Raw genomic sequence first — 144179 nt, 5'->3', positions numbered from 1 at the left:
GTTATGCTGAGTTTGAAGGGTCAGTGTTTCTCCACAATCAGAGATAAGGGAAATGAGAGCAAATTACACTAGAAAGTATGGAACATCAAAATGTAAAGATAGTCAGACGTGATGACAATTGAATATGCGGATGGAGTTGAAGAAAGGCTATATGCAGAAATCAGAAACATTAATGGTGAAACGGGAAAGCGGATGGGTACAGTAATAATATTTGCAGAGGGCAGCATGGTGAGTAACTGTTGATGACGAAATGAAAGAAAGTGAAAAATAAAGAGCATGATGCACAGAGGTTAAAGATCACGGTAAAGCACAATTGAAGCAAATTTGAAGGACCTATGTTGTTAGCATCATTTAATTAACCACTGTCAACATCCTGGAGGTTTTACTGACCAAATACTCATCTGGACCCATCAAATATAAACAGTAGCGACAAGAGCAGGTCAGAGACTTAAACATTGCCGCCAGTAACATACTTCCTAACTCCCCAAAGCCTGCCACCATCTGCATGGCAGAAGTCAGGGGTGTGAGAGAACACTCCGTAATGCCCAGATGAGAGCAGTCTGAACAACACCCAAGGAGACTGACATCATCCAGGACAAAGCAGCCCGTTTGATTGGCACTACATCCATTAACATCCACTCCCTCTACCACCACGGCTCAGTCTGTACTACCTACAAGATGCAATGCAGAAGTATACCAAAGATAATCATACACAACCTTCCAATCCCACGACCACTTCCATCTCTTAGGACAATAGCCGGGAGATACTTGGGAATGCCACCACCTTCGAATTCCCTTTCAAGCCAGTCACCACCCTGATTTGGAAATATACTGACGTTCCTTCACTGTCACTTGGTCAAACTCCGATAATTCCCTCCCTAATGGCAATATAGGTCAACCGAGAACAGGTGAATTGCAGCAGTTCAAAAAGTCAGCTCAACTCCACCTTCACAAGGGCAACTAGGGACAGGTAATACGTACTGGCTAGCCAGTGGTGCCGACATCCTACAAATAAATTCATTTTTAAAATGTCAATAATTACACAAACTGAAAATAGAAATTCTGCAGTGTGGGTGCATGCCATTTGGCCCATCGAATTCACACCGAGCCTCTGAAGAGCATTATACCCTAACCCAACTTACCCCTGCATCTCCTATGTCTAATTTACCTAACCTCCCCGTCTTTTGACTGAGGTACGAAAACAGAACAACCTCATGAAACCCATGCAGACGTAGGGAGATTGTGCAAATTCCATTCTGAGTGTGAAATCAAAACTTGGTCTTTGGTGCTATGAAGCAGCAGTGGTTAAGACTAAGCCACCGTGCCATCATCTCGAGAACGGTTGATGAAAATTCATGACTTGCTTTTTCCCCATTCATTAATTGGATTTTTTTCTCTTTGCTACAAATTTCCTGGAGATCTCGCCAGAGTATGTCACAGTCACACTCATTAAACAGTCTGTAACTTGGTTTTCTTATAGACTCTTTGAATCATCATCACCAATTGCTACGCCATTTATTTTTGTGCCATTTGTAACCCTGGTCATCATACATCGACTTCAGTCAGGATACAGAATTTGGGTTGGTATGTACCTCTGCTGTTTCACCATTCCCATTCAAATGAGGGAAGCTTTAACGGAATGCCTTTTGTTTTCTTTGACAAATCCGTCAGCCTTGTATTGTCTGAGACAATGTGGTAGTGAGCCGTGTATTTGATCTGATATCCACACAAGAGTCATGTTCACGATGACACAAAGTAAAGTTAATGCAAGTCAGTTACACGGATCATACCATTAAATGCATCAGAAGCAACATTCGATTCTACTGTTACATTCTTTGGAAAGGTATTTATTTATCTATTTATTTCCTCATTATTGTATAAGAATCTGTCAGACTCACTGGTCCAATGCATCAGCTGAAGGGGCTGTCGAAGACCGAGAGCAGCTTTGTTAACTGTGGTACCACAGTTCTGATACTCGAACAGCATGAACTAATTCCCTTCTCTGCAGAAGTAATAATCGTTCTGGAAAACGTTTGGTTTTATCTTTGTCCAAACCGTTGTTTGCAGATGAGCAAACTTTGAAGAAGTATGCACCTGAAGCCCTCGGTCATTCCATTCTACAACACTGCTCAAGGCCCCACCATGAATGAAAAAAGTCAGATGTATTTTTCTTGCGAGACCATTCACCTGCTCTCAGTGTGGGAAGGAATTCACTCGATTGTCCAGCCTGCAGAGACACCAGCGAGTTCACAAGTGATCGCAGCAGTGCATTATGCTGTTCTTGCTGTGGCTCATCACATCCAGGAATGAACCACATTCATTCTGACAGTTGGTGAAGTGGGAGGTTCAGAGCTTCCCTTTCTGCGGTACTGGCTGCTCACACCACTTCGTCTCCAGTGAAGTGATGTGTCGAATTTCAACTGGATCACTGAATGGAGTGAAGGTTTGGAAAGTGAAAGGTATTCAGTTTGCGTTTCATTTTCTCCAGTAGTTGGCACGGAGACGGTCAGATTGTTTTGTTATATTCATGTGAGCGCTTCTCACAGCAAGTGCGCAACGAATTGTGAAGTCTGCAGCTCGTTTGGTGACGCTGAGGAGCGAAGAAGCTGGAAAGTTTGCTGTGCCCGGAGCTGAACGAGGAAATCTCCAGTGACCCTCTCAGTGAAGGGCAAAGAGACTTGCGATGGTAGAAAGCTGCCATTCCTCGGAAAAGTGAACGAGGAGGAGGAGGGCCGTTTGAACATTTCGGAGTACACGCCACCATGTGATAAATCGTGACAGATCTGATTGTAATTTCCACTCCACGGTCCTGTCTTAAAAGCGAGTGCAGAAGATGGAGCTGAGTCAGGAGAACTGATATGTTTTCACTGTTATAGGGTGGGACATTTAAAGTCAAATTGCTGGAGATCTAAAAGGAACAGGACTTTAAAAGAAAAATGAGGGGCAATCTTTTCACACAGTGGGTGGATTGCATTTGGAATGAACGTCCTGAGGGTGTGGTGGATGTAAGTGCAGTTGCAATGATGAAAAGAGACTTAGATAAGTACATGAATAGGACAGGTTTGGAGGGATGTGGACCAGGGGCTGGCACGGGGGGCTAGTTTGGGGTTATGTTTGCCATGGACTGGTTGGACCAAAGCAGCTGTTTCCGTGCTGTATGATTCGATAAAGTAAAAAAAAAACGAGAACTGAAATCGCTGGAAAAGCTCAGCAGGTCTGGCAGCAACTGTGGAGAGAAATCAATTAACATTTCGGGTCAAGTGACCGTTCCTCAGAAACTGCTGAGGTTTTCCAGCGATTTCTGCGTTTGTTTTCTGACTAATAGTATCCAAGTTTCTTTTGGTTTGTTTATCCTATAAGTAGATCAGTGTTGGTAAAAATGGCTAGTGTTTCTCCAGGGAATGTTGGACCAAAGAGGGAAAATCGTGAGAATGCAATACCTCCGAATGCATTTACCATGAGTAAAAATCGATTCTGATGAATTTACATTTCCGGGGAAGTCACTCCAGTTTATTCAAGGAAGACAAGAAAGATTTTTTTAAAAAATTCTGAATTGCTTGCTCAGCTACAATCTTATTTGTAATACCGTTGGCCCTTTCTCCAAAAAAGTTGATTATATTAACACAGATTATTTTTAGAAAGTGTCAAAGTTACTCGTCAGACTAGCTGGAATGTAGTGAACAGTTTTGGGCCCCTTTTCTAAGGAAAGATATACTGGCATTGGAGACAGTTTCCGAAGCACAGTACAGCAGGGGGACAGGCCCTTCGGCCCACCAAGCCTGTGGTACCACATTTTGCACTTCCATATTAAAACTGTCTTCACTCACAGGATCTGTATATCCCTCTACTCCTGTCCTATTCATGTATTCATCCAGGGGCTTCTTGAATGCTGTTACTGCCTCTGCTTCCATCACCTTCTCTGTCAGCGTATTCCAAGCACTCATCACCCTGTGAGTGAAAAGATGCTTCGCACATCTCTCTTCAATCTCCCCTCGCACCTTGAACATGTGTGCCCCTATTAATTGAGCCCTTCACCCTGGGAGAAGGCCACATACTTTCAACTCTATCCACGCCATTTACAATATCAAAACACCTATCAGTTCGCCCCTCAACCTCCTGTGTTCCGTTGAAAGCAAACCCAGTCTATCCAACCTTTCTTTGCAGCTAAAATTACCCCTTGCCAGGCAACATCATTGTAAACCTTTTCTGTACCCTCTCTCCTGCGTCCGCATCCTTCTCGTAGTGTAGTGACCAAAACTGTATCAATTTTTCAAGTGTGGCTGAAGTGATATTCTGTAATGATGCAGCCCACCTTTCTATCCTTATATTCATTGTCCCTTCCAATGAAGGCAAGACTGCCACAGGCCTTTTCTTTTGCTACATTGTCTACCTGCACTGCCACCTTCAGTGCTCTGTGGACCTACACACCCAGATCCCTCAGCATATCAAGACTCCTACAGGTTCTGCCATTCACTTTATAATTTCCACCTGTACTTGACCTTTCAAAACTCATCGCCTCGCATCTGTCCAAATAAAACTCACTCTGCCTTTTTCCTTGCCATGCCTCCAGTTGATCTATATCCTGCAATATTCTCTGACAATAACAATCCCCAACAATATTTGTATGATCCTCAAACTTACTGATTAGAACAGCCACGTTTTCTTCCAAATCATTTATGAAGGTGCGATCAGCAGAGGTCAGAGCATTGATCCATGTGCAACCCCAGTAGCCACAAGTCTCCATTCCAAAAAGCATCCATCTGCAGCTACCCTCTGTAGCCTATGTCTGAGCCAGTTCTGTATCCATTTTGCCAGCTCACCTTAATGCAATGTGACTTGATCTTTTGTACCAGTCTGCCATGAAGACCTTGTGAAAGGTTTTATTTCAGTCCATGTAGACAACACAAACTGCATTTCTCTCATCAATCATCTTCATTACCTCCTCAAAAAAGTCAAACAAGTTAGTGAGGCACAACGTCCCCTGCACAACACCATGCTATCCAACACTAATAAATCCAATTGCTTCTGAATACGTAAAAATCATGTCCCTGAGGATGAGTTCCAATCATTTCCTTCCCACTGACGTGAGGCTTGCAGGCCTGTAATTTCCTGAATTATCCCTGCTACTACGTTTAAACAATGGAACAACATTGTCTATTCTGAAGTCCTCTGGGATCATACCTGTTTCGAAAGAGCAAACAAGGATGTCTGTCAATGCGCCAGCATGTTGTTCATTTGCCTCCCTGGATATTCTGGGGTAAATCCAATCAGGTCCTGAGGACCTATCTTCCTTAATGCTTTTTCAGGCACACAATACCTCTTGCTTTTAAATACCAATCTGGCTTAGAAACCCGACAGTGCCTTCCCTGAGATCAGCCGCATCAATTCCTTCTCTTTCGTGAATACAAACACAAAGTACTGGTTAAGGACCTCACCAACGTCTTCTGGCTCCACAAATAGATTTCCTCCTTTGTCCTTAAATATATGAACCCTTTCAATGGCTGTCTTCTTGTGTTTTAAATTCGAACAAAATGCTTTGGAATTCTCCTTAATCATGTTGACTGATGACTATTGATGTGCTGTTTTAAGCCCTTCTAATTCCTTGTTTAAGTTCTTTCTGACTTTCCTTATATAAATCAAGGCATTCTCAGTTCCCATCCTCCAACACCTTATGTATGCTTCCTTTTCCTTTTTGACCAAGGTCATAACATCCCTGATTATCCATGATTCATATAACTTTCCATACCTCTCCTTTGTTCTTGCAGGCGCACGACACTCCTGAACTCTTATCAACTAGCATTTGAAATACTCCCAGATGTTTGATGCATATTTACCATCAAAGAGCTGCCTCCAAGGAAAACCAGTAATGAAACTCCCCCATTCCTCTTACCTCCCCATCTATCACACTTGAAACACCTAAATCCTGGGACATTCAGATGTCGATACTGTCTCTCCTACAGCCAGGTCTTTGTAATTGCAGGAATGTCATAGTTTCAAGTACTAACCAAAGCTGTTCAGTTCATCTACATAGAACATAGAACAATACAGCGCAGAACAGGTTGTTAAGCCCTCTATAAGGGGCCCACCTGGTAAACTAATCTATTCCCATCACCCTACACTATCCCATCATCATCCATATACCTCTCCAAGGACTGTTTAAATGTCTCTCATGTAGCTGAGTTAACTATATTGGCAGGTGGGGCATTCCACACCCTTACCAGTCTCCGAGTGAACAACCTGCCTCTGACATCTGTCTTAAATCTATCACCCCTCAGTTTGCAGCTATACTGCCACGTACAAGTAGACGTCATCATCCTCAGAAAAAGACTTTTATTGTCAACCCTATCTAATCCTATGATCGTATTGTATGTCTCTCATAAATTCCCTCTTAGCCTTCTTCTCTCCAATGAGAACAGACCCAAGACCCTCAGCCTTTCCTCATAAGACCTTCACTCCAGACCAGACAATATCCTGGGTAAATCTCCTCTGCACATTTTCCAATGCTTCCACATCCTTCCTGAAATGGGGCGACCAGAACTGCACACAATACTCCAAGTGAGGCCGCACTAGCATTTTGTACAGTTGCCGCATGACATCGCGGCTCGGGAACTCAATCCCACTACCAATGAAACCAAACACAACGTATGCTTTCTTAACTGTACTATCAACTTGGGTTACAACTTTCCAAGATCTATGTAAATGGACTACAAGATTCCTCTGCATATCCACGCTCCCAAGAATCTTCCATTTGACCCAGTATTCTGCCTTCCTGCTATTCTTCCCATCACCTCACGTTTATCTGCATTGAACTCCATTTGCCACCTTTCAGCCAAATTCTGCTGTTAATCCAAGTCTCCCTGAAACCAGCGACATTCTTCCACACTGTTCACCACTCCACTGACTTTAGTATCATCTGCCAACTTACTGACTCATTCAACTGTAGCTGTGTCAAAGCCATTTATTAAAAAATGAAAAACAGCAACGATCCCAAACAGATCCTTGTAGCACACCACTAGTAACCGGACTCCAGCCTGATTGCTTTCCATTAATCACAACTCGTTGCCTTCGTTCTGGAAGCCAGTTTCTCATTCAAACTGCTAAATCACCTTCAATCCCATGCCTCCACATTTCAGCCAATAGTCTATATGCGGAAACGTACCAAAGGCTTTCCTTAAGTCCATGTACACCACGTCAACTGCCCTACCCTCATCCACATGCTTGGTCCACTTCTCAAAATACTCAATGGGGTTTGTGTGATACCATGATGAATTCATGTTGACTGTTTCCAATCAAATTGTTGCTTGCTAGATGATTATAAATCCTATCTCTTATAATCCTTTCCAAACGTTTTCCCAAAAACAGACATAAGGCTCACTGGTCTATAATTACCTGTGCCATGTCTACTGCCCTTGTTGAACAAGGATACAACATTTGCAACCCTCCAGTCCTCTGGCACTAAACCTGTAGACAATGACGACTCGAAGATCAAGACCAAAGGCACCACCATCTCCTCCAAGCTTCCCAGAGAATTATCGGAAAGATCCCATCAGGCCTTGGGGACTTATCTGCTTTCACACCTTCTGTAATTGATAACACCTCCTCCTTACTGACGTCCATCCTTCCAAGACTAATAACCCGTATCTCAGACTTCTCCACCACAATATTCTCCTGTTCCTGACTGAAAACAGATGTGAAATATTCATTTGGCACCTTTGTGATCTCCACATACAACATCCCACTTTCGTCTCTGACAGGCCTTATTCCTTCCCATTATATCTCTGACATTGAAGCATATAGATTTCAGACTACCTCCCCTGCTCTTTTCAGCAGGGTTACCTTGACTGCTCTTGTTGTTAGTCATTTTTGCCATGGTTTCCCCATCTCCCTTACTATGTCCATCTGCTGCTGTGCTCCTCTGGCGCTGATTCCCCTATCACATGAGTTTAAATCCTCCTCAACTCGTCTAACCAACTCCACCCCCAAGGAATCAGTCCCGGACCTGCCCAGATGCAACCAGTTCAGTTTGAACAGGTCCTACCTGCCACAGAATCGGTCCTAATGTCCTACGAATCTGATACACCCCCCTCACACCATCCTTTTAGCCAAGTGTTCATCGCATATATCCTGCTCTTCTATCGTGACTGGGTCATTTCACTGATAGCAATCCTGAGATAAGTACCTTCGAGGTACAGCATTTCCAGTTTTTTTCCTAGTTCTCTATACTCTGCTTTTGGGATCACATCCTTGCTTTTTCCTATGTCGTCCGTACCAAGGTGTACTGCGATTACTGGCTGTTTGCCCTCCTCCACCAGAATGCCCTGCAACTGCTCTGAGACATGGAGCATCCCAAAACCAGGCAGACAGCACACCATTCTGGACTCCTGTTTTCAGCCACAAAAGTGCCCATCTATTCCCTTACGATAGAATCCACTGCAACTATAGTATCTCTATACCTCTTTCTCCCTCCCCCTGCAGCAGAGTCAACAATATGCCATGTATTTGGCTGCCCTTGAATCGCTTTCTCTCATCTCTGTTTTAAATTATGCCTCCTTACTTTTCATCCATGAACCTTAGTTTTAGCTCCGCTCCCCCCAAAAGTAACCCACGTTAAATTCCCACCAGGAGCCCTCATAAAAATTCCTGATTAAACATGCGTCACTTGTGTAGTAGCGTCGATCCTCCAGCAGGTGGTGACATTATGTCATTTGTTTTAAGCCGACGAGAGCAACAGGGAGATAATGCATCCAACCTGCACCCACATTTCTCCAACTAAGCGCAGAAATGAATACACAGACAGAAACGCACGATGACAGATACACGTAGAAACACAAGCATACACAGACGAACGCACACAGGCAGAAACACAGACAGAAACATAAAACACACACATACAAGCACACAGATATAATATGCAGAGGTGCGCGCACCCACTGACTGGCACACATATGCAGCTGAGCACGTACCTACGGGAGACTCGATCAGATTGGGATGTCTGTACTGCACAGTTGGGTTGGACTGAAGGCCCTGTTTCAGTGCTGTATGATTGTACGAGTTCGCATTTAGAAAGGCAAATTAAATATTGGCATTCATTTTGAGATCACCAGAATGCAAGAGCAAGGGGATGCATGATTGAGGCTGTATAAGGCTCTAGTCGGACAGCATTTGGAATGTTGTGAGCATCTTTTAGCCCGATCTCTAAGGAAGGGTGTGCTGGCCCTGGACGGGGTTCAGAGGAAGTTTCCAAGTAGCATGTCATATGAGAGGTGGTTGAAGTCTCTGGATTGTACTCGATAGAGTTTAGAAGGATGGGGAATCTGATTGAAACTTCCAGAATACCGACAAGACTGAATAGCGTGACCCTTTTAGAACTGAAATGAGGAGGAATTTCTTCAGCCAGAGGGTGGAGAATCTGTGGAACTCATCGCTGCAGAAGTAGTGGAGACCAACTCATCGAGTGTATTTTAGACAGAAATAGATAGCTTCTTGGTTAATAAGGGAATCGAGGGTTACAGTGAGAAGGCAGAATAATGGGTTTGCGTAACGTGATCAAATGGCAGGACAGATTCGATGATGGGCCAAATGGCCTGATTCTGTTCCTCATATCCTACACCCTTCCAGTTTCCACACTAGCCATGACTCCATTTCTGCTCCAAACTTCAGATTCCACGTCCTTACAGACACCAGTATAAAGAATCCATTACATTCTTTAGCAGAAGGAGATGAATGAACTGTGTGTGTGTGTGTGTGTGTGAGTGTGTGTGTGTGTGTGTGAGTGTGTGTGTGTGTGTGTGAGTGAGTGTGTGTGTGTGTGTGATTGTGTGTGAGTGTGTGTGTGTGTGATTGTGTGTGTGTGTGTGTGTGTGATTGTGTGTGTGTGTGAGTGTGTGTGTGTGTGTGTGTGTGTGTGAGTGTGTGTGTGTGTGTGATTGTGTGTGTGTGTGAGTGTGTGTGTGTGTGTGTGATTGTGTGTGTGTGTGAGTGTGTGTGTGTGTGATTGTGTGTGTGTGTGAGTGTGTGTGTGAGTGTGTGTGAGTGTGTGTGTGTGTGTGAGTGTGTGTGTGTGTGTGAGTGTGTTTGTGTGTGTGTGTGTGAGTGTGTGTGAGTGTGTGTGTGTGTGTGTGTGTGTGTGTGTGTGTGTGTGTGTGTATGTGAGAGGCAGAGTGGAGTGATTTCTGACAGATCCTAACAGAGTGATTCACTGTAACGAGCTGTCAATGTCGCTCTTCCAGTTGTTCATAACAGAAAGAAATAAACATTTTTTATATTTCAAAATATTCTTCATTCATTCAAAATCTCTGTCTGTATGCATTATCACAAAAACAATTCAGTTCTATACAGTTGCACATCAAGTAACAAACATGAAAAAAAATCTTTGAATCTATCAATAAAACACTTGTCTTACTCGTACAATACTAACGTTTACTCATTCTTAGGTCATGAGTAGTCTCCAATAACAGAACAGACCCCCATTTACCTTCAGCAGAAAGAGCTCAGACAGTGGTCTTTCTCCAGTGCACCTCGGCGGCAGCTGCCTCAAGCTTCAGTGCATCCCTTACCATGTTAAGGATGTGTCAGTCTGCAATACTCAGTCGGGGGCAATTCCTTGTTCTGGAAGAACAACAAGTTTCCAGGCAGAACAAAGAGCGTTGTTCACAGACCTGATGGTCCTCCGTGTGTGTCCCTGTGTCATGGAGCAGCTCGGGGCGAATCTTGGCACAAACCATTGCAACTTCCTCCAGACTTGCTTTGCAAAGGCACATTCCAAAAGGAGATGTATAACAGTAAATACCCTCCACAAAGGCAGCGTGCGGTGGTGCAGACTGACCGAGTGTGCAATGTGGATCTGACAGTTAGTGTCCTTCTCACCACCAGACGACTTGTGGTGTTTTGGTGATTGTTAGAAAGTTCTGGTGATGAGGCATTTTGTCAAATTACTTGAAAGTCTGCTCAGGCAGCCACCCGACAGGATCCACCTTTCTGTCAGTGTCTCGAGGATGCTATGTGCTGACCACTTCCTGATAGACTGGTGGTCAAAGGTGTTTCGATTTGCAAGTTTATTGATGCAGGGTAGGTGACAACATGGGATGCTCCGACGACTTGGAGAATTCTACAGAAGCGAGGGCAGGCCCATCGATCACAACACTGTTGGCAGGTAAAACCTCGGTGCACAGTGACAATTGGTGTTTATGTAGCGAGCATTCACGCACAGCTTGATGCAGCCACACACAAAGGTGGCTCTCAGGGTGAGGGCAACGCTGGCTAAGTTATATCCCTTCCTTATCCAGCGTTTTGTACATGTGATCCCACCAGACCCGGACTGCTTTAGGCTTCCAGATGAAGTGGAAAATAGCTCTGGTGACTGAAACAGCACAGGTTCGGGGAATGGGCCAGACCTGCACCATGTCCAACAACAGAGAGAATGCCTCACCCCTGATGACCAGGTTTTTACCCACAACGGAGAGGGAGCGGTGCTGCCAAAAGCTCCATTTCTGCTTCCTTTTGGTGATGCGCTCCTCTCAACATTTTGCGCATGCTCTGAACAATATCCCGTGCACCTTCTGGTTATCTGTCCTGACGGTGAAGGGGATGAATGATCAGTCGGCCCAGTTCCCAAAGAACACGGCCTCCACTCTTGCCTTGATTTCCCTTGGCTCCCGAGGAGAATTGAAGCAAAACGTCATCCAAGGGAGGCTTTGACTTTGCTGGACTCCGCTGCATGGAATAGTCACCCCTCTCATGCTAACACTCTTCCTGACGGACACAGCAAAGACTCTACACTATACACAAACAAGTCAGGAGAGTGGGGATAGCCCTGCCTGACACCCGACTTGATCCGGAAACTTTCTAATTCGCACCCATTGATTGAGACTGTGCTAATGATGTTGGCGTAGAGCAGTCAGATCGAATTGCAGGTTCCCTCCTCAAAACTGTTTTTGGAGAGCATATCTCGAACGTAGGTGTGTGATATCCATCCCATCATAGGCCTTCTCCTGGTCCGGGCTGATGAGGCAGATATCCACCCCGATATCTTGCATTTAAGCGATTGCATCCCTGAGGAGCATGAGAGACTTCTAAGTTGTCATGCTCGGTACAGCACAGGGTTGGTCGGGGTGGATCACGTTGACCCAATTGGCGATGACGTCAACAGAATCAACAGATACCAATTTCTAATGCGCTCCCGCTCCCCCTCCTCTGGCAGATCAATGTGATTCTGCCTTTCATCATGGATTTGCACATGGTAGCTACCAGAAACAAAATGGCACGGACCGCCAGCATGTCCTGGCCAAGCTCGGTTGTACTGCGTCTGTCAGGTAGCCTTGTTTCCCTTCGAACACAAAGCCTGTGTGTGGGCGGAATATATACCCACTGGCGTCCACGTTGAGGGTCACTTTTACCTGCAGATGGCTGGGTCCAAATTCCTATGGGGTCCATTCCGTCGGTGCTGCCACCTTGAAGCTGCAGGTGCGTTTCCCAGGAAGATCAGGCCATCTGCTTCTGGGACGTGAGGGCTTGTGCAAATGGATTGTCACATTCTGGCCCTTCTGTGCAAGGAGAGTGAATAATAATGCTGCGGACAGGAAGCAGAGTGGAGCCTCACCTATCTTTGACCCCAGAATAACATCAGGAGTTCTCCACATTGCTTCACGCTCCTGAAGGTCATGTTGATGCAGCCACCACTGGGGGAGTTCTGCAGACAGAACATACCTGTTGTTTGGAAGCCACAGCAATGCAGGAGGACTCTCTTCATGAAGAAGACTCCGTGTAATCAGCGATCCATCCTCCACCCTCTTCGCAGTCACACTGACTGAACTGTGGACCCCTGAGCAGAGGTCATATCTGTGGTTTGGTTTGATTCAGAAGGCAGCAGAAAGAACCCTCAATTAATGCCTCATCGCCAGGACTTTCCAACGAGCACCAAGCCATGGCTTGGCTGGTGGTGAGAAGGGCTCTGCCGGTGAGATCCTTTATGCACGCCCGGACTCTCAGCAGCACCGCACGCTGCCCTCGAAGCGGCTGCAGGGGTGGGGGGGCGGGACGAGACTGTCACACACCTCCTTCTGGAATGTGCCTATGCAGAGGAATTCTGGAGGGGAATGCAGTAGTGTTTGTCGAGGTTCGGCCCACGCAGTCATTTGGGCTCTGCTGATGCCTCAGCTAAATATATGGACATATGCTTGATACACGTACAGACCTGTATATACAAATGATAAATTCTGATCTCCTCATATAACTGTTTACGTATCTATGGCATGACCAACTGTACAGACCACCAAAATTATTTTATGAATAAAGTATATTTTTGAAATAAAAAAATATAATGATTAGCTCCATCTTACTGGTTCTGCTGACAATCCAACGACGAGAAGGCGTCTCACATCGGATCAGTTTGAACAACCACACGGTTTCAAAGTACACATCGACAATTTCAATGCATTTCTGTCATTGCACTGAGAGTAATCGCTGTGTGGAAGAAAGCATTGGTTGCAATGCAGGAGGAAGGCATTCTGACATCGTTGGACGGTGCGAATAAATGAGAAATGCACAGTCTCACCTGTTCACAGTGTTTTCCCGGGAGGGACGACAGACCTGTTCTCATTGAGCACAATCCTGTGAAGCGTAATGAGTGAACGTCGCAATTACATGTACAGGCCACTAGAGGGCAGTGCGAATCTGTGATCAATATTAAAAATGAGGGCTGGAGGAGGAGTGATCTTCCAGACATTGTGAGCAACGGGCAATGTGAGAGGCTTATGACAGAAACATAAACCAAGGCTCAGCTTCTTCTGCAACTTTAACAGGAAGGCAGTTCAGAGTTAGACATAAAGCATGCATTATTCCAGTTGTGTACGCTTATAAAAATAACATTTGTATCTGATTCCTCACCAGAGCTCTGTGGAAAATTGCGTTCACCACTGTCCTTGCAATTTGATAATGTTCTAAATTTGCAAAATCCTCCTGATGTTTTCCACTCTGATGGCCACGGAGGTGACTGGAAAAGGCGAAGTGAAGTAACTCTCCCCGTTGGATAGTTGTTAGAGAAATGGGAATTGTGTCCATGAATTGCTCTTTCGCCAGTACAGCAACCAACGTGCGTTGGTATAGACAGCTCCCGAATCAGCCACCCCAGCTTGTGGTGATGGCTAAAAGAGACGATGATCAGCCTAAGAGGATCGCCGCTTCAATCAGTGGAGATTACAAAATCAGTACCCTGGCTGTCAAAGACACCAGACTTAATGACACCGCCACCTACCTCTGTGCAATGAAGGCACAGTGTCGCAAACAGGTGGACGGCGTGTACGAAAACCTGCATGGAGTGGGAGTTCCAATACGTTGATTTTGCAGTATCTGTGTTACTAATTCTGTGCCCCAAAAGCTGAGATATGAGAAATGAGAACAAAATTCACCAGAAAGCATGGAACAGCTTAAGTTAAAGATGGTCAGCGGTGAAGACAATTACACATGCAGATGGTGATGAAGGAAGTGTATACTTGCACATCAGAAAAATGATAGAGAAAAAAGGAAAGTATAGAGATAGTTCAACAATGCTTGCAGTGGGCAGTATGTTGGGAACCTGTTGAAGAAGAACTGGAAGTAAGCGAAAAATAACAAGCATGATGTGCAGAGTTTAAAGGTCAGCTTATACACAATAAAAGGAAACATGAAGAAAATATGATAGATTTTCTTTGAAAATAATGTTACCATCACTGACTGCTCCACTGTCAACGTCCTGGGGGAATTTAATGACAAATAACTTAACAGGACTCACCACATAAACACAATGGGTACAAGAGCAGGTCAGAGGTTCGGATTACTGTGGAGAGTAACGTACTTCCTGATTCCCTAAAGAATGCCCACCATTTACAAGGCGCAAGTTAGGAGTGTGATGGAATTCTCTCTAACTGCCTGAATGAGTGCACCCCCAACAATACTCAAGAATCTTGACACTATCCAAGACAAAGCAGCCTGTTAGATTATCACAGCATCCATAGGCATCCACCCCTTCCACTCCCGACTCTGAGTGTGCACTACCTGTAAGTGTCAGTGCAGAGGTTTACCAACGATCATTAGACAGTACCTTCCAAACCCACGAACACGTAGAGGGCCAGGAGATATGTAGGAACACCACCACATTCAAAGTCCCGTCGAAGCCACTCACCATTTAACTTGGAAATATATCAGCGTTCCTTCACTGTCGTTTGGTGAAAATCCTGGAAATCCCTCCCAAATGGCATTATGTGTCCACACACAGCACATGGACTGCAGCGGTTCAAGAAGGCAGCTCGCTACAAAATCCTCAACACGGACAAGGAATGGGCAATAAATACTGGCAAGCCAGCGACAACCTCATCTCACGAATAAAAAAAAATGTTTTAGCACTCTAATCATAGAATGCCTACAGTATGGCAGCAGATTATTGGAACCGTCGAGTCTCTGAAGAAAAACACACCCAAACTATCCCTGCATCGCCTCTGGCTAATTCAGCTACACGTTTGGACTGTCGGAGGATTCCAGAACACCCGCAGGAAACTGACATAGACAGAGGGAAAATGTGCAGAGTGTCACCTGACGCTGAACTCGAACCTGGGTCTTTGGTGCCGTTTGGCAGCAGTCCGAACAACTGAGACACAATGACAAAATCTGTGGGATTCTTCCTGGAGATTCAGGACTTGGTATTGCGCCAACTCACAAATTGCTCATTTCCTGGTGTTGCAAAATTACAAGAGATCTCATCAGAGTATGCATTAGTCACACTGACTGGAGCAGGTGATAACCTGGTCTTCTTGTGGACTCTTTGAATCATCATCAGCACTTACCTTCCCATTTATGTTTGTGTCATCTGTAAACGTAGCAGGATTTGCATCTCACGTTGGCGTATATCTCTGCTCTTACACCATTCCCATTCAGATGATGGAGACTTTACCAATTTGCTTTTTTCCTTTTAAAACATTTGGCAATCCTGTATGTGAGTGGCTAGTAACGCTGCCATCTACCTCTAATTAGGTAAAAACTTCTTCTGCTGCCCCCACCTCCGAGGTTACTTTCACAATCAGGACTCCGGCCTACCTCCAACTCACTGCATCCACCTGGACACCCCACGCTGGCCTATTACCCACCCTCGACCTCTTCATTTCCAACTGCCGCCGGGACATTAACAGCCTCAATCTGTCTACCCCACTCCCCCACTCCAACCTCTCACCCTCACAACACGCAGCCCTCCAATCCCTCTGCTCCAATCCCAACCTCACCATCAAGCCAGCGGATAAAGGGGGCGCAGTGGTAGTCTGGCGCACTGACCTCTACACCACTGAAGCCAAACGCCAACTCGAGGACACCTCTTCCTACCGCCCCCTTGACCATGACCCCACCCCCATCACCACACCATCATCTCCCAGACCAAACAGAACCTCATCACCTCAGGAGATCTCCCACCTACAGCTTCCAACCTCATAGCCCGGGAACCCTGCACTGCCCGGTTCTACCTCCTTCCCAAGATCCACAAGCCTGACAACCCTGGCTGACCCATTGTCTCAGCATGCTCCTGCCCCATTGAAGTCATCTCTACCTACCTCAACACTGTCCTATCCCCCCTAGAATAGGAACACCCCACATACATTCGAGACACCACCCACACCCTCCACCTCCTCCAAGACTTCCGTTTCCCCGGCCCCAATGCCTCATCTTCACCATGGATATCCAATCCCTCTACACCTCCATCCGCCATAACCAGAGCCTCCAAGCCTTCCGTTTTTTTCCTCTCCCGACGTCCCCAACAGTACCCTTCCACCGACACTCTCATTTGTTTGGCCGAACTGGTCGTCACCCTTAACAATTTCTCCTTCGAATCCTCCCACTTCCTCCAGACCAAAGGGGTAGCCATGGGCACACGTATGGGCCCCAGCTATGCCTGTCTCTTTGTTGGCTACATAGAACAGTCCATCTTCCGTAATTACACCGGCACCACTCCCCACCTTTCCCTCCGCTACATTGATGACTGCATTGGCACCACCTCATGCTCCCACGAGGATGTTGAGAAATTCATCAACTTCACCAACACATTCCACCCTCACCTTAAATTTACCTGGACCATCTCTGACACCTCCCTCCCCTTCCTGGACCTCCCAATCTCCATTAATGACGACCGACTTGACACTGACATTTTTTACAAACCCACCGACTCCCACAGCTACCTGGATTACACCTCTTCCCACCTTACCTCTTGCAAAAATGCCATTCCGTATTCCCAATTCCTCCGCCTCCGCCGTATCTGCTCCCAGGAGGACCAGTTCCACCACAGAACACACCAGATGGCCTCCTTCTTTAGAGACCGCAATTTCCCTTCCCACGTGGTTAAAGATGTCCTCCAACGCATCTCGTCCACATCCCGCACCTCCCGCACCTCCCATCTACCAACCTTCGCATAAACCAAATCATCAGACGACATTTCCATTACCTCCAAAAACTCCCCACCACCCGGGATATATTTCCCTCCCCACCCCTTTCTGCCTTCCACAAAGACTGTTCCCTTCATGACTACCTGGTCAAGTCCACACCCCCCGCAACCCACCCTCCCATCCTGGCACCTTCCTCTGCCACCGCAGGAACTGCAAAACCTGCGCCCACACCTCCTCCCTCACCTCCATCCAAGGCCCTAAAGGAGCCTTCCACATTCATAAAGTTTTACCTGCACATCCACTAATATCATTTATTGCATTCGTTGCTCACGATGTGGTCTCCTCTACATTGGGGAGACTGGACGCCTCATAGCAGAGCACTTTAGGGAACATCTCCGGGACACCCGAATCAATCAACCACACCGCCCTGTGGCCCAACATTTCAACTCCCCCTCCCACTCTGCCAAGGACATGGAGGTCCTGGGCCTCCTTCACCGCCGCTCCCTCACCACCAGACGCCTGGAGGAAGAATGCGTCATCTTCCGCCTCGGAACACTTCAACCCCAGGGCATCAATGTGGACTTCAACAGTTTCCTCATTTCCCCTTCTCCCACCTCACCCTAGTTCCAAACTTCCAGCTCAGCACTGTCCCCATGACTTGTCCTACCTACCTATCTTCTTTTCCACCTATCCACTCCACCCTCCTCCCTGACCTATCACCTTCATCCCCTCCCCCACTGACCTATTGTACTCCATGCTACTCTCTCCCCACTCCCACCCTCCTCTAGCTTATCTCTCCACGCTTCAGGCTCTCTGCCTTTATTCCTGATGAAGGGCTTTTGCCCGAAACGTCGATTTTGCTGCTCCTCGGATGCTGCCTGAACTGCTGTGCTCTTCCTGCACCACTAATCCAAAATCTACCTCTAATTGTCCAGAACAATGTGGCCATGAGCCATTTACTTGACAAACTGCAGTGCATCTGATATAGATATAGGAGTTACATTTACAATAAGGTAAAGTGAAGTTAAATAATTGCGATTATAATATATCTGCCCAGTAAATGCAGCAAAAGCAGCATTCGATTCTACTGCTTCATTCATCAAAAATTGCCTTGAGGAATAAAGCTTTGATTACAATGCCGGAGGAACATCGTCTGAAATCGTTGGATGCTGCAAATGAAATTGAAATGCAGATTCTCAGCTGCTCACAGTGTTCTACTGGGAAGGAGGACATATCTGCTTTCATTGAGCAGTATCGCGTGAAGTGTAATTGGATGTCGCAATTATTTGTACTTACAACTAGATGGCAGTGTGAATCTGGGATAAATATTGACGACGTCGGCTGAAGGAGGAGTGACCTTCCAGACATTGAGCAACTTTCAATGTGAGAGGCTTGTTACAGAAACAAACACCAAGACTAAGCGTCTTCTGCAACTCCAATAGGAAGGCTTGTCTGCGATAGACGTCAAAATTTACTTGTGCAAATGTAACAATTGCGTCCAGTTCCTCAACAGAGCCTTGCGGACAATTGTGTCTGCCACTGCTCTTGCAATCTGATAATGTTCCGAATTTGCAGAGTCCTTCTGATGTTTTCCACTCTGACTTCCACGGATGTGACTGGAGCAGGCGATGTCACGCAACTTCCTCCGTGGATGGTTGTTAGTGAAGTGGGAATTGTGTCCATGAATTGCTCCATTATCACTATGTCGGACGCAATACACTGGTACAGACAGGTCCCGAATCAGCCACCCCAGCATCTGGTGATGGCCAAAAGGGAAAATGATCAGCCCGAGAGGATCACTGCTTCAATCAGTGGAGACTACAAACTCAGTACACTGACTGTGAAAGACGCCAGACTTAATGACACAGCAATCTATCTCTGTGCAATGAAGACACAGTGTGACACACTGATGGAGAGCGTGTACTAAAACCAGCACAGAGTGGGAGTTCCAGTATGGTGAGTTTGAAGTATCAGTGTTACTAATTCTGAGCGCCAAAATCTGAGACAATGGAAATAACAGCAAAATACACCAGAAAGTATGGAACAGGTTAATTTAAAGATGGTCAAAAGTGAAGACAATTGGAGATGCGGATGGAGGTGAAGGAAGTATATGTTGGCAAACATGGAAGAGTGATGGAGAAATGGAAAAGTGGAGAGATACTTTAATAATACTTGCAGAGGGCAGAACGATGAGAAACGATTGAAGAAGAAATGGAAGAAAGAGAAAAATAACAAGGATGATGTGAAAGATCAGGTCAAATCACAGTAGAAGGAGACATGAAGGAAAAATAGTGGAATTTCCTTTAATGCAATGTAACTTCACCGAATCTCCCACTGTCTACCTCGTGCGGGTTTCAAAGAATAAGAACTCAACTGGACACAACGCAGAAACTAGGATGAGTGCAGCGAGTAACATATACTTCCTGCCTCCTGAAAGCCTGTCCACCGTCGACAAGGCACAAGTCAGTAGTGTGATGGAATACTCCCCACTTGTCTGGATGAGTGCAGCTGCAAATAATCTGGAGATTCTTGACACCATCCAGGACAAAGCAGCCCGTTTGATTGGCACAACATTCACAAGCATCTACCGCCATTTAGCTAAGATCCTCAGATAGCACCTTCCAAACTTGCAACCACTTCCACCTGCAAGGACAAGGATCAGCAGACATATGGGAACACCGCCACCTTAAAGATTCCGTCTCAGCCACTCACCATTGTTCTGGACTAGGCCAGTCCGCTCAAAACATTCTTAAGCAGACAGCCCAGACCCAAAACTTTATAATGTGCTTCGATAAGCGATCAGTGAAATTTACACGCAGTAAGTTAGCGAGGTTGACTACCAGGTTTTAAAACAGGCAAAACTGTCTTCACAAAATTACGGAATGAATCACAAAGAAGAGAATATGGATGACCCATCGTAGTCGGTCTATCCAAACTAAATAAATTATGCTTTTCAGAATATACACAACAGTCCCAACATACAACCCCCTTCAACATAGAGTAAGATGAAACAGAGGTTTTCAGATCGAAGTTAAAAGGGCGAAGGAAAGAGAGATTAGCAGCCTGTTTCCAAACAGTCCACTACTGCGAACCTGACTAACACCAAGAATTCAGCTTCCTGGACTGACCATTACCCTTTCATAATACAGGCCACTTCTGAAACATTAAAGCTTTGGCCTAAAGTCTTATTTGTTTACGTATAAACAAAAAGGCCACCACCCGCCCTCCACACCACAAAATCCTTTTCATCTCTGTACCAATTAAGTCGATTCGGAGCCCAGACTGTTTTACAGAAACTCTGGAAAAAAAAAGCCAAGGACACAGGTTGAGAACAGGAACAGCTTGTAGAAAAATGACCACCTTCGTGACACCATCCTGACTTGAAAATATATTGCCATTCCTTCAACGGGTCTGTGTAAAAATCTTGGATTTCCATCTGTGGCATTGTGGGTCAACCCACAGCAGGTTGACTGCAGTGGTTCAAGAAGGCAACTCATTGCCACTTTCTCAAGGGCAACTAGGAATGGGCAATAAATGCTGGCTAGCCAGGGATGGCCACGTCTCACAAATGGATAAATAATTAAAAATATCATTTATTATACAACCTAAGCATAGTCCACACAGTATGGCAGCGGGGCATTTGGCCCACTCAATCTCAGTTGGTCATCACACCAGATCGACCCTCACCCGACATCTCGTGTTGCTAATATTCCTGTCTGATCCATTATTGGACTGTGGGTGAATTCCGGTGCAAATATAGGAAACTCATGCAGACAGAGGGAAAACTTGTAAATTTCACGCAGACTGTCACCTGAGGCTGAAATCGAACCTGGCTCTTTGGTGTTTGGAGACAGGAGTGCTAACCGCTGAGCCAGCACAGCGACAGCACGCGAATACTTCCTTTAATTCATGATTTGGTATTGCCGCACTCAGAAAGTGTTCATTTCTTGGCGCTGTAAATTTCCTTGAGATCTCGCCAGAGTACGATATAGTCACACTCACTGGGACAGTCTCTAACGTGGTCTTCTTGTGAGCTGTTTGAATCATCAAGGCCACTTGCCTTCTCGTTTACTTTTGTGTCATCTATGGTACATTCACTTCAATCAGGATTTGGTTGGTCTGTTGACATGTATCTCTGCTCTTCCACCATTCCCAGTAAAATGAAGGAGGCTTTTCAACAATTCGTTTCCTTTTTCTTTAGAATATTTAGTTGCCTTGTATGGGCGCTGCTGGCAATGCTCGACATCTGACACACTGCAGGGCATCTGATATAAACACAGCAGTTACGTGTGCAATGAGACACGGCAAAGTTAACTAATTCCGGTCACAATGGATCGTTTCAGTCAGTGCAGGAGCAAAAACATTTGATTTCACTGTTTCACTCATTGGAAATTTCGTTGCGGAATAAAGACTTGGTTACGAAGCAGTCTGAAATCGGTGGACGTTGCACATGAATTTGAAATGCAGGGTCTCACCTGTTCACAGTATTATACGGAGAAGGAGGCCACGTCTGTTGTTTTGAGCAGTATCCAGTGAACTGCAACTGGTGTGAGAGTTTGAAGATTGCAATTACTTATCAACACCAATAGATGTCAGTGCGAATCCATGATAAATATCGAAGATGAGGGCTGGAGCAAGAGTGAACTTCCAGACAATGTGAACCACTGTCAGTGTGAGAGGCTTGATACAGAAGCACACACCAAAATTCAGATTCTTCAGCAACTCCACCAGGTTAAACGTGAGTTCGTCGTCAACCGTGCACTTTTCTAGTTATTTACTTGTATAAGTATAATAATTAATTGCAGTTCCTCAACAAAACTACATGGACAATTGCTTTCACCAATGTTCTTGCAATCAGATGATGTTCCGAATTTGCAGTGTCCTCCTGCTGATTTCCACTCTGATCTCCGAGGAGGTGACTGGAGAAGGCGAATTGAAGCAACTTCCTCCCTGGATGGTTGTGACTGAAGTGGGAATTGTGTCAATGAATTGCTCTTTTGGCACTACATTTAACACAGTGCGTTGGTACAGACAGCTCCCGAATCAGCCACCCCAGCATCTGATGATGGCGAAAAGGGAAGCTAACCCATCCGAGAGGATCACCGCTTCGATCAGTGCAGACGACAAAGTCAGTGTCCTGACTGTGAAAGACGCCAGACTTAATGACACCGCCACTTACCTCTGTGCAGAGAGGGCACAGTGTCACAACAAGTGGTTGAGACTGTACTAAAACTTGCATAGCTTCGGGAATTGCGTTATGCTGAGTTTGAAGGGTCAGTGTTTCTCCACAATCAGAGATAAGGGAAATGAGAGCAAATTACACTAGAAAGTATGGAACATCAAAATGTAAAGATAGTCAGACGTGATGACAATTGAATATGCGGATGGAGTTGAAGAAAGGCTATATGCAGAAATCAGAAACATTAATGGTGAAACGGGAAAGCGGATGGGTACAGTAATAATATTTGCAGAGGGCAGCATGGTGAGTAACTGTTGATGACGAAATGAAAGAAAGTGAAAAATAAAGAGCATGATGCACAGAGGTTAAAGATCACGGTAAAGCACAATTGAAGCAAATTTGAAGGACCTATGTTGTTAGCATCATTTAATTAACCACTGTCAACATCCTGGAGGTTTTACTGACCAAATACTCATCTGGACCCATCAAATATAAACAGTAGCGACAAGAGCAGGTCAGAGACTTAAACATTGCCGCCAGTAACATACTTCCTAACTCCCCAAAGCCTGCCACCATCTGCATGGCAGAAGTCAGGGGTGTGAGAGAACACTCCGTAATGCCCAGATGAGAGCAGTCTGAACAACACCCAAGGAGACTGACATCATCCAGGACAAAGCAGCCCGTTTGATTGGCACGACATCCATTAACATCCACTCCCTCTACCACCACGGCTCAGTCTGTACTACCTACAAGATGCAATGCAGAAGTATACCAAAGATAATCATACACAACCTTCCAATCCCACGACCACTTCCATCTCTTAGGACAATAGCCGGGAGATACTTGGGAATGCCACCACCTTCGAATTCCCTTTCAAGCCAGTCACCACCCTGATTTGGAAATATACTGACGTTCCTTCACTGTCACTTGGTCAAACTCCGATAATTCCCTCCCTAATGGCAATATAGGTCAACCGAGAACAGGTGAATTGCAGCAGTTCAAAAAGTCAGCTCAACTCCACCTTCACAAGGGCAACTAGGGACAGGTAATACGTACTGGCTAGCCAGTGGTGCCTACATCCTACAAATAAATTCATTTTTAAAATGTCAATAATTACACAAACTGAAAATAGAAATTCTGCTGTGTGGGTGCATGCCATTTGGCCCATCGAATTCACACCGAGCCTCTGAAGAGCATTATACCAAGACCCAACCTACCCCTGCATCTCCTATGTCTAATTTACCTAACCTCCCCGTCTTTTGACTGAGGTACGAAAACAGAACAACCTCATGAAACCCATGCAGACGTAGGGAGATTGTGCAAATTCCATTCTGAGTGTGAAATCAAAACTTGGTCTTTGGTGCTATGAAGCAGCAGTGGTTAAGACTAAGCCACCGTGCCATCATCTCGAGAACGGTTATGAAAATTCATGACTTGCTTTTTCCCCATTCATTAATTGGATTTTTTTTCTCTTTGCTACAAATTTCCTGGAGATCTCGCCAGAGTATTTCACAGTCACACTCATTAAACAGTCTGTAACTTGGTTTTCTTATAGACTCTTTGAATCATCATCACCAATTGCTACGCCATTTATTTTTGTGCCATTTGTAACCCTGGTCATCATACATTGACTTCAGTCAGGATACAGAATTTGCGTTGGTATGTACCTCTGCTGTTTCACCATTCCCATTCAAATGAGGGAAGCTTTAACGGAATGCCTTTTGTTTTCTTTGACAAATCCGTCAGCCTTGTATTGTCAGAGACAATGTGGTAGTGAGCCGTGTATTTGATCTGATATCCACACAAGAGTCATGTTTACGATGACACAAAGTAAAGTTAATGCAAGTCAGTTACACGGATCATACCATTAAATGCATCAGAAGCAACATTCGATTCTACTGTTACATTCTTTGGAAAGGTATTTATTTATCTATTTATTTCCTCATTATTGTATAAGAATCTTTCAGACTCACTGGTCCAATGCATCAGCTGAAGGGGCTGTCGAAGACCGAGAGCAGCTTTGTTAACTGTGGGTACCACAGTTCTGATACTCGAACAGCATGAACTAATTCCCTTCTCTGCATTTGCTTACAGAAGTAATAATCGTTCTGGAAAACGTTCGCTTTTATCTTTATCCAAACGTTGTTTGCAGCTGAGCAAACTTTGAAGAATTATGCACCTGAAGCCCTCGGTCATTCCATTCTACAACACTGCTCAAGGCCCCACCATGAATGAAAAAAGTCAGATGTATTTTTCTTGTATCAAAATGCAATGCCTTGTGTTAATCAAAATTGAAGGCCATCTGCCATTTTCAGCCCAAAAACGCTATGAGCAAGATCCCATTGTAATTTTAGAAAACCTTTTTCATGATGTAAAGAGTTAATCGATGCCTCAACATCTTGCTGACGTCCCACCAGCTCTTTAATCAAGTGGGACAATTCAGCAAATTGTGTATTTTTAGTCCAGTAATCTGCATGTAAATCTTGGAGAACAAGCTATAGTGTTGGGCTTAAGAATTATTGAATTTTACCTCACTGGGGTGTATCAATAATATTAATTCATATATGTATTGAGTATTTAACTCAATAAATTAGCTACATATTGAAATGCAGGGGGCTTCTTCTAATCGCTGTTAGGTACTTGTAGCCTGATAGGAAACAAACATAAAATCACACAGAATAGAGGAGGGCCTTTAGCTCATCGAGAGTGCAGTACTCGTGAGCTGAAATCTGTCAGTCAGCGTGAAATAGACTTTTTTTTGTCTTGCACTGATAGTGATTATTGTATAAAACTGCTTTTCCAGAAAATTAAAGGGGATGATTTTTCAGAAGAAATCAGAAACTAACATCATGGCAAGTTCTGATGGAATCATGATTCACTGCTCTGTCTGCACCAAAAGGTTTTAAAAATCAATGTGACCGGAGGCGGAATTCTGAGGCACACTTGAGGGAGAGTGTTTGAGTGCACCAACAGTGACAAACACTTTAACAAGTTAAACAGCCTGAAAAAATCTCACACAATGCACAGCACAGAAGAAACCAGACATATGTTCTGTGTGTGCACAAACCTCCGCCTGATTGTTAAGCCTGGTGAGGCATTCTCAACATGAATAAATCCTGGAAATGTACGGACTGCGGGAAGGCATTCTGTTCCCCATCTGCAGTCGAGATTCATCAGCGCAGTCACACTGGGGAGAGGCCATTCACCTGTTCGGTGTGTGAGAAAGGATTCAGTGCTCTGTCCAACCTGCTGGGACACCGGCAAGTCCACGCCGTGGAGAGGCCGTTCACCTGTTCCGAGTGTGGGAAGGGATTCACTGATATATCCACCCTGCTGACTCACCAGCGACTTCACACCCAAGAGAGGCCATTCCCCAGCTCTGAATGTGGGAAGGGGTTCACCGATTAGACCAGTCTGCTGAGACACAAGCGGGTTCACACCGGGGAGCGTCCGTTCACTTGCTGAGTGTGGGAAAGGATTTACTCAGTCGTCCACCCTGCTCACTCACCATCGTATTCACACTGGGGAACGGCCGTTCATTTGTTCTAAGTGTGGGAAGCGATTCACCCGGCTATTCAACCTGCAAACGCACCAGCGAGTTCACACCGGGGAGAGGCCATTCACCTGCACCGACTGTGGGAAGGAATTCACTCAATCGTCCAACCTGCTGCTCCACCAAATAATTCACAGTGGGGCGAGACCATTCACCTGCTCTCAATGTGGGAAGGAATTCACTCGATTGTCCAGCCTGCAGAGACACCAGCGAGTTCACAAGTGATCGCAGCAGTGCATTATGCTGTTCTTGCTGTGGCTCATCACATCCAGGAATGAACCACATTCATTCTGACAGTTGGTGAAGTGGGAGGTTCAGAGCTTCCCTTTCTGCGGTACTGGCCGCTCACACCACTTCGTTTCCAGTGAAGTGATGTGTCGAATTTCATCTGGATCACTGAATGGAGTGAAGGTTTGGAAAGTGAAAGGTATTCAGTTTGCGTTTCATTTTCTCCAGTAGTTGGCACGGAGACGGTCAGATTGTTTTGTTATATTCATGTGAGCGCTTCTCACAGCAAGTGCGCAACGAATTGTGAAGTCTGCAGCTCGTTTGGTGACGCTGAGGAGCGAAGAAGCTGGAAAATTTGCTGTGCCCGGAGCTGAACGAGGAAATCTCCAGTGACCCTCTCAGTGAAGGGCAAAGAGACTTGCGATGGTAGAAAGCTGCCATTCCTCGGAAAAGTGAACGAGGAGGAGGAGGGCCGTTTGAACATTTCGGAGTACACGCCACCATGTGATACATCGTGACAGATCTGATTGTAATTTCCACTCCACGGTCCTGTCTTAAAAGCGAGTGCAGAAGATGGAGCTGAGTCAGTAGAACTGATATGTTTTCACTGTTATAGGGTGGGACGTTTAAAGTCAAATTGCTGGAGATCTAAAAGGAACAGGACTTTAAAAGAAAAATGAGGGGCAATCTTTTCACACAGTGGGTGGATTGCATTTGGAATGAACGTCCTGAGGGTGTGGTGGATGTAAGTGCAGTTGCAATGATGAAAAGAGACTTAGATAAGTACATGAATAGGACAGGTTTGGAGGGATGTGGACCAGGGGCTGGCATGGGGGGCTAGTTTGGGGTTATGTTTGTCATGGACTGGTTGGACCAAAGCAGCTGTTTCCGTGCTGTATGATTCGATAAAGTAAAAAAAAACGAGAACTGAAATCGCTGGAAAAGCTCAGCAGGTCTGGCAGCAACTGTGGAGAGAAATCAATTAACATTTCGGGTCAAGTGACCGTTCCTCAGAAACTGCTGAGGTTTTCCAGCGATTTCTGCGTTTGTTTTCTGACTAATAGTATCCAAGTTTCTTTTGGTTTGTTTATCCTATAAGTAGATCAGTGTTGGTAAAATTGGCTAGTGTTTCTCCAGGGAATGTTGGACCAAAGAGGGAAAATCGTGAGAATGCAATACCTCCGAATGCATTTACCATGAGTAAAAATCGATTCTGATGAATTTACATTTCCGGGGAAGTCACTCCAGTTTATTCAAGGAAGACAAGAAAGATTTTTAAAAAAATTCTGAATTGCTTGCTCAGCTACAATCTTATTTGTAATACCGTTGGCCCTTTCTCCAAAAAAGTTGATTATATTAACACAGATTATTTTTAGAAAGTGTCAAAGTTACTCGTCAGACTAGCTGGAATGTAGTGAACAGTTTTGGGCCCCTTTTCTAAGGAAAGATATACTGGCATTGGAGACAGTTTCCGAAGCACAGTACAGCAGGGGGACAGGCCCTTCGGCCCACCAAGCCTGTGGTACCACAGTTTGCACTTCCATATTAAAACTGTCTTCACTCACAGGATCTGTATATCCCTCTACTCCTGTCCTATTCATGTATTCATCCAGGGGCTTCTTGAATGCTGCTACTGCCTCTGCTTCCATCACCTTCTCTGTCAGCGTATTCCAAGCACTCAGCACCCTGTGAGTGAAAAGATGCTTCGCACATCTCTCTTCAATCTCCCCTCGCACCTTGAACATGTGTGCCCCTATTAATTGAGCCCTTCACCCTGGGAGAAGGCCACATACTTTCAACTCTATCCACGCCATTTACAATATCAAAACACCTATCAGTTCGCCCCTCAACCTCCTGTGTTCCGTTGAAAGCAAACCCAGTCTATCCAACCTTTCTTTGCAGCTAAAATTACCCCTTGCCAGGCAACATTATTGTAAACCTTTTCTGTACCCTCTCTACTGTGTCCACATCCTTCTCGTAGTGTAGTGACCAAAACTGTATCAATTTTTCAAGTGTGGCTGAAGTGACGTTCTATAATGATGCAGCCCACCATTCTATCCTTATATTCATTGTCCCTTCCAATGAAGGCAAGACTGCCACAGGCCTTTTCTTTTGCTACCTTGTCTACCTGCACTGCCACCTTCAGTGATCTGTGGACCTACACACCCAGATCCCACAGCATATTAAGACTCCTACAGGTTCTGCCATTCACTTTCTAATTTCCACCTGTACTTGACCTTTCAAAACTCATCGCCTCGCATCTGTCCAAATAAAACTCACTCTGCCTTTTTCCTTGCCATGCCTCCAGTTGATCTATATCCTGCGAATATTCTCTGACAATCCCCAACAATATTTGTATGATCCTCAAACTTACTGATTAGACCAGCCACGTTTTCTTCCAAATCATTTATGTAGTTGCGGTCAGCAGAGGTCAGAGCATTGATCCACGTGCAATCCCACTATCCACAAGTCTCCATTCCAAAAAGCATCCGTCTGCAGCTACCCTCTGTATCCTATGTCTAAGCCAGTTCTGTATCCATTTTGCCAGCTCACCTTAATGCAATGTGACTTGATCTTTTGTACCAGTCTGTCATGAAGACCTTGTGAAAGGCTTTATTTCAGTCCATGTAGGCAACACAAACTGCATTTCTCTCATCAATCATCTTCATTACCTCCTCAAAAAAGTCAAACAAGTTAGTGAGGCACAACGTCCCCTGCACAACACCATGCTATCCAACACTAATAAATCTAATTGCTTCTGAATACGTAAAAATCATGTCCCTGAGGATGAGCTCCAATCATTTCCTTCCCACTGACGTGAGGCTTGCAGGCCTTTAATTTCCTGAATTATCCCTGCTACTACGTTTAAACAATGGAACAACGTTGTCTATTCCGAAGTCCTCTGGGATCATACCTGTTTCGAAAGAGCATACAAGGTTGTCTGTCAATGTGCCAGCATGTTGTTCATTTGCCTCCTTGGATATTCTGGGGTAAATCCAATCAGGTCCTGAGGACCTATCTTCCTTAATGCTTTTTCAGGCACACAATACCTCTTGCTTTTAAATACCAATCTGGCTTAGAAACCCGACAGTGCCTTCCCTGAGATCAACCGCAATCAATTCCTTCTCTTTCGTGAATACAAACACAAAGTACTGGTTAAGGACCTCACCAACGTCTTCTGGCTCCACAAATAGATTTCCTCCTTTGTCCTTAAATATATGAATCCTTTCAATGGCTGTCTTCTTGTGTTTGAAATTCGAACAAAATGCTTTGGAATTCTCCTTAATCATGTTGACTGATGACTTTTGATGTGCTGTTTTAAGCCCTTCTAATTCCTTGTTTAAGTTCTTTCTTACTTTCCTTATATAAATCAAGGCATTCTCAGTTCCCATCCTCCAAGACCTTATGTATACTTCCTTTTCCTTTTTGACCAAGGTCATAACATCCCTGATTATCCATGATTCATATAACTTGCCATACCTCTCCTTCGTTCTTGCAGGCGCACGACGCTCCTGAACTCTTATCAACTACCATTTGAAATACTCCCAGATGTTTGATGCGTATTTACCACCAAAGAGCTGCCTCCAAGCAAAACCAGTAATGAAACTCCCCCCATTCCTCTTACCTCCCCATCTGTCACACTTGAAACATCTAAATCCTGGGACATTCAGATGTCGATACTGTCTCTCCTACAGCCAGGTCTTTGTAATTGCAGGAATGTCATAGTTTCAAGTACTAACCAAAGCTCTTAAGCTAATCTACATAGAACATAGAACAATACAGCACCGATCAGGTCGTTCAGCCCTCTATGAGGGGCCCACGTGGTAAACTAATCTATTCCCATCACCCTACACTATCCCATCATCATCCATATACCTCTCCAAGGACTGTTTAAATGTCTGTTATGTCGCTGAGTTCACTATATTGGTAGGTGGGGCATTCCACACCCTCACCAGTCTCCGAGTGAACAACCTGCCTCTGACATCTGTCTTAAATCTATCATCCCTCAGTTTGCCGCTATACTGCCACGTACAAGCAGACGTCATCATCCTCAGAAAAAGACTTTTATTGTCAACCCTATCTAATCCTATGATCGTATTGTATGTCTCTCATAAATTCCCTCTTAGCCTTCTTCTCTCCAATGAGAACAGACCCAAGACCCTCAGCCTTTCCTCATAAGACCTTCACTCCAGACCAGACAATATCCTGGGTAAATCTCCTCTGCACCTTTTCCAATGCTTCCACATCCTTCCTGAAATGGGGCGACCAGAACTGCACACAATACCCCAAGTGAGGCTGCACTAGCATTTTGTGCAGTTGCAGCATGACATCACGGCTCCGGAACTCAATCCCACTACAAATGAAACCAAACACAACGTATGCTTTCTTAACAGTACTATCAACCTGGGTTACAACTTTCCGGGATCTATGTAAATGGACACCAAGATTCCTCTGCATATCCACGCTACCAAAAATCTTCCATTTGACCCAGTATTCTGCCTTCCTGCTATTCTTCCCATTACCTCACGTTTATCTGCACTGAACTCCATTTGCCACCTTTCAGGCAAATTCTGTTGTTAATCCAAATCTCCCTACAATCAGCGACATTCTTCCACACTGTTCACCACTCCACTGACTTTAGTATCATCTGCCAACTTACTGACTCATTCAACTGTAGCTGTGTCGAAGTCGTTTATTAAAAAATGAAAAACAGCAATGATCCCAAACAGAACCTTGTAGCGCACCACTAGTAATCGGACTCCAGCCTGATTACTTTCCATTAATCACATCTCGTTGGCTTCGTACGGGAAGCCAGTTTCTCATTCAAACTGCTAAATCACCTTCAATTCCATGCCTCCACGTTTTATCCAATAGCCTATATGCGGAAACGTATCAAAGGCTTTCCTTAAGTCCATGTACACCATGTCAACTGCCCTCATCCACATGCTTGGTCCACTTCTCAAAAAACTCAATGGGGTTTGTGTGATACCATGATGAATTCATGTTGGCTGTTTCCAATCAAATTGTTGCTTGCTAGATGACTATAATTCCTATCTCTTACAATCCTTTCCAAAAGTTTTCCTACAACTGACGTAAGGCTCACTGGTCTATAGTTACCTGTGCCATGTCTACTGCCCTTCTTGAACAAGGGCACAACATTTGCAACCCTCCAGTCCTCTGGCACTAAACCTGTAGACAATGACGACTCGAAGATCAAGACCAAAGGCACCACCATCTCCTCCAAGCTTCCCAGAGAATTATCGGAAAGATCCCATCAGGCCTTGGGGACTTATCTGCTTTCACACCTTCTGTAATTGATAACACCTCCTCCTTACTGACGTCCATCCTTCCAAGACTAATAACCCGTATCTCAGACTTCTCCACCACAATATTCTCCTGTTCCTGACTGAAAACAGATGTGAAATATTCGTTTGGCACCTTTGTGATCTCCACATACAACATCCCACTTTCGTCTCTGACAGGCCTTATTCCTTCCCATTATATCTCTGACATTGAAGCATATAGATTTCAGACTACCTCCGCTGCTCTTTTCAGCAGGGTTACCTTGACTGCTCTTGTTGTTAGTCATTTTTGCCATGGTTTCCCCATCTCCCTTACTTTGTCCATCTGCTGCTGTACTCCTCTGGCGCTCATTCCCCTATCACACGAGTTTAAATCCTCCTCAAGGCGTCTAACTAAGTCCACCCCCAAGGAATCAGTCCCGGACCTGCCCAGATGCAACCAGTTCAGTTTGAACAGGTCCTACCTGCCACAGAATCGGTCCTAATGTCCTACGAATCTGATACACCCCCCTCACACCATCCTATTAGCCAAGTGTTCATCGCATATATCCTGCTTTTCTATCGTGACTGGGTTATTTCACTGGTAGCAATCCTGAGATAAGTACCTTTGAGGTACAGCATTTCCAGTTTTTTTCCTAGTTCTCTGTACTCTGCTTTTGGGATCTCATCCTTGCTTTTTCCTATGTCGTGCGTGCCAAGGTGTACTGCGATTACTGGCTATTTGCCCTTCTCCTTCAGAATGCCCTGCAACTGCTCTGAGACATGGAGCATCCCAAAACCAGGCAGACAGCACACCATTCTGGACTCCTGTTTTCAGCCACAAAAGTGCCCATCTATTCCCTTACGATAGAATCCACTGCAACTATAGTATCTCTATACCTCTTTCTCCCTCCCCCTGCAGCAGAGTCAACAATATGCCATGTATTTGGCTGCCCTTGAATCGCTTTCTCTCATCTATGTTTTAAATTATGCCTCCTTACTTTTCATCCATGAACCTTAGTTTTAGCTCCGCTCCCCCCAAAAGTAACCCACGTTAAATTCCCACCAGGAGCCCTCATAAAATTTCCTGATTGAACATGCGTCACTTGTGCAGTAGCGTCGATCCTCCAGCAGGTGGTGACATTATGTCATTTGTTTTGAGCCGACGAGAGCAACAGGGAGATAATTTATCCAACCTGCACCAACATTTCTCCAACTAAGCGCAGAAATGAATACACAGACAGAAACGCACGATGACAGATACACGTAGAAACACAAGCATACACAGATGAACGCACACAGGCAGAAACACAGATAGAAACATAAAGACACACACATACAAACGCACAAATATAATATGCTCAGAGGTGCGCGCACCCACAGACTGGCACACATATTCAGCTGAGCACGTACCTACGGGAGACTCGATCAGATTGGGATGTCTGTACTGCACAGTTGGGTTGGACTGAAGGCCCTGTTTCAGTGCTGTATGATTGTACGAGTTCGCATTTAGAAAGGCAAATTAAATATTGGCATTCATTTTGAGATCACCAGAATGCAAGAGCAAGGGGATGCATGATTGAGGCTGTATAAGGCTCTAGTCGGACAGCATTTGGAATGTTGTGAGCATCTTTTAGCCCGATCTCTAAGGAAGGGTGTGCTGGCCCTGGAGGGGGTTCAGAGGAAGTTTCCAAGTATCACCCGAGGATGAATAGCATGTCATATGAGAGGTGGTTGAAGTCTCTGGATTGTACTCGATAGAGTTTAGAAGGATGGGGAATCTGATTGAAACTTCCAGAATACCGACAAGACTGAATAGCGTGACCCTTTTAGAACTGAAATGAGGAGGAATTTCTTCAGCCAGAGGGTGGAGAATCTGTGGAACTCATCGCTGCAGAAGTAGTGGAGACCAACTCATCGAGTGTATTTTAGACAGAAATAGATAGCTTCTTGGTTAATAAGGGAATCGAGGGTTACAGTGAGAAGGCAGAAGAATGGGTTTGAGTAACATGATCAAATGGCAGGACAGATTCGATGATGGGCCAAATGGCCTGATTCTGTTCCTCATATCCTACACCCTTCCAGTTTCCACACTAGCCATGACTCCATTTCTGCTCCAAACTTCAGATTCCACGTCCTTACAGACACTAGTATAAAGAATCTATTACATTCTTTAGCAGAAGGAGATGAATGAACTGTGTGTGTGTGTGTGTGTGTGTGTGTGATTGTGTGTGAGTGTGTGTGTGTGTGATTGTGTGTGTGTGAGTGTGATTGTGTGTGTGTGTGAGTGTGATTGTGTGTGTGTGTGTGTGATTGTGTGTGAGTGTGTGAGTGTGTGTGTGAGTGTGTGTGTGTGTGTGTGTGTGTGTGTGAGTGTGTGTGTGTGTGAGTGTGTGTGTGAGTGTGTGTGTGAGTGAGTGTGTGTGTGTGTGTGTGAGAGGCAGAGTGGAGTGATTTCTGACAGATCCTAACAGAGTGATTCACTGTAACGAGCTGTCAATGTCGCTCTTCCTGTTGTTCATAACAGAAAGAAATAAACATTTTATATATTTCAAAATATTCTTCATTCATTCAAAATCTGTCTGTATGCATTATCAGAAAAGCAATTCAGTTCTATACAGTTGCACATTAAGTAACAAAAACGAAAAAAAATCTTTGAATCTATCAAAAAAAATCCAACACTTGTCTTACTCGTACAATACTAATGTTTACTCATTCTTAAGTCATGAGTAGTCTCCAATAACAGAACAGACCCCCATTTACCTTCAGCAGAAAGAGCTCAGACAGTGGTCTTTCTCCTGTGCACCTCGGCGGCAGCTGCCTCAAGCTTCAGTGCATCCCTTACCATGTTAAGGATGTGTCAGTCTGCAATACTCAGTCGGGGGCAATTCCTTGTTCTGGAAGACCAACAAGTTTCAGGGCAGAACAAAGAGCGTCGTTCGCTGACCTGACGGACCTGTGTCATGGATCAGCTCAGGGCGAATCTTGGCATAAACCATTGCAACTTCCTCCAGACTTGCTTTGCAAAGGCACATTCCAAAAGGACATGTATAACAGTAAATACCCTCTACAAAGGCAGCGTGCGGCGGTGCAGGCTGACCGGGTGTGCAATGTGGATCTGACAGTTAGTGTCCTTCTCACCACCAGACGGCTTGTGATGTTTTGGTGATTGTTAGAAAGTTCTGGTGATGAGGCATTTTGTCAAATTACTTGAAAGTCTGCTCAGGCAGCCACCCGACAGGATCCACCTTTCTGTCAGTGTCTCGAGGATGCTATGTGCTGACCACTTCCTGATAGACTGGTGGTCAAAGGTGTTTCGATTTGCAAGTTTATTGATGGCAGGGTAGGTGACAACATGGGATCCTCCGACGACTTGGAGAATTCTATAGAAGCGAGGGCAGGCCCATCGATCACAACACTGTTGGCAGGTAAAACCTCGGTGCACAGTGACACTTGGTGTTTATGGAGCGAGCATCCACGCACAGCTTGATCCAGCCACACACAAAGGTGGCTCTCAGGGTGAGGGCAACGCTGGCTAAGTTATATCCCTTCCTTATCCAGCGTTTTGTACATGTGATCCCTCCAGACCCGGACTGCTTTAGGCTTCCAGATGAAGTGGAAAATAGCTCTGGTGACTGAAACAGCACAGGTTCGGGGAATGGGCCAGACCTGCACCATGTCCAACAACAGAGAGAATGCCTCACCCCTGATGACCAGGTTTTTACCCACAACGGAGAGGGAGCGGTGCTGCCAAAAGCTCCATTTCTGCTTCCTTTTGGTGATGCGCTCCTCTCAACATTTTGCGCATGCTCTGAACAATATCCCGTGCACCTTCTGGTTATCTGTCCTGACGGTGAAGGGGATGAATGATCAGTCGGCCCAGTTCCCAAAGACCATGGCCTCCACTCTTGCCTTGATTTACCTTGGCTCCCGAGGAGAATTGAAGCAAAACGTCATCCAAGGGAGGCTTTGAGCTGCTGGACTCCGCTGCATGGAATAGTCACCCCTCTCATGCTAACATTCTTCCTGACGGACACAGCAAAGACTCTACACGACACACAAACAAGTCAGGAGAGCGGGGATAGCCCAGCCTGACACCCGACTTGGATCAGGAAACTTTCTAATTCGCACCCATCGATTGAGACTGTGCTAATGATGTTGGCGTAGAGCAGTCAGATCGAGCTGTAGGTTCCTTCCCCAAAACTGTTTTTGGAGAGCATATCTCGCACGTAGGTGTGTGATATCCATCCCATCGTAGGCCTTCTCCTGGTCCGGGCTGATGAGGCAGATATCCACCCCCATATCTTGCATTTAAGCGATTGCATCCCTGAGGAGCATGAGGGACTTCTAAGTTGTCATGCTCGGTACAGCACAGGGTTGGTCGGGGTGGATCACGTTGACCCAATTGGCGATGACGTCAACAGAATCAACAGATACCAATTTCCAATGCGCTCCCGCTCCCCCTCCTCTGGTAGATCAATGTGATACTGCCTTTCATCATGGATTTGCACATGGTAGCTACCAGAAACAAAATGGCACAGACCGCCAGCATGTCCTGGCCAAGCTCGGTTGTACTGTGACTGTCAGGTAGCCTTGTTTCCCTTCAATCACAAAGCCTGAGTGTGGGCGGAATATATACCCACTGGCGTCCACGTTGAGGGTCACTTTTACCTGCAGATGGCTGGGTCCAAATCCCAAAGGGGTCCATTCCATCGGTGCTGCCACCTTGAAGCTGCAGGTGCGTTTCCCAGGAAGATCAGGCCATCTGCTTCTGGGACGTGAGGGCTTGTGCAAATGGATTGTCACATTCTGGCCCTTCTGTGCAAGGAGAGTGAACAATAATGCTGCGGACAGGAAGCAGAGTGGAGCCTCACCTATCTTTGGCCCCAGAATAACATCAGGAGTTCTCCACATTGCTTCACCCTCCTGAAGGTCATGTTGATGCAGCCACCACTGGGGGAGTTCTGCTAGACAGAACATACCTGTTGTTTGGAATCCACAGCAATGCAGGAGGATTCTCTTCATGAAGAAGACTCCGTGTAATCAGCGATCCATCCTCCACCCTCTTCGCAGTCACACTGACTGAACTGTGGACCCCTGAGCAGAGGTCATATCTGTGGTTTGGTTTGATTCAGAAGGCAGCAGAAAGAACCCTCAATTAATGCCTCATCGCCAGAACTTTCCAACGAGCACCAAGACATGGCTTGGCTGGTGGTGAGACGGGCTCTGCCGGTGAGATCCTTTATGCATGCCCGGACTCTCAGCCGCACCGCACGCTGCCCTCGAAGCGGCTGCAGGGGGGACGAGACTGTCACACACCTCCTTCAGGAATGTGCCTATGCAGAGGAATTCTGGAGGGGAATGCAGTGGTGTTTGTCGAGGTTCGGCCCACGCAGTCATTTGGGCTCTGCTGATGCCTCAGCTAAATATATGGACATATGCTTGATACACGTACAGACCTGTATATACAAATGATAAATTCTGATCTCCTCATATAACTGTTTACGTATCTATGGCATGACCAACTGTACAGACCACCAAAATTATTTTATGCATAAAGTATATTTTTGAAATAAAAAAATATAATGATTAGCTCCATCTTCCTGGTTCTGCTGACAATCCAACGATGAGAAGGCGTCTCACATCGGATCAGTTTGAACAACCACACAGTTTCAAAGTACACATCGACAATTTCAATGCATTTCTGTCATTGCACTGAGAGTAATCGCTGTGTGGAAGAAAGCATTGGTTGCAATGCAGGAGGAAGGCATTCTGACATCGTTGGACGGTGCGAATAAATGAGAAATGCACAGTCTCACCTGTTCACAGTGTTTTCACGGGAGGGACGACAGACCTGTTCTCATTGAGCACAATCCTGTGAAGTGTAATGAGTGAACGTCGCAATTACATGTACTGGCCACTAGAGGGCAGTGCGAATCTGTGATCAATATTAAAAATGAGGGCTGGAGGAGGAGTGACCTTCCAGACATTGTGAGCGACTGTCAATGTGAGAAGCTTATGACAGAAACATAAACCAAGGCTCAGCTTCTTCTGCAACTTTAACCGGAAGGCAGTTCAGAGTTAGACGTAAAGCATGCATTATTCCAGTTGTGTACTCTTATAAAAATAACATTTGTATCTGATTCCTCACCAGAGCTCCGTGGAAAATTGCGTTCACCACTGTCCTTGCAACTTGATAATGTTCCAAATTTGCAAAATCTTCCTGATGTTTTCCACTCTGATGGCCACGGAGGTGACTGGAAAAGATGAAGTGAAGCAACTTCCCCCGTTGGATAGTTGTTAGTGAAATGGGAATTGTGTCCATGAATTGCTCTTTTGCCAGTACAGCAACCAACGTGCGTTGGTATAGACAGCTCCCGAATCAGCCACCCCAGCTTCTGGTGATGGCTAAAAGAGACGATGATCAGCCCTAAGAGGATCGCCGCTTCAATCAGTGGAGATTACAAAATCAGTACCCTGACTGTCAAAGACACCAGACTTAATGACACCGCCACCTACCTCTGTGCAATGAAGGCACAGTGTCGCAAACAGGTGGACGGCGTGTACGAAAACCTGCATGGAGTGGGAGTTCCAATACGTTGATTTTGCAGTATCTGTGTTACTAATTCTGTGCCCCAAAAGCCGAGATATGAGAAATGAGAACAAAATTCACCAGAAAGCATGGAACAGCTTAAGTTAAAGCTGGTCAGCGGTGAAGACAATTACACATGCAGATGGTGATGAAGGAAGTGTATACTTGCACATCAGAAAAATGATAGAGAAAAAAGGAAAGTATAGAGATAGTTCAACAATGCTTGCAGTGGGCAGTATGTTGGGAACCTGTTGAAGAAGAACTGGAAGTAAGCGAAAAATAACAAGCATGATGTGCAGAGTTTAAAGGTCAGCTTATACACAATAAAAGGAAACATGAAGAAAATATGATAGATTTTCTTTGAAAATAATGTTACCATCACTGACTGCTCCACTGTCAACGTCCTGGGGGAATTTAATGACAAATAACTTAACAGGACTCACCACATAAACACAATGGGTACAAGAGCAGGTCAGAGGTTCGGATTACTGTGGAGAGTAACGTACTTCCTGATTCCCTAAAGAATGCCCACCATTTACAAGGCGCAAGTTAGGAGTGTGATGGAATTCTCTCTAACTGCCTGAATGAGTGCACCCCCAACAATACTCAAGAATCTTGACACTATCCAAGACAAAGCAGCCTGTTAGATTATCACAGCATCCATAGGCATCCACCCCTTCCACTCCCGACTCTGAGTGTGCACTACCTGTAAGTGTCAGTGCAGAGGTTTACCAACGATCATTAGACAGTACCTTCCAAACCCACGAACACGTAGAGGGCCAGGAGATATGTAGGAACACCACCACATTCAAAGTCCCGTCGAAGCCACTCACCATTTAACTTGGAAATATATCAGCGTTCCTTCACTGTCGTTTGGTGAAAATCCTGGAAATCCCTCCCAAATGGCATTATGTGTCCACACACAGCACATGGACTGCAGCGGTTCAAGAAGGCAGCTCGCTACAAAATCCTCAACACGGACAAGGAATGGGCAATAAATACTGGCAAGCCAGCGACAACCTCATCTCACGAATAAAAAAAATGTTTTAGCACTCTAATCATAGAATGCCTACAGTATGGCAGCAGATTATTGGAACCGTCGAGTCTCTGAAGAAAAACACACCCAAACTATCCCTGCATCTCCTCTGGCTAATTCAGCTACACGTTTGGACTGTAGGAGGATTCCAGAACACCCGCAGGAAACTGACATAGACAGAGGGAAAATGTGCAGAGTGTCACCTGACGCTGAACTCGAACCTGGGTCTTTGGTGCTGTTTGGCAGCAGTCCGAACAACTGAGACACAATGACATAATCTGTGGGATTCTTCCTGGAGATTCAGGACTTGGTATTGCGCCAACTCACAAATTGCTCATTTCCTGGTGTTGCAAAATTACAAGAGATCTCATCAGAGTATGCATTAGTCACACTGACTGGAGCGGGTGATAACCTGGTCTTCTTGTGAACTCTTTGAATTATCATCAGCACTTACCTTCCCATTTATGTTTGTGTCATCTGTAAACGTAGCAGGATTTGCATCTCATGTTGGCGTATATCTCTGCTCTTACACCATTCCCATTCAGATGATGGAGACTTTACCAATTTGCTTTTTTCCTTTTAAAACATTTGGCAATCCTGTATGTGAGTGGCTAGTAATGCTGCCATCTACCTCTAATTAGGTAAAAACTTCTTCTGCTGCCCCCACCTCCGAGGTTACTTTCACAATCAGGACTCCGGCCCACCTCCAACTCACTGCATCCACCTGGACACCCCACGCTGGCCTATTACCCGCCCTCGACCTCTTCATTTCCAACTGCCGCTGGGGCATTAACAGCCTCAATCTGTCTACCCCACTCCCCCACTCCAACCTCTCACCCTCACAACACGCAGCCCTCCAATCCCTCTGCTCCAATCCCAACCTCACCATCAAGCCAGCAGATTAAGGGGGTGCAGTGGTAGTCTGGCGCACTGACCTCTACACCACTGAAGCCAAACGCCAACTCGAGGACACCTCTTCCTACCGCCCCTTTGACCATGACCCCACCCCCATCACCACACCATCATCTCCCAGACCATACAGAACCTCATCACCTCAGGAGATCTCTCACCTACAGCTTCCAACCTCATAGTCCGGGAACCCCGCACTGCCCGGTTCTACCTCCTTCCCAAGATCCACAAGCCTGACCCCCCTGGCTGACCCATTGTCTCAGCATGCTCCTGCCCCATTGAAGTCATCTCTACCTACCTCAACACTGTCCTATCCCCCCTAGTCTAGGAACACCCCACATACATTCGAGACACCACCCACACCCTCCACCTCCTCCAAGACTTCCGTTTCCCCGGCCCCAATGCCTCATCTTCACCATGGATATCCAATCCCTCTACACCTCCATCCGCCATGACCAGAGCCTCCAAGCCTTCCGTTTTTTTCCTCTCCCGACGTCCCCAACAGTCCCTTCCACTGACACTCTCATTTGTTTGGCCGAACTGGTCGTCACCCTTAACAATTTCTCCTTCGAATCCTCCCACTTCCTCCAGACCAAAGGGGTAGCCATGGGCACACGTATGGGCCCCAGCTATGCCTGTCTCTTTGTTGGCTACATAGAACAGTCCATCTTCCGTAATTACACCGGCACCACTCCCCACCTTTCCCTCCGCTACATTGATGACTGCATTGGCACCACCTCATGCTCCCACGAGGATGTTGAGAAAGTCATCAACTTCACCAACACATTCCACCCTGACCTTAAATTTACCTGGACCATCTCTGACACCTCCCTCCCCTTTCTGGACTTCCCAATCTCCATTAATGGCGACCGACTTGACACTGACATTTTTTACAAACCCACCGACTCCCACAGCTACCTGGATTACACCTCTTCCCACCTTACCTCTTGCAAAAATGCCATCCCGTATTCCCAATTCCTCCGCCTCCGCCGTATCTGCACCCAGGAGGACCAGTTCCACCAGAGAACACACCAGATTGCCTCCTTCTTTAGAGACCGCAATTTCCCTTCCCACGTGGTTAAAGATGTCCTCCAACGCATCTCGTCCACATCCCGCACCTCCCGCACCTCCCATCTACCAACCTTCGAATAAACCAAATCATCAGACGACATTTCCATTACCTCCAAAAACTCCCCACCACCCGGGATATATTTCCCTCCCCACCCCTTTCTGCCTTCCACAAAGACTGTTCCCTTCATGACTACCTGGTCAAGTCCACATCCCCCACAACCCACCCTCCCATCCTGGCACCTTCCTCTGCCACCGCAGGAACTGCAAAACCTGCGCCCACACCTCCTCCCTCACCTCCATCCAAGGCCCTAAAGGAGCCTTCCACATTCATAAAGTTTTACCTGCACATCCACTAATATCATTTATTGCATTCGTTGCTCACGATGTGGTCTCCTCTACATTGGGGAGACTGGACGCCTCATAGCAGAGCACTTTAGGGAACATCTCCGGGACACCCGAATCAATCAACCACACCGCCCTGTGGCCCAACATTTCAACTCCCCCTCCCACTCTGCCAAGGACATGGAGGTCCTGGGCCTCCTTTACCGCCGCTCCCTCACCACCAGACGCCTGGAGGAAGAACGCCTCATCTTCCGCCTCGGAACACTTCAACCCCAGGGCATCAATGTGGACTTCAACAGTTTCCTCATTTCCCCTTCCCCCACCTCACCCTAGTTCCAAACTTCCAGCTCAGCACTGTCCCCATGACTTGTCCTACCTGCCTATCTTCTTTTCCACCTATCCACTCCACCCTCCTCCCTGAATTATCACCTTCATCCCCTCCCCCACTGACCGATTGTACTCCATGCTACTCTCTCCACACCCCCACCCTCCTCTAGCTTATCTCTCCACGCTTCAGGCTCTCTGCCTTTATTCCTGATGAAGGGCTTTTGCCCGAAACGTCGATTTTGCTGCTCCTCGGATGCTGCCTGAACTGCTGTGCTCTTCCTGCACCACTAATCCAAAATCTACCTCTAATTGTCCAGAACAATGTAGCCATGAGCCATTTACTTGACAAACTGCAGTGCATCTGATATAGATATAGGAGTTACATTTACAATAAGGTAAAGTGAAGTTAAATAATTGCGATTATAATATATCTGCCCAGTAAATGCAGCAAAAGCAGCATTCGATTCTACTGCTTCATTCATCAAAAATTGCCTTGAGGAATAAAGCTTTGATTACAATGCCGGAGGAACATCGTCTGAAATCGTTGGATGCTGCAAATGAAATTGAAATGCAGATTCTCAGCTGCTCACAGTGTTCTACTGGGAAGGAGGACATATCTGCTTTCATTGAGCAGTATCGCGTGAAGTGTAATTGGATGTCGCAATTATTTGTACTTGCAACTAGATGGCAGTGTGAATCTGGGATAAATATTGACGACATCGGCTGAAGGAGGAGTGACCTTCCAGACAGTGAGCACCTTTCAGTGTCAGAGGCTTGTTACAGAAACAAACACCAAGACTAAGCGTCTTCTGCAACAACAACAGCAAGGCTGGTCTGCGCTGAACGTCAAGTGTGCATTGTTCTCGATACTTACTTGTGCAAATGTAACAATTGCCTCCAGTTCCTCAACAGAACCCCGTGGACAATTGTGTCTGCCACTGCTCTTGCAATCTGATAATGTTCCGAATTTGCAGAGTCCTTCTGATGTTTTCCGCTCTGACTTCCACGGATGTGACTGGAGAAGGTGATGTAATGCAACTTCCTCCGTGGATAGTTATTAGTGAAGTGGGAATTGTGTCCATGAATTGCTCCATTGCCGCCTCGTCGAGCGCAATACACTGGTACAGACAGGTCCCGTTTCAGCCACCCCAGCACCTGGTGACGGCCAAAAGGGAAAATGATCAGCCCGAGAGGATCACTGCTTCGATCAGTGGAGATTACAAACTCAGTACACTGACTGTGAAAGACGCCAGACTGAATGACACTGCAATCTACCTCTGTGCAATGAAGGCACAGTGTGACAAACAGATGGGGAGCGTGTACTAAAACCAGCACAGAGTGGGAGTTCCGGTATCGTGAGTTTGAAGTATCAGTGTTACTAATTCTGGGCGCCAAAATCTGAGACAATGGAAATAACAGCAAAATACACCAGAAAGTATGGAACAGGTTAATTTAAAGATGGTCAGAAGTGAAGACAATTGGAGATGCGGATGGGGGTGAAGGAAGTATATGTTGGCAAACATGAAAGAGTGATGGAGAAATGGAAAAGTGGAGAGATACTTTAATAATACTTGCAGAGGGCAGAACGATGAGAAACGATTGAAGAAGAAATGGAAGAAAGAGAAAAATAACAAGGATGATGTGAAAGATCAGGTCAAATCACAGTCGAAGGAGACATGAAGGAAAAATGGTGGAATTTCCTTTAATGCAATGTAACTTCACCGAATCTCCCACTGTCTACCTCGTGCGGGTTTCAAAGAATAAGAACTCAACTGGACACAACGCAGAAACGTAGTAACAACAAGAGCAGAGACTAGGATGAATGCAGCGAGTAACATATACTTCCTGCCTCCTGAAAGCCTGTCCACCGTCGACAAGGCACAAGTCAGTAGTGTGATGGAATACTCCCCACTTGCCTGGATGAGTGCAGCTGCAAATAATCTGGAGATTCTTGACACCATCCAGGACAAAGCAGCCCGTTTGATTGGCACAACATTCACAAGCATCTACCGCCTCCACCACCATTTAGCTAAGATCCTCAGATAGCACCTTCCAAACTTGCAACCACTTCCACCTGCAAGGACAAGGATCAGCAGACATATGGGAACACCGCCACCTTAAAGATTCCGTCTCAGCCACTCACCATTGTTCTGGACGAGGCCAGTCCGCTCAAAACATTCTTAAGCAGGCAGCCCAGACCCAAAACTTTATAATGTGCTTCGATAAGCGACCAGTGAAATTTACACGGAGTAACGTAGCTAGGTTGACTACCAGGTTTTAAAACAGGCAAAACTGTCTTCACAAAATTACGGAATGAATCACAAAGAAGAGAATATGGATGACCCACCGTAGTCGGTCTATCCAAACTAAATTAATTATGCTTTTCCGAATATACACAACAGTCCCAACAGACAACCCCCTTCAACATAGAGTAAGATGAAACAGAGGTTTTCAGATCGAAGTTAAAAGGGCGAAGGAAAGAGAGATTAGCAGCCTGTTTCCAAACAGTCCACTACTGCTAACCTGACTAACACCAAGAATTCAGCTTCCTGGACTGACCATTACCCTTTCATAATACAGGCCACTTCTAAAACAATAAAGCTTTGGCCTAAAGTCTTATTTGTTTACGTATAAACAAAAAGGCCACCTCCCGCCCTCCACACCACAAAATCCTTTTCATCTCTGTACCAATTAAGTCGATTCGGAGCCCAGACTGTTTTACAGAAACTCTGGAAAAAAAAAGCCAAGGACACAGGTTGAGAACAGGAACAGCTTGTAGAAAAATGACCACCTTCGTGACACCATCCTGACTTGAAAATATATTGCCATTCCTTCAACGGGTCTGTGTAAAAATCTTGGATTTCCATCTGTGGCATTGTGGGTCAACCCACAGCAGGTTGACTGCAGTGGTTCAAGAAGGCAACTCATTCCCACTTTCTCAAGGGCAACTAGGAATGGGCAATAAATGCTGGCTAGCCAGGGATGGCCACGTCTCACAAATGGATAAATAATTAAAAATATCATTTATTATACAACCTAAGCATAGTCCACACAGTATGGCAGCGGGGCATTTGGCCCACTCAATCTCAGTTGGTCATCACACCAGATCGACCCTCACCCGACATCTCGTGTTGCTAATATTCCTGTCTGATCCATTATTGGACTGTGGGAGAATTCCGGAGCAAATATAGGAAACTCATGCAGACAGAGGGAAAACTTGTAAATTTCACGCAGACTGTCACCTGAGGCTGAAATCGAACCTGGCTCTTTGGTGTTTGGAGACAGGAGTGCTAACCGCTGAGCCAGCACAGCGACAGCACGCGAATGCTTCCTTTAATTCATGATTTGGTATTGCCGCACTCAGAAAGTGTTCATTTCTTGGCGCTGTAAATTTCCTTGAGATCTCGCCAGAGTACGATATAGTCACACTCACTGGGACAGTCTCTAACGTGGTCTTCTTGTGAGCTGTTTGAATCATCAAGGCCACTTGCCTTCTCGTTTACTTTTGTGTCATCTATGGTACATTCACTTCAATCAGGATTTGGTTGGTCTGTTGACATGTATCTCTGCTCTTCCACCATTCCCAGTAAAATGAAGGAGGCTTTTCAACAATTCGTTTCCTTTTTCTTTAGAATATTTAGTTGCCTTGTATGGGCGCTGCTGGCAATGCTCGACATCTGACACACTGCAGGGCATCTGATATAAACACAGCAGTTACGTGTGCAATGAGACACGGCAAAGTTAACTAATTCCGGTCACAATGGATCGTTTCAGTCAGTGCAGGAGCAAAAACATTTGATTTCACTGTTTCACTCATTGGAAATTTCGTTGCGGAATAAAGACTTGGTTACGAAGCAGTCTGAAATCGGTGGACGTTGCACATGAATTTGAAATGCAGGGTCTCACCTGTTCACAGTATTATACGGAGAAGGAGGCCACGTCTGTTGTTTTGAGCAGTATCCAGTGAACTGCAACTGGTGTGAGAGTTTGAAGATTGCAATTACTTATCAACACCACTAGATGTCAGTGCGAATCCATGATAAATATCGAAGATGAGGGCTGGAGCAGGGGTGAACTTCCAGACAATGTGAACCACTGTCAGTGTGAGAGGCTTGATACAGAAGCACACACCAAAATTCAGATTCTTCAGCAACTCTACCAGGTTAAACGTGAGTTCGTCGTCAACCGTGCACTTTTCTAGTTATTTACTTGTATAAGTATAATAATTAATTGCAGTTCATCAACAAAACTACATGGACAATTGCTTTCACCAATGTTCTAGCAATCAGATGATGTTCCGAATTTGCAGTGTCCTCCTGCTGATTTCCACTCTGATCTCCGAGGAGGTGACTGGAGAAGGCGAATTGAAGCAACTTCCTCCCTGGATGGTTGTTACTGAAGTGGGAATTGTGTCAATGAATTGCTCTTTTGCCACTACATTTAACACAGTGCGTTGGTACAGACAGCTCCCGAATCAGCCACCCCAGCATCTGATGATGGCGAAAAGGGAAGCTAACCCATCCGAGAGGATCACCGCTTCGATCAGTGTAGACGACAAAGTCAGTGTCCTGACTGTGAAAGACGCCAGACTTAATGACACCGCCACTTACCTCTGTGCAGAGAGGGCACAGTGTCACAACAAGTGGTTGAGACTGTACTAAAACTTGCATAGCTTCGGGAATTGCGTTATGCTGAGTTTGAAGGATCAGTGTTTCTCCACAATCAGAGATAAGGGAAATAAGAGCAAATTACACGAGAAAGTATGGAACATCAAAATGTAAAGATAGTCAGACGTGATGACAATTGAATATGCGGATGGAGTTGAAGAAAGGCTATATGCAGAAATCAGAAACATTAATGGTGAAACGGGAAAGCGGATGGGTACAGTAATAATATTTGCAGAGGGCAGCATGGTGAGTAACTGTTGATGACGAAATGAAAGAAAGTGAAAAATAAAGAGCATGATGCACAGAGGTTAAAGATCAGGGTAAAGCACAATTGAAGCAAATTTGAAGGACCTATGTTGTTAGCATCATTTAATTAACCACTGTCAACATCCTGGAGGTTTTACTGACCAAATACTCATCTGGACCCATCAAATATAAACAGTAGCGACAAGAGCAGGTCAGAGACTTAAACATTGCCGCCAGTAACATACTTCCTAACTCCCCAAAGCCTGCCACCATATGCATGGCAGAAGTCAGGGGTGTGAGAGAATACTCCGTAATGCCCAGATGAGAGCAGTCTGAACAACACCCAAGGAGACTGACATCATCCAGGACAAAGCAGCCCGTTTGATTGGCACTACATCCATTAACATCCACTCCCTCTACCACCACGGCTCAGTCTGTACTACCTACAAGATGCAATGCAGAAGTATACCAAAGATAATCATACACAACCTTCCAATCCCACGACCACTTCCATCTCGAAGGACAATAGCCGGGAGATATTTGGGAATGCCACCACCTTCAAATTGCCTTTCAAGCCAGTCACCACCCTGATTTGGAAATATACTGACGTTCCTTCACTGTCACTTGGTCAAACTCCGATAATTCCCTCCCTAATGGCAATATAGGTCAACCGAGAACAGGTGAATTGCAGCAGTTCAAAAAGTCAGCTCAACTCCACCTTCACAAGGGCAACTAGGGACAGGTAATACGTACTGGCTAGCCAGTGGTGCCGACATCCTACAAATAAATTCATTTTTAAAATGTCAATAATTACACAAACTGAAAATAGAAATTCTGCTGTGTGGGTGCATGCCATTTGGCCCATCGAATTCACACCGAGCCTCTGAAGAGCATTATACCCAGACCCAACCTACCCCTGCATCTCCTATGTCTAATTTACCTAACCTCCCCGTCTTTTGACTGAGGTACGAAAAGAGAACAACCTCATGAAACCCATGCAGACGTAGGGAGATTGTGCAAATCCCATTCTGAGTGTGAAATCAAAACTTGGTCTTTGGTGCTATGAAGCAGCAGTGGTTAAGACTAAGCCACCGTGCCATCATCTCGAGAACGGTTGATGAAAATTCATGACTTGCTTTTTCCCCATTCATTAATTGGATTTTTTTTCTCTTTGCTACAAATTTCCTGGAGATCTCGCCAGAGTATGTCACAGTCACACTCATTAAACAGTCTGTAACTTGGTTTTCTTATAGACTCTTTGAATCATCATCACCAATTGCTACGCCATTTATTTTTGTGCCATTTGTAACCCTGGTCATCATACATCGACTTCAGTCAGGATACAGAATTTGCGTTGGTATGTACCTCTGCTGTTTCACCATTCCCATTCAAATGAGGGAAGCTTTAACGGAATGCCTTTTGTTTTCTTTGACAAATCCGTCAGCCTTGTATTGTCTGAGACAATGTGGTAGTGAGCCGTGTATTTGATCTGATATCCACACAAGAGTCATGTTTACGATGACACAAAGTAAAGTTAATGCAAGTCAGTTACACGGATCATACCATTAAATGCATCAGAAGCAACATTCGATTCTACTGTTACATTCTTTGGAAAGGTATTTATTTATCTATTTATTTCCTCATTATTGTATAAGAATCTTTCAGACTCACTGGTCCAATGCATCAGCTGAAGGGGCTGTCGAAGACCGAGAGCAGCTTTGTTAACTGTGGTACCACAGTTCTGATACTCGAACAGCATGAACTAATTCCCTTCTCTGCAGAAGTAATAATCGTTCTGGAAAACGTTTGGTTTTATCTTTGTCCAAACCGTTGTTTGCAGATGAGCAAACTTTGAAGAATTATGCACCTGAAGCCCTCGGCCATTCCATTCTACAACACTGCTCAAGGCCCCACCATGAATGAAAAAAGTCAGATGTATTTTTCTTGCGAGACCATTCACCTGCTCTCAGTGTGGGAAGGAATTCACTCGATTGTCCAGCCTGCAGAGACACCAGCGAGTTCACAAGTGATCGCAGCAGTGCATTATGCTGTTCTTGCTGTGGCTCATCACATCCAGGAATGAACCACATTCATTCTGACAGTTGGTGAAGTGGGAGGTTCAGAGCTTCCCTTTCTGCGGTACTGGCCGCTCACACCACTTCGTCTCCAGTGAAGTGATGTGTCGAATTTCAACTGGATCACTGAATGGAGTGAAGGTTTGGAAAGTGAAAGGTATTCAGTTTGCGTTTCATTTTCTCCAGTAGTTGGCACGGAGACGGTCAGATTGTTTTGTTATATTCATGTGAGCGCTTCTCACAGCAAGTGCGCAATGAATTGTGAAGTCTGCAGCTCGTTTGGTGACGCTGAGGAGCGAAGAAGCTGGAAAATTTGCTGTGCCCGGAGCTGAACGAGGAAATCTCCAGTGACCCTCTCAGTGAAGGGCAAAGGGACTTGCGATGGTAGAAAGCTGCCATTCCTCGGAAAAGTGAACGAGGAGGAGGAGGGCCGTTTGAACATTTCGGAGTTCACGCCACCATGTGATACATCGTGACAGATCTGATTGTAATTTCCACTCCACGGTCCTGTCTTAAAAGCGAGTGCAGAAGATAGAGCTGAGTCAGTAGAACTGATATGTTTTCACTGTTATAGGGTGGGACATTTAAAGTCAAATTGCTGGAGATCTAAAAGGAACAGGACTTTAAAAGAAAAATGAGGGGCAATCTTTTCACACAGTGGGTGGATTGCATTTGGAATGAACGTCCTGAGGGTGTGGTGGATGTAAGTGCAGTTGCAATGATGAAAAGAGACTTAGATAAGTACTTGAACAGGACAGGTTTGGAGGGATGTGGACCAGGGGCTGGCATAGGGGGCTAGTTTGGGGTTATGTTTGTAATGGACTGGTTGGACCAAAGCAGCTGTTTCCGTGCTGTATGATTCGATAAAGTAAAAAAAACGAGAACTGAAATCGCTGGAAAAGCTCAGCAGGTCTGGCAGCAACTGTGGAGAGAAATCAATTAACATTTCGGGTCAAGTGACCGTTCCTCAGAAACTGCTGAGGTTTTCCAGCGATTTCTGCGTTTGTTTTCTGACTAATAGTATCCAAGTTTCTTTTGGTTTGCTTATCCTATAAGTAGATCAGTGTTGGTAAAAATGGCTAGTGTTTCTCCAGGGAATGTTGGACCAAAGAGGGAAAATCGTGAGAATGCAATACCTCCGAATGCATTTACCATGAATAAAAATCGATTCTGATGAATTTACATTTCCGGGGAAGTCACTCCAGTTTATTCAAGGAAGCTAAGAAAGATTTTTAAAAAAATTCTGAATTGCTTGCTCAGCTACAATCTTATTTGTAATACCGTTGGCCCTTTCTCCAAAAAAGTTGATTATATTTACACAGATTATTTTTAGAAAGTGTCAAAGTTACTCGTCAGACTGTAGCTGGAATGTAGTGAACAGTTTTGGGCCCCTTTTCTAAGGAAAGATATACTGGCATTGGAGACAGTTTCCGAAGCACAGTACAGCAGGGGGACAGGCCCTTCGGCCCACCAAGCCTGTGGTACCACATTTTGCACTTCCATATTAAAACTGTCTTCACTCACAGGATCTGTATATCCCTCTACTCCTGTCCTATTCATGTATTCATCCAGGGGCTTCTTGAATGCTGTTACTGCCTCTGCTTCCATCACCTTCTCTGTCAGCGTATTCCAAGCACTCATCACCCTGTGAGTGAAAAGATGCTTCGCACATCTCTCTTCAATCTCCCCTCGCACCTTGAACATGTGTGCCCCTATTAATTGAGCCCTTCACCCTGGGAGAAGGCCACATACTTTCAACTCTATCCACGCCATTTACAATATCAAAACACCTATCAGTTCGCCCCTCAACCTCCTGTGTTCCGTTGAAAGCAAACCCAGTCTATCCAACCTTTCTTTGCAGCTAAAATTACCCCTTGCCAGGCAACATCATTGTAAACCTTTTCTGTACCCTCTCTACTGCGTCCACATCCTTCTCGTAGTGTAGTGACCAAAACTGTATCAATTTTTCAAGTGTGGCTGAAGTGACGTTCTGTAATGATGCAGCCCACCTTTCTATCCTTATATTCATTGTCCCTTCCAATGAAGGCAAGACTGCCACAGGCCTTTTCTTTTGCTACCTTGTCTACCTGCACTGCCACCTTCAGTGATCTGTGGACCTACACACCCAGATCCCTCAGCATATCAAGACTCCTACAGGTTCTGCCATTCACTTTATAATTTCCACCTGTACTTGACCTTTCAAAACTCATCGCCTCACATCTGTCCAAATAAACCTCACTCTGCCTTTTTCCTTGCCATGCCTCCAGTTGATCAATATCCTGCAATATTCTCTGACAATAACAATCCCCAACAATATTTGTATGATCCTCAAACTTACTGATTAGAACAGCCACGTTTTCTTCCAAATCATTTATGAAGGTGCGATCAGCAGAGGTCAGAGCATTGATCCATGTGCAACCCCAGTAGCCACAAGTCTCCATTCCAAAAAGCATCCATCTGCAGCTACCCTCTGTAGCCTATGTCTGAGCCAGTTCTGTATCCATTTTGCCAGCTCACTTTAATGCAATGTGACTTGATCTTTTGTACCAGTCTGCCATGAAGACCTTGTGAAAGGCTTTACTTCAGTCCATGTAGACAACACAAACTGCATTTCTCTCATCAATCATCTTCATTACCTCCTCAAAAAAGTCAAACAAGTTAGTGAGGCACAACGTCCCCTGCACAACACCATGCTATCCAACACTAATAAATCCAATTGCTTCTGAATACGTAAAAATCATGTCCCTGAGGATGAGTTCCAATCATTTCCTTCCCACTGACGTGAGGCTTGCAGGCCTGTAATTTCCTGAATTATCCCTGCTACTACGTTTAAGCAATGGAACAACGTTGTCTATTCGGAAGTCCTCTGGGATCATACCTGTTTCGAAAGAGCATACAAGGATGTCTGTCAATGCGCCAGCATGTTGTTCATTTGCCTCCCTGGATATTCTAGGGGAAATCCAATCAGGTCCTGAGGACCTATCTTCCTTAATGCTTTTTCAGGCACACAATACCTCTTGCTTTTAAATACCAATCTGGCTTAGAAACCCGCCTTCCCTGAGATCAACCGCAATCAATTCCTTCTCTTTCGTGAATACAAACACAAAGTACTGGTTAAGGACCTCACCAACGTCTTCTGGCTCCACAAACAGATTTCCTCCTTTGTCCTTAAGTATATGAATCCTTTCAATGGCTATCCTCTTGTGTTTTAAGTTCGAACAAAATGCTTTGGAATTCTCCTTAATCCTGTTGACTGATGACTATTGATGTGCTGTTTTAAGCCCTTCTAATTCCTTGTTTAAGTTCTTTCTTACTTTCCTTATATAAATCAAGGCATTCTCAGTTCCCATCCTCCAAGACCTTATGTATGCTTCCTTTTCCTTTTTGACCAAGGTCATAACATCCCTGATTATCCATGATTCATATAACTTTCCATACCTCTCCTTTGTTCTTGCAGGCGCACGACACTCCTGAACTCTTATCAACTAGCATTTGAAATACTCCCAGATGTTTGATGCATATTTACCATCAAAGAGCTGCCTCCAAGCAAAACCAGTAATGAAACTCCCCCATTCCTGTTACCTCCCCATCTGTCACACTTGAAACACCTAAATCCTGGGACATTCAGATGTCGATACTGTCTCTCCTACAGCCAGGTCTTTGTAATTGCAGGAATGTCATAGTTTCAAGTACTAACCAAAGCTGTTAAGTTAATCTACATAGAACATAGAACAATACAGCGCCGAACAGGTCGTTCAGCCCTCTATGAGGGGCCCACGTGGTAAACTAATCTATTCCCATCACCCTACACTATCCCATCATCATCCATATACCTCTCCAAGGACTGTTTAAATGTCTCTCATGTAGCTGAGTTAACTATATTGGCAGGTGGGGTATTCCACACCCTCACCAGTCTCCGAGTGAAGAACCTGCCTCTGACATCTGTCTTAAATCTATCACCCCTCAGTTTGCAGCTATACTGCCACGTACAAGCAGACGTCATCATCCTCAGAAAAAGACTTTTATTGTCCACCCTATCTCATCCTATGATCGTATTGTGTGTCTCTCATAAATTCACTCTTAGCCTTCTTCTCTCCAATGAAATGGCGGCACGGTGGCACAGTGGTTAGCACTGCTGCCTCACAGCGCCAGAGACCTGGGTTCAATTCCCGCCTTAGGCGACTGACTGTGTGGAGTTTGCACGTTCTCCCCGTGTCTGTGTGGGTTTCCTCCGGGTGCTCCGGTTTCCTCCCACAGTCCAAAGATGTGCAGGTGAATTGGCCATACTAAATTGCCCGTAGTGTTAGGTAAGGGGTAAATGTAGGGGTATGGGTGGGTTTCGCTTCGGCGGGTCGGTGTGGACTTGTTGGGCCAAAGGGCCTGTTTCCACACTGTAATGTAATCTAAAAAAAAAGAAACAGACCCAAGACCCTCAGGCTTTCCTCATAAGACCTTCAATCCAGACCAGACAATATCCTGGGTAAATCTCCTCTGCACCTTTTCCAATGCTTCCACATCCTTCCTGAAGTGGGGCGACCAGAACTGCACACAATACTCCAAGTGAGGCCGCACTAGCATTTTGTACAGTTGCCGCATGACATCGCGGCTCCGGAACTCAATCCCACTACCAATGAAACCAAACACAACGTATGCTTTCTTAACTGTACTATCAACTTGGGTTACAACTTTCCAAGATCTATGTAAATGGACTACAAGATTCCTCTGCATATCCACGCTCCCAAGAATCTTCCATTTGACCCAGTATTCTGCCTTCCTGCTATTCTTCCCATCACCTCACGTTTATCTGCATTGAACTCCATTTGCCACCTTTCAGCCAAATTCTGCTGTTAATCCAAGTCTCCCTGAAACCAGCGACATTCTTCCACACTGTTCACCACTCCACTGACTTTAGTATCATCTGCCAACTTACTGACTCATTCAACTGTAGCTGTGTCAAAGCCATTTATTAAAAAATGAAAAACAGCAACAATCCCAAACAGATCCTTGTAGCACACCACTAGTAACCGGACTCCAGCCTGATTGCTTTCCATTAATCACAACTCGTTGCCTTCGTTCTGGAAGCCAGTTTCTCATTCAAACTGCTAAATCACCTTCAATCCCATGCCTCCACATTTCAGCCAATAGTCTATATGCGGAAACGTACCAAAGGCTTTCCTTAAGTCCATGTACACCACGTCAACTGCCCTACCCTCATCCACATGCTTGGTCCACTTCTCAAAATACTCAATGGGGTTTGTGTGATACCATGATGAATTCATGTTGACTGTTTCCAATCAAATTGTTGCTTGCTAGATGATTATAAATCCTATCTCTTATAATCCTTTCCAAACGTTTTCCCAAAAACAGACATAAGGCTCACTGGTCTATAATTACCTGTGCCATGTCTACTGCCCTTGTTGAACAAGGATACAACATTTGCAACCCTCCAGTCCTCTGGCACTAAACCTGTAGACAATGACGACTCGAAGATCAAGACCAAAGGCACCACCATCTCCTCCAAGCTTCCCAGAGAATTATCGGAAAGATCCCATCAGGCCTTGGGGACTTATCTGCTTTCACACCTTCTGTAATTGATAACACCTCCTCCTTACTGACGTCCATCCTTCCAAGACTAATAACCCGTATCTCAGACTTCTCCACCACAATATTCTCCTGTTCCTGACTGAAAACAGATGTGAAATATTCATTTGGCACCTTTGTGATCTCCACATACAACATCCCACTTTCGTCTCTGACAGGCCTTATTCCTTCCCATTATATCTCTGACATTGAAGCATATAGATTTCAGACTACCTCCCCTGCTTTTTTCAGCAGGGTTACCTTGACTGCTCTTGTTGTTAGTCATTTTTGCCATGGTTTCCCCATCTCCCTTACTTTGTCCATCTGCTGCTGTACTCCTCTGGCGCTCATTCCCCTATCACACGAGTTTAAATCCTCCTCAACTCGTCTAACCAAGTCCACCCCCAAGGAATCAGTCCCGGACCTGCCCAGGTGCAAACAGTTCAGTTTGAACAGGTCCTACCTGCCACAGAATCGGTCCTAATGTCCTACGAATCTGATACACCCCCCTCACACCATCCTTTTAGCAAAGTGTTCATCGCATATATCCTGCTCTTCTATCGTGACTGGGTCATTTCACTGATAGCAATCCTGAGATAAGTACCTTCGAGGTACAGCATTTCCAGTTTTTTTCCTAGTTCTCTATACTCTGCTTTTGGGATCACATCCTTGCTTTTTCCTATGTCGTCCGTACCAAGGTGTACTGCGATTACTGGCTATTTGCCCTCCTCCACCAGAACGCCCTGCAACTGCTCTGAGACATGGAGCATCCCAAAACCAGGCAGACAGCACACCATTCTGGACTCCTGTTTTCAGCCACAAAAGTGCCCATCTATTCCCTTACGATAGAATCCCACTGCAACTATAGTATCTCTATACCTCTTTCTCCCTCCCCCTGCAGCAGAGTCAACAATATGCCATGTATTTGGCTGCCCTTGAATCGCTTTCTCTCATCTCTGTTTTAAATTATGCCTCCTTACTTTTCATCCATGAACCTTAGTTTTAGCTCCGCTCCCCCCAAAAGTAACCCACGTTAAATTCCCACCAGGAGCCCTCGTAAAAATTCCTGATTAAACATGCGTCACTTGTGCAGTAGCATCGATCCTCCAGCAGGTGGTGACATTATGTCATTTGTTTTGAGCCGACGAGAGCAACAGGGAGATAATTCATCCAACCTGCACCCACATTTCTCCAACTAAGCGCAGAAATGAATACACAGACAGAAACGCACGATGACAGATACACGTAGAAACACACGCATACACAGATGAACGCACACAGGCAGAAACACAGATAGAAACATAAAGACACACACACACAAACGCACAAATATAATATGCTCAGAGGTGCGCGCACCCACAGACTGGCACACATATTCAGCTGAGCACGTACCTACGGGAGACTCGATCAGATTGGGATGTCTGTACTGCACAGTTGGGTTGGACTGAAGGCCCTGTTTCAGTGCTGTATGATTGTACGAGTTCGCATTTAGAAAGGCAAATTAAATATTGGCATTCATTTTGAGAGCACCAGAATGCAAGAGGAAGGGGATGCATGATTGAGGCTGTATAAGGCTCTAGTCGGACAGCATTTGGAATGTTGTGAGCATCTTTTAGCCCGATCTCTAAGGAAGGGTGTGCTGGCCCTGGAAGGGGTTCAGAGGAAGTTTCCAAGTATCACCCGAGGATGAATAGCATGTCATATGAGAGGTGGTTGAAGTCTCTGGATTGTACTCGATAGAGTTTAGAAGGATGGGGAATCTGATTGAAACTTCCAGAATACCGACAAGACTGAATAGCGTGACCCTTTTAGAACTGAAATGAGGAGGAATTTCTTCAGCCAGAGGGTGGAGAATCTGTGGAACTCATCGCTGCAGAAGTAGTGGAGACCAACTCATCGAGTGTATTTTAGACAGAAATAGATAGCTTCTTGGTTAATAAGGGAATCGAGGGTTACAGTGAGAAGGCAGAAGAATGGGTTTGAGTAACATGATCAAATGGCAGGACAGATTCGATGATGGGCCAAATGGCCTGATTCTGTTCCTCATATCCTACACCCTTCCAGTTTCCACACTAGCCATGACTCCATTTCTGCTCCAAACTTCAGATTCCACGTCCTTACAGACACTAGTATAAAGAATCTATTACATTCTTTAGCAGAAGGAGATGAATGAACTGTGTGTGTGTGTGATTGTGTGTGAGTGTGTGTGTGTGTGATTGTGTGTGTGTGAGTGTGATTGTGTGTGTGTGTGAGTGTGATTGTGTGTGTGTGTGTGTGTGAGTGTGTGTGTGTGTGAGTGTGTGTGTGTGTGAGTGTGTGTGTGTGTGTGTGTGTGAGTGTGTGTGTGAGTGTGTGTGTGAGTGAGTGAGTGTGTGTGTGTGTGAGAGGCAGAGTGGAGTGATTTCTGACAGATCCTAACAGAGTGATTCACTGTAACGAGCTGTCAATGTCGCTCTTCCTGTTGTTCATAACAGAAAGAAATAAACATTTTATATATTTCAAAATATTCTTCATTCATTCAAAATCTGTCTGTATGCATTATCAGAAAAGCAATTCAGTTCTATACAGTTGCACATTAAGTAACAAAAACGAAAAAAAATCTTTGAATCTATCAAAAAAAATCCAACACTTGTCTTACTCGTACAATACTAATGTTTACTCATTCTTAAGTCATGAGTAGGCTCCAATAACAGAACAGACCCCCATTTACCTTCAGCAGAAAGAGCTCAGACAGTGGTCTTTCTCCAGTTCACCTCGGCGGCAGCTGCCTCAAGCTTCAGTGCATCCCTTACCATGTTAAGGATGTGTCAGTCTGCAATACTCAGTCGGGGGCAATTCCTTGTTCTGGAAGACCAACAAGTTTGGGGCAGAACAAAGAGCGTCGTTCGCTGACCTGACGGACCTGTGTCATGGATCAGCTCAGGGCGAATCTTGGCATAAACCATTGCAACTTCCTCCAGACTTGCTTTGCAAAGGCACATTCCAAAAGGACATGTATAACAGTAAATACCCTCTCCAAAGGCAGCGTGCGGTGGTGCAGACTGACCGGGTGTGCAATGTGGATCTGACAGTTAGTGTCCCTCTCACCACCAGACGACTTGTGATGTTTTGGTGATTGTTAGAAAGTTCTGGTGATGAGGCATTTTGCCAAATTACTTGAAAGTCTGCTCAGGGAGCCACCCGACAGGATCCACCTTTGACTCAGGGTCTCCAGGATGCTATGTGCTGACCACTTCCTGATAGACTGGTGGTCAAAGGTGTTTCGATTTGCAAGTTTATTGATGGCAGGGTAGGTGACAACACGGGATGCTCCGACGACTTGGAGAATTCTATAGAAGCGAGGGCAGGCCCATCGATCACAACACTGTTGGCAGGTAAAACCTCGGTGCACAGTGACACTTGGTGTTTATGTAGCGAGCATCCACGCACAGCTTGATCCAGCCACACACAAAGGTGGATGTCAGGATGAGGGCAACGCTGGCTAAGTTTTATCCCTTCCTTATCCAGCGTTTTGTACATGTGATCCCTCCAGACCCGGACTACTTTAGGCTTCCAGATGAAGTGGAAAATAGCTCTGGTGACTGAAACAGCACAGGTTCAGGGAATGGGCCAGATCTGCACCATGTCCAACAACAGAGAGAATACCTCACCCCTGATGACCAGGTTTTTACCCACAATGGAGAGGGAGCAGTGCTCCCAAAAGCTCCATTTCTGCTTCCTTTTGGTGATGCGCTCCTCTCAACATTTTGCGCTTGCTCTGAACAATATCCCGTGCACCTTCAGGTTATCTGTCCTGAAGGGGAAGGGGATGAATGATCAGTTGGCCCAGTTCCCAAAGAACATAGCCTCCACTCTTGCCTTGATTTACCTTGGCTCCCGAGGAGAATTGAAGCAAAACGTCATCCAAGGGAGGCTTTGACTTGCTGGCCTCCGCTGCATGGAATAGTCACCCCTCTCATGCTAACACTCTTCCTGACGGACACATCAAAGACTCTACACTACACACAAACAAGTCAGGAGAGCGGGGATAGCCCTGCCTGACACCCGACTTGATCAGGAAACTTTCTAATTCGCACCCATTGAGACTGTGCTAATGATGTTGGCGTAGAGCAGTTAGATCGAATTTCAGGTTCCCTCCCCAAAACTGTTTTTGGAGAGCATATCTCGCACGTAGGTGTGTGATACCCATCCCATCATTGGCCTTCTCCTGGTCCGGGCCGATGAGGCAGATATCCACCCCCATATCTTGCATTTAAGCGATTGCATCCCTGAGGAGCATGAGGGACTTCTAAGTTGTCATGCTCGGTACAGCACAGGGTTGGTCGGGGTGGATCACGTTGACCCAATTGGCGATGACGTCAACAGAATCAACAGATACCAATTTCCAATGCGCTCCCGCTCCCCCTCCTCTGGTAGATCAATGTGATTCTGCCTTTCATCATGGATTTGCACATGGTAGCTACCAGAAACAAAATGGCACAGACCGCCAGCATGTCCTGGCCAAGCTCGGTTGTACTGCGACTGTCAGGTAGCCTTGTTTCCCTTCGAACACAAAGCCTGAGTGTGGGCGGAATACATACCCACTGGCGTCCACGTTGAGCGTCACTTTTACCTGCAGATGGCTGGGTCCAAATCCCAAAGGGGTCCATTCCGTCTGTGCTGCCACCTTGAAGCTGCAGGTGCATTTCCCAGGAAGATCAGGCCATCTGCTTCTGGGACGTGAGGGCTTGTGCAAATGGATTGTCACATTCTGGCCCTTCTGTGCAAGGAGAGTGAACAATAATGCTGCGGACAGGAAGCAGAGTGGAGCCTCACCTATCTTTGGCCCCAGAATAACATCAGGAGTTCTCCACATTGCTTCACGCTCCTGAAGGTCATGTTGATGCAGCCACCACTGGGGGAGTTCTGCTAGACAGAACATACCTGTTGTTTGGAATCCACAGCAATGCAGGAGGATTCTCTTCATGAAGAAGACTCCGTGTAATCAGCGATCCATCCTCCACCCTCTTCGCAGTCACACTGACTGAACTGTGGATCCCTGAGCAGAGGTCATATCTGTGGTTTGGTTTGATTCAGAAGGCAGCAGAAAGAACCCTCAATTAATGCCTCATCGCCAGAACTTTCCAACGAGCACCAAGACATGGCTTGTCTGGTGGTGAGACGGGCTCTGCCGGTGAGATCCTTTATGCATGCCCGGACTCTCAGCCGCACCGCACGCTGCCCTCGAAGCGGCTGCAGGGGGGACGAGACTGTCACACACCTCCTTCAGGAATGTGCCTATGCAGAGGAATTCTGGAGGGGAATGCAGTGGTGTTTGTCGAGGTTCGGCCCACGCAGTCATTTGGGCTCTGCTGATGCCTCAGCTAAATATATGGACATATGCTTGATACACGTACAGACCTGTATATACAAATGATAAATTCTGATCTCCTCATATAACTGTTTACGTATCTATGGCATGACCAACTGTACAGACCACCAAAATTATTTTATGAATAAAGTATATTTTTGAAATAAAAAAATATAATGATTAGCTCCATCTTCCTGGTTCTGCTGACAATCCAACGATGAGAAGGCGTCTCACATCGGATCAGTTTGAACAACCACACAGTTTCAAAGTACACATCGACAATTTCAATGCATTTCTGTCATTGCACTGAGAGTAATCGCTGTGTGGAAGAAAGCATTGGTTGCAATGCAGGAGGAAGGCATTCTGACATCGTTGGACGGTGCGAATAAATGAGAAATGCACAGTCTCACCTGTTCACAGTGTTTTCACGGGAGGGACGACAGACCTGTTCTCATTGAGCACAATCCTGTGAAGTGTAATGAGTGAACGTCGCAATTACATGTACAGGCCACTAGAGGGCAGTGCGAATCTGTGATCAATATTAAAAATGAGGGCTGGAGGAGGAGTGATCTTCCAGACATTGTGAGCGACTGTCAATGTGAGAAGCTTATGACAGAAACATAAACCAAGGCTCAGCTTCTTCTGCAACTTTAACCGGAAGGCAGTTCAGAGTTAGACGTAAAGCATGCATTATTCCAGTTGTGTACTCTTATAAAAATAACATTTGTATCTGATTCCTCACCAGAGCTCCGTGGAAAATTGCTTTCACCACTGTCCTTGCAATTTGATAATGTTCCAAATTTGCAAAATCCTCCTGATGTTTTCCACTCTGATGGCCACGGAGGTGACTGGAAAAGGCGAAGTGAAGTAACTCTCCCCGTTGGATAGTTGTTAGAGAAATGGGAATTGTGTCCATGAATTGCTCTTTTGCCAGTACAGCAACCAACGTGCGTTGGTATAGACAGCTCCCGAATCAGCCATCCCAGCTTCTGGTGATGGCTAAAAGAGATGATGATCAGCCCTAAGAGGATCACCGCTTCAATCAGTGGAGATTACAAAATCAGTACCCTGACTGTCAAAGACACCAGACTTAATGACACCGCCACCTACCTCTGTGCAATGAAGGCACAGTGTCGCAAACAGGTGGACGGCGTGTACGAAAACCTGCATGGAGTGGGAGTTCCAATACGTTGATTTTGCAGTATCTGTGTTACTAATTCTGTGCCCCAAAAGCCGAGATATGAGAAATGAGAACAAAATTCACCAGAAAGCATGGAACAGCTTAAGTTAAAGATGGTCAGCGGTGAAGACAATTACACATGCAGATGGTGATGAAGGAAGTGTATACTTGCACATCAGAAAAATGATAGAGAAAAAAGGAAAGAATAGAGATACTTCAACAATGCTTGCAGTGGGCAGTATGTTGGGAAGCTGTTGAAGAAGAACTGGAAGTAAGCGAAAAATAACAAGCATGATGCGCAGAGTTTAAAGGTCAGCTTAAATCACAATAAAAGGAAACATGAAGAAAATATGATAGATTTTCTTTGGAAATAATGTTACCATCACTGAATACCCACTGTCAACGTTCTGGGGGATTTAATGACCAATAACTTAACAGGACTCACCACATAAACACAATGGGTACAAGAGCAGGTCAGAGGTTCGGATTACTGTGGAGAGTAACGTATTTCCTGATTCCCTAAAGAATGCCCACCATTAACAAGGCGCAAGTTAGGAGTGTGATGGAATTCTCTCTAACTGCCTGAATGAGTGCACCCCCAACAATACTCAAGAATCTTGACACCGACCAAGACAAAGCAGCCCGTGAGATTGGCACAGCATCCATAGGCATCCACCCCTTTCACTACTGACACTCAGTGTGCACAACCTGCAAGTTTCACTGCTGAGGTTTACCAAGGATTCTCAGCCAGTACCTTGCACACCCACTACCATTTCCACAAGGGCCAGGCGATATATGGGAACACCACCACATTCAAGTTCCCGTCGATGCCACTCATCATCTTCACTTGGAAACTTATCGACGTTCCTTCACTGTTGCTCGGTGAAAATCCAGGAAATCCCTCACTAATGGCATTATGTGTCCACACACAACACGTGTGCTGCAGGGGTTCAAGAAGGCAGCTCGCTACAAACTCCTTAACGTGGCCGAGGAATGGGCAATAAATGCTGACCAGTCAGCGACACCCACGTCTCACAAACAAATAAAAAAAACAGGCTTAACAGTCTAACCATAGAATCCCTACAGTACGGCAGCAGGCCATTGGAACCATCGTGTCTCTGAAGAACCTCACACCCAGACTATTCCTGCATCTTCTCTGGCTAATTCACCTCGCCTTCCACGTTTGGACTGGGGCTGGATTCCAGAGAACCCGCACGAAACTCACGCGGACACGGGGAAAATGTGCAGACTGTCACCTGAGGCTGAAATCAAACCAGGGTCTTTGGTGCTGTCGGGCAGGAGTCCTCACCGCTGAGCCACAATGACATCGTCTATGGCATGTTTCCTGGGGATTCATGATTTGGTATTGCTTCAACTCATAAATTGTGCATTTTCTGGTGCTGCAAATTTAAAAGAGATCTCATCAGATTATGCATTAGTCACACTCACTGGAGCAGGTGGTAACCTCGTCTTCTTGTAGACTCTTGGAATCATCATCAGCACTTACCTTCCCATTTATATTTGTGTCATCTGTAAACATAGCAGGATTTGCATCTCACGTTGATGTCTATCTCTCCTCTTACACCATTCCCATTCAGATGACGGAAGCGTTTACCATATTGTGTTTTTTCCTTTTGAAACATTTGGTAGTCCTTCATGGGAGTGACGAGCAATGCTAACATCTACCTCTAACTGTCCAGAACAATGTGGCCATGAGCCATTAACTTGACAAACTGCAGTGCATCTGATATAGATATAGGAGTTACATTTACAATAAGATAAAGTAAAATTAAATAAATGCGATTACAATATATCTTCCCAGTAAATGCAGCAAAGCAACATACAATTCTACTGTTTCATTCACAAAAATTGCCTTGAGGATTAAAGGTTTGGTTACGATTCAGGAGGAACATCGTCTGAAATCTTTGGATGCTGCAAATGAAATTGAAATGCAGATTCTCAGCTGCTCACAGTGTTCAACTGGGAAGGAGGACATGTCTGCTTTCATTGAGCAGTATCGCGTGAAGTGTAATTGGCGCGAGGCTGTGAATGTCGCAATTATTTGTACTTGCCACTAGATGGCAGTGTGACCCTGGGATAAATATTGACGCCGTCGGCTGAAGGAGGAGTGACCTTCCAGACCGTGAGCACCTTTCACTGTCAGAGGCTTGTTACAGAAACAAACACCAAGACTCAGCTTCTTCTGCAACTCCAACAGCAAGGCTGGTCTGCGCTAGACGTCAAGTGTGCATTGTTCTCGATACTTACTTGTGCAAATGTAACAATTGCGTCCAGTTCCTCAACAGAACCCCGTGGACAATTGTGTCTGCCACTGCTCTTGCAATCTGATAATGTTCCGAATTTGCAGAGTCCTTCTGATGTTTGGTCAAACTCCGATAATTCCCTCCCTAATGGCAATATAGGTCAACCGAGAACAGGTGAATTGCAGCAGTTCAAAAAGTCAGCTCAACTCCACCTTCACAAGGGCAACTAGGGATAGGTAATACGTACTGGCTAGCCAGTGGTGCCGACATCCTACAAATAAATTCATTTTTAAAATGTCAATAATTACACAAACTGAAAATAGAAATTCTGCTGTGTGGGTGCATGCCATTTGGCCCATCGAATTCACACCGAGCCTCTGAAGAGCATTATACCCAGACCCAACCTACCCCTGCATCTCCTATGTCTAATTTACCTAACCTCCCCGTCTTTTGACTGAGGTACGAAAAGAGAACAACCTCATGAAACCCATGCAGACGTAGGGAGATTGTGCAAATCCCATTCTGAGTGTGAAATCAAAACTTGGTCTTTGGTGCTATGAAGCAGCAGTGGTTAAGACTAAGCCACCGTGCCATCATCTCGAGAACGGTTGATGAAAATTCATGACTTGCTTTTTCCCCATTCATTAATTGTTTTTTTCTCTCGTTGCTACAGACTTCCTGGAGATCTCGCCAGAGTATCTCACAGTCACATTCATTAAACAGTCTGTAACTTGGTTTTCTTATAGACTCTTTGAATCATCATCACCAATTGCTACGCCATTTATTTTTGTGCCATTTGTAACCCTGGTCATCATACATCGACTTCAGTCAGGATACAGAATTTGCGTTGGTATGTACCTCTGCTGTTTCACCATTCCCATTCAAATGAGGGAAGCTTTAACGGAATGCCTTTTGTTTTCTTTGACAAATCCGTCAGCCTTGTATTGTCAGAGACAATGTGGTAGTGAGCCGTGTATTTGATCTGATATCCACACAAGAGTCATGTTTACGATGACACAAAGTAAAGTTAATGCAAGTCAGTTACACGGATCATACCATTAAATGCATCAGAAGCAACATTCGATTCTACTGTTACATTCTTTGGAAAGGTATTTATTTATCTATTTATTTCCTCATTATTGTATAAGAATCTTTCAGACTCACTGGTCCAATGCATCAGCTGAAGGGGCTGTCGAAGACCGAGAGCAGCTTTGTTAACTGTGGTACCACAGTTCTGATACTCGAACAGCATGAACTAATTCCCTTCTCTGCATTTGCTTACAGAAGTAATAATCGTTCTGGAAAACGTTCGCTTTTATCTTTATCCAAACGTTGTTTGCAGATGAGCAAACTTTGAAGAATTATGCACCTGAAGCCCTCGGTCATTCCATTCTACAACACTGCTCAAGGCCCCACCATGAATGAAAAAAGTCAGATGTATTTTTCTTGTATCAAAATGCAATGCCTTGTGTTAATCAAAATTGAAGGCCATCTGCCATTTTCAGCCCAAAAACGCTATGAGCAAGATCCCATTGTAATTTTAGAAAACCTTTTTCATGATGTAAAGAGTTAATCGATGCCTCAACATCTTGCTGACGTCCCACCAGCTCTTTAATCAAGTGGGACAATTCAGCAAATTGTGTATTTTTAGTCCAGTAATCTGCATGTAAATCTTGGAGAACAAGCTATAGTGTTGGGCTTAAGAATTATTGAATTTTACCTCACTGGGGTGTATCAATAATATTAATTCATATATGTATTGAGTATTTAACTCAATAAATTAGCTACATATTGAAATGCAGGGGGCTTCTTCTAATCGCTGTTAGGTACTTGTAGCCTGATAGGAAACAAACATAAAATCACACAGAATAGAGGAGGGCCTTTAGCTCATCGAGAGTGCAGTACTCGTGAGCTGAAATCTGTCAGTCAGCGTGAAATAGACTTTTTTTTGTCTTGCACTGATAGTGATTATTGTATAAAACTGCTTTTCCAGAAAATTAAAGGGGATGATTTTTCAGAAGAAATCAGAAACTAACATCATGGCAAGTTCTGATGGAATCATGATTCACTGCTCTGTCTGCACCAAAAGGTTTTAAAAATCAATGTGACCGGAGGCGGAATTCTGAGGCACACTTGAGGGAGAGTGTTTGAGTGCACCAACAGTGACAAACACTTTAACAAGTTAAACAGCCTGAAAAAATCTCACACAATGCACAGCACAGAAGAAACCAGACATATGTTCTGTGTGTGCACAAACCTCCGCCTGATTGTTAAGCCTGGTGAGGCATTCTCAACATGAATAAATCCTGGAAATGTACGGACTGCGGGAAGGCATTCTGTTCCCCATCTGCAGTCGAGATTCATCAGCGCAGTCACACTGGGGAGAGGCCATTCACCTGTTCGGTGTGTGAGAAAGGATTCAGTGCTCTGTCCAACCTGCTGGGACACCGGCAAGTCCACGCCGTGGAGAGGCCGTTCACCTGTTCCGAGTGTGGGAAGGGATTCACTGATATATCCACCCTGCTGACTCACCAGCGACTTCACACCCAAGAGAGGCCATTCCCCAGCTCTGAATGTGGGAAGGGGTTCACCGATTAGACCAGTCTGCTGAGACACAAGCGGGTTCACACCGGGGAGCGTCCGTTCACTTGCTGAGTGTGGGAAAGGATTTACTCAGTCGTCCACCCTGCTCACTCACCATCGTATTCACACTGGGGAACGGCCGTTCATTTGTTCTAAGTGTGGGAAGCGATTCACCCGGCTATTCAACCTGCAAACGCACCAGCGAGTTCACACCGGGGAGAGGCCGTTCACCTGCACTGACTGTGGGAAGGAATTCACTCAATCGTCCAACCTGCTGCTCCACCAAAGAATTCACAGTGGGGCGAGACCATTCACCTGCTCTCAATGTGGGAAGGAATTCACTCGATTGTCCAGCCTGCAGAGACACCAGCGAGTTCACAAGTGATCGCAGCAGTGCATTATGCTGTTCTTGCTGTGGCTCATCACATCCAGGAATGAACCACATTCATTCTGACAGTTGGTGAAGTGGGAGGTTCAGAGCTTCCCTTTCTGCGGTACTGGCCGCTCACACCACTTCGTCTCCAGTGAAGTGATGTGTCGAATTTCAACTGGATCACTGAATGGAGTGAAGGTTTGGAAAGTGAAAGGTATTCAGTTTGCGTTTCATTTTCTCCAGTAGTTGGCACGGAGACGGTCAGATTGTTTTGTTATATTCATGTGAGCGCTTCTCACAGCAAGTGCGCAACGAATTGTGAAGTCTGCAGCTCGTTTGGCGACGCTGAGGAGCGAAGAAGCTGGAAAATTTGCTGTGCCCGGAGCTGAACGAGGAAATCTCCAGTGACCCTCTCAGTGAAGGGCAAAGAGACTTGCGATGGTAGAAAGCTGCCATTCCTCGGAAAAGTGAACGAGGAGGAGGAGGGCCGTTTGAACATTTCGGAGTACACACCACCATGTGATAAATCGTGACAGATCTGATTGTAATTTCCACTCCACGGTCCTGTCTTAAAAGCGAGTGCAGAAGATGGAGCTGAGTCAGTAGAACTGATATGTTTTCACTGTTATAGGGTGGGACATTTAAAGTCAAATTGCTGGAGATCTAAAAGGAACAGGACTTTAAAAGAAAAATGAGGGGCAATCTTTTCACACAGTGGGTGGATTGCATTTGGAATGAACGTCCTGAGGGTGTGGTGGATGTAAGTGCAGTTGCAATGATGAAAAGAGACTTAGATAAGTACATGAATAGGACAGGTTTGGAGGGATGTGGACCAGGGGCTGGCATGGGGGGCTAGTTTGGGGTTATGTTTGTCATGGACTGGTTGGACCAAAGCAGCTGTTTCCGTGCTGTATGATTCGATAAAGTAAAAAAAAACGAGAACTGAAATCGCTGGAAAAGCTCAGCAGGTCTGGCAGCAACTGTGGCGAGAAATCAATTAACATTTCGGGTCAAGTGACCGTTCCTCAGAAACTGCTGAGGTTTTCCAGCGATTTCTGCGTTTGTTTTCTGACTAATAGTATCCAAGTTTCTTTTGGTTTGTTTATCCTATAAGTAGATCAGTGTTGGTAAAATTGGCTAGTGTTTCTCCAGGGAATGTTGGACCAAAGAGGGAAAATCGTGAGAATGCAATACCTCCGAATGCATTTACCATGAGTAAAAATCGATTCTGATGAATTTACATTTCCGGGGAAGTCACTCCAGTTTATTCAAGGAAGACAAGAAAGATTTTTAAAAAAATTCTGAATTGCTTGCTCAGCTACAATCTTATTTGTAATACCGTTGGCCCTTTCTCCAAAAAAGTTGATTATATTAACACAGATTATTTTTAGAAAGTGTCAAAGTTACTCGTCAGACTAGCTGGAATGTAGTGAACAGTTTTGGGCCCCTTTTCTAAGGAAAGATATACTGGCATTGGAGACAGTTTCCGAAGCACAGTACAGCAGGGGGACAGGCCCTTCGGCCCACCAAGCCTGTGGTACCACAGTTTGCACTTCCATATTAAAACTGTCTTCACTCACAGGATCTGTATATCCCTCTACTCCTGTCCTATTCATGTATTCATCCAGGGGCTTCTTGAATGCTGCTACTGCCTCTGCTTCCATCACCTTCTCTGTCAGCGTATTCCAAGCACTCAGCACCCTGTGAGTGAAAAGATGCTTCGCACATCTCTCTTCAATCTCCCCTCGCACCTTGAACATGTGTGCCCCTATTAATTGAGCCCTTCACCCTGGGAGAAGGCCACATACTTTCAACTCTATCCACGCCATTTACAATATCAAAACACCTATCAGTTCGCCCCTCAACCTCCTGTGTTCCGTTGAAAGCAAACCCAGTCTATCCAACCTTTCTTTGCAGCTAAAATTACCCCTTGCCAGGCAACATTATTGTAAACCTTTTCTGTACCCTCTCTACTGTGTCCACATCCTTCTCGTAGTGTAGTGACCAAAACTGTATCAATTTTTCAAGTGTGGCTGAAGTGACGTTCTATAATGATGCAGCCCACCATTCTATCCTTATATTCATTGTCCCTTCCAATGAAGGCAAGACTGCCACAGGCCTTTTCTTTTGCTACCTTGTCTACCTGCACTGCCACCTTCAGTGATCTGTGGACCTACACACCCAGATCCCACAGCATATTAAGACTCCTACAGGTTCTGCCATTCACTTTCTAATTTCCACCTGTACTTGACCTTTCAAAACTCATCGCCTCGCATCTGTCCAAATAAAACTCACTCTGCCTTTTTCCTTGCCATGCCTCCAGTTGATCTATATCCTGCGAATATTCTCTGACAATCCCCAACAATATTTGTATGATCCTCAAACTTACTGATTAGACCAGCCACGTTTTCTTCCAAATCATTTATGTAGTTGCGGTCAGCAGAGGTCAGAGCATTGATCCACGTGCAATCCCACTATCCACAAGTCTCCATTCCAAAAAGCATCCGTCTGCAGCTACCCTCTGTATCCTATGTCTAAGCCAGTTCTGTATCCATTTTGCCAGCTCACCTTAATGCAATGTGACTTGATCTTTTGTACCAGTCTGTCATGAAGACCTTGTGAAAGGCTTTATTTCAGTCCATGTAGGCAACACAAACTGCATTTCTCTCATCAATCATCTTCATTACCTCCTCAAAAAAGTCAAACAAGTTAGTGAGGCACAACGTCCCCTGCACAACACCATGCTATCCAACACTAATAAATCTAATTGCTTCTGAATACGTAAAAATCATGTCCCTGAGGATGAGCTCCAATCATTTCCTTCCCACTGACGTGAGGCTTGCAGGCCTTTAATTTCCTGAATTATCCCTGCTACTACGTTTAAACAATGGAACAACGTTGTCTATTCCGAAGTCCTCTGGGATCATACCTGTTTCGAAAGAGCATACAAGGTTGTCTGTCAATGTGCCAGCATGTTGTTCATTTGCCTCCTTGGATATTCTGGGGTAAATCCAATCAGGTCCTGAGGACCTATCTTCCTTAATGCTTTTTCAGGCACACAATACCTCTTGCTTTTAAATACCAATCTGGCTTAGAAACCCGACAGTGCCTTCCCTGAGATCAACCGCAATCAATTCCTTCTCTTTCGTGAATACAAACACAAAGTACTGGTTAAGGACCTCACCAACGTCTTCTGGCTCCACAAATAGATTTCCTCCTTTGTCCTTAAATATATGAATCCTTTCAATGGCTGTCTTCTTGTGTTTGAAATTCGAACAAAATGCTTTGGAATTCTCCTTAATCATGTTGACTGATGACTTTTGATGTGCTGTTTTAAGCCCTTCTAATTCCTTGTTTAAGTTCTTTCTTACTTTCCTTATATAAATCAAGGCATTCTCAGTTCCCATCCTCCAAGACCTTATGTATACTTCCTTTTCCTTTTTGACCAAGGTCATAACATCCCTGATTATCCATGATTCATATAACTTGCCATATCTCTCCTTCGTTCTTGCAGGCGCACGACGCTCCTGAACTCTTATCAACTACCATTTGAAATACTCCCAGATGTTTGATGCGTATTTACCACCAAAGAGCTGCCTCCAAGCAAAACCAGTAATGAAACTCCCCCCATTCCTCTTACCTCCCCATCTGTCACACTTGAAACATCTAAATCCTGGGACATTCAGATGTCGATACTGTCTCTCCTACAGCCAGGTCTTTGTAATTGCAGGAATGTCATAGTTTCAAGTACTAACCAAAGCTCTTAAGCTAATCTACATAGAACATAGAACAATACAGCACCGATCAGGTCGTTCAGCCCTCTATGAGGGGCCCACGTGGTAAACTAATCTATTCCCATCACCCTACACTATCCCATCATCATCCATATACCTCTCCAAGGACTGTTTAAATGTCTGTTATGTCGCTGAGTTCACTATATTGGTAGGTGGGGCATTCCACACCCTCACCAGTCTCCGAGTGAACAACCTGCCTCTGACATCTGTCTTAAATCTATCATCCCTCAGTTTGCCGCTATACTGCCACGTACAAGCAGACGTCATCATCCTCAGAAAAAGACTTTTATTGTCAACCCTATCTAATCCTATGATCGTATTGTATGTCTCTCATAAATTCCCTCTTAGCCTTCTTCTCTCCAATGAGAACAGACCCAAGACCCTCAGCCTTTCCTCATAAGACCTTCACTCCAGACCAGACAATATCCTGGGTAAATCTCCTCTGCACCTTTTCCAATGCTTCCACATCCTTCCTGAAATGGGGCGACCAGAACTGCACACAATACCCCAAGTGAGGCTGCACTAGCATTTTGTGCAGTTGCAGCATGACATCACGGCTCCGGAACTCAATCCCACTACAAATGAAACCAAACACAACGTATGCTTTCTTAACAGTACTATCAACCTGGGTTACAACTTTCCGGGATCTATGTAAATGGACACCAAGATTCCTCTGCATATCCACGCTACCAAAAATCTTCCATTTGACCCAGTATTCTGCCTTCCTGCTATTCTTCCCATTACCTCACGTTTATCTGCACTGAACTCCATTTGCCACCTTTCAGGCAAATTCTGTTGTTAATCCAAATCTCCCTACAATCAGCGACATTCTTCCACACTGTTCACCACTCCACTGACTTTAGTATCATCTGCCAACTTACTGACTCATTCAACTGTAGCTGTGTCGAAGTCGTTTATTAAAAAATGAAAAACAGCAATGATCCCAAACAGAACCTTGTAGCGCACCACTAGTAATCGGACTCCAACCTGATTACTTTCCATTAATCACATCTCGTTGGCTTCGTACGGGAAGCCAGTTTCTCATTCAAACTGCTAAATCACCTTCAATTCCATGCCTCCACGTTTTATCCAATAGCCTATATGCGGAAACGTATCAAAGGCTTTCCTTAAGTCCATGTACACCATGTCAACTGCCCTCATCCACATGCTTGGTCCACTTCTCAAAAAACTCAATGGGGTTTGTGTGATACCATGATGAATTCATGTTGGCTGTTTCCAATCAAATTGTTGCTTGCTAGATGACTATAAATCCTATCTCTTATAATCCTTTCCAAACGTTTTCCCAAAAACAGACATAAGGCTCACTGGTCTATAATTACCTGTGCCATGTCTACTGCCCTTGTTGAACAAGGATACAACATTTGCAACCCTCCAGTCCTCTGGCACTAAACCTGTAGACAATGACGACTCAAAGATCAAGACCAAAGGCACCACCATCTCCTCCAAGCCTCCCAGAGAATTATCGGAAAGATCCCATCAGGCCTTGGGGACTTATCTGCTTTCACACCTTCTGTAATTGATAACACCTCCTCCTTACTAACGTCCATCCTTCCAAGACTAATAACCCGTGTCTCAGACTTCACCACAATATTCTCCTGTTCCTGACTGAAAACAGATGTGAAATATTCGTTTGGCACCTTTGTGATCTCCACATACAACATCCCACTTTCGTCTCTGACAGGCCTTATCCCTTCCCATTATATCTCTGACATTGAAGCATATAGATTTCAGACTACATCCCCTGCTCTTTTCAGCAGGGTTACCTTGACTGCTCTTGTTAGTCATTTTTGCCATGGTTTCCCCATCTCCCTTACTTTGTCCATCTGCTGCTGTACTCCTCTGGCGCTCATTCCCCTATCACACGAGTTTAAATCCTCCTCAACTCGTCTAACCAAGTCCACCCCCAAGGAATCAGTCCCGGACCTGCCCAGGTGCAAACAGTTCAGTTTGAACAGGTCCGACCTGCCACAGAATCGGTCCTAATGTCCTACGAATCTGATACACCCCCCTCACACCATCCTTTTAGCCAAGTGTTCATCGCAAATATGCTGCTTTTCTATTGTGACTGGGTCATCACACTGGTAGCAATCCTGAGATGAGTACCTTTGAGGTACAGCATTTCCAGTTTTTTTCCTAGATCTCTGTACTCTGCTTTTGGGATCTCATCCTTGCTTTTTCCTATATCGTCCATACCAAGGTGTACTGCGATTACTGGCTATTTGCCCCCCTCCACCAGAATGCCCTGCAACTGCTCTGAGACATGGAGCATCCCAAAACCAGGCAGACTGCACACCATGCTGGAGTCTTGTTTTCAGCCACAAAAGTGCCCATCTATTCCCTTACGATAGAATCCCACTGCAACTATAGTATCTCTATACCTCTTTCTCCCTCCCCCTGCAGCAGAGTCAACAAAATGCCATGTATTTGGCTGCCCTTGAATCGCTTTCTCTCATCTCTGTTTTAAAGTATGCCTCCTTACTTTTCATCCATGAACCTTAGTTTTAGCTCCGCTCCCCCCAAAAGTAACCCACGTTAAATTCCCACCAGGAGCCCTCATAAAAATTCCTGATTAAACATGCGTCACTTGTGCAGTAGCGTCGATCCTCCAGCAGGTGGTGACATTATGTCATTTGTTTTAAGCCGACGAGAGCAACAGGGAGATAATGCATCCAACCTGCACCCACATTTCTCCAACTAAGCGCAGAAATGAATACACAGACAGAAACGCACGATGACAGATACACGTAGAAACACACGCATACACAGATGAACGCACACAGGCAGAAATACAGATAGAAACATAAAGACACACACATACAAACGCACAGATATAATATGCACAGAGGTGCGCGCACCCACAGACTGGCACACATATTCAGCTGAGCACGTACCTAAGGGAGACTCGATCAGATTGGGATGTCTGTACAGCACAGTTGGGTTGGACTGAAGGCCCTGTTTCAGTGCTGTATGATTTTACGAGTTCGCATTTAGAAAGGCAAATTAAATATTGGCATTCATTTTGAGATCACCAGAATGCAAGAGCAAGGGGATGCATGATTGAGGCTGTATAAGGCTCTAGTCGGACAGCATTTGGAATGTTGTGAGCATCTTTTAGCCCGATCTCTAAGGAAGGGTGTGCTGGCCCTGGAAGGGGTTCAGAGGAAGTTTCCAAGTATCACCCGAGGATGAATAGCATGTCATAAGAGAGGTGGTTGAAGTCTCTGGATTGTACTCGATAGAGTTTAGAAGGATGGGGAATCTGACTGAAACTTCCAGAGTACCGAGAAGACTGAATAGCGTGACCCTTTTAGAACTGAAATGAGGAGGAATTTCTTCAGCCAGAGGGTGGAGAATCTGTGGAACTCATCGCTGCAGAAGTAGTGGAGACCAACTCATTGAGTGTATTTTAGACAGAAATAGATAGCTTCTTGGTTAATAAGGGAATCGAGGGTTACAGTGAGAAGGCAGAAGAATGGGTTTGAGTAACATGATCAAATGGCAGGACAGATTCGATGATGGGCCAAATGGCCTGATTCTGTTCCTCATATCCTACACCCTTCCAGTTTCCACACTAGCCATGACTCCATTTCTGCTCCAAACTTCAGATTCCACGTCCTTACAGACACTAGTATAAAGAATCTATTACATTCTTTAGCAGAAGGAGATGAATGAACTGTGTGTGTGTGTGTGTGTGTGATTGTGTGTGAGTGTGTGTGTGTGTGATTGTGTGTGTGTGAGTGTGATTGTGTGTGTGTGTGAGTGTGATTGTGTGTGTGTGTGTGTGATTGTGTGTGAGTGTGTGTGTGAGTGTGTGTGTGTGTGAGTGTGTGTGTGTGTGATTGTGTGTGTGTGTGTGTGTGTGTGAGTGTGTGTGTGTGTGTGTGTGTGTGAGTGTGTGTGTGAGTGTGTGTGTGAGTGAGTGTGTGTGTGTGTGTGTGTGAGAGGCAGAGTGGAGTGATTTCTGACAGATCCTAACAGAGTGATTCACTGTAACGAGCTGTCAATGTCGCTCTTCCTGTTGTTCATAACAGAAAGAAATAAACATTTTATATATTTCAAAATATTCTTCATTCATTCAAAATCTGTCTGTATGCATTATCAGAAAAGCAATTCAGTTCTATACAGTTGCACATTAAGTAACAAAAACGAAAAAAAATCTTTGAATCTATCAAAAAAAAATCCAACACTTGTCTTACTCGTACAATACTAATCTTTACTCATTCTTAAGTCATGAGTAGGCTCCAATAACAGAACAGACCCCCATTTACCTTCAGCAGAAAGAGCTCAGACAGTGGTCTTTCTCCAGTTCACCTCGGCGGCAGCTGCCTCAAGCTTCAGTGCATCCCTTACCATGTTAAGGATGTGTCGGTCTGCAATACTCAGTCGGGGGCAATTCCTTGTTCTGGAAGACCAACAAGTTTGGGGCAGAACAAAGAGCGTCGTTCGCTGACCTGACGGACCTGTGTCATGGATCAGCTCAGGGCGAATCTTGGCACAAACCATTGCAACTTCCTCCAGACTTGCTTTGCAAAGGCACATTCCAAAAGGAGATGTATAACAGTAAATACCCTCTACAAAGGCAGCGTGCGGTGGTGCAGACTGACCGGGTGTGCAATGTGGATCTGACAGTTAGTGTCCTTCTCACCACCAGACGACTTGTGATGTTTTGGTGATTGTTAGAAAGTTCTGGTGATGAGGCATTTTGTCAAATTACTTGAAAGTCTGCTCAGGGAGCCACCCGACAGGATCCACCTTTGACTCAGGGTCTCCAGGATGCTATGTGCTGACCACTTCCTGATAGACTGGTGGTCAAAGGTGTTTCGATTTGCAAGTTTATTGATGGCAGGGTAGGTGACAACACGGGATGCTCCGACGACTTGGAGAATTCTATAGAAGCGAGGGCAGGCCCATCGATCACAACACTGTTGGCAGGTAAAACCTCGGTGCACAGTGACACTTGGTGTTTATGTAGCGAGCATCCACGCACAACTTGATGCAGCCACACACAAATGTGGATGTCAGGATGAGGGCAACGCTGGCTAAGTTTTATCCCTTCCTTATCCAGCGTTTTGTACATGTGATCCCTCCAGACCCGGACTACGTTAGGCTTCCAGATGAAGTGGAAAATAGCTCTGGCGACTGAAACAGCACAGGTTCAGGGAATGGGCCAGACCTGCACCATGTCCAACAACAGAGAGAATACCTCACCCCTGATGACCAGGTTTTTACCCACAATGGAGAGGGAGCGGTGCTCCCAAAAGCTCCATTTCTGCTTCCTTTTGGTGATGCGCTCCTCTCAACATTTTGCGCATGCTCTGAACAATATCCCGTGCACCTTCTGGTTATCTGTCCTGACGGTGAAGGGGATGAATGATCAGTCGGCCCAGTTCCCAAAGAACATAGCCTCCACTCTTGCCTTGATTTACCTTGGCTCCCGAGGAGAATTGAAGCAAAACGTCATCCAAGGGAGGCTTTGACTTGCTGGACTCCGCTGCATGGAATAGTCACCCCTCTCATGCTAACATTCTTCCTGACGGACACAGCAAAGACTCTACACGACACACAAACAAGTCAGGAGAGCGGGGATAGCCCAGCCTGACACCCGACTTGGATCAGGAAACTTTCTAATTCCCACCCATCGATTGAGACTGTGCTAATGATGTTGGCGTAGAGCAGTTAGATCGAGCTGTAGGTTCCTTCCCCAAAACTGTTTTTGGAGAGCATATCTCGCACGTAGGTGTGTGATATCCATCCCATCGTAGGCCTTCTCCTGGTCCGGGCTGATGAGGCAGATATCCACCCCCATATCTTGCATTTAAGCGATTGCATCCCTGAGGAGCATGAGGGACTTCTAAGTTGTCATGCTCGGTACAGCACAGGGTTGGTCGGGGTGGATCACGTTGACCCAATTGGCGATGACGTCAACAGAATCAACAGATACCAATTTCTAATGTGTTCCCGCTCCCCCTCCTCTGGTAGATCAATGTGATTCTGCCTTTCATCATGGATTTGCACATGGTAGCTACCAGAAACAAAATGGCACAGACCGCCAGCATGTCCTGGCCAAGCTCGATTGTACTGCGACTGTCAGGTAGCCTTGTTTCCCTTCGAACACAAAGCCTGAGTGTGGGCGGAATACATACCCACTGGCGTCCACGTTGAGGGTCACCTTTACCTGCAGATGGCTGGGTCCAAATCCCAAAGGGGTCCATTCCGTCGGTGCTGCCACCTTGAAGCTGCAGGTGCGTTTCCCAGGAAGATCAGGCCATCTGCTTCTGGGAGGTGAGGGTTTGTGCAAATGGATTGTCACATTCTGGCTCTTCTGTGCAAGGAGAATGAACAATAATGCTGCGGACAGGAAGCAGAGTGGAGCCTCACCTATCTTTGACCCCAGAATAACATCAGGAGTTCTCCACATTGCTTCACGCTCCTGAAGGTCATGTTGATGCAGCCACCACTGGGGGAGTTCTGCTAGACAGAACATACCTGTTGTTTGGAATCCACAGCAATGCAGGAGGATTCTCTTCATGAAGAAGACTCTGTGTAATCAGCGATCCATCCTCCACCCTCTTCGCAGTCACACTGACTGAACTGTGGACCCCTGAGCAGAGGTCATATCTGTGGTTTGGTTTGATTCAGAAGGCAGCAGAAAGAACCCTCCATTAATGCCTCATCGCCAGAACTTTCCAACGAGCACCAAGACATGGCTTGGCTGGTGGTGAGAAGGGCTCTGCCGGTGAGATCCTTTATGCACGCCCGGACTCTCAGCAGCACCGCACGCTGCCCTCGAAGCGGCTGCAGGGGTGGGGGGCGGGACGAGACTGTCACACACCTCCTTCTGGAATGTGCCTATGCAGAGGAATTCTGGAGGGGAATGCAGTGGTGTTTGTCGAGGTTCGGCCCACGCAGTCATCTGGGCCCTGCTGATGCCTCAGCTAAATATATGGACATATGATTGATAAACGTACAGACCTGTATATACAAATGATAAATTCTGATCTCCTCATATAACTGTTTACGTATCTATGGCATGACCAACTGTACAGACCACCAAAATTAGTTTATGAATAAAGTATATTTTTGAAATAAAAAAATATAATGATTAGCTCCATCTTACTGGTTCTGCTGACAATCCAACGACGAGAAGGCGTCTCACATCGGATCAGTTTGAACAACCACACGGTTTCAAAGTACACATCGACAATTTCAATGCATTTCTGTCATTGCACTGAGAGTAATCGCTATGTGGAAGAAAGCATTGGTTGCAATGCAGGAGGAAGGCATTCTGACATCGTTGGACGGTGCGAATAAATTTGAAATGCACAGTCTCACCTGTTCACAGCGTTTTCCCGGGAAGGACGACAGACCTGTTCTCATTGAGCACAATCCTGTGAAGCGTAATGAGTGAACGTCGCAATTACATGTACAGGCCACTAGAAGGCAGTGCGAATCTGTGATCAATATTAAAAATGAGGGCTGGAGGAGGAGTGACCTTCCAGACATTGTGAGCAACGGGCAATGTGAGAGGCTTATGACAGAAACATAAACCAAGGCTCAGCTTCTTCTGCAACTTTAACAGGAAGGCAGTTCAGAGTTAGACATAAAGCATGCATTATTCCAGTTGTGTACGCTTATAAAAATAACATTTGTATCTGATTCCTCACCAGAGCTCCGTGGAAAATTGCGTTCACCACTGTCCTTGCAATTTGATAATGTTCTAAATTTGCAAAATCCTCCTGATGTTTTCCACTCTGATGGCCACGGAGGTGACTGGAAAAGGCGAAGTGAAGTAACTCTCCCCGTTGGATAGTTGTTAGAGAAATGGGAATTGTGTCCATGAATTGCTCTTTCGCCAGTACAGCAACCAACGTGCGTTGGTATAGACAGCTCCCGAATCAGCCACCCCAGCTTCTGGTGATGGCTAAAAGAGATGATGATCAGCCCTAAGAGGATCACCGCTTCAATCAGTGGAGATTACAAAATCAGTACCCTGACTGTCAAAGACACCAGACTTAATGACACCGCCACCTACCTCTGTGCAATGAAGGCACAGTGTCGCAAACAGGTGGACGGCGTGTACGAAAACCTGCATGGAGTGGGAGTTCCAATACGTTGATTTTGCAGTATCTGTGTTACTAATTCTGTGCCCCAAAAGCCGAGATATGAGAAATGAGAACAAAATTCACCAGAAAGCATGGAACAGCTTAAGTTAAAGATGGTCAGCGGTGAAGACAATTACACATGCAGATGGTGATGAAGGAAGTGTATACTTGCACATCAGAAAAATGATAGAGAAAAAAGGAAAGTATAGAGATACTTCAACAATGCTTGCAGTGGGCAGTATGTTGGGAACCTGTTGAAGAAGAACTGGAAGTAAGCGAAAAATAACAAGCATGATGTGCAGAGTTTAAAGGTCAGCTTATACACAATAAAAGGAAACATGAAGAAAATATGATAGATTTTCTTTGAAAATAATGTTACCATCACTGACTGCTCCACTGTCAACGTCCTGGGGGAATTTAATGACAAATAACTTAACAGGACTCACCACATAAACACAATGGGTACAAGAGCAGGTCAGAGGTTCGGATTACTGTGGAGAGTAACGTACTTCCTGATTCCCTAAAGAATGCCCACCATTTACAAGGCGCAAGTTAGGAGTGTGATGGAATTCTCTCTAACTGCCTGAATGAGTGCACCCCCAACAATACTCAAGAATCTTGACACTATCCAAGACAAAGCAGCCTGTTAGATTATCACAGCATCCATAGGCATCCACCCCTTCCACTCCCGACTCTGAGTGTGCACTACCTGTAAGTGTCAGTGCAGAGGTTTACCAACGATCATTAGACAGTACCTTCCAAACCCACGAACACGTAGAGGGCCAGGAGATATGTAGGAACACCACCACATTCAAAGTCCCGTCGAAGCCACTCACCATTTAACTTGGAAATATATCAGCGTTCCTTCACTGTCGTTTGGTGAAAATCCTGGAAATCCCTCCCAAATGGCATTATGTGTCCACACACAGCACATGGACTGCAGCGGTTCAAGAAGGCAGCTCGCTACAAAATCCTCAACACGGACAAGGAATGGGCAATAAATACTGGCAAGCCAGCGACAACCTCATCTCACGAATAAAAAAAAATGTTTTAGCACTCTAATCATAGAATGCCTGTAGTATGGCAGCAGATTATTGGAACCGTCGAGTCTCTGAAGAAAAACACACCCAAACTATCCCTGCATCGCCTCTGGCTAATTCAGCTACACGTTTGGACTGTCGGAGGATTCCAGAACACCCGCAGGAAACTGACATAGACAGAGGGAAAATGTGCAGAGTGTCACCTGACGCTGAACTCGAACCTGGGTCTTTGGTGCCGTTTGGCAGCAGTCCGAACAACTGAGACACAATGACAAAATCTGTGGGATTCTTCCTGGAGATTCAGGACTTGGTATTGCGCCAACTCACAAATTGCTCATTTCCTGGTGTTGCAAAATTACAAGAGATCTCATCAGAGCACGCATTAGTCACACTGACTGGAGCGGGTGATAACCTGGTCTTCTTGTGAACTCTTTGAATTATCATCAGCACTTACCTTCCCATTTATGTTTGTGTCATCTGTAAACGTAGCAGGATTTGCATCTCATGTTGGCGTATATCTCTGCTCTTACACCATTCCCATTCAGATGATGGAGACTTTACCAATTTGCTTTTTTCCTTTTAAAACATTTGGCAATCCTGTATGTGAGTGGCTAGTAATGCTGCCATCTACCTCTAATTAGGTAAAAACTTCTTCTGCTGCCCCCACCTCCGAGGTTACTTTCACAATCAGGACTCCGGCCCACCTCCAACTCACTGCATCCACCTGGACACCCCACGCTGGCCTATTACCCGCCCTCGACCTCTTCATTTCCAACTGCCTCTGGGGCATTAACAGCCTCAATCTGTCTACCCCACTCCCCCACTCCAACCTCTCACCCTCACAACACGCAGCCCTCCAATCCCTCTGCTCCAATCCCAACCTCACCATCAAGCCAGCAGATTAAGGGGGTGCAGTGGTAGTCTGGCGCACTGACCTCTACACCAATGAAGCCAAACGCCAACTCGAGGACACCTCTTCCTGCCGCCCCTTTGACCATGACCCCACCCCCATCACCACACCATCATCTCCCAGACCATACAGAACCTCATCACCTCAGGAGATCTCTCACCTACAGCTTCCAACCTCATAGTCCGGGAACCCCGCACTGCCCGGTTCTACCTCCTTCCCAAGATCCACAAGCCTGACCCCCCTGGCTGACCCATTGTCTCAGCATGCTCCTGCCCCATTGAAGTCATCTCTACCTACCTCAACACTGTCCTATCCCCCCTAGTCTAGGAACACCCCACATACATTCGAGACACCACCCACACCCTCCACCTCCTCCAAGACTTCCGTTTCCCCGGCCCCAATGCCTCATCTTCACCATGGATATCCAATCCCTCTACACCTCCATCCGCCATGACCAGAGCCTCCAAGCCTTCCGTTTTTTTCCTCTCCCGACGTCCCCAACAGTCCCTTCCACTGACACTCTCATTTGTTTGGCCGAACTGGTCGTCACCCTTAACAATTTCTCCTTCGAATCCTCCCACTTCCTCCAGACCAAAGGGGTAGCCATGGGCACACGTATGGGCCCCAGCTATGCCTGTCTCTTTGTTGGCTACATAGAACAGTCCATCTTCCGTAATTACACCGGCACCACTCCCCACCTTTCCCTCCGCTACATTGATGACTGCATTGGCACCACCTCATGCTCCCACGAGGATGTTGAGAAAGTCATCAACTTCACCAACACATTCCACCCTGACCTTAAATTTACCTGGACCATCTCTGACACCTCCCTCCCCTTTCTGGACTTCCCAATCTCCATTAATGGCGACCGACTTGACACTGACATTTTTTACAAACCCACCGACTCCCACAGCTACCTGGATTACACCTCTTCCCACCTTACCTCTTGCAAAAATGCCATCCCGTATTCCCAATTCCTCCGCCTCCGCCGTATCTGCACCCAGGAGGACCAGTTCCACCACAGAACACACCAGATTGCCTCCTTCTTTAGAGACCGCAATTTCCCTTCCCACGTGGTTAAAGATGTCCTCCAACGCATCTCGTCCACATCCCGCACCTCCCGCACCTCCCATCTACCAACCTTCGAATAAACCAAATCATCAGACGACATTTCCATTACCTCCAAAAACTCCCCACCACCCGGGATATATTTCCCTCCCCACCCCTTTCTGCCTTCCACAAAGACTGTTCCCTTCATGACTACCTGGTCAAGTCCATATCCCCCACAACCCACCCTCCCATCCTGGCACCTTCCTCTGCCACCGCAGGAACTGCAAAACCTGCGCCCACACCTCCTCCCTCACCTCCATCCAAGGCCCTAAAGGAGCCTTCCACATTCATAAAGTTTTACCTGCACATCCACTAATATCATTTATTGCATTCGTTGCTCACGATGTGGTCTCCTCTACATTGGGGAGACTGGACGCCTCATAGCAGAGCACTTTAGGGAACATCTCCGGGACACCCGAATCAATCAACCACACCGCCCTGTGGCCCAACATTTCAACTCCCCCTCCCACTCTGCCAAGGACATGGAGGTCCTGGGCCTCCTTTACCGCCGCTCCCTCACCACCAGACGCCTGGAGGAAGAACGCCTCATCTTCCGCCTCGGAACACTTCAACCCCAGGGCATCAATGTGGACTTCAACAGTTTCCTCATTTCCCCTTCCCCCACCTCACCCTAGTTCCAAACTTCCAGCTCAGCACTGTCCCCATGACTTGTCCTACCTGCCTATCTTCTTTTCCACCTATCCACTCCACCCTCCTCCCTGAATTATCACCTTCATCCCCTCCCCCACTGACCGATTGTACTCCATGCTACTCTCTCCACACCCCCACCCTCCTCTAGCTTATCTCTCCACGCTTCAGACTCTCTGCCTTTATTCCTGATGAAGGGCTTTTGCCCGAAACGTCGATTTTGCTGCTCCTCGGATGCTGCCTGAACTGCTGTGCTCTTCCTGCACCACTAATCCAAAATCTACCTCTAATTGTCCAGAACAATGTAGCCATGAGCCATTTACTTGACAAACTGCAGTGCATCTGATATAGATATAGGAGTTACATTTACAATAAGGTAAAGTGAAGTTAAATAATTGCGATTATAATATATCTGCCCAGTAAATGCAGCAAAAGCAGCATTCGATTCTACTGCTTCATTCATCAAAAATTGCCTTGAGGAATAAAGCTTTGATTACAATGCCGGAGGAACATCGTCTGAAATCGTTGGATGCTGCAAATGAAATTGAAATGCAGATTCTCAGCTGCTCACAGTGTTCTACTGGGAAGGAGGACATATCTGCTTTCATTGAGCAGTATCGCGTGAAGTGTAATTGGATGTCGCAATTATTTGTACTTGCAACTAGATGGCAGTGTGAATCTGGGATAAATATTGACGACATCGGCTGAAGGAGGAGTGACCTTCCAGACCGTGAGCACCTTTCAGTGTCAGAGGCTTGTTACAGAAACAAACACCAAGACTAAGCGTCTTCTGCAACTCCAACAGCAAGGCTGGTCTGCGCTAGACGTCAAGTGTGCATTGTTCTCGATACTTACTTGTGCAAATGTAACAATTGCCTCCAGTTCCTCAACAGAACCCCGTGGACAATTGTGTCTGCCACTGCTCTTGCAATCTGATAATGTTCCGAATTTGCAGAGTCCTTCTGATGTTTTCCACTCTGACTTCCACGGATGTGACTGGAGAAGGTGATGTAATGCAACTTCCTCCGTGGATGGTTGTAAGTGAAGTGGGAATTGTGTCGATTAATTGCTCCATTGCCGCCTCGTCGAACGCAATACACTGGTACAGACAGGTCCCGAATCAGCCACCCCAGCGTCTGGTGATGGCCAAAAGGGAAAATGATCAGCTCGAGAGGATCATTGCTTCGATCAGTGGAGATTACAAACTCAGCACCTTGACTGTGAAATACGCCAGACTGAATGACACAGCAATCTACCTCTGTGCAATGAAGACACAGTGTGACACACTGATGGAGAGCGTGTACTAAAACCAGCACAGAGTGGGAGTTCCGGTATGGTGAGTTTGAAGTATCGGTGTTACTAATTCTGGGCGCCAAAATCTGAGACAATGGAAATAACAGCAAAATACACCAGAAAGTATGGAACAGGTTAATTTAAAGATGGTCAGAAGTGAAGGCAATTGGAGATGCGGATGGGGGTGAAGGAAGTATATGTTGGCAAACATGAAAGAGTGATGGAGAAATGGAAAAGTGGAGAGATACTTTAATAATACTTGCAGAGGACAGAACGATGAGAAACGATTGAAGAAGAAATGGAAGAAAGAGAAAAATAACAAGGATGATGTGAAACATCAGGTCAAATCACAGTAGAAGGAGACATGAAGGAAAAATAGTGGAATTTCCTTTAATGCAATATAACTTCACCGAATCTCCCACTGTCTACCTCGTGTGGGTTTCAAAGAATAAGAACTCAACTGGACACAACGCAGAAACGTAGTAACAACAAGAGCAGAGACTAGGATGAATGCAGCGAGTAACATATACTTCCTGCCTCCTGAAAGCCTGTCCACCGTCGACAAGGCACAAGTCAGTAGTGTGATGGAATACTCCCCACTTGTCTGGATGAGTGCAGCTGCAAATAATCTGGAGATTCTTGACACCATCCAGGACAAAGCAGCCCGTTTGATTGGCACAACATTCACAAGCATCTACCGCCATTTAGCTAAGATCCTCAGATAGCACCTTCCAAACTTGCAACCACTTCCACCTGCAAGGACAAGGATCAGCAGACATATGGGAACACCGCCACCTTAAAGATTCCGTCTCAGCCACTCACCATTGTTCTGGACTAGGCCAGTCCGCTCAAAACATTCTTAAGCAGGCAGCCCAGACCCAAAACTTGACAATGTGCTTCGATAAGCGATCAGTGAAATTTACACGCAGTAAGTTAGCGAGGTTGACTACCAGGTTTTAAAACAGGCAAAACTGTCTTCACAAAATTACGGAATGAATCACAAAGAAGAGAATATGGATGACCCACCGTAGTCGGTCTATCCAAACTAAATTAATTATGCTTTTCCGAATATACACAACAGTCCCAACAGACAACCCCCTTCAACAGAGAGTAAAATGAAACAGAGGTTTTCAGATCGAAGTTAAAAGGGCGAAGGAAAGAGAGATTAGCAGCCTGTTTCCAAACAGTCCACTACTGCTAACCTGACTAACACCAAGAATTCAGCTTCCTGGACTGACCATTACCCTTTCATAATACAGGCCACTTCTAAAACAATAAAGCTTTGGCCTAAAGTCTTATTTGTTTACGTATAAACAAAAAGGCCACCTCCCGCCCTCCACACCACAAAATCCTTTTCATCTCTGTACCAATTAAGTCGATTCGGAGCCCAGACTGTTTTACAGAAACTCTGGAAAAAAAAAGCCAAGGACACAGGTTGAGAACAGGAACAGCTTGTAGAAAAATGACCACCTTCGTGACACCATCCTGACTTGAAAATATATGGCCATTCCTTCAATGGGTCTGTGTAAAAATCTTGGATTTCCATCTGTGGCATTGTGGGTCAACCCACGGCAGGTTGACTGCAGTGGTTCAAGTAGGCACCACTTTCTCAAGGGCAACTAGGAATGGGCAATAAATGCTGGCTAGCCAGGGATGGCCACGTCTCACAAATGGATAAATAAGTAAAAATATCATTAGTTATACAATCTAAGCATAGTCCACACAGTATGGCAGCGGGGCATTTGGCCCACCCAATCTCAGTTGGTCATCACACCAGATCGACCCTCACCCAACATCTCGTGTTGCTAATATTCCTGTCTGATCCATGATTGGACTGTGGGAGAATTCCGGAGCAAATATAGGAAACTCATGCAGACAGAGGGAAAACTTGTAAATTTCACGCAGACTGTCACCTGAGGCTGAAATCGAACCTGGCTCTTTGGTGTTTGGAGACAGGAGTGCTAACCACTGAGCCAGCACAGCGACAGCACGCGAATGCTTCCTTTAATTCATGATTTGGTATTGCCGCACTCAGAAAGTGTTCATTTCTTGGCGCTGTAAATTTCCTTGAGATCTCGCCAGAGTACGATATAGTCACACTCACTGGGACCGTCTCTAACGTGGTCTTCTTGTGAGCTGTTTGAATCATCAAGGCCACTTGCCTTCTCGTTTACTTTTGTGTCATCTATGGTACATTCACTTCAATCAGGATTTGGTTGGTCTGCTGACATGTATCTCTGCTCTTCCACCATTCCCAGTAAAATGAAGGAGGCTTTACAACAAAACGTTTCCTTTTTCTTTAGAATATTTAGTTGCCTTGTATGGGCGCTGCTGGCAATGCTCGACATCTGACACACTGCAGGGCATCTGATATAAACACAGCAGTTACGTGTACAATGAGACACGGTAAAGTTAACTAATTCCGGTCACAATGGATCGTTTCAGTCAGTGCAGGAGCAAAAACATTTGATTTCACTGTTTCACTCATTGGAAATTTCGTTGCGGAATAAAGACTTGGTTACGAAGCAGTCTGAAATCGGTGGACGTTGCTCATGAATTTGAAATGCAGGGTCTCGCCTGTTCACAGTATTATACGGAGAAGGAGGCCACGTCTGTTGTTTTGAGCGGTATCCAGTGAACTGCAACTGGTGTGAGAGTTTGAAGATTGCAATTACTTATCAACACCACTAGATGTCAGTGCGAATCCATGATAAATATCGAAGATGAGGGCTGGAGCAGGAGTGAACTTCCAGACAATGTGAACCACTGTCAGTGTGAGAGGCTTGATACAGAAGCACACACCAAAATTCAGATTCTTCAGCAACTCCACCAGGTTAAACGTGAGTTCGTCGTCAACCGTGCACTTTTCTAGTTATTTACTTGTATAAGTATAATAATTAATTGCAGTTCCTCAACAAAACTACATGGACAATTGCTTTCACCAATGTTCTTGCAATCAGATGATGTTCCGAATTTGCAGTGTCCTCCTGCTGATTTCCACTCTGATCTCCGAGGAGGTGACTGGAGAAGGCGAATTGAAGCAACTTCCTCCCTGGATGGTTGTGACTGAACTGGGAATTGTGTCAATGAATTGCTCTTTTGGCACTACATTTAACACAGTGCGTTGGTACAGACAGCTCCCGAATCAGCCACCCCAGCATCTGATGATGGCGAAAAGGGAAGCTAACCCATCCGAGAGGATCACCGCTTCGATCAGTGCAGACGACAAAGTCAGTGTCCTGACTGTGAAAGACGCCAGACTTAATGACACCGCCACTTACCTCTGTGCAGAGAGGGCACAGTGTCACAACAAGTGGTTGAGACTGTACTAAAACTTGCATAGCTTCGGGAATTGCGTTATGCTGAGTTTGAAGGGTCAGTGTTTCTCCACAATCAGAGATAAGGGAAATGAGAGCAAATTACACTAGAAAGTATGGAACATCAAAATGTAAAGATAGTCAGACGTGATGACAATTGAATATGCGGATGGAGTTGAAGAAAGGCTATATGCAGAAATCAGAAACATTAATGGTGAAACGGGAAAGCGGATGGGTACAGTAATAATATTTGCAGAGGGCAGCATGGTGAGTAACTGTTGATGACGAAATGAAAGAAAGTGAAAAATAAAGAGCATGATGCACAGAGGTTAAAGATCACGGTAAAGCACAATTGAAGCAAATTTGAAGGACCTATGTTGTTAGCATCATTTAATTAACCACTGTCAACATCCTGGAGGTTTTACTGACCAAATACTCATCTGGACCCATCAAATATAAACAGTAGCGACAAGAGCAGGTCAGAGACTTAAACATTGCCGCCAGTAACATACTTCCTAACTCCCCAAAGCCTGCCACCATCTGCATGGCAGAAGTCAGGGGTGTGAGAGAACACTCCGTAATGCCCAGATGAGAGCAGTCTGAACAACACCCAAGGAGACTGACATCATCCAGGACAAAGCAGCCCGTTTGATTGGCACGACATCCATTAACATCCACTCCCTCTACCACCACGGCTCAGTCTGTACTACCTACAAGATGCAATGCAGAAGTATACCAAAGATAATCATACACAACCTTCCAATCCCACGACCACTTCCATCTCTTAGGACAATAGCCGGGAGATACTTGGGAATGCCACCACCTTCGAATTCCCTTTCAAGCCAGTCACCACCCTGATTTGGAAATATACTGACGTTCCTTCACTGTCACTTGGTCAAACTCCGATAATTCCCTCCCTAATGGCAATATAGGTCAACCGAGAACAGGTGAATTGCAGCAGTTCAAAAAGTCAGCTCAACTCCACCTTCACAAGGGCAACTAGGGACAGGTAATACGTACTGGCTAGCCAGTGGTGCCGACATCCTACAAATAAATTCATTTTTAAAATGTCAATAATTACACAAACTGAAAATAGAAATTCTGCAGTGTGGGTGCATGCCATTTGGCCCATCGAATTCACACCGAGCCTCTGAAGAGCATTATACCCTAACCCAACTTACCCCTGCATCTCCTATGTCTAATTTACCTAACCTCCCCGTCTTTTGACTGAGGTACGAAAACAGAACAACCTCATGAAACCCATGCAGACGTAGGGAGATTGTGCAAATTCCATTCTGAGTGTGAAATCAAAACTTGGTCTTTGGTGCTATGAAGCAGCAGTGGTTAAGACTAAGCCACCGTGCCATCATCTCGAGAACGGTTGATGAAAATTCATGACTTGCTTTTTCCCCATTCATTAATTGGATTTTTTTCTCTTTGCTACAAATTTCCTGGAGATCTCGCCAGAGTATGTCACAGTCACACTCATTAAACAGTCTGTAACTTGGTTTTCTTATAGACTCTTTGAATCATCATCACCAATTGCTACGCCATTTATTTTTGTGCCATTTGTAACCCTGGTCATCATACATCGACTTCAGTCAGGATACAGAATTTGGGTTGGTATGTACCTCTGCTGTTTCACCATTCCCATTCAAATGAGGGAAGCTTTAACGGAATGCCTTTTGTTTTCTTTGACAAATCCGTCAGCCTTGTATTGTCTGAGACAATGTGGTAGTGAGCCGTGTATTTGATCTGATATCCACACAAGAGTCATGTTCACGATGACACAAAGTAAAGTTAATGCAAGTCAGTTACACGGATCATACCATTAAATGCATCAGAAGCAACATTCGATTCTACTGTTACATTCTTTGGAAAGGTATTTATTTATCTATTTATTTCCTCATTATTGTATAAGAATCTGTCAGACTCACTGGTCCAATGCATCAGCTGAAGGGGCTGTCGAAGACCGAGAGCAGCTTTGTTAACTGTGGTACCACAGTTCTGATACTCGAACAGCATGAACTAATTCCCTTCTCTGCAGAAGTAATAATCGTTCTGGAAAACGTTTGGTTTTATCTTTGTCCAAACCGTTGTTTGCAGATGAGCAAACTTTGAAGAAGTATGCACCTGAAGCCCTCGGTCATTCCATTCTACAACACTGCTCAAGGCCCCACCATGAATGAAAAAAGTCAGATGTATTTTTCTTGCGAGACCATTCACCTGCTCTCAGTGTGGGAAGGAATTCACTCGATTGTCCAGCCTGCAGAGACACCAGCGAGTTCACAAGTGATCGCAGCAGTGCATTATGCTGTTCTTGCTGTGGCTCATCACATCCAGGAATGAACCACATTCATTCTGACAGTTGGTGAAGTGGGAGGTTCAGAGCTTCCCTTTCTGCGGTACTGGCTGCTCACACCACTTCGTCTCCAGTGAAGTGATGTGTCGAATTTCAACTGGATCACTGAATGGAGTGAAGGTTTGGAAAGTGAAAGGTATTCAGTTTGCGTTTCATTTTCTCCAGTAGTTGGCACGGAGACGGTCAGATTGTTTTGTTATATTCATGTGAGCGCTTCTCACAGCAAGTGCGCAACGAATTGTGAAGTCTGCAGCTCGTTTGGTGACGCTGAGGAGCGAAGAAGCTGGAAAGTTTGCTGTGCCCGGAGCTGAACGAGGAAATCTCCAGTGACCCTCTCAGTGAAGGGCAAAGAGACTTGCGATGGTAGAAAGCTGCCATTCCTCGGAAAAGTGAACGAGGAGGAGGAGGGCCGTTTGAACATTTCGGAGTACACGCCACCATGTGATAAATCGTGACAGATCTGATTGTAATTTCCACTCCACGGTCCTGTCTTAAAAGCGAGTGCAGAAGATGGAGCTGAGTCAGGAGAACTGATATGTTTTCACTGTTATAGGGTGGGACATTTAAAGTCAAATTGCTGGAGATCTAAAAGGAACAGGACTTTAAAAGAAAAATGAGGGGCAATCTTTTCACACAGTGGGTGGATTGCATTTGGAATGAACGTCCTGAGGGTGTGGTGGATGTAAGTGCAGTTGCAATGATGAAAAGAGACTTAGATAAGTACATGAATAGGACAGGTTTGGAGGGATGTGGACCAGGGGCTGGCACGGGGGGCTAGTTTGGGGTTATGTTTGCCATGGACTGGTTGGACCAAAGCAGCTGTTTCCGTGCTGTATGATTCGATAAAGTAAAAAAAAAACGAGAACTGAAATCGCTGGAAAAGCTCAGCAGGTCTGGCAGCAACTGTGGAGAGAAATCAATTAACATTTCGGGTCAAGTGACCGTTCCTCAGAAACTGCTGAGGTTTTCCAGCGATTTCTGCGTTTGTTTTCTGACTAATAGTATCCAAGTTTCTTTTGGTTTGTTTATCCTATAAGTAGATCAGTGTTGGTAAAATTGGCTAGTGTTTCTCCAGGGAATGTTGGACCAAAGAGGGAAAATCGTGAGAATGCAATACCTCCGAATGCATTTACCATGAGTAAAAATCGATTCTGATGAATTTACATTTCCGGGGAAGTCACTCCAGTTTATTCAAGGAAGACAAGAAAGATTTTTTTAAAAAATTCTGAATTGCTTGCTCAGCTACAATCTTATTTGTAATACCGTTGGCCCTTTCTCCAAAAAAGTTGATTATATTAACACAGATTATTTTTAGAAAGTGTCAAAGTTACTCGTCAGACTAGCTGGAATGTAGTGAACAGTTTTGGGCCCCTTTTCTAAGGAAAGATATACTGGCATTGGAGACAGTTTCCGAAGCACAGTACAGCAGGGGGACAGGCCCTTCGGCCCACCAAGCCTGTGGTACCACATTTTGCACTTCCATATTAAAACTGTCTTCACTCACAGGATCTGTATATCCCTCTACTCCTGTCCTATTCATGTATTCATCCAGGGGCTTCTTGAATGCTGTTACTGCCTCTGCTTCCATCACCTTCTCTGTCAGCGTATTCCAAGCACTCATCACCCTGTGAGTGAAAAGATGCTTCGCACATCTCTCTTCAATCTCCCCTCGCACCTTGAACATGTGTGCCCCTATTAATTGAGCCCTTCACCCTGGGAGAAGGCCACATACTTTCAACTCTATCCACGCCATTTACAATATCAAAACACCTATCAGTTCGCCCCTCAACCTCCTGTGTTCCGTTGAAAGCAAACCCAGTCTATCCAACCTTTCTTTGCAGCTAAAATTACCCCTTGCCAGGCAACATCATTGTAAACCTTTTCTGTACCCTCTCTCCTGCGTCCGCATCCTTCTCGTAGTGTAGTGACCAAAACTGTATCAATTTTTCAAGTGTGGCTGAAGTGATATTCTGTAATGATGCAGCCCACCTTTCTATCCTTATATTCATTGTCCCTTCCAATGAAGGCAAGACTGCCACAGGCCTTTTCTTTTGCTACATTGTCTACCTGCACTGCCACCTTCAGTGCTCTGTGGACCTACACACCCAGATCCCTCAACATATCAAGACTCCTACAGGTTCTGCCATTCACTTTATAATTTCCACCTGTACTTGACCTTTCAAAACTCATCGCCTCGCATCTGTCCAAATAAAACTCACTCTGCCTTTTTCCTTGCCATGCCTCCAGTTGATCTATATCCTGCAATATTCTCTGACAATAACAATCCCCAACAATATTTGTATGATCCTCAAACTTACTGATTAGAACAGCCACGTTTTCTTCCAAATCATTTATGAAGGTGCGATCAGCAGAGGTCAGAGCATTGATCCATGTGCAACCCCAGTAGCCACAAGTCTCCATTCCAAAAAGCATCCATCTGCAGCTACCCTCTGTAGCCTATGTCTGAGCCAGTTCTGTATCCATTTTGCCAGCTCACCTTAATGCAATGTGACTTGATCTTTTGTACCAGTCTGCCATGAAGACCTTGTGAAAGGTTTTATTTCAGTCCATGTAGACAACACAAACTGCATTTCTCTCATCAATCATCTTCATTACCTCCTCAAAAAAGTCAAACAAGTTAGTGAGGCACAACGTCCCCTGCACAACACCATGCTATCCAACACTAATAAATCCAATTGCTTCTGAATACGTAAAAATCATGTCCCTGAGGATGAGTTCCAATCATTTCCTTCCCACTGACGTGAGGCTTGCAGGCCTGTAATTTCCTGAATTATCCCTGCTACTACGTTTAAACAATGGAACAACATTGTCTATTCTGAAGTCCTCTGGGATCATACCTGTTTCGAAAGAGCAAACAAGGATGTCTGTCAATGCGCCAGCATGTTGTTCATTTGCCTCCCTGGATATTCTGGGGTAAATCCAATCAGGTCCTGAGGACCTATCTTCCTTAATGCTTTTTCAGGCACACAATACCTCTTGCTTTTAAATACCAATCTGGCTTAGAAACCCGACAGTGCCTTCCCTGAGATCAGCCGCATCAATTCCTTCTCTTTCGTGAATACAAACACAAAGTACTGGTTAAGGACCTCACCAACGTCTTCTGGCTCCACAAATAGATTTCCTCCTTTGTCCTTAAATATATGAACCCTTTCAATGGCTGTCTTCTTGTGTTTTAAATTCGAACAAAATGCTTTGGAATTCTCCTTAATCATGTTGACTGATGACTATTGATGTGCTGTTTTAAGCCCTTCTAATTCCTTGTTTAAGTTCTTTCTGACTTTCCTTATATAAATCAAGGCATTCTCAGTTCCCATCCTCCAACACCTTATGTATGCTTCCTTTTCCTTTTTGACCAAGGTCATAACATCCCTGATTATCCATGATTCATATAACTTTCCATACCTCTCCTTTGTTCTTGCAGGCGCACGACACTCCTGAACTCTTATCAACTAGCATTTGAAATACTCCCAGATGTTTGATGCATATTTACCATCAAAGAGCTGCCTCCAAGGAAAACCAGTAATGAAACTCCCCCATTCCTCTTACCTCCCCATCTATCACACTTGAAACACCTAAATCCTGGGACATTCAGATGTCGATACTGTCTCTCCTACAGCCAGGTCTTTGTAATTGCAGGAATGTCATAGTTTCAAGTACTAACCAAAGCTGTTCAGTTCATCTACATAGAACATAGAACAATACAGCGCAGAACAGGTTGTTAAGCCCTCTATAAGGGGCCCACCTGGTAAACTAATCTATTCCCATCACCCTACACTATCCCATCATCATCCATATACCTCTCCAAGGACTGTTTAAATGTCTCTCATGTAGCTGAGTTAACTATATTGGCAGGTGGGGCATTCCACACCCTTACCAGTCTCCGAGTGAACAACCTGCCTCTGACATCTGTCTTAAATCTATCACCCCTCAGTTTGCAGCTATACTGCCACGTACAAGTAGACGTCATCATCCTCAGAAAAAGACTTTTATTGTCAACCCTATCTAATCCTATGATCGTATTGTATGTCTCTCATAAATTCCCTCTTAGCCTTCTTCTCTCCAATGAGAACAGACCCAAGACCCTCAGCCTTTCCTCATAAGACCTTCACTCCAGACCAGACAATATCCTGGGTAAATCTCCTCTGCACATTTTCCAATGCTTCCACATCCTTCCTGAAATGGGGCGACCAGAACTGCACACAATACTCCAAGTGAGGCCGCACTAGCATTTTGTACAGTTGCCGCATGACATCGCGGCTCGGGAACTCAATCCCACTACCAATGAAACCAAACACAACGTATGCTTTCTTAACTGTACTATCAACTTGGGTTACAACTTTCCAAGATCTATGTAAATGGACTACAAGATTCCTCTGCATATCCACGCTCCCAAGAATCTTCCATTTGACCCAGTATTCTGCCTTCCTGCTATTCTTCCCATCACCTCACGTTTATCTGCATTGAACTCCATTTGCCACCTTTCAGCCAAATTCTGCTGTTAATCCAAGTCTCCCTGAAACCAGCGACATTCTTCCACACTGTTCACCACTCCACTGACTTTAGTATCATCTGCCAACTTACTGACTCATTCAACTGTAGCTGTGTCAAAGCCATTTATTAAAAAATGAAAAACAGCAACGATCCCAAACAGATCCTTGTAGCACACCACTAGTAACCGGACTCCAGCCTGATTGCTTTCCATTAATCACAACTCGTTGCCTTCGTTCTGGAAGCCAGTTTCTCATTCAAACTGCTAAATCACCTTCAATCCCATGCCTCCACATTTCAGCCAATAGTCTATATGCGGAAACGTACCAAAGGCTTTCCTTAAGTCCATGTACACCACGTCAACTGCCCTACCCTCATCCACATGCTTGGTCCACTTCTCAAAATACTCAATGGGGTTTGTGTGATACCATGATGAATTCATGTTGACTGTTTCCAATCAAATTGTTGCTTGCTAGATGATTATAAATCCTATCTCTTATAATCCTTTCCAAACGTTTTCCCAAAAACAGACATAAGGCTCACTGGTCTATAATTACCTGTGCCATGTCTACTGCCCTTGTTGAACAAGGATACAACATTTGCAACCCTCCAGTCCTCTGGCACTAAACCTGTAGACAATGACGACTCGAAGATCAAGACCAAAGGCACCACCATCTCCTCCAAGCTTCCCAGAGAATTATCGGAAAGATCCCATCAGGCCTTGGGGACTTATCTGCTTTCACACCTTCTGTAATTGATAACACCTCCTCCTTACTGACGTCCATCCTTCCAAGACTAATAACCCGTATCTCAGACTTCTCCACCACAATATTCTCCTGTTCCTGACTGAAAACAGATGTGAAATATTCATTTGGCACCTTTGTGATCTCCACATACAACATCCCACTTTCGTCTCTGACAGGCCTTATTCCTTCCCATTATATCTCTGACATTGAAGCATATAGATTTCAGACTACCTCCCCTGCTCTTTTCAGCAGGGTTACCTTGACTGCTCTTGTTGTTAGTCATTTTTGCCATGGTTTCCCCATCTCCCTTACTATGTCCATCTGCTGCTGTGCTCCTCTGGCGCTGATTCCCCTATCACATGAGTTTAAATCCTCCTCAACTCGTCTAACCAACTCCACCCCCAAGGAATCAGTCCCGGACCTGCCCAGATGCAACCAGTTCAGTTTGAACAGGTCCTACCTGCCACAGAATCGGTCCTAATGTCCTACGAATCTGATACACCCCCCTCACACCATCCTTTTAGCCAAGTGTTCATCGCATATATCCTGCTCTTCTATCGTGACTGGGTCATTTCACTGATAGCAATCCTGAGATAAGTACCTTCGAGGTACAGCATTTCCAGTTTTTTTCCTAGTTCTCTATACTCTGCTTTTGGGATCACATCCTTGCTTTTTCCTATGTCGTCCGTACCAAGGTGTACTGCGATTACTGGCTGTTTGCCCTCCTCCACCAGAATGCCCTGCAACTGCTCTGAGACATGGAGCATCCCAAAACCAGGCAGACAGCACACCATTCTGGACTCCTGTTTTCAGCCACAAAAGTGCCCATCTATTCCCTTACGATAGAATCCACTGCAACTATAGTATCTCTATACCTCTTTCTCCCTCCCCCTGCAGCAGAGTCAACAATATGCCATGTATTTGGCTGCCCTTGAATCGCTTTCTCTCATCTCTGTTTTAAATTATGCCTCCTTACTTTTCATCCATGAACCTTAGTTTTAGCTCCGCTCCCCCCAAAAGTAACCCACGTTAAATTCCCACCAGGAGCCCTCATAAAAATTCCTGATTAAACATGCGTCACTTGTGTAGTAGCGTCGATCCTCCAGCAGGTGGTGACATTATGTCATTTGTTTTAAGCCGACGAGAGCAACAGGGAGATAATGCATCCAACCTGCACCCACATTTCTCCAACTAAGCGCAGAAATGAATACACAGACAGAAACGCACGATGACAGATACACGTAGAAACACAAGCATACACAGACGAACGCACACAGGCAGAAACACAGACAGAAACATAAAACACACACATACAAGCACACAGATATAATATGCAGAGGTGCGCGCACCCACTGACTGGCACACATATGCAGCTGAGCACGTACCTACGGGAGACTCGATCAGATTGGGATGTCTGTACTGCACAGTTGGGTTGGACTGAAGGCCCTGTTTCAGTGCTGTATGATTGTACGAGTTCGCATTTAGAAAGGCAAATTAAATATTGGCATTCATTTTGAGATCACCAGAATGCAAGAGCAAGGGGATGCATGATTGAGGCTGTATAAGGCTCTAGTCGGACAGCATTTGGAATGTTGTGAGCATCTTTTAGCCCGATCTCTAAGGAAGGGTGTGCTGGCCCTGGACGGGGTTCAGAGGAAGTTTCCAAGTAGCATGTCATATGAGAGGTGGTTGAAGTCTCTGGATTGTACTCGATAGAGTTTAGAAGGATGGGGAATCTGATTGAAACTTCCAGAATACCGACAAGACTGAATAGCGTGACCCTTTTAGAACTGAAATGAGGAGGAATTTCTTCAGCCAGAGGGTGGAGAATCTGTGGAACTCATCGCTGCAGAAGTAGTGGAGACCAACTCATCGAGTGTATTTTAGACAGAAATAGATAGCTTCTTGGTTAATAAGGGAATCGAGGGTTACAGTGAGAAGGCAGAATAATGGGTTTGCGTAACGTGATCAAATGGCAGGACAGATTCGATGATGGGCCAAATGGCCTGATTCTGTTCCTCATATCCTACACCCTTCCAGTTTCCACACTAGCCATGACTCCATTTCTGCTCCAAACTTCAGATTCCACGTCCTTACAGACACCAGTATAAAGAATCCATTACATTCTTTAGCAGAAGGAGATGAATGAACTGTGTGTGTGTGTGTGTGTGTGAGTGTGTGTGTGTGTGTGTGAGTGTGTGTGTGTGTGTGTGAGTGAGTGTGTGTGTGTGTGTGATTGTGTGTGAGTGTGTGTGTGTGTGATTGTGTGTGTGTGTGTGTGTGTGATTGTGTGTGTGTGTGAGTGTGTGTGTGTGTGTGTGTGTGTGTGAGTGTGTGTGTGTGTGTGATTGTGTGTGTGTGTGAGTGTGTGTGTGTGTGTGTGATTGTGTGTGTGTGTGAGTGTGTGTGTGTGTGATTGTGTGTGTGTGTGAGTGTGTGTGTGAGTGTGTGTGAGTGTGTGTGTGTGTGTGAGTGTGTGTGTGTGTGTGAGTGTGTTTGTGTGTGTGTGTGTGAGTGTGTGTGAGTGTGTGTGTGTGTGTGTGTGTGTGTGTGTGTGTGTGTATGTGAGAGGCAGAGTGGAGTGATTTCTGACAGATCCTAACAGAGTGATTCACTGTAACGAGCTGTCAATGTCGCTCTTCCAGTTGTTCATAACAGAAAGAAATAAACATTTTTTATATTTCAAAATATTCTTCATTCATTCAAAATCTCTGTCTGTATGCATTATCACAAAAACAATTCAGTTCTATACAGTTGCACATCAAGTAACAAACATGAAAAAAAATCTTTGAATCTATCAATAAAACACTTGTCTTACTCGTACAATACTAACGTTTACTCATTCTTAGGTCATGAGTAGTCTCCAATAACAGAACAGACCCCCATTTACCTTCAGCAGAAAGAGCTCAGACAGTGGTCTTTCTCCAGTGCACCTCGGCGGCAGCTGCCTCAAGCTTCAGTGCATCCCTTACCATGTTAAGGATGTGTCAGTCTGCAATACTCAGTCGGGGGCAATTCCTTGTTCTGGAAGAACAACAAGTTTCCAGGCAGAACAAAGAGCGTTGTTCACAGACCTGATGGTCCTCCGTGTGTGTCCCTGTGTCATGGAGCAGCTCGGGGCGAATCTTGGCACAAACCATTGCAACTTCCTCCAGACTTGCTTTGCAAAGGCACATTCCAAAAGGAGATGTATAACAGTAAATACCCTCCACAAAGGCAGCGTGCGGTGGTGCAGACTGACCGAGTGTGCAATGTGGATCTGACAGTTAGTGTCCTTCTCACCACCAGACGACTTGTGATGTTTTGGTGATTGTTAGAAAGTTCTGGTGATGAGGCATTTTGTCAAATTACTTGAAAGTCTGCTCAGGCAGCCACCCGACAGGATCCACCTTTCTGTCAGTGTCTCGAGGATGCTATGTGCTGACCACTTCCTGATAGACTGGTGGTCAAAGGTGTTTCGATTTGCAAGTTTATTGATGCAGGGTAGGTGACAACATGGGATGCTCCGACGACTTGGAGAATTCTACAGAAGCGAGGGCAGGCCCATCGATCACAACACTGTTGGCAGGTAAAACCTCGGTGCACAGTGACAATTGGTGTTTATGTAGCGAGCATTCACGCACAGCTTGATGCAGCCACACACAAAGGTGGCTCTCAGGGTGAGGGCAACGCTGGCTAAGTTATATCCCTTCCTTATCCAGCGTTTTGTACATGTGATCCCACCAGACCCGGACTGCTTTAGGCTTCCAGATGAAGTGGAAAATAGCTCTGGTGACTGAAACAGCACAGGTTCGGGGAATGGGCCAGACCTGCACCATGTCCAACAACAGAGAGAATGCCTCACCCCTGATGACCAGGTTTTTACCCACAACGGAGAGGGAGCGGTGCTGCCAAAAGCTCCATTTCTGCTTCCTTTTGGTGATGCGCTCCTCTCAACATTTTGCGCATGCTCTGAACAATATCCCGTGCACCTTCTGGTTATCTGTCCTGACGGTGAAGGGGATGAATGATCAGTCGGCCCAGTTCCCAAAGAACACGGCCTCCACTCTTGCCTTGATTTCCCTTGGCTCCCGAGGAGAATTGAAGCAAAACGTCATCCAAGGGAGGCTTTGACTTTGCTGGACTCCGCTGCATGGAATAGTCACCCCTCTCATGCTAACACTCTTCCTGACGGACACAGCAAAGACTCTACACTATACACAAACAAGTCAGGAGAGTGGGGATAGCCCTGCCTGACACCCGACTTGATCCGGAAACTTTCTAATTCGCACCCATTGATTGAGACTGTGCTAATGATGTTGGCGTAGAGCAGTCAGATCGAATTGCAGGTTCCCTCCTCAAAACTGTTTTTGGAGAGCATATCTCGAACGTAGGTGTGTGATATCCATCCCATCATAGGCCTTCTCCTGGTCCGGGCTGATGAGGCAGATATCCACCCCGATATCTTGCATTTAAGCGATTGCATCCCTGAGGAGCATGAGAGACTTCTAAGTTGTCATGCTCGGTACAGCACAGGGTTGGTCGGGGTGGATCACGTTGACCCAATTGGCGATGACGTCAACAGAATCAACAGATACCAATTTCTAATGCGCTCCCGCTCCCCCTCCTCTGGCAGATCAATGTGATTCTGCCTTTCATCATGGATTTGCACATGGTAGCTACCAGAAACAAAATGGCACGGACCGCCAGCATGTCCTGGCCAAGCTCGGTTGTACTGCGTCTGTCAGGTAGCCTTGTTTCCCTTCGAACACAAAGCCTGTGTGTGGGCGGAATATATACCCACTGGCGTCCACGTTGAGGGTCACTTTTACCTGCAGATGGCTGGGTCCAAATTCCTATGGGGTCCATTCCGTCGGTGCTGCCACCTTGAAGCTGCAGGTGCGTTTCCCAGGAAGATCAGGCCATCTGCTTCTGGGACGTGAGGGCTTGTGCAAATGGATTGTCACATTCTGGCCCTTCTGTGCAAGGAGAGTGAATAATAATGCTGCGGACAGGAAGCAGAGTGGAGCCTCACCTATCTTTGACCCCAGAATAACATCAGGAGTTCTCCACATTGCTTCACGCTCCTGAAGGTCATGTTGATGCAGCCACCACTGGGGGAGTTCTGCAGACAGAACATACCTGTTGTTTGGAAGCCACAGCAATGCAGGAGGACTCTCTTCATGAAGAAGACTCCGTGTAATCAGCGATCCATCCTCCACCCTCTTCGCAGTCACACTGACTGAACTGTGGACCCCTGAGCAGAGGTCATATCTGTGGTTTGGTTTGATTCAGAAGGCAGCAGAAAGAACCCTCAATTAATGCCTCATCGCCAGGACTTTCCAACGAGCACCAAGCCATGGCTTGGCTGGTGGTGAGAAGGGCTCTGCCGGTGAGATCCTTTATGCACGCCCGGACTCTCAGCAGCACCGCACGCTGCCCTCGAAGCGGCTGCAGGGGTGGGGGGGCGGGACGAGACTGTCACACACCTCCTTCTGGAATGTGCCTATGCAGAGGAATTCTGGAGGGGAATGCAGTAGTGTTTGTCGAGGTTCGGCCCACGCAGTCATTTGGGCTCTGCTGATGCCTCAGCTAAATATATGGACATATGCTTGATACACGTACAGACCTGTATATACAAATGATAAATTCTGATCTCCTCATATAACTGTTTACGTATCTATGGCATGACCAACTGTACAGACCACCAAAATTATTTTATGAATAAAGTATATTTTTGAAATAAAAAAATATAATGATTAGCTCCATCTTACTGGTTCTGCTGACAATCCAACGACGAGAAGGCGTCTCACATCGGATCAGTTTGAACAACCACACGGTTTCAAAGTACACATCGACAATTTCAATGCATTTCTGTCATTGCACTGAGAGTAATCGCTGTGTGGAAGAAAGCATTGGTTGCAATGCAGGAGGAAGGCATTCTGACATCGTTGGACGGTGCGAATAAATGAGAAATGCACAGTCTCACCTGTTCACAGTGTTTTCCCGGGAGGGACGACAGACCTGTTCTCATTGAGCACAATCCTGTGAAGCGTAATGAGTGAACGTCGCAATTACATGTACAGGCCACTAGAGGGCAGTGCGAATCTGTGATCAATATTAAAAATGAGGGCTGGAGGAGGAGTGATCTTCCAGACATTGTGAGCAACGGGCAATGTGAGAGGCTTATGACAGAAACATAAACCAAGGCTCAGCTTCTTCTGCAACTTTAACAGGAAGGCAGTTCAGAGTTAGACATAAAGCATGCATTATTCCAGTTGTGTACGCTTATAAAAATAACATTTGTATCTGATTCCTCACCAGAGCTCTGTGGAAAATTGCGTTCACCACTGTCCTTGCAATTTGATAATGTTCTAAATTTGCAAAATCCTCCTGATGTTTTCCACTCTGATGGCCACGGAGGTGACTGGAAAAGGCGAAGTGAAGTAACTCTCCCCGTTGGATAGTTGTTAGAGAAATGGGAATTGTGTCCATGAATTGCTCTTTCGCCAGTACAGCAACCAACGTGCGTTGGTATAGACAGCTCCCGAATCAGCCACCCCAGCTTGTGGTGATGGCTAAAAGAGACGATGATCAGCCCTAAGAGGATCGCCGCTTCAATCAGTGGAGATTACAAAATCAGTACCCTGACTGTCAAAGACACCAGACTTAATGACACCGCCACCTACCTCTGTGCAATGAAGGCACAGTGTCGCAAACAGGTGGACGGCGTGTACGAAAACCTGCATGGAGTGGGAGTTCCAATACGTTGATTTTGCAGTATCTGTGTTACTAATTCTGTGCCCCAAAAGCTGAGATATGAGAAATGAGAACAAAATTCACCAGAAAGCATGGAACAGCTTAAGTTAAAGATGGTCAGCGGTGAAGACAATTACACATGCAGATGGTGATGAAGGAAGTGTATACTTGCACATCAAAAAAATGATAGAGAAAAAAGGAAAGTATAGAGATAGTTCAACAATGCTTGCAGTGGGCAGTATGTTGGGAACCTGTTGAAGAAGAACTGGAAGTAAGCGAAAAATAACAAGCATGATGTGCAGAGTTTAAAGGTCAGCTTATACACAATAAAAGGAAACATGAAGAAAATATGATAGATTTTCTTTGAAAATAATGTTACCATCACTGACTGCTCCACTGTCAACGTCCTGGGGGAATTTAATGACAAATAACTTAACAGGACTCACCACATAAACACAATGGGTACAAGAGCAGGTCAGAGGTTCGGATTACTGTGGAGAGTAACGTACTTCCTGATTCCCTAAAGAATGCCCACCATTTACAAGGCGCAAGTTAGGAGTGTGATGGAATTCTCTCTAACTGCCTGAATGAGTGCACCCCCAACAATACTCAAGAATCTTGACACTATCCAAGACAAAGCAGCCTGTTAGATTATCACAGCATCCATAGGCATCCACCCCTTCCACTCCCGACTCTGAGTGTGCACTACCTGTAAGTGTCAGTGCAGAGGTTTACCAACGATCATTAGACAGTACCTTCCAAACCCACGAACACGTAGAGGGCCAGGAGATATGTAGGAACACCACCACATTCAAAGTCCCGTCGAAGCCACTCACCATTTAACTTGGAAATATATCAGCGTTCCTTCACTGTCGTTTGGTGAAAATCCTGGAAATCCCTCCCAAATGGCATTATGTGTCCACACACAGCACATGGACTGCAGCGGTTCAAGAAGGCAGCTCGCTACAAAATCCTCAACACGGACAAGGAATGGGCAATAAATACTGGCAAGCCAGCGACAACCTCATCTCACGAATAAAAAAAAATGTTTTAGCACTCTAATCATAGAATGCCTACAGTATGGCAGCAGATTATTGGAACCGTCGAGTCTCTGAAGAAAAACACACCCAAACTATCCCTGCATCGCCTCTGGCTAATTCAGCTACACGTTTGGACTGTCGGAGGATTCCAGAACACCCGCAGGAAACTGACATAGACAGAGGGAAAATGTGCAGAGTGTCACCTGACGCTGAACTCGAACCTGGGTCTTTGGTGCCGTTTGGCAGCAGTCCGAACAACTGAGACACAATGACAAAATCTGTGGGATTCTTCCTGGAGATTCAGGACTTGGTATTGCGCCAACTCACAAATTGCTCATTTCCTGGTGTTGCAAAATTACAAGAGATCTCATCAGAGTATGCATTAGTCACACTGACTGGAGCAGGTGATAACCTGGTCTTCTTGTGGACTCTTTGAATCATCATCAGCACTTACCTTCCCATTTATGTTTGTGTCATCTGTAAACGTAGCAGGATTTGCATCTCACGTTGGCGTATATCTCTGCTCTTACACCATTCCCATTCAGATGATGGAGACTTTACCAATTTGCTTTTTTCCTTTTAAAACATTTGGCAATCCTGTATGTGAGTGGCTAGTAACGCTGCCATCTACCTCTAATTAGGTAAAAACTTCTTCTGCTGCCCCCACCTCCGAGGTTACTTTCACAATCAGGACTCCCGCCTACCTCCAACTCACTGCATCCACCTGGACACCCCACGCTGGCCTATTACCCGCCCTCGACCTCTTCATTTCCAACTGCCGCCGGGACATTAACAGCCTCAATCTGTCTACCCCACTCCCCCACTCCAACCTCTCACCCTCACAACACGCAGCCCTCCAATCCCTCTGCTCCAATCCCAACCTCACCATCAAGCCAGCGGATAAACGGGGCGCAGTGGTAGTCTGGCGCACTGACCTCTACACCACTGAAGCCAAACGCCAACTCGAGGACACCTCTTCCTACCGCCCCCTTGACCATGACCCCACCCCCATCACCACACCATCATCTCCCAGACCAAACAGAACCTCATCACCTCAGGAGATCTCCCACCTACAGCTTCCAACCTCATAGCCCAGGAACCCTGCACTGCCCGGTTCTACCTCCTTCCCAAGATCCACAAGCCTGACAACCCTGGCTGACCCATTGTCTCAGCATGCTCCTGCCCCATTGAAGTCATCTCTACCTACCTCAACACTGTCCTATCCCCCCTAGAATAGGAACACCCCACATACATTCGAGACACCACCCACACCCTCCACCTCCTCCAAGACTTCCGTTTCCCCAGCCCCAATGCCTCATCTTCACCATGGATATCCAATCCCTCTACACCTCCATCCGCCATAACCAGAGCCTCCAAGCCTTCCGTTTTTTTCCTCTCCCGACGTCCCCAACAGTACCCTTCCACCGACACTCTCATTTGTTTGGCCGAACTGGTCGTCACCCTTAACAATTTCTCCTTCGAATCCTCCCACTTCCTCCAGACCAAAGGGGTAGCCATGGGCACACGTATGGGCCCCAGCTATGCCTGTCTCTTTGTTGGCTACATAGAACAGTCCATCTTCCGTAATTACACCGGCACCACTCCCCACCTTTCCCTCCGCTACATTGATGACTGCATTGGCACCACCTCATGCTCCCACGAGGATGTTGAGAAATTCATCAACTTCACCAACACATTCCACCCTCACCTTAAATTTACCTGGACCATCTCTGACACCTCCCTCCCCTTCCTGGACCTCCCAATCTCCATTAATGACGACCGACTTGACACTGACATTTTTTACAAACCCACCGACTCCCACAGCTACCTGGATTACACCTCTTCCCACCTTACCTCTTGCAAAAATGCCATTCCGTATTCCCAATTCCTCCGCCTCCGCCGTATCTGCTCCCAGGAGGACCAGTTCCACCACAGAACACACCAGATGGCCTCCTTCTTTAGAGACCGCAATTTCCCTTCCCACGTGATTAAAGATGTCCTCCAACGCATCTCGTCCACATCCCGCACCTCCCGCACCTCCCATCTACCAACCTTCGCATAAACCAAATCATCAGACGACATTTCCATTACCTCCAAAAACTCCCCACCACCCGGGATATATTTCCCTCCCCACCCCTTTCTGCCTTCCACAAAGACTGTTCCCTTCATGACTACCTGGTCAAGTCCACACCCCCCGCAACCCACCCTCCCATCCTGGCACCTTCCTCTGCCACCGCAGGAACTGCAAAACCTGCGCCCACACCTCCTCCCTCACCTCCATCCAAGGCCCTAAAGGAGCCTTCCACATTCATAAAGTTTTACCTGCACATCCACTAATATCATTTATTGCATTCGTTGCTCACGATGTGGTCTCCTCTACATTGGGGAGACTGGACGCCTCATAGCAGAGCACTTTAGGGAACATCTCCGGGACACCCGAATCAATCAACCACACCGCCCTGTGGCCCAACATTTCAACTCCCCCTCCCACTCTGCCAAGGACATGGAGGTCCTGGGCCTCCTTCACCGCCGCTCCCTCACCACCAGACGCCTGGAGGAAGAATGCGTCATCTTCCGCCTCGGAACACTTCAACCCCAGGGCATCAATGTGGACTTCAACAGTTTCCTCATTTCCCCTTCTCCCACCTCACCCTAGTTCCAAACTTCCAGCTGAGCACTGTCCCCATGACTTGTCCTACCTACCTATCTTCTTTTCCACCTATCCACTCCACCCTCCTCCCTGACCTATCACCTTCATCCCCTCCCCCACTGACCTATTGTACTCCATGCTACTCTCTCCCCACTCCCACCCTCCTCTAGCTTATCTCTCCACGCTTCAGGCTCTCTGCCTTTATTCCTGATGAAGGGCTTTTGCCCGAAACGTCGATTTTGCTGCTCCTCGGATGCTGCCTGAACTGCTGTGCTCTTCCTGCACCACTAATCCAAAATCTACCTCTAATTGTCCAGAACAATGTGGCCATGAGCCATTTACTTGACAAACTGCAGTGCATCTGATATAGATATAGGAGTTACATTTACAATAAGTTAAAGTGAAGTTAAATAAATGCGATTGCAATGTATCTGCTTAGTAAATGCAGCAAAAGCAGCATTCGATTCTACTGCTTCATTCATCAAAAATTGCCTTGAGCAATAAAGCTTTGATTACAATGCAGGAGAAACACCGTCTGAAATCGTTGGATGCTGCAAATGAAATTGAAATGCAGATTCTCAGCTGCTCACAGTGTTCTCCTGGGAAGGAGGACATATCTGCTTTCATTGAGCAGTATCGCGTGAAGTGTAATTGGATGTCGCAATTATTTGTACTTACAACTAGATGGCAGTGTGAATCTGGGATAAATATTGACGACGTCGGCTGAAGGAGGAGTGACCTTCCAGACATTGAGCAACTTTCAATGTGAGAGGCTTGTTACAGAAACAAACACCAAGACTAAGCGTCTTCTGCAACTCCAATAGGAAGGCTTGTCTGCGATAGACGTCAAAATTTACTTGTGCAAATGTAACAATTGCGTCCAGTTCCTCAACAGAGCCTTGCGGACAATTGTGTCTGCCACTGCTCTTGCAATCTGATAATGTTCCGAATTTGCAGAGTCCTTCTGATGTTTTCCACTCTGACTTCCACGGATGTGACTGGAGCAGGCGATGTCACGCAACTTCCTCCGTGGATGGTTGTTAGTGAAGTGGGAATTGTGTCCATGAATTGCTCCATTATCACTATGTCGGACGCAATACACTGGTACAGACAGGTCCCGAATCAGCCACCCCAGCATCTGGTGATGGCCAAAAGGGAAAATGATCAGCCCGAGAGGATCACTGCTTCAATCAGTGGAGACTACAAACTCAGTACACTGACTGTGAAAGACGCCAGACTTAATGACACAGCAATCTATCTCTGTGCAATGAAGACACAGTGTGACACACTGATGGAGAGCGTGTACTAAAACCAGCACAGAGTGGAATTCCGGTATGGTGAGTTTGAAGTATCAGTGTTACTAATTCTGGGCGCCAAAATCTGAGACAATGGAAATAACAGCAAAATACACCAGAAAGTATGGAACAGGTTAATTTAAAGATGGTCAGAAGTGAAGGCAATTGGAGATGCGGATGGGGGTGAAGGAAGTATATGTTGGCAAACATGAAAGAGTGATGGAGAAATGGAAAAGTGGAGAGATACTTTAATAATACTTGCAGAGGGCAGAACGATGAGAAACGATTGAAGAAGAAATGGAAGAAAGAGAAAAATAACAAGGATGATGTGAAAGATCAGGTCAAATCACAGTAGAAGGAGACATGAAGGAAAAATAGTGGAATTTCCTTTAATGCAATGTAACTTCACCGAATCTCCCACTGTCTACCTCGTGCGGGTTTCAAAGAATAAGAACTCAACTGGACACAACGCAGAAACTAGGATGAGTGCAGCGAGTAACATATACTTCCTGCCTCCTGAAAGCCTGTCCACCGTCGACAAGGCACAAGTCAGTAGTGTGATGGAATACTCCCCACTTGCCTGGATGAGTGCAGCTGCAAATAATCTGGAGATTCTTGACACCATCCAGGACAAAGCAGCCCGTTTGATTGGCACAACATTCACAAGCATCTACCGCCTCCACCACCATTTAGCTAAGATCCTCAGATAGCACCTTCCAAACCTGCAACCACTTCCACCTGCAAGGACAAGGATCAGCAGACATATGGGAACACCGCCACCTTCAAGATTCCGTCTCAGCCACTCACCATTGTTCTGGACTAGGCCAGTCCGCTCAAAACATTCTTAAGCAGGCAGCCCAGACCCAAAACTTTATAATGTGCTTCGATAAGCGATCAGTGAAATTTACACGCAGTAAGTTAGCGAGGTTGACTACCAGGTTTTAAAACAGGCAAAACTGTCTTCACAAAATTACGGAATGAATCACAAAGAAGAGAATATGGATGACCCACCGTAGTCGGTCTATCCAAACTAAATTAATTATGCTTTTCCGAATATACACAACAGTCCCAACAGACAACCCCCTTCAACAGAGAGTAAAATGAAACAGAGGTTTTCAGATCGAAGTTAAAAGGGCGAAGGAAAGAGAGATTAGCAGCCTGTTTCCAAACAGTCCACTACTGCTAACCTGACTAACACCAAGAATTCAGCTTCCTGGACTGACCATTACCCTTTCATAATACAGGCCACTTCTAAAACAATAAAGCTTTGGCCTAAAGTCTTATTTGTTTACGTATAAACAAAAAGGCCACCTCCCGCCCTCCACACCACAAAATCCTTTTCATCTCTGTACCAATTAAGTCGATTCGGAGCCCAGACTGTTTTACAGAAACTCTGGAAAAACAAAAGCCAAGGACACAGGTTGAGAACAGGAACAGCTTGTAGAAAAATGACCACCTTCGTGACACCATCCTGACTTGAAAATATATGGCCATTCCTTCAATGGGTCTGTGTAAAAATCTTGGATTTCCATCTGTGGCATTGTGGGTCAACCCACGGCAGGTTGACTGCAGTGGTTCAAGTAGGCACCACTTTCTCAAGGGCAACTAGGAATGGGCAATAAATGCTGGCTAGCCAGGGATGGCCACGTCTCACAAATGGATAAATAAGTAAAAATATCATTAGTTATACAATCTAAGCATAGTCCACACAGTATGGCAGCGGGGCATTTGGCCCACCCAATCTCAGTTGGTCATCACACCAGATCGACCCTCACCCAACATCTCGTGTTGCTAATATTCCTGTCTGATCCATGATTGGACTGTGGGAGAATTCCGGAGCAAATATAGGAAACTCATGCAGACAGAGGGAAAACTTGTAAATTTCACGCAGACTGTCACCTGAGGCTGAAATCGAACCTGGCTCTTTGGTGTTTGGAGACAGGAGTGCTAACCACTGAGCCAGCACAGCGACAGCACGCGAATGCTTCCTTTAATTCATGATTTGGTATTGCCGCACTCAGAAAGTGTTCATTTCTTGGCGCTGTAAATTTCCTTGAGATCTCGCCAGAGTACGATATAGTCACACTCACTGGGACCGTCTCTAACGTGGTCTTCTTGTGAGCTGTTTGAATCATCAAGGCCACTTGCCTTCTCGTTTACTTTTGTGTCATCTATGGTACATTCACTTCAATCAGGATTTGGTTGGTCTGCTGACATGTATCTCTGCTCTTCCACCATTCCCAGTAAAATGAAGGAGGCTTTACAACAAAACGTTTCCTTTTTCTTTAGAATATTTAGTTGCCTTGTATGGGCGCTGCTGGCAATGCTCGACATCTGACACACTGCAGGGCATCTGATATAAACACAGCAGTTACGTGTACAATGAGACACGGTAAAGTTAACTAATTCCGGTCACAATGGATCGTTTCAGTCAGTGCAGGAGCAAAAACATTTGATTTCACTGTTTCACTCATTGGAAATTTCGTTGCGGAATAAAGACTTGGTTACGAAGCAGTCTGAAATCGGTGGACGTTGCTCATGAATTTGAAATGCAGGGTCTCGCCTGTTCACAGTATTATACGGAGAAGGAGGCCACGTCTGTTGTTTTGAGCGGTATCCAGTGAACTGCAACTGGTGTGAGAGTTTGAAGATTGCAATTACTTATCAACACCACTAGATGTCAGTGCGAATCCATGATAAATATCGAAGATGAGGGCTGGAGCAGGGGTGAACTTCCAGACAATGTGAACCACTGTCAGTGTGAGAGGCTTGATACAGAAGCACACACCAAAATTCAGATTCTTCAGCAACTCTACCAGGTTAAACGTGAGTTCGTCGTCAACCGTGCACTTTTCTAGTTATTTACTTGTATAAGTATAATAATTAATTGCAGTTCATCAACAAAACTACATGGACAATTGCTTTCACCAATGTTCTAGCAATCAGATGATGTTCCGAATTTGCAGTGTCCTCCTGCTGATTTCCACTCTGATCTCCGAGGAGGTGACTGGAGAAGGCGAATTGAAGCAACTTCCTCCCTGGATGGTTGTTACTGAAGTGGGAATTGTGTCAATGAATTGCTCTTTTGCCACTACATTTAACACAGTGCGTTGGTACAGACAGCTCCCGAATCAGCCACCCCAGCATCTGATGATGGCGAAAAGGGAAGCTAACCCATCCGAGAGGATCACCGCTTCGATCAGTGTAGACGACAAAGTCAGTGTCCTGACTGTGAAAGACGCCAGACTTAATGACACCGCCACTTACCTCTGTGCAGAGAGGGCACAGTGTCACAACAAGTGGTTGAGACTGTACTAAAACTTGCATAGCTTCGGGAATTGCGTTATGCTGAGTTTGAAGGATCAGTGTTTCTCCACAATCAGAGATAAGGGAAATAAGAGCAAATTACACGAGAAAGTATGGAACATCAAAATGTAAAGATAGTCAGACGTGATGACAATTGAATATGCGGATGGAGTTGAAGAAAGGCTATATGCAGAAATCAGAAACATTAATGGTGAAACGGGAAAGCGGATGGGTACAGTAATAATATTTGCAGAGGGCAGCATGGTGAGTAACTGTTGATGACGAAATGAAAGAAAGTGAAAAATAAAGAGCATGATGCACAGAGGTTAAAGATCAGGGTAAAGCACAACTGAAGCAAATTTGAAGGACCTATGTTGTTAGCATCATTTAATTAACCACTGTCAACATCCTGGAGGTTTTACTGACCAAATACTCATCTGGACCCATCAAATATAAACAGTAGCGACAAGAGCAGGTCAGAGACTTAAACATTGCCGCCAGTAACATACTTCCTAACTCCCCAAAGCCTGCCACCATATGCATGGCAGAAGTCAGGGGTGTGAGAGAATACTCCGTAATGCCCAGATGAGAGCAGTCTGAACAACACCCAAGGAGACTGACATCATCCAGGACAAAGCAGCCCGTTTGATTGGCACTACATCCATTAACATCCACTCCCTCTACCAGCACGGCTCAGTCTGTACTACCTACAAGATGCAATGCAGAAGTATACCAAAGATAATCATACACAACCTTCCAATCCCACGACCACTTCCATCTCGAAGGACAATAGCCGGGAGATATTTGGGAATGCCACCACCTTCAAATTCCCTTTCAAGCCAGTCACCACCCTGATTTGGAAATATACTGACGTTCCTTCACTGTCACTTGGTCAAACTCCGATAATTCCCTCCCTAATGGCAATATAGGTCAACCGAGAACAGGTGAATTGCAGCAGTTCAAAAAGTCAGCTCAACTCCACCTTCACAAGGGCAACTAGGGACAGGTAATACGTACTGGCTAGCCAGTGGTGCCTCCATCCTACAAATAAATTCATTTTTAAAATGTCAATAATTACACAAACTGAAAATAGAAATTCTGCAGTGTGGGTGCATGCCATTTGGCCCATCGAATTCACACCGAGCCTCTGAAGAGCATTATACCCAGACCCAACCTACCCCTGCATCTCCTATGTCTAATTTACCTAACCTCCCCGTCTTTTGACTGAGGTACGAAAACAGAACAACCTCATGAAACCCATGCAGACGTAGGGAGATTGTGCAAATCCCATTCTGAGTGTGAAATCAAAACTTGGTCTTTGGTGCTATGAAGCAGCAGTGGTTAAGACTAAGCCACCGTGCCATCATCTCGAGAACGGTTGATGAAAATTCATGACTTGCTTTTTCCCCATTCATTAATTGTTTTTTTCTCTCGTTGCTACAGACTTCCTGGAGATCTCGCCAGAGTATCTCACAGTCACATTCATTAAACAGTCTGTAACTTGGTTTTCTTATAGACTCTTTGAATCATCATCACCAATTGCTACGCCATTTATTTTTGTGCCATTTGTAACCCTGGTCATCATACATCGACTTCAGTCAGGATACAGAATTTGCTTTGGTATGTACCTCTGCTGTTTCACCATTCCCATTCAAATGAGGGAAGCTTTAACGGAATGCCTTTTGTTTTCTTTGACAAATCCGTCAGCCTTGTATAGTCTGAGACAATGTGGTAGTGAGCCGTGTATTTGATCTGATATCCACACAAGAGTCATGTTTACGATGACACAAAGTAAAGTTAATGCAAGTCAGTTACACGGATCATACCATTAAATGCATCAGAAGCAACATTCGATTCTACTGTTACATTCTTTGGAAAGGTATTTATTTATCTATTTATTTCCTCATTATTGTATAAGAATCTTTCAGACTCACTGGTCCAATGCATCAGCTGAAGGGGCTGTCGAAGACCGAGAGCAGCTTTGTTAACTGTGGTACCACAGTTCTGATACTCGAACAGCATGAACTAATTCCCTTCTCTGCATTTGCTTACAGAAGTAATAATCGTTCTGGGAAACGTTTGCTTTTATCTTTATCCAAACGTTGTTTGCAGATGAGCAAACTTTGAAGAATTATGCACCTGAAGCCCTCGGCCATTCCATTCTACAACACTGCTCAAGGCCCCACCATGAATGAAAAAAGTCAGATGTATTTTTCTTGCGAGACCATTCACCTGCTCTCAGTGTGGGAAGGAATTCACTCGATTGTCCAGCCTGCAGAGACACCAGCGAGTTCACAAGTGATCGCAGCAGTGCATTATGCTGTTCTTGCTGTGGCTCATCACATCCAGGAATGAACCACATTCATTCTGACAGTTGGTGAAGTGGGAGGTTCAGAGCTTCCCTTTCTGCGGTACTGGCCGCTCACACCACTTCGTCTCCAGTGAAGTGATGTGTCGAATTTCAACTGGATCACTGAATGGAGTGAAGGTTTGGAAAGTGAAAGGTATTCAGTTTGCGTTTCATTTTCTCCAGTAGTTGGCACGGAGACGGTCAGATTGTTTTGTTATATTCATGTGAGCGCTTCTCACAGCAAGTGCGCAATGAATTGTGAAGTCTGCAGCTCGTTTGGTGACGCTGAGGAGCGAAGAAGCTGGAAAATTTGCTGTGCCCGGAGCTGAACGAGGAAATCTCCAGTGACCCTCTCAGTGAAGGGCAAAGGGACTTGCGATGGTAGAAAGCTGCCATTCCTCGGAAAAGTGAACGAGGAGGAGGAGGGCCGTTTGAACATTTCGGAGTTCACGCCACCATGTGATACATCGTGACAGATCTGATTGTAATTTCCACTCCACGGTCCTGTCTTAAAAGCGAGTGCAGAAGATAGAGCTGAGTCAGTAGAACTGATATGTTTTCACTGTTATAGGGTGGGACATTTAAAGTCAAATTGCTGGAGATCTAAAAGGAACAGGACTTTAAAAGAAAAATGAGGGGCAATCTTTTCACACAGTGGGTGGATTGCATTTGGAATGAACGTCCTGAGGGTGTGGTGGATGTAAGTGCAGTTGCAATGATGAAAAGAGACTTAGATAAGTACTTGAACAGGACAGGTTTGGAGGGATGTGGACCAGGGGCTGGCATAGGGGGCTAGTTTGGGGTTATGTTTGTAATGGACTGGTTGGACCAAAGCAGCTGTTTCCGTGCTGTATGATTCGATAAAGTAAAAAAAACGAGAACTGAAATCGCTGGAAAAGCTCAGCAGGTCTGGCAGCAACTGTGGAGAGAAATCAATTAACATTTCGGGTCAAGTGACCGTTCCTCAGAAACTGCTGAGGTTTTCCAGCGATTTCTGCGTTTGTTTTCTGACTAATAGTATCCAAGTTTCTTTTGGTTTGCTTATCCTATAAGTAGATCAGTGTTGGTAAAAATGGCTAGTGTTTCTCCAGGGAATGTTGGACCAAAGAGGGAAAATCGTGAGAATGCAATACCTCCGAATGCATTTACCATGAATAAAAATCGATTCTGATGAATTTACATTTCCGGGGAAGTCACTCCAGTTTATTCAAGGAAGCTAAGAAAGATTTTTAAAAAAATTCTGAATTGCTTGCTCAGCTACAATCTTATTTGTAATACCGTTGGCCCTTTCTCCAAAAAAGTTGATTATATTTACACAGATTATTTTTAGAAAGTGTCAAAGTTACTCGTCAGACTGTAGCTGGAATGTAGTGAACAGTTTTGGGCCCCTTTTCTAAGGAAAGATATACTGGCATTGGAGACAGTTTCCGAAGCACAGTACAGCAGGGGGACAGGCCCTTCGGCCCACCAAGCCTGTGGTACCACATTTTGCACTTCCATATTAAAACTGTCTTCACTCACAGGATCTGTATATCCCTCTACTCCTGTCCTATTCATGTATTCATCCAGGGGCTTCTTGAATGCTGTTACTGCCTCTGCTTCCATCACCTTCTCTGTCAGCGTATTCCAAGCACTCATCACCCTGTGAGTGAAAAGATGCTTCGCACATCTCTCTTCAATCTCCCCTCGCACCTTGAACATGTGTGCCCCTATTAATTGAGCCCTTCACCCTGGGAGAAGGCCACATACTTTCAACTCTATCCACGCCATTTACAATATCAAAACACCTATCAGTTCGCCCCTCAACCTCCTGTGTTCCGTTGAAAGCAAACCCAGTCTATCCAACCTTTCTTTGCAGCTAAAATTACCCCTTGCCAGGCAACATCATTGTAAACCTTTTCTGTACCCTCTCTACTGCGTCCACATCCTTCTCGTAGTGTAGTGACCAAAACTGTATCAATTTTTCAAGTGTGGCTGAAGTGACGTTCTGTAATGATGCAGCCCACCTTTCTATCCTTATATTCATTGTCCCTTCCAATGAAGGCAAGACTGCCACAGGCCTTTTCTTTTGCTACCTTGTCTACCTGCACTGCCACCTTCAGTGATCTGTGGACCTACACACCCAGATCCCTCAGCATATCAAGACTCCTACAGGTTCTGCCATTCACTTTATAATTTCCACCTGTACTTGACCTTTCAAAACTCATCGCCTCACATCTGTCCAAATAAACCTCACTCTGCCTTTTTCCTTGCCATGCCTCCAGTTGATCAATATCCTGCAATATTCTCTGACAATAACAATCCCCAACAATATTTGTATGATCCTCAAACTTACTGATTAGAACAGCCACGTTTTCTTCCAAATCATTTATGAAGGTGCGATCAGCAGAGGTCAGAGCATTGATCCATGTGCAACCCCAGTAGCCACAAGTCTCCATTCCAAAAAGCATCCATCTGCAGCTACCCTCTGTAGCCTATGTCTGAGCCAGTTCTGTATCCATTTTGCCAGCTCACTTTAATGCAATGTGACTTGATCTTTTGTACCAGTCTGCCATGAAGACCTTGTGAAAGGCTTTACTTCAGTCCATGTAGACAACACAAACTGCATTTCTCTCATCAATCATCTTCATTACCTCCTCAAAAAAGTCAAACAAGTTAGTGAGGCACAACGTCCCCTGCACAACACCATGCTATCCAACACTAATAAATCCAATTGCTTCTGAATACGTAAAAATCATGTCCCTGAGGATGAGTTCCAATCATTTCCTTCCCACTGACGTGAGGCTTGCAGGCCTGTAATTTCCTGAATTATCCCTGCTACTACGTTTAAGCAATGGAACAACGTTGTCTATTCGGAAGTCCTCTGGGATCATACCTGTTTCGAAAGAGCATACAAGGATGTCTGTCAATGCGCCAGCATGTTGTTCATTTGCCTCCCTGGATATTCTAGGGGAAATCCAATCAGGTCCTGAGGACCTATCTTCCTTAATGCTTTTTCAGGCACACAATACCTCTTGCTTTTAAATACCAATCTGGCTTAGAAACCCGCCTTCCCTGAGATCAACCGCAATCAATTCCTTCTCTTTCGTGAATACAAACACAAAGTACTGGTTAAGGACCTCACCAACGTCTTCTGGCTCCACAAACAGATTTCCTCCTTTGTCCTTAAGTATATGAATCCTTTCAATGGCTATCCTCTTGTGTTTTAAGTTCGAACAAAATGCTTTGGAATTCTCCTTAATCCTGTTGACTGATGACTATTGATGTGCTGTTTTAAGCCCTTCTAATTCCTTGTTTAAGTTCTTTCTTACTTTCCTTATATAAATCAAGGCATTCTCAGTTCCCATCCTCCAAGACCTTATGTATGCTTCCTTTTCCTTTTTGACCAAGGTCATAACATCCCTGATTATCCATGATTCATATAACTTTCCATACCTCTCCTTTGTTCTTGCAGGCGCACGACACTCCTGAACTCTTATCAACTAGCATTTGAAATACTCCCAGATGTTTGATGCATATTTACCATCAAAGAGCTGCCTCCAAGCAAAACCAGTAATGAAACTCCCCCATTCCTGTTACCTCCCCATCTGTCACACTTGAAACACCTAAATCCTGGGACATTCAGATGTCGATACTGTCTCTCCTACAGCCAGGTCTTTGTAATTGCAGGAATGTCATAGTTTCAAGTACTAACCAAAGCTGTTAAGTTAATCTACATAGAACATAGAACAATACAGCGCCGAACAGGTCGTTCAGCCCTCTATGAGGGGCCCACGTGGTAAACTAATCTATTCCCATCACCCTACACTATCCCATCATCATCCATATACCTCTCCAAGGACTGTTTAAATGTCTCTCATGTAGCTGAGTTAACTATATTGGCAGGTGGGGTATTCCACACCCTCACCAGTCTCCGAGTGAAGAACCTGCCTCTGACATCTGTCTTAAATCTATCACCCCTCAGTTTGCAGCTATACTGCCACGTACAAGCAGACGTCATCATCCTCAGAAAAAGACTTTTATTGTCCACCCTATCTCATCCTATGATCGTATTGTGTGTCTCTCATAAATTCACTCTTAGCCTTCTTCTCTCCAATGAAATGGCGGCACGGTGGCACAGTGGTTAGCACTGCTGCCTCACAGCGCCAGAGACCTGGGTTCAATTCCCGCCTTAGGCGACTGACTGTGTGGAGTTTGCACGTTCTCCCCGTGTCTGTGTGGGTTTCCTCCGGGTGCTCCGGTTTCCTCCCACAGTCCAAAGATGTGCAGGTGAATTGGCCATACTAAATTGCCCGTAGTGTTAGGTAAGGGGTAAATGTAGGGGTATGGGTGGGTTTCGCTTCGGCGGGTCGGTGTGGACTTGTTGGGCCAAAGGGCCTGTTTCCACACTGTAATGTAATCTAAAAAAAAAGAAACAGACCCAAGACCCTCAGGCTTTCCTCATAAGACCTTCAATCCAGACCAGACAATATCCTGGGTAAATCTCCTCTGCACCTTTTCCAATGCTTCCACATCCTTCCTGAAGTGGGGCGACCAGAACTGCACACAATACTCCAAGTGAGGCCGCACTAGCATTTTGTACAGTTGCCGCATGACATCGCGGCTCCGGAACTCAATCCCACTACCAATGAAACCAAACACAACGTATGCTTTCTTAACTGTACTATCAACTTGGGTTACAACTTTCCAAGATCTATGTAAATGGACTACAAGATTCCTCTGCATATCCACGCTCCCAAGAATCTTCCATTTGACCCAGTATTCTGCCTTCCTGCTATTCTTCCCATCACCTCACGTTTATCTGCATTGAACTCCATTTGCCACCTTTCAGCCAAATTCTGCTGTTAATCCAAGTCTCCCTGAAACCAGCGACATTCTTCCACACTGTTCACCACTCCACTGACTTTAGTATCATCTGCCAACTTACTGACTCATTCAACTGTAGCTGTGTCAAAGCCATTTATTAAAAAATGAAAAACAGCAACAATCCCAAACAGATCCTTGTAGCACACCACTAGTAACCGGACTCCAGCCTGATTGCTTTCCATTAATCACAACTCGTTGCCTTCGTTCTGGAAGCCAGTTTCTCATTCAAACTGCTAAATCACCTTCAATCCCATGCCTCCACATTTCAGCCAATAGTCTATATGCGGAAACGTACCAAAGGCTTTCCTTAAGTCCATGTACACCACGTCAACTGCCCTACCCTCATCCACATGCTTGGTCCACTTCTCAAAATACTCAATGGGGTTTGTGTGATACCATGATGAATTCATGTTGACTGTTTCCAATCAAATTGTTGCTTGCTAGATGATTATAAATCCTATCTCTTATAATCCTTTCCAAACGTTTTCCCAAAAACAGACATAAGGCTCACTGGTCTATAATTACCTGTGCCATGTCTACTGCCCTTGTTGAACAAGGATACAACATTTGCAACCCTCCAGTCCTCTGGCACTAAACCTGTAGACAATGACGACTCGAAGATCAAGACCAAAGGCACCACCATCTCCTCCAAGCTTCCCAGAGAATTATCGGAAAGATCCCATCAGGCCTTGGGGACTTATCTGCTTTCACACCTTCTGTAATTGATAACACCTCCTCCTTACTGACGTCCATCCTTCCAAGACTAATAACCCGTATCTCAGACTTCTCCACCACAATATTCTCCTGTTCCTGACTGAAAACAGATGTGAAATATTCATTTGGCACCTTTGTGATCTCCACATACAACATCCCACTTTCGTCTCTGACAGGCCTTATTCCTTCCCATTATATCTCTGACATTGAAGCATATAGATTTCAGACTACCTCCCCTGCTTTTTTCAGCAGGGTTACCTTGACTGCTCTTGTTGTTAGTCATTTTTGCCATGGTTTCCCCATCTCCCTTACTTTGTCCATCTGCTGCTGTACTCCTCTGGCGCTCATTCCCCTATCACACGAGTTTAAATCCTCCTCAACTCGTCTAACCAAGTCCACCCCCAAGGAATCAGTCCCGGACCTGCCCAGGTGCAAACAGTTCAGTTTGAACAGGTCCTACCTGCCACAGAATCGGTCCTAATGTCCTACGAATCTGATACACCCCCCTCACACCATCCTTTTAGCAAAGTGTTCATCGCATATATCCTGCTCTTCTATCGTGACTGGGTCATTTCACTGATAGCAATCCTGAGATAAGTACCTTCGAGGTACAGCATTTCCAGTTTTTTTCCTAGTTCTCTATACTCTGCTTTTGGGATCACATCCTTGCTTTTTCCTATGTCGTCCGTACCAAGGTGTACTGCGATTACTGGCTATTTGCCCTCCTCCACCAGAACGCCCTGCAACTGCTCTGAGACATGGAGCATCCCAAAACCAGGCAGACAGCACACCATTCTGGACTCCTGTTTTCAGCCACAAAAGTGCCCATCTATTCCCTTACGATAGAATCCCACTGCAACTATAGTATCTCTATACCTCTTTCTCCCTCCCCCTGCAGCAGAGTCAACAATATGCCATGTATTTGGCTGCCCTTGAATCGCTTTCTCTCATCTCTGTTTTAAATTATGCCTCCTTACTTTTCATCCATGAACCTTAGTTTTAGCTCCGCTCCCCCCAAAAGTAACCCACGTTAAATTCCCACCAGGAGCCCTCGTAAAAATTCCTGATTAAACATGCGTCACTTGTGCAGTAGCATCGATCCTCCAGCAGGTGGTGACATTATGTCATTTGTTTTGAGCCGACGAGAGCAACAGGGAGATAATTCATCCAACCTGCACCCACATTTCTCCAACTAAGCGCAGAAATGAATACACAGACAGAAACGCACGATGACAGATACACGTAGAAACACACGCATACACAGATGAACGCACACAGGCAGAAACACAGATAGAAACATAAAGACACACACACACAAACGCACAAATATAATATGCTCAGAGGTGCGCGCACCCACAGACTGGCACACATATTCAGCTGAGCACGTACCTACGGGAGACTCGATCAGATTGGGATGTCTGTACTGCACAGTTGGGTTGGACTGAAGGCCCTGTTTCAGTGCTGTATGATTGTACGAGTTCGCATTTAGAAAGGCAAATTAAATATTGGCATTCATTTTGAGAGCACCAGAATGCAAGAGGAAGGGGATGCATGATTGAGGCTGTATAAGGCTCTAGTCGGACAGCATTTGGAATGTTGTGAGCATCTTTTAGCCCGATCTCTAAGGAAGGGTGTGCTGGCCCTGGAAGGGGTTCAGAGGAAGTTTCCAAGTATCACCCGAGGATGAATAGCATGTCATATGAGAGGTGGTTGAAGTCTCTGGATTGTACTCGATAGAGTTTAGAAGGATGGGGAATCTGATTGAAACTTCCAGAATACCGACAAGACTGAATAGCGTGACCCTTTTAGAACTGAAATGAGGAGGAATTTCTTCAGCCAGAGGGTGGAGAATCTGTGGAACTCATCGCTGCAGAAGTAGTGGAGACCAACTCATCGAGTGTATTTTAGACAGAAATAGATAGCTTCTTGGTTAATAAGGGAATCGAGGGTTACAGTGAGAAGGCAGAAGAATGGGTTTGAGTAACATGATCAAATGGCAGGACAGATTCGATGATGGGCCAAATGGCCTGATTCTGTTCCTCATATCCTACACCCTTCCAGTTTCCACACTAGCCATGACTCCATTTCTGCTCCAAACTTCAGATTCCACGTCCTTACAGACACTAGTATAAAGAATCTATTACATTCTTTAGCAGAAGGAGATGAATGAACTGTGTGTGTGTGTGATTGTGTGTGAGTGTGTGTGTGTGTGATTGTGTGTGTGTGAGTGTGATTGTGTGTGTGTGTGAGTGTGATTGTGTGTGTGTGTGTGTGTGTGAGTGTGTGTGTGTGTGAGTGTGTGTGTGTGTGTGTGTGTGTGTGAGTGTGTGTGTGTGTGTGTGTGTGAGTGTGTGTGTGAGTGTGTGTGTGAGTGAGTGAGTGTGTGTGTGTGTGAGAGGCAGAGTGGAGTGATTTCTGACAGATCCTAACAGAGTGATTCACTGTAACGAGCTGTCAATGTCGCTCTTCCTGTTGTTCATAACAGAAAGAAATAAACATTTTATATATTTCAAAATATTCTTCATTCATTCAAAATCTGTCTGTATGCATTATCAGAAAAGCAATTCAGTTCTATACAGTTGCACATTAAGTAACAAAAACGAAAAAAAATCTTTGAATCTATCAAAAAAAATCCAACACTTGTCTTACTCGTACAATACTAATGTTTACTCATTCTTAAGTCATGAGTAGGCTCCAATAACAGAACAGACCCCCATTTACCTTCAGCAGAAAGAGCTCAGACAGTGGTCTTTCTCCAGTTCACCTCGGCGGCAGCTGCCTCAAGCTTCAGTGCATCCCTTACCATGTTAAGGATGTGTCAGTCTGCAATACTCAGTCGGGGGCAATTCCTTGTTCTGGAAGACCAACAAGTTTGGGGCAGAACAAAGAGCGTCGTTCGCTGACCTGACGGACCTGTGTCATGGATCAGCTCAGGGCGAATCTTGGCATAAACCATTGCAACTTCCTCCAGACTTGCTTTGCAAAGGCACATTCCAAAAGGACATGTATAACAGTAAATACCCTCCACAAAGGCAGCGTGCGGCGGTGCAGGCTGACCGGGTGTGCAATGTGGATCTGACAGTTAGTGTCCTTCTCACCACCAGACGACTTGTGATGTTTTGGTGATTGTTAGAAAGTTCTGGTGATGAGGCATTTTGCCAAATTACTTGAAAGTCTGCTCAGGGAGCCACCCGACAGGATCCACCTTTGACTCAGGGTCTCCAGGATGCTATGTGCTGACCACTTCCTGATAGACTGGTGGTCAAAGGTGTTTCGATTTGCAAGTTTATTGATGGCAGGGTAGGTGACAACACGGGATGCTCCGACGACTTGGAGAATTCTATAGAAGCGAGGGCAGGCCCATCGATCACAACACTGTTGGCAGGTAAAACCTCGGTGCACAGTGACACTTGGTGTTTATGTAGCGAGCATCCACGCACAGCTTGATCCAGCCACACACAAAGGTGGATGTCAGGATGAGGGCAACGCTGGCTAAGTTTTATCCCTTCCTTATCCAGCGTTTTGTACATGTGATCCCTCCAGACCCGGACTACTTTAGGCTTCCAGATGAAGTGGAAAATAGCTCTGGTGACTGAAACAGCACAGGTTCAGGGAATGGGCCAGATCTGCACCATGTCCAACAACAGAGAGAATACCTCACCCCTGATGACCAGGTTTTTACCCACAATGGAGAGGGAGCAGTGCTCCCAAAAGCTCCATTTCTGCTTCCTTTTGGTGATGCGCTCCTCTCAACATTTTGCGCTTGCTCTGAACAATATCCCGTGCACCTTCAGGTTATCTGTCCTGAAGGGGAAGGGGATGAATGATCAGTTGGCCCAGTTCCCAAAGAACATAGCCTCCACTCTTGCCTTGATTTACCTTGGCTCCCGAGGAGAATTGAAGCAAAACGTCATCCAAGGGAGGCTTTGACTTGCTGGCCTCCGCTGCATGGAATAGTCACCCCTCTCATGCTAACACTCTTCCTGACGGACACATCAAAGACTCTACACTACACACAAACAAGTCAGGAGAGCGGGGATAGCCCTGCCTGACACCCGACTTGATCAGGAAACTTTCTAATTCGCGCCCATTGAGACTGTGCTAATGATGTTGGCGTAGAGCAGTTAGATCGAATTTCAGGTTCCCTCCCCAAAACTGTTTTTGGAGAGCATATCTCGCACGTAGGTGTGTGATACCCATCCCATCATTGGCCTTCTCCTGGTCCGGGCCGATGAGGCAGATATCCACCCCCATATCTTGCATTTAAGCGATTGCATCCCTGAGGAGCATGAGGGACTTCTAAGTTGTCATGCTCGGTACAGCACAGGGTTGGTCGGGGTGGATCACGTTGACCCAATTGGCGATGACGTCAACAGAATCAACAGATACCAATTTCCAATGCGCTCCCGCTCCCCCTCCTCTGGTAGATCAATGTGATTCTGCCTTTCATCATGGATTTGCACATGGTAGCTACCAGAAACAAAATGGCACAGACCGCCAGCATGTCCTGGCCAAGCTCGGTTGTACTGCGACTGTCAGGTAGCCTTGTTTCCCTTCGAACACAAAGCCTGAGTGTGGGCGGAATACATACCCACTGGCGTCCACGTTGAGCGTCACTTTTACCTGCAGATGGCTGGGTCCAAATCCCAAAGGGGTCCATTCCGTCTGTGCTGCCACCTTGAAGCTGCAGGTGCATTTCCCAGGAAGATCAGGCCATCTGCTTCTGGGACGTGAGGGCTTGTGCAAATGGATTGTCACATTCTGGCCCTTCTGTGCAAGGAGAGTGAACAATAATGCTGCGGACAGGAAGCAGAGTGGAGCCTCACCTATCTTTGGCCCCAGAATAACATCAGGAGTTCTCCACATTGCTTCACGCTCCTGAAGGTCATGTTGATGCAGCCACCACTGGGGGAGTTCTGCTAGACAGAACATACCTGTTGTTTGGAATCCACAGCAATGCAGGAGGATTCTCTTCATGAAGAAGACTCCGTGTAATCAGCGATCCATCCTCCACCCTCTTCGCAGTCACACTGACTGAACTGTGGATCCCTGAGCAGAGGTCATATCTGTGGTTTGGTTTGATTCAGAAGGCAGCAGAAAGAACCCTCAATTAATGCCTCATCGCCAGAACTTTCCAACGAGCACCAAGACATGGCTTGTCTGGTGGTGAGACGGGCTCTGCCGGTGAGATCCTTTATGCATGCCCGGACTCTCAGCCGCACCGCACGCTGCCCTCGAAGCGGCTGCAGGGGGGACGAGACTGTCACACACCTCCTTCAGGAATGTGCCTATGCAGAGGAATTCTGGAGGGGAATGCAGTGGTGTTTGTCGAGGTTCGGCCCACGCAGTCATTTGGGCTCTGCTGATGCCTCAGCTAAATATATGGACATATGCTTGATACACGTACAGACCTGTATATACAAATGATAAATTCTGATCTCCTCATATAACTGTTTACGTATCTATGGCATGACCAACTGTACAGACCACCAAAATTATTTTATGAATAAAGTATATTTTTGAAATAAAAAAATATAATGATTAGCTCCATCTTCCTGGTTCTGCTGACAATCCAACGATGAGAAGGCGTCTCACATCGGATCAGTTTGAACAACCACACAGTTTCAAAGTACACATCGACAATTTCAATGCATTTCTGTCATTGCACTGAGAGTAATCGCTGTGTGGAAGAAAGCATTGGTTGCAATGCAGGAGGAAGGCATTCTGACATCGTTGGACGGTGCGAATAAATGAGAAATGCACAGTCTCACCTGTTCACAGTGTTTTCACGGGAGGGACGACAGACCTGTTCTCATTGAGCACAATCCTGTGAAGTGTAATGAGTGAACGTCGCAATTACATGTACAGGCCACTAGAGGGCAGTGCGAATCTGTGATCAATATTAAAAATGAGGGCTGGAGGAGGAGTGATCTTCCAGACATTGTGAGCGACTGTCAATGTGAGAAGCTTATGACAGAAACATAAACCAAGGCTCAGCTTCTTCTGCAACTTTAACCGGAAGGCAGTTCAGAGTTAGACGTAAAGCATGCATTATTCCAGTTGTGTACTCTTATAAAAATAACATTTGTATCTGATTCCTCACCAGAGCTCCGTGGAAAATTGCTTTCACCACTGTCCTTGCAATTTGATAATGTTCCAAATTTGCAAAATCCTCCTGATGTTTTCCACTCTGATGGCCACGGAGGTGACTGGAAAAGGCGAAGTGAAGTAACTCTCCCCGTTGGATAGTTGTTAGAGAAATGGGAATTGTGTCCATGAATTGCTCTTTTGCCAGTACAGCAACCAACGTGCGTTGGTATAGACAGCTCCCGAATCAGCCATCCCAGCTTCTGGTGATGGCTAAAAGAGATGATGATCAGCCCTAAGAGGATCACCGCTTCAATCAGTGGAGATTACAAAATCAGTACCCTGACTGTCAAAGACACCAGACTTAATGACACCGCCACCTACCTCTGTGCAATGAAGGCACAGTGTCGCAAACAGGTGGACGGCGTGTACGAAAACCTGCATGGAGTGGGAGTTCCAATACGTTGATTTTGCAGTATCTGTGTTACTAATTCTGTGCCCCAAAAGCCGAGATATGAGAAATGAGAACAAAATTCACCAGAAAGCATGGAACAGCTTAAGTTAAAGATGGTCAGCGGTGAAGACAATTACACATGCAGATGGTGATGAAGGAAGTGTATACTTGCACATCAGAAAAATGATAGAGAAAAAAGGAAAGAATAGAGATACTTCAACAATGCTTGCAGTGGGCAGTATGTTGGGAAGCTGTTGAAGAAGAACTGGAAGTAAGCGAAAAATAACAAGCATGATGCGCAGAGTTTAAAGGTCAGCTTAAATCACAATAAAAGGAAACATGAAGAAAATATGATAGATTTTCTTTGGAAATAATGTTACCATCACTGAATACCCACTGTCAACGTTCTGGGGGATTTAATGACCAATAACTTAACAGGACTCACCACATAAACACAATGGGTACAAGAGCAGGTCAGAGGTTCGGATTACTGTGGAGAGTAACGTATTTCCTGATTCCCTAAAGAATGCCCACCATTAACAAGGCGCAAGTTAGGAGTGTGATGGAATTCTCTCTAACTGCCTGAATGAGTGCACCCCCAACAATACTCAAGAATCTTGACACCGACCAAGACAAAGCAGCCCGTGAGATTGGCACAGCATCCATAGGCATCCACCCCTTTCACTACTGACACTCAGTGTGCACAACCTGCAAGTTTCACTGCTGAGGTTTACCAAGGATTCTCAGCCAGTACCTTGCACACCCACTACCATTTCCACAAGGACCAGGCGATATATGGGAACACCACCACATTCAAGTTCCCGTCGATGCCACTCATCATCTTCACTTGGAAACTTATCGACGTTCCTTCACTGTTGCTCGGTGAAAATCCAGGAAATCCCTCACTAATGGCATTATGTGTCCACACACAACACGTGTGCTGCAGGGGTTCAAGAAGGCAGCTCGCTACAAACTCCTTAACGTGGCCGAGGAATGGGCAATAAATGCTGACCAGTCAGCGACACCCACGTCTCACAAACAAATAAAAAAAACAGGCTTAACAGTCTAACCATAGAATCCCTACAGTACGGCAGCAGGCCATTGGAACCATCGTGTCTCTGAAGAACCTCACACCCAGACTATTCCTGCATCTTCTCTGGCTAATTCACCTCGCCTTCCACGTTTGGACTGGGGCTGGATTCCAGAGAACCCGCACGAAACTCACGCGGACACGGGGAAAATGTGCAGACTGTCACCTGAGGCTGAAATCAAACCAGGGTCTTTGGTGCTGTCGGGCAGGAGTCCTCACCGCTGAGCCACAATGACATCGTCTATGGCATGTTTCCTGGGGATTCATGATTTGGTATTGCTTCAACTCATAAATTGTGCATTTTCTGGTGCTGCAAATTTAAAAGAGGTCTCATCAGATTATGCATTAGTCACACTCACTAGAGCAGGTGGTAACCTCGTCTTCTTGTGGACTCTTGGAATTATCATCAGCACTTACCTTCCCATTTATATTTGTGTCATCTGTAAACATAGCAGGATTTGCATCTCACGTTGATGTCTATCTCTCCTCTTACACCATTCCCATTCAGATGACGGAAGCTTTACCATATTGTGTTTTTTCCTTTTGAAACATTTGGTAGTCCTTCATGGGAGTGACGAGCAATGCTGACATCTATCTCTAACTGTCCAGAACAATGTGGCCATGAGCCATTAACTTGACAAACTGCAGTGCATCTGATATAGATGTAGGAGTTACATTTACAATAAGATAAAGTAAAATTAAATAAATGTGATTACAATATATCTTCCCAGTAAATGCAGCAAAGCAACATACAATTCTACTGTTTCATTCACAAAAATTGCCTTGAGGATTAAAGGTTGGGTTACGATTCAGGAGGAACATCGTCTGAAATCTTTGGATGCTGCAAATGAAATTGAAATGCAGATTCTCAGCTGCTCACAGTGTTCTACTGGGAAGGAGGACATATCTGCTTTCATTGAGCAGTATCGCGTGAAGTGTAATTGTCGCGAGGCTGTGAATGTCGCAATTATTTGTACTTGCCACTAGATGGCGGTGTGAATCTGGGATTGACGCCGTCGGCTGAAGGAGGAGTGACCTTCCAGACAGTGAGCACCTTTCAGTGTCAGAGGCTTGTTATAGAAACAAACACCAAGACTCAGCTTCTTCGGCAACTCCAATAGGAAGGCTTGTCTGCGATAGACGTCAAAAGTTACTTGTGCAAATGTAACAATTGCCTCCAGTTCCTAAACAGAGACTTGTGGACAATTGTGTCTGCCACTGTTCTTGCAATCTGATAATGTTCCGAATTTGCAGAGTCCTCCTGATGTTTTCCGCTCTGACCTCCACGGATGTGACTGGAGAAGGTGATGTAATGCAACTTCCTCCGTGGATAGTTGTTAGTGAAGTGGGAATTGTGTCCATGAATTGCTCCATTGCCGCCTCGTCGAGCGCAATACACTGGTACAGACAGGTCCCGAATCAGGCACCCCAGCACCTGGTGACGGCCAAAAGGGAAAATGATCAGCCCGAGAGGATCACTGCTTCAATCAGTGGAGATTACAAAATCAGCACCCTGACTGTGAAAGACGCCAGACTTAATGACACAGCAATCTATCTCTGTGCAATGAAGACACAGTGTTACACACTGATGGAGAGCGTGTACTAAAACCAGCACAGAGTGGGAGTTCCGGTATCGTGAGTTTGAAGTATCAGTGTTACTAATTCTGGGCGCCAAAATCTGAGACAATGGAAATAACAGCAAAATACACCAGAAAGTATGGAACAGGTTAATTTAAAGATGGTCAGAAGTGAAGACAATTGGAGATGCGGATGGGGGTGAAGGAAGTATATGTTGGCAAACATGAAAGAGTGATGGAGAAATGGAAAAGTGGAGAGATACTTTAATAATACTTGCAGAGGGCAGAACGATGAGAAACGATTGAAGAAGAAATGGAAGAAAGAGAAAAATAACAAGGATGATGTGAAAGATCAGGTCAAATCACAGTCGAAGGAGACATGAAGGAAAAATGGTGGAATTTCCTTTAATGCAATGTAACTTCACCGAATCTCCCACTGTCTACCTCGTGCGGGTTTCAAAGAATAAGAACTCAACTGGACACAACGCAGAAACGTAGTAACAACAAGAGCAGAGACTAGGATGAATGCAGCGAGTAACATATACTTCCTGCCTCCTGAAAGCCTGTCCACCGTCGACAAGGCACAAGTCAGTAGTGTGATGGAATACTCCCCACTTGTCTGGATGAGTGCAGCTGCAAATAATCTGGAGATTCTTGACACCATCCAGGACAAAGCAGCCCGTTTGATTGGCACAACATTCACAAGCATCTACTGCCTCCACCACCATTTAGCTAAGATCCTCAGATAGCACCTTCCAAACCTGCAACCACTTCCACCTGCAAGGACAAGGATCAGCAGACATATGGGAACACCGCCACCTTAAAGATTCCGTCTCAGCCACTCACCATTGTTCTGGACTAGGCCAGTCCGCTCAAAACATTCTTAAGCAGACAGCCCAGACCCAAAACTTGACAATGTGCTTCGATAAGCGACCAGTGAAATTTACACGCAGTAAGTTAGCTAGGTTGACTACCAGGTTTTAAAACAGGCAAAACTGTCTTCACAAAATTACGGAATGAATCACAAAGAAGAGAATATGGATGACCCACCGTAGTCGGTCTATCCAAACTAAATTAATTATGCTTTTCAGAATATACACAACAGTCCCAATATACAACCCCCTTCAACATAGAGTAAAATGAAACAGAGGTTTTCAGATCGAAGTTAAAAGGGCGAAGGAAAGAGAGATTAGCAGCCTGTTTCCAAACAGTCCACTACTGCTAACCTGACTAACACCAAGAATTCAGCTTCCTGGACTGACCATTACCCTTTCATAACACAGGCCACTTCTAAAACAATAAAGCTTTGGCCTAAAGTCTTATTTGTTTACGTATAAACAAAAAGGCCACCACCCGCCCTCCACACCACAAAATCCTTTTCATCTCTGTACCAATTAAGTCGATTCGGAGCCCAGACTGTTTTACAGAAACTCTGGAAAAAAAGCCAAGGACACAGGTTGAGAACAGGAACAGCTTGTAGAAAAATGACCACCTTCGTGACACCATCCTGACTTGAAAATATATTGCCATTCCTTCAATGGGTCTGTGTAAAAATCTTGGATTTCAATCTGTGGCATTGTGGGTCAACCCACAGCAGGTTGACTGCAGTGGTTCAAGAAGGCAACTCATTCCCACTTTCTCAAGGGCAACTAGGAATGGGCAATAAATGCTGGCTAGCCAGGGATGGCCACGTCTCACAAATGGATAAATAATTAAAAATATCATTTATTATACAACCTAAGCATAGTCCACACAGTATGGCAGCGGGGCATTTGGCCCACTCAATCTCAGTTGGTCATCACACCAGATCGACCCTCACCCGACATCTCGTGTTGCTAATATTCCTGTCTGATCCATTATTGGACTGTGGGTGAATTCCGGAGCAAATATAGGAAACTCATGCAGACAGAGGGAAAACTTGTAAATTTCACGCAGACTGTCACCTGAGGCTGAAATCGAACCTGGCTCTTTGGTGTTTGGAGACAGGAGTGCTAACCGCTGAGCCAGCACAGCGACAGCACGCGAATGCTTCCTTTAATTCATGATTTGGTATTGCCGCACTCAGAAAGTGTTCATTTCTTGGCGCTGTAAATTTCCTTGAGATCTCGCCAGAGTACGATATAGTCACACTCACTGGGACAGTCTCTAACGTGGTCTTCTTGTGAGCTGTTTGAATTATCAAGGCCACTTGCCTTCTCGTTTACTTTTGTGTCATCTATGGTACATTCACTTCAATCAGGATTTGGTTGGTCTGTTGACATGTATCTCTGCTCTTCCACCATTCCCAGTAAAATGAAGGAGGCTTTACAACAATTCGTTTCCTTTTTCTTTAGAATATTTAGTTGCCTTGTATGGGCGCTGCTGGCAATGCTCGACATCTGACACACTGCAGGGCATCTGATATAAACACAGCAGTTACGTGTACAATGAGACACGGCAAAGTTAACTAATTCCGGTTACAATGGATCGTTTCAGTAAGTGCAGGAGCAAAAACATTTGATTTCACTGTTTCACTCATTGGAAATTTCGTTGCGGAATAAAGACTTGGTTACGAAGCAGTCTGAAATCGGTGGACGTTGCACATGAATTTGAAATGCAGGGTCTCACCTGTTCAGTGTATTATACGGAGAAGGAGGCCACGTCTGTTGTTTTGAGCAATATCCAGTGAACTGCAACTGGTGTGAGAATTTGAAGATTGCAATTACTTATCAACACCACTAGATGTCAGTGCGAATCCATGATAAATATCGAAGATGAGGGCTGGAGCAGGGGTGAACTTCCAGACAACGTGATCCACTGTCAGTGTGAGAGGCTTGATACAGAAGCACACACCAAAATTCAGATTCTTCAGCAACTCCACCAGGTTAAACGTGAGTTCGTCGTCAACCGTGCACTTTTCTAGTTATTTACTTGTATAAGTATAATAATTAATTGCAGTTCATCAACAAAACTACATGGACAATTGCTTTCACCAATGTTCTAGCAATCAGATGATGTTCCGAATTTGCAGTGTCCTCCTGCTGATTTCCACTCTGATCTCCGAGGAGGTGACTGGAGAAGGCGAATTGAAGCAACTTCCTCCCTGGATGGTTGTGACTGAAGTGGGAATTGTGTCAATGAATTGCTCTTTTGTCACTACATTTAACACAGTGCGTTGGTACAGACAGCTCCCGAATCAGCCACCCCAGCATCTGATGATGGCGAAAAGGGAAGCTAACCCATCCGAGCGGATCACCGCTTCGATCAGTGCAGACGACAAAGTCAGTGTCCTGACTGTGAAAGACGCCAGACTTAATGACACCGCCACTTACCTCTGTGCAGAGAGGGCACAGTGTCACAACAAGTGGTTGAGACTGTACTAAAACTTGCATAGCTTCGGGAATTGCGTTATGCTGAGTTTGAAGGATCAGTGTTTCTCCACAATCAGAGATAAGGGAAATGAGAGCAAATTACACTAGAAAGTATGGAACATCAAAATGTAAAGATAGTCAGACGTGATGACAATTGAATATGCGGATGGAGTTGAAGAAAGGCTATATGCAGAAATCAGAAACATTAATGGTGAAACGGGAAAGCGGATGGGTACAGTAATAATATTTGCAGAGGGCAGCATGGTGAGTAACTGATGATGACGAAATGAAAGAAAGTGAAAAATAAAGAGCATGATGCACAGAGGTTAAAGATCAGGGTAAAGCACAATTGAAGCAAATTTGAAGGACCTATGTTGTTAGCATCATTTAATTAACCACTGTCAACATCCTGGAGGTTTTACTGACCAAATACTCATCTGGACCCATCAAATATAAACAGTAGCGACAAGAGCAGGTCAGAGACTTAAACATTTCCGCCAGTAACATACTTCCTAACTCCCCAAAGCCTGTCACCATATTCATGGCAGAAGTCAGGGGTGTGAGAGAATACTCCGTAATGCCCAGATGAGAGCAGTCTGAACAACACCCAAGGAGACTGCCATCATCCAGGACAAAGCAGCCCGTTTGATCGGCACTACATCCATTAACATCCACTCCCTCTACCACCACGGCTCAGTCTGTGGTACCTACAAGATGCAATGCAGAAGTATACCAAAGATAATCATACACAACCTTCCAATCCCACGACCACTTCCATCTCGAAGGACAATAGCCGGGAGATATTTGGGAATGCCACCACCTTCGAATTCCCTTTCAAGCCAGTCACCACCCTGATTTGGAAATATACTGACGTTCCTTCACTGTCACTTGGTCAAACTCCGATAATTCCCTCCCTAATGGCAATATAGGTCAACCGAGAACAGGTGAATTGCAGCAGTTCAAAAAGTCAGCTCAACTCCACCTTCACAAGGGCAACTAGGGACAGGTAATACGTACTGGCTAGCCAGTGGTGCCGACATCCTACAAATAAATTCATTTTTAAAATGTCAATAATTACACAAACTGAAAATAGAAATTCTGCAGTGTGGGCGCATGCCATTTGGCCCATCGAATTCACACCAAGCCTCCGAAGAACATTATACACAGACCCAACCTACCCCTGCATCTCCTATGTCTAACTTACCTAACCTCCCCGTCTTTTGACTGAGGTACGAAAACAGAACAACCTCATGAAACCCATGCAGACGTAGGGAGATTGTGCAAATCCCATTCTGAGTGTGAAATCAAAACTTGGTTTTTGGTGCTATGAAGCAGCAGTGCTTAAGACTAAGCCACCGTGCCATCATCTCGAGAACGGTTGATGAAAATTCATGACTTGCTTTTTCCCCATTCATTAATTGGATTTTTTTTTCTCTTTGCTACAAATTTCCTGGAGATCTCGCCAGAGTATGTCACAGTCACACTCATTAAACAGTCTGTAACTTGGTTTTCTTATAGACTCTTTGAATCATCATCACCAATTGCTACGCCATTTATTTTTGTGCCATTTGTAACCCTGGTCATCATACATCGACTTCAGTCAGGATACAGAATTTGCGTTGGTATGTACCTCTGCTCTTCCACCATTCCCAGTAAAATGAAGGAGGCTTTTCAACAATTCGTTTCCTTTTTCTTTAGAATATTTAGTTGCCTTGTATGGGCGCTGCTGGCAATGCTCGACATCTGACACACTGCAGGGCATCTGATATAAACACAGCAGTTACGTGTACAATGAGACACGGCAAAGTTAACTAATTCCGGTTACAATGGATCGTTTCAGTAAGTGCAGGAGCAAAAACATTTGATTTCACTGTTTCACTCATTGGAAATTTCGTTGCGGAATAAAGACTTGGTTACGAAGCAGTCTGAAATCGGTGGACGTTGCACATGAATTTGAAATGCAGGGTCTCACCTGTTCAGTGTATTATACGGAGAAGGAGGCCACGTCTGTTGTTTTGAGCAATATCCAGTGAACTGCAACTGGTGTGAGAATTTGAAGATTGCAATTACTTATCAACACCACTAGATGTCAGTGCGAATCCATGATAAATATCGAAGATGAGGGCTGGAGCAGGGGTGAACTTCCAGACAACGTGATCCACTGTCAGTGTGAGAGGCTTGATACAGAAGCACACACCAAAATTCAGATTCTTCAGCAACTCCACCAGGTTAAACGTGAGTTCGTCGTCAACCGTGCACTTTTCTAGTTATTTACTTGTATAAGTATAATAATTAATTGCAGTTCATCAACAAAACTACATGGACAATTGCTTTCACCAATGTTCTTGCAATCAGATGATGTTCCGAATTTGCAGTGTCCTCCTGCTGATTTCCACTCTGATCTCCGAGGAGGTGACTGGAGAAGGCGAATTGAAGCAATTTCCTCCCTGGATGGTTGTGACTGAAGTGGGAATTGTGTCAATGAATTGCTCTTTTGTCACTACATTTAACACAGTGCGTTGGTACAGACAGCTCCCGAATCAGCCACCCCAGCATCTGATGATGGCAAAAAGGGAAGCTAACCCATCCGAGCGGATCACCGCTTCGATCAGTGCAGACGACAAAGTCAGTGTCCTGACTGTGAAAGACGCCAGACTTAATGACACCGCCACTTACCTCTGTGCAGAGAGGGCACAGTGTCACAACAAGTGGTTGAGACTGTACTAAAACTTGCATAGCTTCGGGAATTGCGTTATGCTGAGTTTGAAGGGTCAGTGTTTCTCCACAATCAGAGATAAGGGAAATGAGAGCAAATTACACTAGAAAGTATGGAACATCAAAATGTAAAGATAGTCAGACGTGATGACAATTGAATATGCGGATGTAGTTGAAGAAAGGCTATATGCAGAAATCAGAAACATTAATGGTGAAACGGGAAAGCGGATGGGTACAGTACTAATATTTGCAGAGGGCAGCATGGTGAGTAACTGTTGATGACGAAATGAAAGAAAGTGAAAAATAAAGAGCATGATGCACAGAGGTTAAAGATCAGGGTAAAGCACAACTGAAGCAAATTTGAAGGACCTATGTTGTTAGCATCATTTAATTAACCACTGTCAACATCCTGGAGGTTTTACTGACCAAATACCCATCTGGACCCATCAAATATAAACAGTAGCGACAAGAGCAGGTCAGAGACTTAAACATTGCCGCCAGTAACATACTTCCTAACTCCCCAAAGCCTGCCACCATATGCATGGCAGAAGTCAGGGGTGTGAGAGAATACTCCGTAATGCCCAGATGAGAGCAGTCTGAACAACACCCAAGGAGACTGACATCATCCAGGACAAAGCAGCCCGTTTGATTGGCACTACATCCATTAACATCCACTCCCTCTACCACCACGGCTCAGTCTGTACTACCTACAAGATGCAATGCAGAAGTATACCAAAGATAATCATACACAACCTTCCAATCCCACGACCACTTCCATCTCGAAGGACAATAGCCGGGAGATATTTGGGAATGCCACCACCTTCAAATTCCCTTTCAAGCCAGTCACCACCCTGATTTGGAAATATACTGACGTTCCTTCACTGTCACTTGGTCAAACTCCGATAATTCCCTCCCTAATGGCAATATAGGTCAACCGAGAACAGGTGAATTGCAGCAGTTCAAAAAGTCAGCTCAACTCCACCTTCACAAGGGCAACTAGGGACAGGTAATACGTACTGGCTAGCCAGTGGTGCCTACATCCTACAAATAAATTCATTTTTAAATGTCAATAATTACACAAACTGAAAATAGAAATTCTGCTGTGTGGGTGCATGCCATTTGGCCCATCGAATTCACACCGAGCTTCTGAAGAGCATTATACCAAGACCCAACCTACCCCTGCATCTCCTATGTCTAATTTACCTAACCTCCCCGTCTTTTGACTGAGGTACGAAAACAGAACAACCTCATGAAACCCATGCAGACGTAGGGAGATTGTGCAAATCCCATTCTGAGTGTGAAATCAAAACTTGGTCTTTGGTGCTATGAAGCAGCAGTGGTTAAGACTAAGCCACCGTGCCATCATCTCGAGAACGGTTGATGAAAATTCATGACTTGCTTTTTCCCCATTCATTAATTGGATTTTTTTTTCTCTTTGCTACAAATTTCCTGGAGATCTCGCCAGAGTATGTCACAGTCACACTCATTAAACAGTCTGTAACTTGGTTTTCTTATAGACTCTTTGAATCATCATCACCAATTGCTACGCCATTTATTTTTGTGCCATTTGTAACCCTGGTCATCATACATTGACTTCAGTCAGGATACAGAATTTGCGTTGGTATGTACCTCTGCTGTTTCACCATTCCCATTCAAATGAGTGAAGCTTTAACGGAATGCCTTTTGTTTTCTTTGACAAATCCGTCAGCCTTGTATAGTCTGAGACAATGTGGTAGTGAGCCGTGTATTTGATCTGATATCCACACAAGAGTCATGTTCACGATGACACAGAGTAAAGTTAATGCAAGTCAGTTACACGGATCATACCATTAAATGCATCAGAAGCAACATTCGATTCTACTGTTACATGCTTTGGAAAGGTATTTATTTATCTATTTATTTCCTCATTATTGTATAAGAATCTTTCAGACTCACTGGTCCAATGCATCAGCTGAAGGGGCTGTCGAAGACCGAGAGCAGCTTTGTTAACTGTGGTACCACAGTTCTGATACTCGAACAGCATGAACTAATTCCCTTCTCTGCATTTGCTTACAGAAGTAATAATCGTTCTGGGAAACGTTTGCTTTTATCTTTATCCAAACGTTGTTTGCAGATGAGCAAACTTTGAAGAATTATGCACCTGAAGCCCTCGGTCATTCCATTCTACAACACTGCTCAAGGCCCCACCATGAATGAAAAAAGTCAGATGTATTTTTCTTGTATCAAAATGCAATGCCTTGTGTTAATCAAAATTGAACGCCATCTGCCATTTTCAGCCCAAAAACGCTTTGAGCAAGATCCCATTGTAATTTTAGAAAACCTTTTTCATGATGTAAAGAGTTAATCGATGCCTCAACATCTTGCTGACGTCCCACCAGCTCTTTAATCAAGTGGGACAATTCAGCAAATTGTGTATTTTTAGTCCAGTAATCTGCATGTAAATCTTGGAGAACAAGCTATAGTGTTGGGCTTAAGAATTATTGAATTTTACCTCACTGGGGTGTATCAATAATATTAATTCATATATGTATTGAGTATTTAACTCAATAAATTAGCTACATATTGAAATGCAGGGGGCTTCTTCTAATCGCTGTTAGGTACTTGTAGCCTGATAGGAAACAAACATAAAATCACACAGAATAGAGGAGGGCCTTTAGCTCATCGAGAGTGCAGTACTCGTGAGCTGAAATCTGTCAGTCAGCGTGAAATAGACTTTTTTTTGTCTTGCACTGATAGTGATTATTGTATAAAACTGCTTTTCCAGAAAATTAAAGGGGAGGATTTGTCAGAAGAAATCAGAAACTAACATCATGGCAAGTTCTGATGGAATCATGATTCACTATTCTGTCTGCACCAAAAGGTTTTAAAAATCAATGTGAGCGGAGACGGAATTCTGAGGCACACTTGAGAGAGAGTGTTTGAGTGCAACAACAGTGACAAACACTTTAACAAGTTAAACAGCCTGAAAAAATCTCACACAATGCACAGCACAGAAGAAACCAGACATATGTTCTGTGTATGCACAAACCTGCGCCTGATTGTTAAGCCTGGAGAGGCATTCTCAACATGAATAAATCCTGGAAATGTGCGGACTGCGGGAAGGCATTCTGTTCCCCATCTGCAGTCGAGATTCATCAGCGCAGTCACACTGGGGAGAGGCCATTCACCTGTTCGGTGTGTGAGAAAGGATTCAGTGCTCTGTCCAACCTGCTGAGACACCGGCAAGTCCACGCCGTGGAGAGGCCGTTCACCTGTTCCGAGTTGGGAAGGGATTCACTGATATATCCACCCTGCTGACTCACCAGCGAGTTCACACCCAAGAGAGGCCATTCCCCTGCTCTGAATGTGGGAAGGGGTTCACCGATTCGACCAGTCTGCTGAGACACAAGCGGGTTCACACCGGGGAGCGTCCGTTCACTTGCTGTGAGTGTGGGAAAGGATTTACTCAGTCGTCCACCCTGCTCACTCACCAGCGTATTCACACTGGGGAGCGGCCGTTCATTTGTTCTAAGTGTGGGAAGCGATTCACCCGGCTATTCAACCTGCAAACGCACCAGCGAGTTCACACCGGGGAGAGGCCGTTCACCTGCACCGACTGTGGGAAGGAATTCACTCAATCGTCCAACCTGCTGCTCCACCAGCGGATTCACAGTGGGGCGAGACCATTCACCTGCTCTCAGTGTGGGAAGGAATTCACTCGATTGTCCAGCCTGCAGAGACACCAACGAGTTCACAAGTGATCGCAGCAGTGCATTATGCTGTTCTTGCTGTGGCTCATCACATCCAGGAATGAACCACATTCATTCTGACAGTTGGTGAAGTGGGAGGTTCAGAGCTTCCCTTTCTGCGGTACTGGCCGCTCACACCACTTCGTTTCCAGTGAAGTGATGGGTCGAATTTCATCTGGATCACTGAATGGAGTGAAGGTTTGGAAAGTGAAAGGTATTCAGTTTGCGTTTCATTTTCTCCAGTAGTTGGCACAGAGACGGTCAGATTGTTTTGTTATATTCATGTGAGCGCTTCTCACAGAAAGTGCTCAACGAATTGTGAAGTCTGCAGCTCGTTTGGCGACGCTGAGGAGCGAAGAAGCTGGAAAATTTGCTGTGCCCGGAGCTGAACGAGGAAATCTCCAGTGACCCTCTCAGTGAAGGGCAAAGGGACTTGCGATGGTAGAAAGCTGCCATTCCTCGGAAAAGTGAACGAGGAGGAGGAGGGCCGTTTGAACATTTCGGAGTACACGCCACCATGTGATAAATCGTGACAGATCTGATTGTAATTTCCACTCCACGGCCCTGTCTTAAAAGCGAGTGCAGAAGATGGAGCTGAGTCAGTAGAACTGATATGTTTTCACTGTTATAGGGTTGGGACATTTAAAGTCAAATTGCTGGAGATCTAAAAGGAACAGGACTTTAAAAGAAAAATGAGGGGCAATCTTTTCACACAGTGGGTGGATTGCATTTGGAATGAACGTCCTGAGGGTGTGGTGGATGTAAGTGCAGTTGCAATGATGAAAAGAGACTTAGATAAGTACATGAATAGGACAGGTTTGGAGGGATGTGGACCAGGGGCTGGCACGGGGGGCTAGTTTGGGGTTATGTTTGCCATGGACTGGTTGGACCAAAGCAGCTGTTTCCGTGCTGTATGATTCGATAAAGTAAAAAAAAACGCGAACTGAAATCGCTGGAAAAGCTCAGCAGGTCTGTCAGCAACTGTGGCGAGAAATCAATTAACATTTCGGGTCAAGTGACCGTTCCTCAGAAACTGCTGAGGTTTTCCAGCGATTTCTGCGTTTGTTTTCTGACTAATAGTATCCAAGTTTCTTTTGTTTTTTTTTTATCCTATAAGTAGATCAGTGTTGGTAAAATTGGCTAGTGTTTCTCCAGGGAATGTTGGACCAAAGAGGGAAAATCGTGAGAATGCAATACCTCCGAATGCATTTACCATGAGTAAAAATCGATTCTGATGAATTTACATTTCCGGGGAAGTCACTCCAGTTTATTCAAGGAAGCTAAGAAAGATTTTTAAAAAAATTCTGAATTGCTTGTTCAGCTACAATCTTATTTGTAATATGTTTGGCCCTTTCTCCAAAAAAGTTGATTATATTAACACAGATTATTTTTAGAAAGTGTCAAAGTTACTCGTCAGACTGTAACTGGAATGTAGTGAACAGTTTTGGGCCCCTTTTCTAAGGAAAGATATACTGGCATTGGAGACAGTTTCAGAAGCACAGTACAGCAGGGGGACAGGCCCTTCGGCCCACCAAGCCTGTGGTACTACAGTTTGCACTTCCATATTAAAACTGTCTTCACTCACAGGATCTGTATATCCCTCTACTCCTGTCCTATTCATGTATTCATCCAGGGGCTTCTTGAATGCTGCTACTGCCTCTGCTTCCATCACCTTCTCTGTCAGCGTATTCCAAGCACTCAGCACCCTGTGAGTGAAAAGATGCTTCGCACATCTCTCTTCAATCTCCCCTCGCACCTTGAACATGTGTGCCCCTATTAATTGAGCCCTTCACCCTGGGAGAAGGCCACATACTTTCAACTCTATCCACGCCATTTACAATATCAAAACACCTATCAGTTCGCCCCTCAACCTCCTGTGTTCCGTTGAAAGCAAACCCAGTCTATCCAACCTTTCTTTGCAGCTAAAATTCTCCCTTGCCAGGCAACATCATTGTAAACCTTTTCTGTACCCTCTCTACTGCGTCCACATCCTTCTCGTCGTGTAGTGACCAAAACTGTATCAATTTTTCAAGTGTGGCTGAAGTGACATTCTGTAATGATGCAGCCCACCTTTCTATCCTTATATTCATTGTCCCTTCCAATGAAGGCAAGACTGCCACAGGCCTTTTCTTTTGCTACCTTGTCTACCTGCACTGCCACCTTCAGTGCTCTGTGGACCTACACACCCAGATCCCACAGCATATTAAGACTCCTACAGGTTCTGCCATTCACTTTCTAATTTCCACCTGTACTTGACCTTTCAAAACTCATCGCCTCACATCTGTCCAAATAAAACTCACTCTGCCTTTTTCCTTGCCATGCCTCCAGTTGATCTATATCCTGCGAATATTCTCTGACAATCCCCAACAATATTTGTATGATCCTCAAACTTACTGATTAGACCAGCCACGTTTTCTTCCAAATCATTTATGTAGGTGCAGTCAGCAGAGGTCAGAGCATTGATCCACATGCAATCCCACTAGCCACAAGTCTCCATTCCAAAAAGCATCCGTCTGCAGCTACCCTCTGTATCCTATGTCTAAGCCAGTTCTGTATCCATTTTGCCAGCTCACCGTAATGCAATGTGACTTGATCTTTTGTACCAGTCTGCCATGAAGACCTTGTGAAAGGCTTTATTTCAGTCCATGTAGGCAACACAAACTGCATTTCTCTCATCAATCATCTTCATTACCTCCTCAAAAAAGTCAAACAAGTTAGTGAGGCACAACGTCCCCTGCACAACACCATGCTATCCAACACTAATAAATCTAATTGCTTCTGAATACGTAAAAATCATGTCCCTGAGGATGAGCTCCAATCATTTCCTTCCCACTGACGTGAGGCTTGCAGGCCTGTAATTTCCTGAATTATCCCTGCTACTACGTTTAAGCAATGGAACAACGTTGTCTATTCTGAAGTCCTCTGGGATCATACCTGTTTCGAAAGAGCATACAAGGATGTCTGTCAATGCGCCAGCATGTTGTTCATTTGCCTCCCTGGATATTCTAGGGTAAATCCAATCAGGTCCTGAGGACCTATCTTCCTTAATGCTTTTTCAGGCACACAATACCTCTTGCTTTTAAATACCAATCTGGCTTAGAAACCCGCCTTCCCTGAGATCAACCGCAATCAATTCCTTCTCTTTCGTGAATACAAACACAAAGTACTGGTTAAGGACCTCACCAACGTCTTCTGGCTCCACAAACAGATTTCCTCCTTTGTCCTTAAGTATATGAATCCTTTCAATGGCTATCCTCTTGTGTTTTAAGTTCGAACAAAATGCTTTGGAATTCTCCTTAATCCTGTTGACTGATGACTATTGATGTGCTGTTTTAAGCCCTTCTAATTCCTTGTGTAAGTTCTTTCTTACTTTCCTTATATAAATCAAGGCATTCTCAGTTCCCATCCTCCAACACCTTATGTATGCTTCCTTTTCCTTTTTGACCAAGGTCATAACATCCCTGATTATCCATGATTCATATAACTTGCCATACCTCTCCTTTGTTCTTGCAGGCGCACGACACTCCTGAACTCTTATCAACTACCATTTGAAATACTCCCAGATGTTTGATGCATATTTACCATCAAAGAGCTGCCTCCAAGCAAAACCAGTAATGAAACTCCCCCATTCCTGTTACCTCCCCATCTGTCACACTTGAAACACCTAAATCCTGGGACATTCAGATGTCGATACTGTCTCTCCTACAGCCAGGTCTTTGTAATTGCAGGAATGTCATAGTTTCAAGTACTAACCAAAGCTGTTAAGTTAATCTACATAGAACATAGAACAATACAGCGCCGAACAGGTCGTTCAGCCCTCTATGAGGGGCCCACGTGGTAAACTAATCTATTCCCATCACCCTACACTATCCCATCATCATCCATATACCTCTCCAAGGACTGTTTAAATGTCTCTCATGTAGCTGAGTTAACTATATTGGCAGGTGGGGCATTCCACACCCTTACCAGTCTCCGAGTGAAGAACCTGCCTCTGACATCTGTCTTAAATCTATCACCCCTCAGTTTGCAGCTATACTGCCACGTACAAGCAGACGTCATCATCCTCAGAAAAAGACTTTTATTGTCCACCCTATCTCATCCTATGATCGTATTGTGTGTCTCTCATAAATTCACTCTTAGCCTTCTTCTCTCCAATGAAATGGCGGCACGGTGGCACAGTGGTTAGCACTGCTGCCTCACAGCGCCAGAGACCTGGGTTCAATTCCCGCCTCAGGCGACTGACTGTGTGGAGTTTGCACGTTCTCCCCGTGTCTGTGTGGGTTTCCTCCGGGTGCTCCGGTTTCCTCCCACAGTCCAAAGATGTGCAGGTGAATTGGCCATACTAAATTGCCCGTAGTGTTAGGTAAGGGGTAAATGTAGGGGTATGGGTGGGTTTCGCTTCGGCGGGTCGGTGTGGACTTGTTGGGCCAAAGGGCCTGTTTCCACACTGTAATGTAATCTAAAAAAAAAGAAACAGACCCAAGACCCTCAGGCTTTCCTCATAAGACCTTCAATCCAGACCAGACAATATCCTGGGTAAATCTCCTCTGCACCTTTTCCAATGCTTCCACATCCTTCCTGAAGTGGGGCGACCAGAACTGCACACAATACTCCAAGTGAGGCCGCACTAGCATTTTGTACAGTTGCCGCATGACATCGCGGCTCCGGAACTCAATCCCACTACTAATGAAACCAAACACAACGTATGCTTTCTTAACTGTACTATCAACTTGGGTTACAACTTTCCAAGATCTATGTAAATGGACTACAAGATTCCTCTGCATATCCACGCTCCCAAGAATCTTCCATTTGACCCAGTATTCTGCCTTCCTGCTATTCTTCCCATCACCTCACGTTTATCTGCATTGAACTCCATTTGCCACCTTTCAGCCAAATTCTGCTGTTAATCCAAGTCTCCCTGAAACCAGCGACATTCTTCCACACTGTTCACCACTCCACTGACTTTAGTATCATCTGCCAACTTACTGACTCATTCAACTGTAGCTGTGTCAAAGCCATTTATTAAAAAATGAAAAACAGCAACGATCCCAAACAGATCCTTGTAGCACACCACTAGTAACCGGACTCCAGCCTGATTGCTTTCCATTAATCACAACTCGTTGCCTTCGTTCTGGAAGCCAGTTTCTCATTCAAACTGCTAAATCACCTTCAATCCCATGCCTCCACATTTCAGCCAATAGTCTATATGCAGAAACGTACCAAAGGCTTTCCTTAAGTCCATGTACACCACGTCAACTGCCCTACCCTCATCCACATGCTTGGTCCACTTCTCAAAATACTCAATGGGGTTTGTGTGATACCATGATGAATTCATGTTGACTGTTTCCAATCAAATTGTTGCTTGCTAGATGATTATAAATCCTATCTCTTATAATCCTTTCCAAACGTTTTCCCAAAAACAGACATAAGGCTCACTGGTCTATAATTACCTGTGCCATGTCTACTGCCCTTGTTGAACAAGGATACAACATTTGCAACCCTCCAGTCCTCTGGCACTAAACCTGTAGACAATGACGACTCGAAGATCAAGACCAAAGGCACCACCATCTCCTCCAAGCTTCCCAGAGAATTATCGGAAAGATCCCATCAGGCCTTGGGGACTTATCTGCTTTCACACCTTCTGTAATTGATAACACCTCCTCCTTACTGACGTCCATCCTTCCAAGACTAATAACCCGTATCTCAGACTTCTCCACCACAATATTCTCCTGTTCCTGACTGAAACGAGATGTGAAATATTCATTTGGCACCTTTGTGATCTCCACATACAACATCCCACTTTCGTCTCTGACAGGCCTTATTCCTTCCCATTATATCTCTGACATTGAAGCATATCGATTTCAGACTACCTCCCCTGCTCTTTTCAGCAGGGTTATCTTGACTGCTCTTGTTGTTAGTCATTTTTGCCATGGTTTCCCCATCTCCCTTACTTTGTCCATCTGCTGCTGTACTCCTCTGGCGCTCATTCCCCTATCACATAAGTTTAAATCCTCCTCAAGGCGTCTAACCAAGTCCACCCCCAAGGAATCAGTCCCGGACCTGCCCAGGTGCAACCAGTTCAGTTTGAACAGGTCCTACCTGCCACAGAATCGGTCCTAATGTCCTATAAATCTGATACAACCCCCTCACACCATCCTTTTAGCCAAGTGTTCATCGCATATATCCTGCTTTTCTGTCGTGACTGGGTCATTTCACTGGTAGCAATCCTGAGATAAGTACCTTCGAGGTACAGCATTTCCAGTTTTTTTTCCTAGTTCTCTGTACTCTGGTTTTGGCATCTCATCCTTGCTTTTTCCTATATCGTCCATACCAAGGTGTACTGCGATTACTGGCTATTTGCCCTCCCCCTCCAGAATGCCCTGCAACTGCTCTGAGACATGGAGCATCCCAAAACCAGGCAGACAGCACACCATTCTGGACTCCTGTTTTCAGCCACAAAAGTGCCCATCTATTCCCTTACGATAGAATCCACTGCAACTATAGTATCTCTATACCTCTTTCTCCCTCCCCCTGCAGCAGAGTCAACAATATGCCATGTATTTGGCTGCCCTTGAATCGCTTTCTCTCATCTCTGTTTTAAATTATGCCTCCTTACTTTTCATCCATGAACCTTAGTTTTAGCTCCGCTCCCCCCAAAAGTAACCCACGTTAAATTCCCACCAGGAGCCCTCGTAAAAATTCCTGATTAAACATGCGTCACTTGTGCAGTAGCGTCGATCCTCCAGCAGGTGGTGACATTATGTCATTTGTTTTAAGCCGACGAGAGCAACAGGGAGATAATGCATCCAACCTGCACCCACATTTCTCCAACTAAGCGCAGAAATGAATACACAGACAGAAACGCACGATGACAGATACACGTAGAAACACAAGCATACACAGATGAACGCACACAGGCAGAAACACAGACAGAAACATAAGACACACACATACAAGCACACAGATATAATATGCACAGAGGTGCGCGCACCCACAGACTGGCACACATATTCAGCTGAGCACGTACCTAAGGGAGACTCGATCAGATTGGGATGTCTGTACTGCACAGTTGGGTTGGACTGAAGGCCCTGTTTCAGTGCTGTATGATTGTACGAGTTCGCATTTAGAAAGGCAAATTAAATATTGGCATTCATTTTGAGAGCACCAGAATGCAAGAGGAAGGGGATGCATGATTGAGGCTGTATAAGGCTCTAGTCGGACAGCATTTGGAATGTTGTGAGCATCTTTTAGCCCGATCTCTAAGGAAGGGTGTGCTGGCCCTCGACGGGGTTCAGAGGAAGTTTCCAAGTAGCATGTCATATGAGAGGTGGTTGAAGTCTCTGGATTGTACTCGATAGAGTTTAGAAGGATGGGGAATCTGATTGAAACTTCCAGAATACCGACAAGACTGATTAGCGTGACCCTTTTAGAACTGAAATGAGGAGGAATTTCTTCAGCCAGAGGGTGGAGAATCTGTGGAACTCATCGCTGCAGAAGTAGTGGAGACCAACTCATTGAGTGTATTTTAGACAGAAATAGATAGCTTCTTGGTTAATAAGGGAATCGAGGGTTACAGTGAGAAGGCAGAAGAATGGGTTTGAGTAACATGATCAAATGGCAGGACAGATTCGATGATGGGCCAAATGGCCTGATTCTGTTCCTCATATCCTACACCCTTCCAGTTTCCACACTAGCCATGACTCCATTTCTGCTCCAAACTTCAGATTCCACGTCCTTACAGACACTAGTATAAAGAATCTATTACATTCTTTAGCAGAAGGAGATGAATGAACTGTGTGTGTGTGTGAGTGTGTGTGTGTGTGTGAGTGAGTGTGTGTGTGTGTGTGAGTGTGTGTGTGTGTGTGTGTGTGTGTGTGAGTGTGTGTGTGAGTGTGTGTGTGTATGTGTGTGTGCGAGTGTGATTGTGTGTGTGTGTGTGTGTGTGGGAGAGGCAGAGTGGAGTGATTTCTGACAGATCCTAACAGAGTGATTCACTGTAACGAGCTGTCAATGTCGCTCTTCCAGTTGTTCATAACAGAAAGAAATAAACATTTTTTATATTTCAGAATATTCTTCATTCATTCGAAATCTCTGTCTGTATGCATTATCACAAAAACAATTCAGTTCTATACAGTTG

General features: G+C 45.2%; 2 pseudogenes and 3 gene segments (V, D, J or C); all 5 read left to right on the top strand.

Moving 5' to 3' along the window:
• The first annotated feature begins 18951 nt into the window (after nucleotides 1-18951).
• Nucleotides 18952-19320, top strand: LOC148144561 (T cell receptor alpha variable 26-2-like). The segment is given in 1 exon segment: nucleotides 18952-19320. A coding segment is annotated over 1 exon segment (369 nt).
• Nucleotides 19321-22254: 2934 nt separating this feature from the next.
• Nucleotides 22255-22623, top strand: LOC148144560 (T cell receptor alpha variable 12-3-like). The segment is given in 1 exon segment: nucleotides 22255-22623. A coding segment is annotated over 1 exon segment (369 nt).
• Nucleotides 22624-25677: 3054 nt separating this feature from the next.
• On the top strand, nucleotides 25678-26350 carry LOC148144559 (uncharacterized; annotated as a pseudogene).
• A 19854-nt stretch (nucleotides 26351-46204) lies between these two features.
• On the top strand, nucleotides 46205-46573 carry LOC122543663 (T cell receptor alpha variable 12-3-like). The segment is given in 1 exon segment: nucleotides 46205-46573. A coding segment is annotated over 1 exon segment (369 nt).
• Nucleotides 46574-65569: 18996 nt separating this feature from the next.
• LOC148144558 (uncharacterized) lies at nucleotides 65570-136242 on the top strand (annotated as a pseudogene).
• The last annotated feature ends 7937 nt before the right edge of the window (nucleotides 136243-144179 follow it).

Source organism: Chiloscyllium plagiosum, unplaced genomic scaffold (genome assembly GCF_037043375.1).
Source record: "Chiloscyllium plagiosum isolate Xiang-an unplaced genomic scaffold, Cpla_swu_hap1 HiC_scaffold_27, whole genome shotgun sequence".
Classification (NCBI taxonomy): domain Eukaryota; kingdom Metazoa; phylum Chordata; class Chondrichthyes; order Orectolobiformes; family Hemiscylliidae; genus Chiloscyllium; species Chiloscyllium plagiosum.
The sequence above is the reverse complement of the archived record's forward strand: the minus strand, read 5'-3'. Positions and strand labels throughout refer to the sequence as shown.